Here is a 101,860-nt window from a genome sequence, read left to right as displayed (position 1 = left end):
GAAGGAAGAGAGGATGAGCATCGAGGAAGAGCTACAAAGCATTGAAAAAGCTGACGTTCCAGACTTGGTACAGTGCAATCAGAGCCCATGGACACATAGAGCTCTCTGTGACCTCATAAACTTAAGCCCACCACCACAAGGCCCCCAGTAATGTGCTAGGGGACATGTTTGGTAATGACACGGGGGAACAGTTACACAGATTGAATCATAGCACCGCCTAGGTCTTCCTTGGAGGTCACCTAGCCAAGTACTGGCCCCGCCCAGCCCTGTTTAGCTTATGAGAGCTGACAGGAGCAGAGCACAAGGTGGTACAGCTGCAGGCCATAGTAAATGCACTTTATTAAGTACAGTGCTAATTTGCCTCAGAGTCAGGGCCTAACTGCAAGAATAATCTAGCTTTCTTTATTCATCCAAGCATAATGAATATGGTGGCCCTTTCATTTTAATTAAATTGTCCTTTTCATATATTTCATTTCCCCTTTGAAAAGTCACAGCTATAGTGGTAACACGCGATTCAGCCCACACATCTGCAACCACAAACTGGCCCTCAATTAACACAGGTGATTCATAACAAATGCCCAAAATACAAAGGACCATTGTGATCTCTGGGGAAACTCTACTAACTTAAATGATAAATTTGGTCCATACTCTTTTTGCAAAGACCTTTCTATGTTTTGTGTCGTGCACACAAAATTTATTTAGAATAAAAGATCTTAAACAGCTGGGCCATGATGCTTGAACTTAAAAAAAAGAGCATGTGACAAATGTGATTCCCAAGCATCTGGGTCTTTTGAGGTGCAGACAGTTAATTTATACATATAAATTCCCCCATGTGGATCAAGAGATAAATAACCCTAATTAAGCCAGACTCAATGAAGTCCCATTAACTTCTATTGGGTTGCACAAGAAAATAAGCTGCACAGAAATAGGTCCATAAGCATTATATTTAAAATTAACACAGGAAAGGAATAAAATAGCTTTAAAAATGTTTGTTTGGAATCCTTGTTTACTGTAGTGTTGCACTGCATTAGGTATTGGTACTGTATTTATACATAACACACATATGAACAACCCCAAAGACTGCACAAGGCTCTGGTTTTCAGCAGTGTGCACACATAGAGATAAACGGAGCTGAACCTTCTCATCGCAGCTCCGCATTTGGTCCATAGAGTTTTGTTATAATTGTCATTCTTTTCTGAATTCCAGTGTTCTCTTTGACTTGCGGTGCTGTATATTTTATAAAACCTATGCACATTTATCTTATTCAATGAAATATAATGATGCTACACTGGGTATATTGCTTTGTTAGGGCACACTTTTCCATGCCATCATTCAAATTAAAATGACTATGCTGTTCAGCTTTCTTTTACTGTTTTTAAAATTCAGGGGTTATTTGCTATCCTCCTGTGTAGGTTTGTTTCCACATGTAATAGCAGTGTACAGTTTGTATATGAATAAGCTTAAACTGTTACAGAATACAGTAAGTGATTTTCTAGGTCCTGTTTTTCTTAACACCATTCTGCTCCAGCCAGTTCCTTATACCTTCAGTATTTTTCAAGCATCTGGAGATGTTAGGAACTCCACAAAGCTAGTAAAGGCAATGTTCCCGCCCAGAAGAGCATGCAGACTAAATTCAGCATGACAAACCAAGGGCCTGATCAAAAGACCATTGAAAGGCTCCCATTGACTTTAATGTCTTTTGGATCAGGTCCCAAAGGAGGGAAAGGAAAGAAAAATAAATGTGAAATAAGCTCACACTGCTACTCCGTAAGTCATATACAACACAGGTGCTGATTTTCCATTGTGCTGGGGGAGCGGTGCTCGACCCCGGCTCTGCCCCAGGCTCTGCCCCAGGCCCTGCCCCCACTCCACCCTTTCCCTCAAGGCCACACCCCCGCCCTGTCCCCGCCCCTTCACACCCCCACTCAATCCCTATCCTGCTTCTTCCCACCCTGTTCTGCCCCCTTCCCCGAGCACGACATCCTTGCTCCTCCTCCCTTCCCCCACCAGCCTCCTGCATGCCGCAAAACAGCTGATTGCAGCAGGCAGGAGGTGCAGGAAGGGAGGGGGAAGCGCTGATTGGCAGGGGCCGCCAGTGGAGGCACTGGGAGGAGGGGGAGTGCTGATGGGGGGGGCTGCCAGTGGGTGCTCAGCACCCACCATTTTTTCCCCGTGGGTGCTCCAGCCCTGGAGCACCCATGGAGTCGGCACCTATGATATACACATCTTGATGGTTCTGCTTGTATTCAGTAGTTTTTTACCCTAATAAAAGACAGTCTAAATTGCTTTTGTGTGCGATGCCCCAGACTTTTTATCCTATTACAGCAGTTTTCTGTTGCAATTAATTGTGTTTTCTAGAGATTGCATGCATCCTTATCAAATATTTCTACAGGAGCAGTGAAATAAAGAAGACTTAAGAAGCTCAAGCTATTTAGTTTATTCCAGAAAAAGTTAAGAGGTGACTTATTAATGGTTTATAAATACCCACATAGGGAGAAGATTTCTGATAACAGAGGGCTAGTTAATTTAGCAGACAAGAGCATAACAAAATCCAATGGCTGGAAACTGAAACTAGACAAATTCAGACCAGAAATAAGGTGTTAACCGCTGGAATAATTTACCTAGGGAAGTTGTAGATTCTTCATCACTTGAAATCTTGAAATTAAGATTAGATTTTTTTTCTAAAAGATATGCTCTAACTCAGCTAGACATTATAGGCGTGATGCAGAAATCACTTGGTGACATTCAGTGGCTTGTATTATATAGGAGGTAAGACTCGATGATCACAGTGATCTCTTCTGGCCTTAAAATCTATTGAATCAATAGCAGTTTCTGATTTGCCAATGTAAAGAATTAAAGAGACCATCTCCCCCATAAAATTGATAGAAAAAACATGAGTCCAGTCATAGTGTGAGAGCACTGTTAGATCAGGAAAGAGCAGGGAAAACACCTACTTGCCAAAGCACATCCTTTTCATCGTGCTCCCATGGACTGGGAACAAACTGAAGGGATGCCTGGAGTTATTAGCCATTCACAGGTATTGGCAAGGGTTCAATTTGAATTTCCTCAAATGTTCAGTGCTTGTGAACTGTGTCTGTTTGACAGCACTTCAGACTTTATCCACAGAATATGTACAATATGGGCAGCAGAAGCGCAGAATTTCCTTAGTCAAACCCTGATGAAGCTGTGAAAAATTATACTACTACTTCCACTACATTGCTTTTCTATGGTGCTTTCCTTCTGAGAATCCCACAGACAGGGGCGGCTCCAGGCACCAGTGCAGCAAGCACGTGCCTGGGGCAGCAAGCCGTGGTGGGGCGGGGGGCTGCGTGCTGGTTGCCACGAGGGCGGGAGTCAGGCAGCCTTCAACAGAGTTTCTGCGGGAGTCCGCCGGTTCCTTGAATTCGGTGGAGGGTGCCAAAGGTGTGGGACCATCAGATCACCCACAGGAAATGCTGCCAAATCTGCGTCACCGCGGACCACCTGCAGGCGTGCCACCAAAGACCAGCTGACTGCCGTGCTTGGGGCGGCAAAAAACATAGAGCTGCCCCTGTACACACTACACAGCTTTTAGCGACACCATCCTGTCACTAAAAGTCGGGCAGTGTAAACGCTGTTTGTCAGTACTTTTGCCGACAAAATACTTCCACCCCCTATTAGTGGGGTTTGCGTTGTCGAGAGTGCTCCTGCCAATAATGAGCCGTTTACCACTTGCTGTGGCAAAACTTTTGTCTTTCATGGGTGGGGATGGGGGCGGGGGCTATTTTAAGCACCCGTGAACTACAAAAGTTTTGTCATTCAATTGGCAGTGTAGACAAATCCTCAGTCACTACTAGACAATGGTTCCCACCCACGTTTTACTACAGCTGATCCCATTCCAGTGACCTCAGTGACAGACACAGATAAGACATGATTAAAAATTACAACAGCGCCTGCAATCGTTAGATGAGTAAATAAGGGCAATACACAGGTGGTGAAACAGCCACAGAAATGTGCAGAGGCAGATATGGTGATCAAAGACACATTGTAGCATTAGAAGCACCAGCACTGGGCAAATGGTTTATACATTTCCGCATTGGCTGAGGCAAACTAGGGAGGTGAAGGTATTTCAGTGCCTAAATGCATTGGCCCAGATCCTCAGAGGTATTTAGGTACCTTTGAGGTTTTGGTCCATTATGTCTTATACAACCAGGTGATTGCTAGCAGCATCAAACTGATAACAGGCTCTCTCTCTTCTATAATATATGGCTTGTTGCTTCCAGCTAGGAACTTGGACGCTAATAGTACTTGACCAAAGTATTAAGTACACTGAGGAAAGATTAACAAAAGGTGTAAACCTTCCATACAGATGAAGAAGGTTAACACAGACAAGCCTACAAAAGGAATGTGTACAGAACTAACTAGCAAACACCAATTTTCTCAGGACTGGCAGAATAATTCTGATTAAATCTGAAAATCAGCTTTGGAACATGCTGTACCTGTTTGGATTTACTGTAGTAGGAGGTGGGTGTGACATTAGTTGAAACCTACTAACTCACTTGTTGCATCTTGTCTGTAATTGCAAGATCTCCAGGGAAAGAACATGCCTTCCTGTCTGTTTGTACAAGCCCAGCACAATGTAGTCCCCAATTCCTACTGAGGCCTTTGGGTGTTGTTGCAATACAAATCACAAATGTTAATATTAATAATAAATTACTGGAAAACCAGAAATTTTACTGACATTGTTACACAGATCTCAGGGGTGCTGGACCATTTTTTATAGGGAGGGTGCTGAGAGCCATTGAACCAAACTTTAAATCCTGTATGTTAGGTAAAAAGCAAGTCCTACTCACCTCTCCAGCACCCGAGTTTGTGCGGAGTTGGTATAAGGCTCAGAGATCTGTCAGAGACCAGACAACAATTCGTTGATCAACGGGCTCACACCATCCTTAGCTTAAGAGCCAAGCTTTGGAGTAAGTGTGGCAAGTTTATTAGGGGTGAGCATCAATGTTTATACACAGAAGTAAACAAAGTGATTAACAGATCATAATGGTCATGCATAATCAATCAAGATTCTACAGGATAAAACAGGTTAAAATGCAAATTGGAGAAGACAAAAACGGGAGATGGCTACTTATTGGGAGGGGAAGGGTCATGAGCAGTTCGCAGGTCAAAACCTTTGATTAAAAGTTTCAGTCAGAGACATGTAGTCTGAGTTAAGTTTCAGTTCATAAAGAGTTTCAGACTCAACATTCCTCCATTTGTAGCTATTGGGATAACTATTTACCAACAGCTACACCCCATTTTAAGGAGCCAAGGGCATTTCAGCCTGGGCCAACTCGAAGAGAGTAAGGCCTTTGGCTGAAGTAGAAAAAGAATAAACTGACCCACATGAGTTTATGAGGAGGGAACACACTGAATACAGCAACACAGTATTATAAGGATTACTATGGCCCCAACAATACCCACCAAGAGGTTTTAACCCACCCAAATCCAGGCAACCAATTCCATAAGGCTCCCACCAATCATAAGGTGGCTGGCCAGAGGAGTAGTTCTTAGCCATTTCCCTTAGATGTTGCATTTACTGGTTCCACAAAAGTTGACCCTTTTTCTTTAACAAAACACAGTGATCCTGTCTGATTTGTTACCCTGAGATATCTGTTAATTGGCACTCCTGTTTTGTCCCATGTAAGATTGTGTTGGACTGGATCTTTTATTCTAGCCGGTGGCATCCAAGTCATATTAGCAGTGGTCAGGGGAATGGGTGTGAAGGGAGTCCCTGTTCTGCATTTACTGGAAATTGAGTACATACCCAGCAATTACTTCTATTTCCTAAAATACGAGTTTTAACCTCGTGGGAATATCTAATAAAAGCATTATCTTCATAAGCAGAAAATAAACTAAACCGGCATAATAAAAAACATACAGTTGTCAGAATAAAAGGTCCTCTCATTTTTTCCGAGTCAATTTAAGTCTGATGTCTGAAAGAGGTAAGCTGGTCCACTGGTCAGAGGCAGTGTCCTCAGTGGTGGCAAGAGCTGCTGGTCCGTCACTGTGGTCCACTACGGCTGGCTTGACGTGGGAGTGGTGGATCCAGGATTTGCATCCTTCCAGGAACACTGCAGTCTGGGTTGTTAAAAGAACCTGGTGGGGTCCAGTAAACCTCGGCTGGATTTGGCCCAGACGAAGTCCCCTGGTTGGAACAGGTGGATCTGTTCTTCCAGCGGCACGGTCTGGGAAAACTGTGAGGCTTTCCAAAGAGGCGAGCCTGTAGGGAGAGAAACTGGCACGCGGTCATATGATCCTCCCAATAGTGAAACATCAGCACGTGGTAGCGCCCGCCTTTGAAAGGGGGTGTCCATAGAGCAGTTCAAAGGGGATAATCCCAATACACGGGTTGGGCAAGGTGAAACAGGACCAAGGGAAGTCCCTGAGGCCACTTTTACCCTGTTTCCTGACAGTATTTAGCCAATGTAAGCTTAAGCTCCTATTCATACGCTCAACTTTCCCGCTAGACTGGGGTGGTAGGGTGTATGAAAGGAGTGTGAAATGCCCAGTCCTTGTTCTAAACAGCCAAGGACATTACCAGTAAAGTGGGGTCCGCGATCTGAATCAAGTATGAGAGGGATGCCAAAACGGGTACAATGTCTCTAAGGAGGATCTTCGCCACTGTGGCAGCAGTACAATTAGCAGTAGGAAAAGCTTCACCCATGAAGTCAGAGGGCAAACCAAAACAAGGAGGTGCTTTTTCCCAAAAGCCTTTGGCATATCTGCAAAGTCAATTTGAAGATGTTGAAATGGGGCACCAGGCGGAGGTCTTCCACCCTTAATTTTGTTAAGAGGCGGAGCAGGTCCATTTCGCTGACATGTGCTGCATGCTTTCACTATTGACAGGCAGTAGGGTTGAATGCCTGGAGCATACCAAAGCGGCGATGGTGTCCACAAGGGCGTATCATGGTGCCAGCGAACTGCCACGGGGTATGTGGAGCGAGGAGGCAGGCTCGGCCATCCGGCATAAGCCAGGTCCCTTTGACCAGAGTGGCTCGAGGCTCCCACGACTGTAGTTCAGCAGTGGGTACTGGTAAAAGCATACTTGCTATCAGTAAAAATGGTAACGGTCTTACCAGCGGCCAACTGGCAAGCTCGGGCCACCCAGTTGCCTGGCAGTGAGGCGGCCTCTTGAATGTCCCATTCAGAGGTGACTGCATAACCGGTGAAATGCTTGCCATCAACATAGAAGGAGCTTCCGTCCGAGAAGAGGATGCAATCAGGGTTGTCCAGTGGCACGTCAAACAGGTTGTTCCTTATCTGTAAGATGCTATGAACTACTTCCACACAGTCGTGCTGATCCTGGAGGACTGGCAGGTCAGGAAGCAAGGTAGCTGGATTAAGGGGCCCACACCTTTTAAAAATTAGGTTAGTGTCTTCTAAGAGTTCGGCCTTTAGCTGCTGCTTAACTGAAAGGCTTGGATTGTGTCTGGGGACCACTGCAAAGGGTCAGGAGCAAGGTTAGCAGTCAGTCGGTGGAGCGGTTTGCTCAACTCCCGCAGGACGGCAACCAAGGTCGACAGAAGCCAATTAATCCTAAGAAACCTCGGTTGTTTCTTGGTGTTTGGCAGAGGCAGTTTTGGATAGTCTTTATGCGGACTGGGTCCATTTGTCTCCCCTCTGGGGTTAACAGGAAGCCCAGATATCGGACCTTCTGTGAGACCCACTGAATCTTGTTAGGGTCTACCTTGTGGCCTCTGGTGTGTAGGTATAATAAAAGTGCCTTACCATCGATGCAGAGTTACCTAGTAGGATGTCATCTACGATAGGACTAACGTGGATCCCTGCGGACTGGTGAAGCTTTCCAAGTCGTGGCGGAGGCATTGGCTGAAAATCGTGGGGCTGTCTCTGTAGCCTTGAGGAAGTCGTTGCCAGACATAACTTTGTCCCTCCCAGGTGAAACCAAAGAGATATTGAGAGTCTGGGTGTACAGGAATGCTGAAAAAGGCTGATTTTAAGTCAATAACAGTGAACCATTCAGCATCCCAGGGGATTTGGCTGATGATAGTAGCTGGATCAGGAACTACTGCATGAAGAGGGACCACATACTGATTAATAAAGATCCTGTACAAAGCGCCAACGAATAGGGTCTCCGTCCTTTTTAGGAGGCTTTTTTACAGGCAGTATAGGGGTATTACAGGGAGTGCGCTGAGGGCGGACTAGCTTTTGTGCAATGAAGCCCTCGACAATGGGGCGGATGCCCTCCCGGGCTTCCAGCAACAGGGGGTATTGGGGAACTGACGGGGGGTCTAAGGAGGGCTTCACTTGAATCCTTACTGGCTCTGCTGAAAGGAGCAGGCCAACATCAGTGTCAGAAATTCCCCAGAGGGTTGAAGGCAAGTCAGTGAGGTCAGGGGAGAGAGAGGCGGGGGTTTCCCAATTACCCTGAGTTAGGGCCGAATCTCCTAACACTGTCATCAATAATCCTACCCCTTCAGGAGTGCAGGTTAAAGTAGCCTCAAGCTTACAGAGTAAATCCCGGCCCAAAGGGATCGGACAAGCTGGGGAAAAAAGAAAACGTTGAGAAAAACATTTATCAGCATAAATAACATTTAGAGGCAAAGTGAGTCCCAGAGACTGTGGATTGCCTTCCACCCCAGTTGCAGTTTTAACCTCAGAGGATAGCCAGGGAGAGGGGGCATGATTTAAAAGAGAGAAAGTAGCTCCAGTATCAATGAGGAAACAGACAGGCAGTCCCTGGACTGAAAGGGTTAGATGAGGCTCTTTGCTGGGAGGAGAAAGTGAGGAAAGAGCCAGCTAAAGACATTAAGGAAATAAGACCATCACATTGTTTGCCTTCGCGTCATTGAGAAGGCTGAGTTCGCTGCAGCTGCTGCTGTTGCCCGTAGTTGATCCAGACCTGAGGAACGGGCTGGGCTGGTGGTGCAGGGGTGGTGTAAGTATCTGCGGATGCGACCGGACCCTCTGGGCGTCCCCAGGGGCATTCACGTTTAAAGTGACCGGGTTGTCCGCACTGAAAACAATTTCCTGATGGCTGGGGTTGCCAGGACCCTCTTCCCCGAGCACCCTGAAATCCCCCACGGCCACGGCTTCTGCCTCAAATACCACGCTAAAGCCATCAACTTATATTCTTCCTTTTTCTCTTTCTTTCTGCTGCTTTCCTTCCTTTCTCCCATGCAAAATCAGCTACATCCAACACTGAAGTGACTGACTCACCTCCCAACCAGGGCGAAACTGTAAGAAATAATCCCTTACAGGGGTTACTGACTGATTCACAAAAAACGAAATAAGAATAGTATGCATCCTGCTGCAGCTGCTTGATCTTTTGCCTAGTAATTACTTCTTCCGAGGTGTGCCCCTCCATTTCCTCCTTATCCCTCTGCAGAGATTCCAATCTGGAGTCCTGCAGATTCCCCTCTGCACTCTGGAGAGAGTCGAGGAATAGGGGCAGGTGCAGTGGGGACCAACTGACGAGTTAAAACACGCCGTGGTTTACACCCTTCATCGAAATAACATGGAGGGGTTCACTCGGAAGAATACCTGACTGCCATAATCTTTAAAGATTTCCACAGCTCTGCTGCTGTGTCCCAACAAAACCAGTAACATAACTGTCCCGGATGGTCTTTTCGATCTGGCTCCTTACTCCTCTTAAGGCAGCCTGTTCCACCTCATCTCCGAGTCGGCCAATACCGCGTATACCCAGTCCAATTCCTTACACACAGTGTGTACAACTTCCTCCTAGACATTCCTGTCTGTACTGGGAGTTTCCCTTCATTCCATAACTTATTTACAATCCCCAGCGGACTCTCAAGAGGCACGCTAGTCCCTTGACCCATGGTGTCTGACAGGAGCCCTCCAACTGGCGTTTATCCTGCTGTCCAGTACATGACCCTCAATATTGAATTGGCTGGGAGAAATCTTATGAGTGGTCTGACCACTGGACAGAGGCACCCCAAATTGTTAGGTAAAAGCAAGTCCTACTCACCTCTCCAGCACCCGAGTTTGTGCGGAGTTGGTATAAGGCTCAGAGATCTGTCAGAGACCAGACAACAATTCGTTGATCAACGGGCTCACACCATCCTTAGCTTAAGAGCCAAGCTTTGGAGTAAGTGTGGCAAGTTTATTAGGGGTGAGCATCAATGTTTATACACAGAAGTAAACAAAGTGATTAACAGATCATAATGGTCATGCATAATCAATCAAGATTCTACAGGATAAAACAGGTTAAAATGCAAATTGGAGAAGACAAAAACGGGAGATGGCTACTTATTGGGAGGGGAAGGGTCATGAGCAGTTCGCAGGTCAAAACCTTTGATTAAAAGTTTCAGTCAGAGACATGTAGTCTGAGTTAAGTTTCAGTTCATAAAGAGTTTCAGACTCAACATGTATATAATGGAAACCCCTTCAAGCCAGGGGTGCTGCAGCACCCCCTGCACCGCTAGCTCAGCACCTATGACAGATCAATGTGAAATGATTATGTACTGCCTTTCCAGCTGTGGGTGCAGATCTTCTTTAGCTGATTCCACTTTTGAAACTTCAGGGAAGCAGTTGTGGTTTTTGTGGGAACTGTAGACTCAGTTATGTGTCTGTATAGGCCAAGCCACAATAGGGAAGGGAAGGAGATACACGGCCCAAGAGGCAGCACCTAGACACATTATGTCTTTGCAAAGTATAATACTGCCTGGGCTCTGGAAGGAGCATGCTGGGTGGTGGCACTTGTTAAATTTTTTCAACAAGGGTAGACAACTTTCCTCGCAGCATAGCCATGCCTGCACACAGTGGAGACTGGGCCATAGTCCCACCCAGTGCCGTAACAAAGGCGAGGCGAGTGAGGCACTTGCCTCGTGCGCACAAAGCGGAGGGGCACTGCTTTACTGCGATCGGCGGCGCTTCGGCGGCAGCTCTATCACCGCCACTTCTTTGGCGGCAAGTCCCTGAGTTCCTCTTGGCAGGAAGGACCTGCCGCCAAATTGCCGCCGCCGCTTCATTCATTCTTCAGCAGCAATTTGGTGGTGGGTCTTTCTCTCTGAGAGGGACTCAGAGACTTGCCGCCGAAGAATGAATGAAGCAGCGGCGGCAATGCGGCGGCAGACCCTTCCCTCTGACAGGGACTCAGGGACCCGCCGCCGAATTGCCGCCGAAGAGCCTGGAGCCGGCCCTTGCCTCGGGCGCAAAAATTCCTTGTTACAGCTCTGGTCCCACCCCCTCTTTGGTCACAAGAGCAGGGGCGGCTCTAGACATTTCGCCGCCCCAAGCACGGCGGCATGCCGTGGGGGGTGCTCTGCCGGTCGCCGGTCCCGCGGCTGCGGTGGACCTCCCGCAGGCATGCCTGTGGAGGGTCCGCTGGTCCCGCAGCTCCACCGAAGCCACGGGACCAGCGGACCCTCCACAGGCACGCCTGTGGGAGGTCCAGCGGAGCCCTGCCTGCCACCCTCCCGGCGACTGGCAGATTGCCCCCCCGCAGCATGCCGCCCCAAGCACGCGCTTGGCGTGCTGGGGCCTGGAGCCGCCCCTGCACAAGAGTCCCCTCTGGGCCAGTAATACTGTTGATAAGATGGGGGCTTGTACTTTTAGCATTTATAAACAGTAATTCATCTTTTCACCAACAGATGGTGATGGTTAGTTAGGTTACCAAGGTTTTGCTTCATTTTGTTGTAGGCGTATCATTTATAAATGTTTGCACACGACAGCAGTTGCTGTATATGAACCATAAACTATGAGTATCTGTGTGTGTGTGTGTCTCACTCTCTGTTTATTCAGTCTGTTTCCTTAAAATCAGATTACAAATACATTAGCACATTGGATACTCCTTCTTCGCAAACCAGGGATTACAACATGGATCAGGCCACTTGACCTCAACAGTTTGTACATGAGCATGTTTCACCTATGTAAACAAAAGTATATGGGCCAGTGAAATCAACAGGGTTACACTAAGAATTAATTTGGTAGCACATAATTTCAGCTACTTCGTTTCAGAAGATAGTGTTAAAACATATTGTTTGTATTAACATAGCATTGATCCATCTTGCACAGGGTTGAGATTAAAATATTAAAAAATGTAAAAAGCCTGTCCAAAGTAGTGTTTTTGAAACTATTTAGCAGTTTGTAATGTATAGCATATAATTTACACTAACTTGCAGATTTATAGAATAAATGCATTAGCTAGACACCTAATATAATTTATACAGAATTTTTCACCCTGAAGGGTCTCAAATCACTTTACAAATTTAGCAAACCAATATACAAAGTATACAACGGGTAGATTCTAGACTCAGCTAAAGTAAAAAGTATTCTAAGTCATGGACAGGTTGGTTACTGGTGAGCAGATGAAGTCAAGTAATCCTCCTCAATTAAAATAGAGTGTAGTGATGGATATATCTAAACTCAGGCTGTTTTCCTGTAGGTTTGCTGCTCTTTTCAGGACATGCATCTACTAGAAAAAATGTCATAAACCATGTGAGACAAGATGCGTACACTGGGAAAGTGGCTAGTATGCATTTTGGATTGCAAAATGAGTCATGTTTTATTTTTAACACATGGATAGGATACTCTGAATCACTTATCTGTTCCCTCGCTGGCTAGCCTCTCGGTAAGCTGACTGCAGTCTTGTGATGCTCATAAATTGGCGAATTCAGACCATTCACCACAATGTCCATCTGAAAAACGTCCATCTGTGCCCCACAAAAGGAAGAAACAGCATTTTAAATGCTTTAATTAATAAAAAAGATGTCCAAGCCTTAAAACTAATGAACTAATGAAATTCCACCATCAGTTCATGATAAACTCAGCACTTTTCTGCAGCTTCTAGGGGGCCAATGCTGGAAACACTTACACAGATGAGCAGATCCATAAAGTCAATGAGACTACTCACATGCATAAATGTAAGCACATACAAAAGCTTCTGCAGCATCAGGGCCTACCATAACACTTTCAGGTCAGATAAAAACTGTTATGCTGTCACAATGAGAATAATTGAGATTGTGAAAAAGAGACATAGGATCTGTTAAATCAATGCTTACATTTTTAAGGAGGGATTTAATGATAACCTCCTAGTATTCAGGGTGACAAAGTGGGTGAGGTAATATCTTTTATTGGACCAACTTCTGTTGGTGAATCAAGCTTTAGAGCTACACAGAGCTCTTCTTCAGGTCTAGGAGAGTACTCAGAGGGTATGTCTATACTGGGATAAAAGCCCTGTGGCATGGCTATGGCTGACCCAGGTCAACTGACTCAGGCCAGCAGGGCTTCGGCTGAGGTGATAAAAATTGCTGTGTAGAAGTTCGAGCTTGGGCTGGAGCCAGTGTTCTGAGACTCTCCACCCTTGCAGGATCCCAGAGTTCAGGCTCCAGCGAAAGCCTGAACATCTACACAGCAATTTCAGCTCTGGAGCCCAACCAAGTCAGCTGGCCTGGGGGCAGCTGTGAGTTTTTTCTCCCCTTATAAACATATCCCAGGCCTGCACAACATATGGCCCACAGGCCACATGTGACCCACGTGGGCTCACTGTGCGGCCTGCGGGGGGGGTGTAGGCAAGCCAACAGCTGGCCAGCGGGTGGGCAGGGTGGTGAGGGGGCCAGTGGCAGGGTGGAGAGTGAGGGAGCCAGCAGCAGGAGGTGGGGGCAGTGGCAGAAGGTAAGAGGCCAGGCAAGTGAGCTGGCAGCGGGGGAGGGGGGCTGAGGAGGTGAGCAGGTAGCAGGGGGGCAGTTGAGCCGCCGCCGGGGGTGGGGCGGAGGAGGCGCGCGGGGTGCAGGTGAACCAGCAGCGGGGAGGAAGGGCTGAGGAGGTGAGAGGGTGGGTGGTGGCCGGAGGGCAGGTGAGCTGGTGGCGGGGAAGGGGGCTGAGGAGGTGAGCGGGTAGCAGGGGGGCAGGTGAGCTGGTGGCGGGGGAAGGGGGCTGAGGAGGTGAGCGGGGGTGCAGGTGAGCTGGCATCAGGGGAGGGAGGGCTGAGGAGGTGAGAGGGTGGATGGTGGCCGGAGGGCAGGTGAGCTGGCGGCAGGGGAGGGGGGGCTGAGGAGGCAAGCGGGTGCGCAATGGCGGGGGGTAAGTAGTTGAGCCGGGGGGGGGCGAGGAGGCGGGCAGTGGTAGTGGGGCAATTGGGAGAGGGAAATGGCAGAATGCCCCCGATGGCCCAAATGTTCAAGTAACTGCCCCAGTGTGGTAAAGAAAACCGGGTCATTAAGGCTTGACAGTCTCTGGGGGAATCACTGCTAATCCCAGGACCAGACAGGCTGCTGTGTTTTGATCGGGGGTTCTTCAACTTTTTCATAGTGTGGAAAACTGGTTAATGCAGGGACTACCTCATGGGTTCATGTGCCTGTCGTCACTGCAGCAACTGCTTCCATGGAAAAGCCACCTTAGGAGGACGTTTAAATGTATATTTAGCTTCTTTCTATCTCGCAGTCAGAAAAAGCTGGCCCCATGTGCACACACCCAGCTCCATGGACTCAATCCCACCACACTTTGGGAACCTGTGCAGCCAAGTCTGTCCCCAGCAGTGCAAAGGCAAAGTGAGGACAGGATCAAATCAAATGTCCATCCCCGCGTTAGAGAAGAGAGAACTATGACATACCGCACATAAATCCTAGGGTGATCAGACAGCAAATGTGAAAAATCAGGACGGGGGGGGGGAGAATAGGAGCCTATATAAGAAAAAGACCCAAAAATCAGGACTGTCCCTATAAAATTGGGACATCTGGTCACCCTAATAAATCTGAACCACTTCATTAGCTGGAGAGTTACGCTGGGTAAATTTTAGAGGAGCCCAGTTAAAAGTCCATCAACAAATCTCACTTACAAATACTCACCCACAAAAGCTCATGCTCCAAAACTTCTGTTCGTCTATAAGGTGCCACAGGACTCTTTGCTGCTTTTACAGATCCAGACTAACACGGCTACCCCTCTGATACTTTACAAATACTCGACAGCTTCCCTAAAAACTCAAAGGCAGGACAGCCTAGAAATGAACAGTTCAGGGATCCAACCCCACAGCCATATCATTCTTTCCGGTTCCTCACCAACCCGCCTGCCCTGCCCCCAAGAATCCTAGCCACATCCCACCTGATCCAGGCCCCCAACTCTTCCTCTGCAGAGCAGCCCTTGCCACAGAGCCAGGACTCAGAAGGGCAGTTTAAATAATTTACAGAGTCAATGTTATAAACATGACACAGGTCTTTGTGATCCCCCAGCTCTCCTCCAGTAACACCCCGTCCGACTCAGCCAGACACCTGGTGTTTGGGGCCAAGCCATTTTGGGGGTAGGAAGCTTGGAAAATGTTCAGAAAGGGAATGATGGATATTTGTGAAATACCTTAATTGCAAAACCCCTTTTCTGAAGGTTACTAAACCTCCCGGACAAATCCTACCTGGCCTAGGAAAGCTCAGGGGATCTGGTAATTTTTTGGAGAAGTTACACGAAAGTTAAAAATGGATCTTAGTTGTAAGTTAGGATCAGTTTGAACTATGGAGTGGCTACCACTGTCCCATTACATCCGGATGAGCGAGCAGCATTGGGCCTGATCTGGTCTGGCTCCCATCCCCTCTCCAAGGGTTGCAGCTATCTGGAGGTGCTGCCTTCCACGCCTTCCTCATTCACACCTCATTCATTCAACAGGGCAATCAATTACAAAGTGGGGGGAAGATCTTATTCTACTTCTAACAAAAAGACATTTTTCTTTTAACTTAATTATACTACCTCAGGGGCCCGCTATAACATATTACCAAGGTTCAATACAAAGTCATATAAAAGTAAAAATGCATAATGCAGAGATTTATCTACAACTGCATTGATTGACTGCTGTGTGCAGTAATACAGTGACCCCTGGGTCTCTGAGTCAGGGCCGGCTCCAGACCCCAGCGCGGCAAGCACGCGCGTGGGGCGGCCCTTTCCCGGGGGGGGCGGCAGGCTGGGCCGGCGGACCTGCCGCAGTCACGCCTGCGGGAGGTCCACCGGAGCCCCGGGACGACCGGACCTCCCGCAGGCATGACTGCGGACGGTTCGCTGGTTGCGCGGCTCGGCTGGACCTCCCGCAGGCATGCCTGCGGCAGCTCCACCGGAGCCGCCGGATCTGCGAACCGTCCGCAGCCGCGGGAGGTCCAGCCGAGCCGCGCAACCAGCGGACCCTCTGCAGTCATGCCCGCGGGAGGTCCGCTGCTCCCGCGGCTCCGGGGCGCCTCCCGCGCATGACTGCTTGGGGCGGCCTAAAAGGTAGAGCTGCCCCTGCTCTGAGTGAGGCTTTATATTTGGGGGGGGGCGAAGGGGCAAGCGGCAAGTCAGAGGTGAGCGGGTGGGCAAGTGGGAGGTGGGCAAAGAGGCAAGCAGTGAGCCAGCAGAGGTTCTAGGGGTGGGCATGGGGGTTTCTGGCAGGGGAGGGAGGAGGTGAAAGGAGGCAAGTGGTGGGTGGGGGACTGACTAGGAGGGATGCAGCAAGCCAGCGGGAGGGCTAGAGGGTGAAGAGGGGTGTGATGATGGGGCCGAGCAGGGAGGGGGTGGGTCCTATTTTACTGCTGCTTTCTGGTCATCCTATGCACACCGTTTCTTTCCCTCTCTACACTACAGGCTTCCACACACGGTCAGTGCCTTCCTAGTGTGCCATACATACAATTGTTTGCTTTAATTGAAAAATTCTTAATAAAGTATCACCCCCATCCCCAACCCCACAACCTTCCTTTTCGGCCCACAGCTGTTTCGGTGGGGTGGAGCAGTGCTGCGGAAGGATGATTTGTTTCCACGGGGCAGGCGGCGCTGGGGGGGTGGGTGTTGTGTTTCAGGGGGTCTGGGGTGGGTAGTGTTTTGGAGGCGCTGGGGGGGGTGGGGTGTTTCAGCCCTCAGCTGTTTTCTTTGGAGTAATATGGCCCTCCCAGCTTTACGAGTTTTGCAGGTCTGACATATCCAGTGTCACAGGTGGAACAGATTGTTTAGCATAAGTAGTTAACACATATTGTAAGAGACCATTTACAGTGAAGTAGCCCATTAACACCACTGTAGTCATAAATTTTAAAAAAGGGGGATTCATGGGTTACAGATTGTTGTAATAAACTTAAATCCATGATTTTTAGTGTCTAGCAGATATGAATTTAAGCTTTCATGTTCATCTTTGGAGTGTTGTGCAGGTTTCCGTTGAGGACTGAGAAGTTAGATTGAGAGTGACAGTAGTCAGTGCATAAATTAAAGGCAGGTCTACACTACAAATTTGTAGCTGCGCTGCTATAGTGCATCCGGTGAAGATGCTCTAAGCCAATGGGAGAGAGCTCTCCCGTTGGCTTAATAACTCTACTTCCACAAAACGTGGCAGCTATGTTGGCTGCAGCTCTCTCATTGACACACCGCTGCCTACATGGGGAGTTAACTTCAGTGTAACTGTGTCACTCAGGGGTGTGGATTTTTCACACCCTTGAGTGACAGTTATACTGAAGTATGTAGTGTAGACCAAGCCTATGTTTGTTCTCACAAATCAGGCAATCAATACAGAGCAGACCACAGTGCAACCTTTGGATCCAAAGAACCCCAAAGCTCAGGGGGGTTTAACCCAGATTTTGAGCTGGCCATTGCAGGGCCCAGCCACAAGACTGGGATCTGTGTTTACCCGCATCTCAGGCATATTTGGGTTTGTGGTTGTGTTCCAGGCCCTCCCTTCAAAACTGCCTCATCTACCACAAAAGCTCTGCTCCTGCCAGGGGGCTAAGGGGCATATTTTGAACAAGCTGCCACCATCCAAACCCTAGGGTATGTCAGGGCCTCCGCTGTGGCAAGCACACCAGCTAGAGTGACCAGATGTCCCGATTTTATAGGGACAGTCCTGATTTTTGGGGTCTTTTTCTTATATAGGCTCCTATTACCCCCCACCCCATCCTGATTTTTCACATTTGTGGTCTGGTCACCCTAGCACCAGCTGGGCAAGCTCCTTTCCCGCCCTCGCCCGCCAAGAGGCCTCTCCCTGGGCAGCCCCTGGCTCGCGCTGCGCGTGAGAGGCCCCGCGGGGAGATCAGCGGCGGGTCAGGCCTCGCCTACGGCTGCGCTCCTCTACCAGGCCCCGGCTCTCGCCGCCCAGCAACAGCGCGCGCGCGGGGTGACAGAGCAGCACTGGGCGGGGAAAGGCCGCGCCCGCAGGTGGCGTGACAGGCCGCGGCGCCTCCCCCAGCGCAGGAAAAGGCGGAGTCGCGGCCCGGCTCGGGACGGGGAGGAGGAGCCGCGGCGGTTGCAGCGGGGGCCGGCAGAAGCGGAGACGCTGTCGCCTTCAGCCACTCGCAGGGAGCCCCGCGGCGCCCGGCACCGCCCCGCGCGGGGAGGAGCGGCCCGGCTGCCCTCTGACGAGCTACGGGAGCGGCCGGCAGCAGCGGTCCCCGCGCCCCCAGGAGAGACACCCCGCCGGGCCGGCATGAGGAGCGAGCGGCGCAGCCCCAGGTGGGGCCTCTGCGGCCTGAGCCTGCTCGCCTGGCTGCTGGTGCTGCCCCCGGTGCAGGTGAGCGAGGGGCTTCTTCCCGGCCAAGGCGGCTTCTTCCTGGGCGGGGGAGGAAGGGCGGCGCGGCCCAGGGCTCCGGGCTCCCCTCTGCCCTGGGGCCCGTCCTCTGCCCTGGGGCCCGTCCTCTGCTGTAGTCTCGCCGGCATCATACCCCGCCCCCCAGTCTGCGAGACGGAGCCAGGGGCTAGGAAAGCCCCCAGGGTGGAAGCAGTTGGACGTGGGTAGGGTGACCAGACAGCACATGTGAATAATTGGGACAGCGGTGGGGGTAATAGGAACCTATATAAGAAAAAGACTCCAAAATCATGACTATCCCTATAAAATCGGGACATCTGGTCACCCTAGATGTGGGCCAGGTGGGGCTGTTAAGATGGGAGCTGTTGGCTGTTGTGCTTCTGCTTGCGTGACACCCCCGTCCTCCCATCATCCCGTAACAGGGCCGAGCCTGCGGTTGTGGCTCTGGTGGGCTTTCTGCTCCCACAAGTGCAGCTCTCTGGGCAGTAGGGAAGTAACAGTAATTGTTGTTCTTTGGACAACGCTGGGGCTCGGCTGCGGTTTCAATGGGTGATGCCGGGCCACATGTTGGTGGAATGGGGCTCGGGTTAGGCAGGAGACGTGACTTCACTTGGGATGAGAGACCTGATGATTTTCATCTGAGGTCTTGTTGGAACAAATTATTTCTTTTCTTCTCCCAGCCCCTCAAAAATCTGCATGTCTGGAAACGGAGATCTGATGACTGAACTAGTTTTTTGTAAAAAAAATCATTTTTATTTAAAAGGCATTGCTAAATTAAAAGTTGACACTTTTGTTCCCCTGCTAATTTTTTGTGGTTTTATAGTCACGTTTTCCCTCCGTTGCTAAGAGTTTCTTTTACTTGTTGCTGTGTGGAAGTCTCACAACAGGAGAAGCTGACTCGCCATACTAGGAGAACACTGAAACTGACTATGCTCCAAGCTTGCCCTGCAAACATTTATGCACTATTAGTCCTATTGATTTAATTGGACTTGACTGCTGCTTTAATGTTTTGGGCCCTTGTTCTGCAAACACTTTATACCCACCCCCTATCTGACCCCTCTCATTTTCTGCCCCCCTGAATGCCACCCTCAGAACCTCTTACCCATCCACCCCCTCTCCTTGTCCCCTGACCACCTCCTGGGACCCTACCCCCATTCCACCCCCACATCCCTTGACCGCCCTGACCCCTATCCACACCCCCACATCATGACAGGCCCCCCGGGACCCCACTCCCATCCAATCCCCTGTCCCTTGCCCCCCCTGAATCATCTGCTCCATCCAACTGTCCCCTGACTGCCCCCAGAACCCCTGGCCCCCTTACCATGCTGCTCAGAGCAGCATATCTGGAGCCGCGCCTCCCGGCAAGAGCCAAGCACACTACCATGCTACCCAGAGTGTTGCCTGCATGGCTGCAGGGAGGGCCGGGGTCTAGCTGCCCAGCCAGGAGCTATGGGGCTGGGCAGGACAGTTCCGTGGGCCGTAGTTTGCTCACCTTTGTACTAGCACTTAGTACTTAAACTTCTTTGGTTCTTAAACTTCATTGCACTGTGACTGCCTTCTGACAACAAAAATTACTACGGGGCCCCAGGAGGGGGGACTGAAGCCTGAGCCCTGCCACCCCAGGTCGGGGGTGAGGGTCAGGACAAAGCCAAAGCCCAACCCCACCACTTCAGCCCAAGGCAGGGGGCTTGTAACCTGAGCTACACTGCCCCAGGCTGAAGCCAGCCCTGGTGACCCCCATTAAAACAGGGTCATGACCCTCTTTGGAGTCACAACCCACAGTTTGAGAACCACTGTAATAATATATAATACCTAGCACTTTTCATAAGTAGATTTCAAAGTGCTTCACAGTTATTTATATATTTATCCTCAACATACCTGTGAGGTAGGGAAGTATCTTAATTTTTACTGAGGCACAGAAAGGCTAAGTGACTTGCCTGAGGTTACACAAGAAGTATGTGGTGGAGCAGGGTATTGACCCTCTAGATCTTATAGGTCCTAAGCTATTGCCCTAATCATTGGACCATCTTTTCTCTCTTGGTGTGTGTGTGTTTATATTAGTGGGTCTCAAACTTTTTTACTGGAGACCCCTTTCACATCACAAGCCTCTGAGTGCGACACCCCCCCCAATAAATTAAACATACTTTTAAATATATTTAACACCATTATAAATGCTGGAGGCAAAGCGGGGTTTGGGGTGGAGGTTGAGAGCTCACGACCCCCCATGTAATGACCTCGTGACCCCCTGAGGGGTCCCGACTCCCAGTTTGAGAACCCTTGGTTTATATCTATCTCTTGATAATTCATTCTACCAATGTAAAACTTCTATATGGGGGTCCACTGTGAACTTCTTAAACTGAACAATCTCTTGGGGAGCCTGCGGCAAAATTTGGCAGGGGTACAGTGTAATTAAGTTAGAATAATATCTGTGTAAAAAGTGCATACAAATATACTATTTTACACTTAAGGGCTCTTTCATTTTATAATAAAAAAGGATATGATCATTCACATCATGTAATGTGTCATGGTACAAATGTAGGTTAGAGATCCTCTATGAAACACAGCACAGATGCTGTAAGATGAAGCTTTAAACAATGCAAGAAAAAATTATTTTAATGGCCTCTGTAACCTAAGATTCATTATACAGTTCAGACCTGTTTACACACGGATGTCGGGAGTCAAGCTGTCACGACCGCAGGTTAACGGACCACGGGTTAAGAGGGCCATGCTGAAATATCTTAAAATATCTATACTGTATATACTTGTATAATTATCTAGGATTACATATGTATTCACAGTGTCCCAAGTACTGCAGGCCTGTCCGCTAACAGCGCTTTGCAAGAATGTAAATTCAAACGTGTAATCTAATAAAAACATTATTATTACTACACAGGATCAAAGTAACTCAGGACACTTACCGGGGTGGGAGTGGCTTGACCTCAGGAAGGGGAAGGGCCTCTGGTGGAAGGGGCAGGGCTAGGAGTCAGTATCCCCCAGCCAGCCCTTCCAGGCTGCCTGGTCTGCACCGCCCGGGGTTCCCATGGCGATTTCAAGGGCCCGGGAATTCCCTCCCCCGGTGGCGGCCCAGAGCTGCCATGGCGAAGGACCATCCTTAAAGCTCTGCCATGGCAGTGCTTTAATGGCCCTACCCTTTTTGCCTCCCCTGTCAGTGGCCCTGCTGGTAGGGTCCCTACCAGTGGGGCTGCCGACCGGGGAGAGGGGAGGTCCTTAAAGCGTTGCCACAGCAAAGGAACATCCTTAAAGCGCAGCAGTGCTTTAACATTGCTACCCCTTCTCTCTCTCCTCCCCCTCCCCGCCGTCAGCGGTAAAGACATACAACACGTTTCCGCTCTGCACTTCGTGTTGATTTCAGTATTAGTGAGCAAATCTGTAGTGCTACATAGCAAATGCCTGTATCGAGTGTTAAATAGGTAGCACTGGGAGGCATGGCGGTACTGCATGTTAAGTGGGTTTGTGCGTAAATGGGTCTGTAGTGTATATTATTTCACTTCTAAACTAACTTAGGGTAGGTCTTTAAAATGCTGCAGTGGCGCAGCTGCACCATTGAGGCACTTAAGTGAAGACGTTTCTGTGCCAATGACAGGGAAAAGTTAAGCCATGAGAGGTAGTACCTGTGTTGGGGGGAGAACCCCTCCCATTGACGGATAGGTTGGTATAACTATGTTGCTCAGGGGTGTGGATGTGGCTATAGTCCTTAAGCCAGGAGGTATTAGGAATGCCTTTTTTTTTTTTTTCCCCCAAGCCTTGCCCAGCTCTAATAAAAGAGGAGATATGTTAATTGCAGGCCTTTCACTCAGAATGAACAACCCAGATGGATAGATGTGCTCCGTAATCAAGGTTGTTTGTTAATATTGTATGCTTTCCTTTGGTTTTGTAAAAAAGGGTCTATTTTGCCTTCCTTTTAGCAGATTGCAGCCATCTTTAGTTGCGGTCTGTATATGAAGGTATAAACTTAATGCTTTTCAGGAAATGGTTTTTGAGGATGGTGGCAGTCCTTTTTTTATTAATGGTATATGGTTTTTACTTACATGGAAGTGTGAAGAGGAAGCAGAATAAATATTTAGCTCTTTGAATAAATGGTTTGCATTTCTGTCTTCCCAACACAATTATTTAATAAAGATTTCTGTAACCTTGGGATCTATTGGTTTAGTGTTTCATATCACAACTGAGTTGAGACCTGTTCTCCAGTTCCTGCTCATCCACAGACTTGCTTTGTTACCTTGGACAAGTCACTTAACCTCTACCTCAGTTTCTCCAGCTGTAAAATGGAGACATAACTTTACAAAGAGGGGTAAGTAATTTGAGATGCTTGGATGAAAAGCTCTATATAATGTGAAAGTAATTCCTAAAGTAGTTGTCAAAACATATTGTTCAAAATGGGCGTAAAAACAAAGGGAGTCACTGAAGAGACAAATGTTTCCAGAACTAAACAGTAAGAGCAGGTGCTACTTCTCTATACTAAGGTTCTGATTTGGGTTTTGCAGTGTTCTGATGGAAGGTGGAGAGAAGGATTTTTATAAGGCAAGGGGCGATGTATAAATTGTGTTTGGGAAAGTTAATGCCTCATAGATATGGTTACAGCCTGCCAAACTGCAATCTTTCCTACTTATCTCCTGAGAGTGTCCTTCATTCCTGTTGTGCAACAGCCCCACTACTCAAATGCAGGATATCTGAACAGGGACTGCCACTAGTATGGAATTGTTTGGTACTTTTGTGGTTGTAAAAAAAATTTAGCTAGGAGCTAGGTACTGCCCTTGATATGCATGTAGCATTCCCACTGCTAAAGTAATTTTTACTTGTGACCAAGTCAAATTGAAACAATCAAACAGTAACCCAGTCAAACAGTAACCAGTGCATCTCCTAGCCCGCCCACATTACTTTAAAAAAGTCTTCTTAACCTTTAGTTACAACTTTTGTCTGCTTTTTTATTTAACCCTGAAAGGCCATGATGCTTATGCTTATCAGTTACACTTGGCAGTAATTTCCAATCCTGTGGTCTGTGTTGGGAAACTTGATATATTAATAGTGAATGAATTCCCAGTGAATAAACGTCCTGTTAGAGGATTTTTTTTCAAGCTATTTTGGAGCAAATATGAATATTGAGAGGGGATGGTGTAATTAGAAATTCCAACAGAAGTATTGATTGTGCATTACAGGAGGTTAGGTACAGTACATATCCGGGTCTGTGTGTGTATTGGGGGAGAGGAGGGAGAAGGCAGCCCAGAAGGAGGGAAATACAGCTCTCTCTCACTGGTGCTGCTGTAATCTTACTCGCTGAATTTCTTTCAAACATTTTAGATTAGAAATGCAAGATAAGGAGGATAAGGAAAGCTGAATACGATCTTTGATAACCATCCAGTGTTTGGTGCAGGATGACAAATAATTCCTCATTGTTATTCATACAACACAATTATTGTTCTCTGTGTTTGTCTTGAAGTTCAGGGATCCATCATAGTTTTTTGTGGCGGTCAAGCCTCTCTGAAACATTAAAGAGGTTGGTCTCTGAGTTTGATATATAGGACACCCATTTAGTTCATGGGAGAAATGCCGACCTTATGTTGGAGTGGGGGTTGGTGGGTGTATGTTTTGGAATTATGGATAGGGTGTATTAACTACAAGTTTCCTTAAATGTGGTGAATTCTTTTAGCACTTTATCTTGTATTAGTAAGACGAAAACTATGTTTAGGTCAACATGAGCTAAATATTAACCTGTTGTTTTTTTTTGTATCAGAGGGGTAGCCGTGTTAGTCTGGATCTGTAAAAGCAACAAAGAATCCTGTGGCACCTTATAGACTAACAGACGTTTTGCAGCATGAGCTTTCGTGGGTGAATACCCACTTCTTCGGATGCAGGTTTTTTTTTTGTGGTAACTATTTCTGCACTGCATATATAATGCTGAAAGTGTAGTAAAGTCAATGATAACTGCGTTATGTTGCTGCTTCATGAAATAGATTTTCTTTTAGCTTGAGCTATGACCCAGTCAGCTCTCTCAGCCAAAACAGCTGAAGGAAGTAGTGATTTAGTAGGTGATATGTTTCTCTCTGTGATATCCAACCAAGGCACCCGCATGGTGTAAGCTCTTCTTGTGGATGTTCTATTTCAGATTAGATATAAAAGTGAAGTCCTGACCATGTGGTGGTATCAGACAGCTCAATGGCACTATTTCTAAAAGTAATTCCTGTAGTGCTCTGGCTGAACTTGGTTAATTTCAGAGCATTCTGCAAACCTAACCCCGCCACCCCCTTTAGTTAATTGGATGAGTCTGACTTTTCCAGGATTAAAGGTACAGTGTCAACTTGAAATGTGGTCACTTTCAAATAAGTTGTAAGTAGTTTCAGGTACTGTACTACAACTACTTTTGACAATTAATGATTTTTTTATTATCACATTATTTTTTAAAGCTGTGTATGCCCCTTGCTATACACATACAGAAATCCTACTAATATCAGAGGATTAAATAAGACCTTTAGTTTGTATACCTGTAACAGAGACAAGAGTAAGGTATTTTATCTTTTTTTTTTATAACTTTTCTTTTTTCAATACTTAAGATCCAGCCTCCCTTGATATGTGTGGAACTTACTTGAGAAATTCCCTGCAACATCTTATCAATGAGAATGAAGTAGTTACTTGAACATTGATTGAGAATGGAAAGGAAATGAGCCCTCTTTACCATAATTGTAGCTAGATGGAATACTCATAATCAATTTGCTAGTCATTTGTTAATGGTTGAACGTTTTAACAGTGGCTTCATGCTACTAACTTCAAAAAGGTTTGAGATTTTACTCTCAAATGGTCTTGCAAATTTCTTGTAAATGATAGCAGGAATTGACACGACTTTAAAAAAGGCAGTTTTTTTTCTTTCGAGTTTCATTGGTTAGGATCTCTCTAATAAAGATTGTAGTGTAAATATACCCATTTTGAGGGATGGTCTATAATGACAATTACATTGGCATCGCTTCATCTCTCTAGTGTGAAAAATCCACATTCCCGAGAGATGTAGTTAAGCCAACCTAACCCCGGCGTAGACTGTGCTAGGTGGATGGAAGACTTCTTCCGTCAATCAAGATACAACCTGTTGGAGAGGTGTATTATTACAGAGACGGGAGAACCCCTTCCACCTCTGTATTTGGTGTCTACGCTGAAGCGCTACAGCTGCGCTACTATATTGTCTTAAGGGTACACATAGGACTGGTCTACATTAGGAAACTTACTTTGGTATAGCTGTGTCTCTCAGGGATGTGAAAAATCCAGTGCTGAGTTGATGGAAGAAGTCTTCTGTTGACCTTGCTTCCACCTCTTGGGGAGATGGATTATCTACACTGATGGGAGCATCCCTCCCATTGGAATATGTAGAGCAGTGGTCCCCAACCTTTTCCGTGGGGCGGGTGCCGAATGACTAGCTGCCAAGGACTGTGGCCGCTGGACAAGCAGCCGCCGAAATTCCGCCTTGAAGGAATGTCATCAAGAGGCGTCTTCACCAAAATCCTGCCGAATTTTGGTGGGATTTCGGCAGTAGTGCTTCTCGGCGGCATTTCGGCGGCTGCTTGTCCGGCGGCCAGTAGGCAGGCACACATGGATGCCCCGGCGGGCGCCATGGTCCCTGTGGGCACCATGTTGGGAACCCCTGATGTAGAGTATAGACAGGAGTGCTACAACTGCAGTGGTAGTGTTGCACTGCTGTAGTGTTTTAGGTGTAGACATGACCATGGCTTAAATGTTAGACTGTATTCCACTCAGACTTGCTTGGGGTGGGAGAACAGGCTGTTTATGGCTGTCATGAAAATAGTTACTGGGTTTTTCTGGTCTTCGTGTAATTGTGCTTGATTCTTTAGTAGTGACAACGACCATTTGAGAGAGACAAGGTAGGTGAGGTCATATCTTTTATTGGACCAACTTTTATTGGTAGAACAGATAATCTGTGGAGCTTCACAGAGCTCTTCCTCCGGTCTGGAGAAAGTAACCAGCTAAGACACTCTGGTTATTTTCTCCAGACCTGAGGAAGAGCTCTGTGAAGCTGAAAAGTTTGTCCCTCCTGCCCATAGATGTTGATCCAATAAAATATATTACCTCGTGTACTTTGTCTAATGTCCAACATGACTCAGCAACACTATAATCCACTATTTAAATGATAGATACAAGTTGTTTTTGACTAGAAAAAATACAACTCCTAATTTCTGTATTTGATTCATAATTCTACATATTAAGTTTTACATATATGTAACACTTGTTACTTTGTACCGTTTTCTGAAAATTGAGGTTCCCCTAGTCACACAGTTAACTCCAAAATGAGCATAAATTAATATAATAAAAATCACATTGGCTTGATAGTTTAAATACCACCAATCGAATGGCTTGTTTTCTTTACTGTCTTTGTTTGCTAAATCTGTTTTGGTGCCATGGTCAGCGTGCACTTGGAAATTATCAGAAACATCATGCAAAAATATGATGTGTGGGTAGAATTGAACTGTAAACTCTTTGGGCCAGATCCTGCATTCTTTGTGCACCAAAGTTCCTATTAAATTGGAGCTTTTGGTGTGCAATGAATGGGCCTCTTATCATGCATAAATCTCAACTCTACTCTCTCCACTGAGCACACATTGTGTAGTATGGCCTTGCCTTTATTTTATTATACTCCTATACTTGAATCTGGGACCTCCTGTTGCAGTCTCCATGACCTATTATGTATTTTAAGGATTGTGAATTCACCCAGATAACTTTCCAGCTGAAGATGCATAATGCACATGGATGCTTGGTTCAATCAGTTGTTGCCTACATACCATATATGCGCACAATCTAACTTATATTCATGAAAAAATATCTTTTGTACTTAACTCTTCTAGTACTCTTCACGGTATACTTGTATAGAAGAAATACAACTAATGAGATGTTGGAATATGAAGTCAGCAAAAAAATACTTGCGACATGGGGAGGGAAACTTTTCTTTATGTCAACGGATAAAGGATGCAAAGATTTGTGAGGATGGAGGTTCTTTAGCTTGTGGGAATTTTTTCCCTTTTGGAAGGATGAAATCTGGATGGGTAGCCAGGTTCATGATCTAGCTGACCAAATTCTTCCAATAAACTCCAACCCCAAATCCATTAGTAAAGAATATAATAAAAATATCAAGAATGGGTACCAGGATGGCAAAATTAAAAAGGTGGCAACACCATTTCGTTTTAAAGCACCACTGAGAAGAAAATTTCTTTATTGCATGGTGAAGTCAATTCTGCAGAGCTGACTATAGTCTGGCATCAAAGCATTTGTATAACTACTACATAATGTTGTGTCTACAGTGCAGCTTGGGGGTGTAATTCCAAGGTCAGGTAGACATCCACACACTAGCTCTGCTTGAGCAATGTGCTAGAAATAGTGTGGCCATGGTAATAAGGTGGCTGCTTTGGCTGTTCAAGATCCTAGCTACGTATGTACTCGGGTGGCCAGGGCTGGATTTACACACAGATACACACAGACTTTCCCACTCTGCACTGCCAAGCATGCTCCACAACCCTCCCCAGAGACCCACTCTCTCGTGCCCTGCCCCCTGGCCGCACTCACTGGCCCTGCTGGGAGGTGACTGTGTCAGCTGGGCTGAGCTGGCAGTGTGGCTGGGGCTGGTCAGAGATTGCTCTGGCCCATTGGGAGTGGCACAATCAGCCAGGCTGGACCAGGAGTGGTGCCTGCCTGCCCAGGCCGGGCTCCCTCAGAACCCACTTGCCTGGCATGGCCCCCTGAGTTGGACTGCTGAGCTCTTCCCCTGCCACAGGGGGTGTGCTTTGCCTTCCCTGCTAGCAGGAGCGCATCAGCAGGGCTGTGTGGGGCTGTCTCCCCCTCAGCTGGCCCTGTCCCCTGCCAGGACCTGGGAGCAGCTTTGAATTTTTAGATGCCCCTAGAACTCCGGTGCCCCTAGGCATGTACCTACTGTGCCTAGTTGGAAATCCAGCCCTGCAGGTGACTAGCCCTAGGCAATGCTTCAGAGTGTTTGTCCATGTATATATTCCACTCTTGGTGCGCAGTGTACTCGAATCTAGATTATTTTGATGAGTAGACTGTGTATATGTATATGCCGTCCAATACCAAAACGCTAACATCCTCCTACAACCTGTATGTTACCCTCAATGACACAATAACTGACGCCTCAAACACTTTGTATCGTTTATTTTTAAATATTCTCTAATAAACTTTAAATCTGTTGGGGGCTATGCCTTACCCTTTCTATGTCCTTCTGTCTCTAATCAAGGGTGGAGCAACCCCAACTACCCCTCAATTCTTTCTCACCACTTAGGTTTACCAGCCTCTTTGCACAGGGTGTGGCCTGTTTATTGTGTAAATAGGTACTTAATGAATACCTAATTAGTGATTAGGTTTAGCGTTAGTAATTTGCTAGTGTTTCCTTTCTTCCCTTTTTGTAAGGAAACTGCTGCTCTGTTTGCCTGTGAATTACCATTAATACTGGGATCAATTGCTTAAGACTGAACACTAATCTCCAGTCTTCAAAACATTGCCTTTCATGTGAAGCTGTAATGCCTCTAAATGATGGGCATACCTGATGTTTATCATGTCTGGGAGAGGAACACATTAAAGAGATGGGCCAATCATTTTCTAAGGCCTTGTCTACACAGTTGTCCACCACAGAAGGCCAGTTGTTGGAATCTTGAGCATAGATTCCAAACGTACTTGACTGTCTCCTGAATTTAAAGAACTCTGAACTTTCCATGAGCTTATTGAGGGTACATCTTGCAGCTCTCCACCTTCCAACACAGGTGGGCAGATGCAGACAAGATCTAATAGTGCTTTCTGGCCTTAAACTCTATGACTCTACACTTAAAGGGTTTATGACAGTTTACAAATCCACCCCCCCCCCCTTCCCTCTGGCGCACAGTTATGGAATCTTTTTCTCTGGGATCTGAATATTGCCCTCAAGGGGTTAATAGGCCTATTTTTTGAACCTTTCGCTACATGTCCTTGTTCCTTCTTTCCATTAAAACAGTCTTCTTGGTCATAACATCAGCCAGGAGTGCAGAGGAGGTGCAAACTTCGATCATAGGGCCTCAGTATATCATTTTTCATAAGGACAGGATGTCATTAAGACCTTACCCAAAATAGTCTTTCATTTACATCAGATTATCCACCTCTTTTTTCAAAACCACATGCAGATTTCCTTAGAGTGCTTCCTTTCTGTATAAACAGAACTAAGCCGTTTAGAGCATCCTCTAGATGAGTGGTGGGCAATCTGCGGCCCATCAGCGTAATCTGCTGGCAGGCCGCAAGACAGTTTGTTTACACTGACTGTCTGCAGGCACGGCTGCCCGCAGCTCCCAGTGGCTGCGGTTCGCTGTTCCTGGCCAATGGAGGCTGTAGGAAGCAGCGTGGGCCACAGGAACGTGTGGGCTGCCACTTCCCGCAGCTCCCATTGGCCAGGAACAGTGAACCACGGCCACTGGAGCTGTGGGTGGCCGTGCCTGTGGATGGTCAGTGTAAACGAACTGTCTCGTGGCCTGCCAGCGGATTACTCTGACGGGCTGCAGGTTGCCCACCACTGCCCTAGGTCATTCATAGCATATGCATTAAAGTACAGGCTGTTTCAATACACTCTACCTGAATAATGGCTTGTATCAAACTTTATGAATTGACTGATTTATTTTTTTTTTTTTAACCCCGCCTGTAAGAGTCACAGCTCACTTGACTATGGCACAAGCGACCTCTGTTGCTTCTTTCAGAAACGTTCCTGTTCTGGGTGCTTGTAGAGTAGCTATGTGGTGGTAGGACAGGGGTAGGCAACCTATGGCATGGGTGCCGAAGGCGGCACGCGAGCTGATTTTTAGTGGCACTCTCATTGCCCAGGTCCTGGCCACCAGTCCAGGGGACTCTGCATTTTAATTTAAATGAAGCTTCTTAAATATTCTGAAACCTCATTTACATTACATACAACAATAGTTTAGTTATATATTATAGACTTATAGAAAGAGACCTTCTTCTAAAAACGTTAAAATGTATTACTGGCACACGAAACCTTAAATTAGAGTGAATAAATGAAGACTCATCCTAACACAGGGGTCGACAACCTTTCAGAAGTGGTATGCTTTGTGTTTGTACAGTGCTACTCTATTGTGGAAGCATCTTGATTAGACCCTAATTTTGGCAAGGCTGTCCTACAATCACTCAAAAAAGAAGTTGATATTTAATCTACAGTAACTGTGGGTCTTTGAGACATAATATCTAGATAGATTGCATGATCAGCCCCCCTTCCCTGCTATTATAGAGTCTGATAGCCATACAGAACCCAGATACTAAGGAACTGAGGGGAGGTTGGGGCTGCCTCACCATTAATGCCCTTAGCTGGAGACTTGGAGACACTTGGTGTGCAAATGCAGCCCCAAACAGACACTGCTGAGCAAAATAATCTGGACTTGATTGCATGCCAACAGTGAAATATATATGGACAACACATCTCAAAGAACCACAGTTACTGTAATGTAAGTACAGTTTCTTTCTTCCCTGACAAATGTCCCATCATTTTTCCATCATCTTTTGGGTGTGTTTCTGTGTCTGTCATCCAGTACAGAAATGTTTAGTGTATTGGATGCTGTGGAATCATTTATTGTAATTCTCTGTAGTCTTTAGATGTTATGTTTGGCAACCATCAGGGGTCACTTGGATTAGTGAATAAAGTTATTCATGGTCAAGCACAAAACATAGGAGTTTGTCCTTGCAGTATAAGCATGTGATGTTTGACAAACACTAGTAAAGGTTGTTTAGAAAACTTCTGCCCCGTCTTTATCTGTAAAACTGTCCTATGTAACTTTCAGAACGGAAAAGCTTGCAGAAATATGTACTGACTGTATGTTTGTGATGTCATTCAAGTGTTGCTTATATTATATATTTGCACAAGTATTTTTGCAAAGGATTAGAGACTGTTTAAAATATTTTTTTGGAATAACAGAATGATAGTGTACAGTACTGTACATTGATACATGTGTTGAAATTGCCAGAGTAGATGAACTTTGGATTGTCAATTTAGTTGTTTGATGGTGATAGAGACCAGAAATTCTACAGTTTCCGTTACATATGGTAGAATCCAAAGGACTAGTAAAAAATTGTATTAATTCTTTTAAAAAAAAAAAATGAAAAGGAGGAAGAAAGGCATACAAATGTGGTCTTCTGAGCATTTCAGGCTAAGTTTTTTCCAAAAAGAGATCCCTTCAACTTTTCTACCCTTGATATACTGCAGTGTAAATTTTGAGCTAGTACCAAGTCAATTTTCTTCATTGCTAGCAGTAAACTTTCTTGCTAACAGTGACCTCAAATTCCTTTCTATAGCTAATTAAAAACACTACAGCTATAGAAATAGGGGAATGCTGCACTGCTCTTATGTTGGTGGCAAACAATCAGCTTAAGCTAGGAGGGGGAGGGGAGTGCTGCTGATGGATAGCACAACTCCCTGAATTTTGCCATGACCAGATGACTCTCATGTGATGAATGAGACTTTCTTGAGAAACTTTTGCATTACATAATCCTTGCTCTTTCTGTAATGTTTATGCTGCGTCTTCTCTGAATTTGTAATTATAGCAAATTACTGATGGCAAACTTGTATTTCAGCTTTCCCATCTTAATAAATCAACCTGTCACATTAATTTGATGCATTTCTGCAGCATACAAATACATTACTGATTCAAAATATTCTCTATAGGGTTTATAACAGTTACGGTTACAAACTGCTCTGTCATCTGTGAGCATTTTAACTTGTATGAGCAAGTGCTTTTTCCATATTACCCAGCATTTGATTGAAAAGTACTACCTGTGTGGGATAGGGAGTTCTTTAGAACCCTTGCATATTATAGCCCTGCCAATGTGATTTCCCACACCTATCCTATCACTGTGTACTAACAGGGTAGTAAATGTGCTTTCCTTGGGAATACAAATGGGCAAGTGTGTATGTATTGCTGGAGGAGGAAAGTGAGTGTGTGTGTGAGAGAGAGAGAAATTAAACTGATTTTATCTTGTCTGCTGATCTTGTTTTAGCTTTTTCCTTTGTGCTATTTAAAAGCTTGCACTGTCTAGTATCTACTGAACTGATATGATTCTAGTTTGATAGTACTCTGCTTTTGGTACTCTTAAAAGAAAAATGTCTAGATGGAGGCCTTTCTCCTAATATTTACTTTATATTTTCTGTATCCATTATAAATATTTAAAAATTCTCTGAAATTCCGTGATTTGAAACATTTGCCATTTTGGTACGAAGTCTTTGTTTTAAATAGTTCTTTACCATGCAACTATCTAACACAACTTCCTCTATTTAGGTACTTTCACAATCATGTGTTTGGTATGGGGAGTGCGGAATGAATCCTGAAGGTAAAAGATATAACTGCAAATATACAGGACTACCAATACCATTACCAAAGGATGGATATGACTTAATGCAGGTATGTTTCTTTTGGACTCTTCTTTTAGAAACTAGAAGGTAAATAGAATATGGGCTGGAATGTGCATAATAAGACCTAAATATAATTTTCTGCAATAATCTAAGTTCTTGGGCCTTAAAAAATGAAATGGCTGCACACATTATGGAACTGAATGCTGGTCCTAAGCAATGGCACCAGTGACTTCACATCTTTGTTTAATAGTGTTTAGGTGAGCCCCATGATACTTATTACTCTGCATTATGCCTAAAAAATCGGTGCACACTTTCAAGCATGTCACTGCCTTCTATGATTTAGGTCCTGCCAAATCCATGCCAGTACCTTGTATATCATTGAACTAAAACTTCTGAGTTTCTGTAACAAATCTTCAGATTAAATTTTGTTCTCTGGGGTAGATTGTCTACACAGTGACCAAAAAAAAAATAACAACCCCCCCCCCCAACCCAACCCACACCCCATGGCAATGAGTCTGAGGCTGATTCAGTTGACTTGGGCTCATAGGGCTAAAAATATCCATGTAGATGCTCAGATTAGGGTTGGAGCCTAGTTTTTTGAGACGGAGGGAGGGTCTGAGTACCCAGGGCCTGAGCCCAAATGTCTACACTGCTATTTTTAGCCCCGCAGTCTGAGCCGGAGACAGTTGATCTGGTGTCTGAGACTTGCTGCTGTGGGTTATTTTTGCTGTGTAGACGTAACCCAAGTGTTCAAGGTAGTCTGAACAAAATTGCTTTGTATATATATTTCATGTTTAATGGCTGATGGGGGTAGGCCCAGGACTGTTGTTTCATAAATTTGTCTTTTGGAATTTCTTCTGAGATTTATCATCAAAGTACACTAACAAACTGCAGGAATAAATCATTCCAGTTGGGATGTGTACGTACCATCCTGTGTGCTCCTTCAGTATCTTGTACTATATTTACGTACGGGTGAACTGGTGAGCTAGACCGTGTTCATGCAGGTCTATAAAGACACACAGTCCCTTGCAGACAAGAAGAAATTTCTTTTCCCCTCTTCCATAACAAATCATGTTCAGTATCCTGACAACTTTCTAATTAAGATGGTAATGTTATGAATTCTTTGTCACAGAAGCAGAATGACTAGTGTTTTCTTAAGTTACTTTCTACTGACATCTATGTATGGAGTTGTTGTTAAATGCCTTAATCCTACTTTTTCCCCCCACTTGATTATAATTTGTGACCTTTTTTTATTTAAGGAACTCTGCCCGGGTCTATTCTTTGATAACGTTAGTGTTTGTTGTGATGTTCAGCAGCTTCAGACTTTGAAAAATAACTTGCAGCTGCCTCTGCAGTTTCTCTCCAGGTATGCTGACAAACAACTTGAAACGATTAGCACTTCGTAACATGAATGAATAAAAGCACATTCTGTTAGCTGTCTTTATGAGCTGACAAAAAGAAAATAGCATTTTTGTGACTTAGTGAAATTGATGTTACTGGGGAAAGCTTGTCAAGAAGAAAACTTCATGGGAATGGTTGGGAAAAACTTGTATTCAGGGACAGTGGTTCTTTCTATTGTTCACCAAGGGAATGTGGGATCCCTTTTGTTGTGTCTGGGCCCCACCCAAAAAAACAATCCAGACTTTATTCTACTGTCTATTTAATTTAAACATCACCTTTACAGCTCCTGCCATTTTTGGTGGTAACAGGGCAACTCCTTAAGTTTGTTTCTGAGTTGGTTTTTACTCCTTTCTTCCATCCTCACAACACTGCTGAATTGCAGTTAGGAGAGACAAGTTTTCTCAGGAGTGACATTTGATTAGGAAAATCTAGAATTATTATGTAGTTAGTAGATGCACCACTTAAGATTAAGTCTTTGATAGTAATTCAGTCTTGCAAACTACTCTAATATTTTGAGTCCTCAGTAGTTTTAATTGTAAGAAACATATAACTTTCCTGGTAAAATGTTTCCTTCAAAGTGAATCTCTTTGTATTTGTGTGTGTGTACATGTATGAATCAAATCTCATGTTTAACTGGCTTTTTTTTCTTCTGCAGATGCCCATCTTGTTTTTATAATTTAATTAACCTGTTCTGTGAGTTGACCTGCAGTCCACATCAAGTTGACTTTTTGAATGTTACAAATACTGTACCTTATTATGATCCTGTCACAAAAGAGAACAAAACCAGCATCACAGAACTACAGTATTATATTGGGGAGAGTTTTGCCAATGGTAAGCAAACCCAGTTCAGTTACTATACTACTTGGGTATGGTATATTGTGAATGCCTCATACTCCATCCAGATTTTCAGATAAACACATTCTTTCTGACCATAGACTTCTTTCAGTAGAGGAACTGGGAGAAAGGGAGTGGAAATTATCCTTTTGATCATTTGACATTTGCTTGTAACTTACCTTAGAATCTCTTTGTTGGCCCAGGTAAATGCCTAAAACTATAGCAACGGACCCCTTAGAAAAGTTGTATAATAATAAGCTGCTTAAAATATTAACGTGAATGTAGAATTTCAGTTCTAGAATGACCACCTCTGGTTTTGCTGAAGTGGTTTTGCATTGCTATTATATTATGGTAGTGCCTAAAGGCCCAATCAAGATTGGGTCCCCATTGTGTTGTACAGTGTACAACATGTAATAAGAAATAGGCCTTCTTACGAAAATCTTACAAAGTATTGTCATTCAAGTCTGAGAGAAACAATGAAGTCTTGCAAGGTTTGGTGTAGGGCTTTCATTTTTGATAGTTGTAGAAAATTGCATTTTATTTCAATGTGACAAATGAAGTCTAGAGACTGGTGCAGTAAAGTTGCTCCTGTTTTCATAAAGCACTGCTACTACTTAAAAATACATGACAAAAGATTAGTCCTAGTGTTTTTCTAGTATTTAGGAGTATACACAAGAAATTAAGATGTGTTATTCTTACAGAAGTGTAAAAATTATAAATTGTACTTGAATGCTTCATTTTCTCTGAAAGGAAACTGTGTGGAGTGCCCTGTCTGTTATAATTGCAACTGAGTTAACATAATTCCAGTTTGTAGTGTGAGCTGTCCAAGGCTTTAGCCCAGTTAAACAGTTAAATTCAGTCGACATGACAAATTTGAACCTTATTGTAACTGGGTCTCCTGACTCAGTTGTAATTATAAGGTAGATTTGGCCTCTCAGTCAGCTTCTTTCATGCTATGTTCGAGATTATTTGGAATGAAAGGTTGAATAATAAAAATGTACTTCATGTGGTAGTTAAGAGGGCCTCCTGGAACATCCTCCTTCTTCTAGGTACTCAGGGTTGAATATCCCTAGAAGTTGCTCCATTAAGTACATTAGGATTTGATAAAATCAGTTTTCTCTCTCTACTCCTCCCCCCGATGTAAATTCTGCATCTGCTGTTTAAAGCTTAAGGCATCTTCTGTGAATTTAAAGAACTAAATTTGGACTTGTTTGCTTCCAGAATTCAAAATGCAAAATAAACTTTCAAAATTATATTGTTTTGTTTAATAGCATGGACTTTTTATACTTTCCTAATAACACTTTTTCTAGCCATGTATAATGCCTGCAAAGATGTGGAAGCACCATCAAGTAATGATAAAGCATTGGGGCTACTATGTGGGAAAGATGCTAAAGACTGCAATGCTACCAATTGGATTGAGTACATGTTTAATAAGAATAATGGACAGACTCCTTTCAGCATCATTCCTATTTTTTCAGGTAAGAAATGGGCCATACACAGAAGAAAAAAAGTTCTGTGTCCTAAAAATAAGTGTTTACACTGTATGCATTTGTTGTGGGGTACAAGTGGTAGTAAAATCCAATAATGTACTAGAATAACATGAGAATAGCATATTACAGCAGTATAAACTATATAGTTTTATAATAATACTGAACTAGAGAGGATTTTAATTGTTTTGGCTTCTTGGTGATCGTTGCTGAATGTTAGTGTTGAGAAGCACCACATTACACTGAAACAAGATAGCAAGGTAGATAATTATCTCTTTCGATAGTCAGAATTTGCTGTTCTAATCACTATCTTCTAACTGGATCCTTTTATTCAGTAGTAAGAGTGAGCTGTTCAAAAGGCAAGCAGTTTAAAAAAATCTCTGCAGTATTTCTTAATAGTTTAGATTTCTGAGCGTTTACTTGGAGTGAGAAAAGTGATTAAACTTAGTTAACATTTTTAGTGAAGCTGGACCTAACTGTGACCCCCTCTCTCTAGTGTAGACAAGTGCTAAAAGTGTGTGTGTGTGGCGGGGGTCCCCAGTTCATCAGAAACAGGTTGAGAACCACTGGCTTGTGCCAACTATTTACCATTGTGAGCCGCATATACAGCTCTCTGTATGCATATATACTACCTGTATGGCCCTGAGGATGTCACGTGGGCCAGAGCTGTGTGCTGATTGGGCCGCAAGTGGTCTGCGAGTTGAGAACTACTAGTGTAGTGTAAGCAGTCCTTCCCCTTTATATCTGAGTACAAATTTTTCCAAATATGTTGAATTTGCACACTGTAAAATGTTACATGTTTTTAAGTGTGATTTTTGGTGCTAAGAGTGAAGAAAATTAATAGATTTTAATTTATATATATTTTTTAAAAAAACACTTCATACTGCTTGCTCTAGAACAGGGGTAGGCAACCTATGGCATGTGCGCCGAAGGCGGCATGTGAGCTGATTTTTCAGTGGCACTCAAACTGCCCGGGTCCTGGCCACGGGTCCAGGGGGCTCTACATTTTAATTTTAAATAAGAACATAGGAGCATAAGAGAGGCCATACCGGGTCAGACCAAAGGTCCATCTAGCCCAGTATCTGTCTACCGACAGTGGCCAATGCCAGGTGCCCCTGAGGGAGTGAATCTAACAGGCAATGATCAAGTGATCTCTCTCCTGCCATCCATCTCCATCCTCTGACGAACAGAGGCTAGGGACACCATTCTTACCCATCCTGGCTAATAGCCATTTATGGACTTAGCCACCATGAATTTATCCAGTCCCCTTTTAAACATTGTTATAGTCCTAGCCTTCACAACCTCCTCAGGTAAGGAGTTCCACAAGTTGACTGTGCGCTGCGTGAAGAAGAATTTCCTTTTATTTGTTTTAAACCTGCTGCCTATTAATTTCATTTGGTGACCCCTAGTTCTTGTATTATGGGAATAAGTAAATAACTTTTCCTTATCCACTTTCTCAACATCACTCATGATTTTATATACCTCTATCATGTCCCCCCTTAGTCTTCTCTTTTCCAAACTGAAGAGTCCTAGCCTCTTTAATCTTTCCTCATATGGGACCCTCTCTAAACCCCTAATCATTTTAGTTGCTCTTTTCTGAACCTTTTCTAGTGCTATAATATCTTTTTTGAGGTGAGGAGACCACATCTGTACACAGTATTCGAGATGTGGGCGTACCATGGATTTATATAAGGGCAATAATATATTCTCAGTCTTATTCTCTATCCCCTTTTTAATGATTCCTAACATCCTGTTTGCTTTTTTGACCGCCTCTGCGCACTGCGTGGACATCTTCAGAGAACTATCCACGATAACTCCAAGATCTTTTTCCTGACTCGTTGTAGCTAAATTAGCCCCCATCATGTTGTATGTATAGTTGGGGTTATTTTTTCCAATGTGCATTACTTCACATTTATCCACATTAAATTTCATTTGCCATTTTGTTGCCCAATCACTTAGTTTTGTGAGATCTTTTTGAAGCTTCTTAAACATTTTAAAAACCTTATTTACTTTACATACAACAATAGTTTAGTTATATATTATAGACTTATAGAAAGAGACCACCTAAAAACATTAAAATGTGTTACTGGCACACAAAACCTTAGAGTGAATAAATGAAGACTCGGCACACCACTTCTGAAAGGTTGCCAACCCCTGCTCTAGAATCACCTCTATGTTGCCAAAGTTCACAACTTTTATTGCTAGTTTTATGATGATGGAGACTTTTCTTAAAGCCCAGCTTCTTTGGTCCTGTCGTCATATGAGAATCTCAGGTTTCATATTTTTAAAAGTAAGTTTCTAGCCCTCATGGTTGTAGAGACAATTCTGAAAATGTGACGCGAGTGCATCCTGAAGGCTCAAAAATCAAATGGCAAATATCTAATGATTTTGGTGGGGCCTGACTTGTGAATTTTGAACATTTGGGGATGGCAATACCATTTTTTTTAAAAACAAAGAAACAAATGAAATGAGTGTTTCACATTTATAACTAATTTCTGTTTGTGTTTTTTTTAGATATTTCTGTCCATGGAATGAGTCCTATGAACAATGCTACCAAAGGCTGTAATGAATCTACAGATAATGTTACAGGACCATGCAGCTGTCAGGACTGTTCCCTTGTTTGTGGTCCCAAGCCTCAGCCCCCTCCACCTCCTGCACCTTGGCTTTTGCTTGGTTTGGATGCTATGTATGTCATCATGTGGATCGCCTACATGGGATTTTTACTTTTATTTTTTGCAATCATTTTTGGAGTCTGGTGTTACAGGTAAACAGGCAATTTAAAGTGCTCAATATTGATGCAGATAAACTCATTTATTTTTTCTGTTAACATGTTCAAAAATTATTTTGCACTCTAGGGAAAGTAAGCAGAGTTTTGTGGTAAGAACAATAGTACTGTTTTCATGTACAGTGTATAGGAATAGCTTATTAAATTGTTAACATTACCCATATAGATATGTTTAAAAAAAATCTTACATTACATTAGAAATGGAAAAGTCAGTTTTCAGTAACTTAGCCATATACAGTGTATATTTATATGCATTTGAATATTTTCATAGTCACATTAATTTGTATAACCTTGATCTCTTCATTTCCCGACTTTGTGCATTTAAACTTTAGTGTAGTCTATTGCATTTAGCTTTCTTCATTTTTAAGAGCATTGGGGAGAGAGGCCATTCTTTGTATTCATTATCACTTTAAATGGCCCACCTGAATTAAGTTTGGAACCTGAAGTGAATGCAGAGAGATGAGTTTACAGCTTTGCTGCTGTTTTGGCTGGGGACCGTTTTCAGCAAGGGTGGGTTGACAGAGCACCAGAACACTAGATTCTGTTGGAGGCAGCTGTTCTCATTGGAATGGATGCATACTTCTAACAGGAAAAGTTGGGAACTCAATTCTTGAGGTGGTATAGTAAAGTGTTCAGAAAATTGTGGAATTCTGATGCAATTGTAGCAAAGAGCTGAAAATAGCAGGCTACATAAACTACTTTCATGTTCCTTATTTTTTTTTCACCTGTCTCTGCAAGAGAAAGATCAAAAGCAAGTGGAAGATTTTGTGCATTTCATTAAGAGTCTTGCAATCTAATGCATGTAGCAGCAGCTGTTGTGCCAGGTCAGGCCAGGCAGGGAGAATGTGCAGTTATCTAATCCTATATGTCTTATCCCAAAAGTCTCTGGTAGGCCTCCTGAAGTCCCACGAGATAGCTACTTTGCATGCTTACTAACTTGAATTTGAAAATTATGTACACCATCAGTTTACAGGTCTGTCACATCTTAGGCGCATTTAACATGGGCAATTTTCAGCTTTATGCGGTCGGCAAAAACAAAAAAGAGGAAAAATAACAATTTAAATACTGTTTCTGTAGTGCAGGCAATTCCAACCGCCATTACACTCAATATAATTTTGACTATACGCGATTTTCGCTTTAGGCGCTGACCACGGAACGTAACCCCAGCGAAAAATGAGACAGACCTGTATTATCCTTTGCAGAGACTCTTCCTCATTGAGAACTAGCAAGATGTTAACTTCAGAGTATTTTTCTTCAGTCTTTTGTTTTGAGGGGAGCTTAAATCTTACAACTTTCAGCATAAAGTGTATATACTTTTCATTCTCCCATAATACAAAAATGGCTAAAGAAACTTAAACTCAGCCCTCTCCTACTATCTACTGCTTCCCCTCAAAAATAAATAAATCACCTGTGGCCTGAGACAAAGCTTTGGAAACATTTCAAGCCCAAAGAGTAATTTTCTGAAAAGTTACAAGCAAATAAAAATAAACCTGTGTCCAAGGATTTTTCAAAAAACCTCCCACCGTTCTATCTAGACCAGGGGTCGGCAACCTTTCAGAAGTGCTGTGCCCAGTCTTCATTTATTCACTCTGATTTAAGGTTTTGTGTTCCAGTAATACATTTTAATGTTTTTAGAAGGTCTCCTTCTAGAAGTCTATAATATATAACTAAACTATTGTATGTAAAGTTAATAAGGTTTCAAAATGTTTAAGACGCTTCATTTAAAATTAAATTAAAATGCAGAGCCCTCCGGACTGGTAGCCAGGATCCGGGCAGTGTGAGTGCCATTGAAAATCAGCTCGCGTGCCGCCTTCGGCACCTGTGCCATAGGTTGCCTACCCCTGATCTAGACTATAGAGTAGCACTTCCACCATTGCTAACTATACTATACCAACAGTGGAAATGAAAGTCTAAATGACATAGTGGGTACATCTACAGTGAAATAAAATATCCCTGACACAGCTGTGGCTGACTCGGTCAGCTGATGCAGGCTCATGGAGCTCAGGCTGTGGGGCTAAAAACTGCAGTGTAGCTATTCAGACTTCTGCTGGAGCCTGAGCTCTGGGACCCTGCAAAGGGGGAGGGTCCCAGAGCTCGACTCCAGCCTGAGCCCAAATGTTCCCCACAGCCTGAAGCTTGCAAGCCTGAGTTTGTAGATGGCCCAGCTCAGCTGTTTGCTTGCTGTGTAGACACACTCAGTGGAGGAAAAACTCTAGAGGCCTGTCTTCACCGGTTGGTTTACACCAGAGGTGGGCAAACTACGGCCCATGGGCCACATCTGGCCTGCGGGACCCTCCTGCCCGGCCCCTGAGTTCCTGGCCCAGGAGGCTAGCCCCCAGCCCCATCTCTGCTGTCCCCCCTTTCCCACAGCCTCAGCTCTCTCTAGCGCAATGCTCTGGGTGACAGGGCTGCGAACTCCTGGGGCAGCACAGCTGCAGAGCCCAGCCTGACCAGGTGCTCTGTGCAGCGCGGTAGCATGGCTGGCTCCAGGCGGGTGGCGTGGCTGTAGCACCGCCATGCCACAGGTGCTCCAGGCAGCACGGTAAGGGAGGAGGGAGCAGGGGGTTGGATAAAGGGCAGGGGAGTTCAGTTGGATGGTCAGGGGGTAAGGGTGTGGATAGGAGTTGAGGCAGTCAGAGGGTGTGGAACGGGGTGTGAATGGGGGTAGGAGTCCTGGGGGGGGCAGTCAGGAAGGAGAGGGGGTTGGATGGGGTGGCAGGGGCAGTCAGGAGACAGGGAGTGTGGGTGGGTGGGTGGATAGGGCAGAGGTCCGGGAGGGGGTGGATTGGGGGGAGAACCCCCTCCCCTAACCGGCCCTCCATACAATTTCCAAACCCCGATGCGGCCCTCAAGCCAAAAAGTTTGCCCGCCCCTGGTTTACACAGTGCTGTGACAACAGCAGGAAACTTTTGTCTATGCTGGTTTTCCAAAGGCTCAGTAGTGGCAATAATAGAACTCCATGTATAACTTTTGACAAAAGCCCTTCTTGTAGCTGTGGAAGTATAAATATACAGACCCGTAACAATGTGATACAGTGGGAAGTATAATAAACAATAACTGCCTTGTGACAAATGGTCATGAGCGTTGATCTCATCCCTATTGAATTCTAAAAAAATACCCCAAACACAACTAAAAACAAAAGCTGTTGAACTGATGGTAAACATAGCCCGCTTACTAAGTGTTCTCACAAATGGCTTGTCTACCCTAGAGAACTGTAACATCTTACAACAGTATAATCAAATCATTGAAACCTGTAGTGTGGTGTGGGCAGGCTAGCCAGTCTGACAGGTGTAAACTTGCTAAGTACATTCACAGGCAGCTTTCTTTGCAAAGCTGGGGCTTGTGAGAGTAACCATCTGCAGCAGAAGACCTGTCACCAAGAGGGGCGGTGATCCATTAGGTCTGCTAAAGTCTTGGCACATATCTATGGAGTATGATCAGTAATCTTAAAGGAACTTTGTATTCGGACAGGATGTGTGTTACAATGGAAGCAAGTGCTTGCAACACATCTAATGTAGACAAAACCACAAAACACATTAATGCTCAGATCTACACTGTCTACTGTCTACCAGTTGACTTCTGGGTTACAAAGCTCTAAGTATCTTGACTGACAGCTGTGAAAGGATTAAGTGGGTTTTGCTGACTTGCTGAATGCAATTAGAGAATCAGCAATTCACTAATGGATTTAACTGAATGTGGATGGTGACTGTTGAGTAGTGGGTCAGTCCTTCACTGTGGAATTTACATCCTCCTGTGGTTTTCATGAGCCTGGATTTTGGGATATGCTGCAATATTACATTTCCCCAGTTTGTGTGTATATAGATTCATAGATTCTAGGACTGGAAGGGTCCTCGAGAGGTCATCGAGTCCAGTCCCCTGCCCTCATGGCAGGACCAAATACTGTCTAATATAAGTGGAGTTCATTTTGGGGTTAGGAAGACTTTTCAAGGGAGAGCTTTTTAACATTCATACTGTGCTAAGATAGGTTTGTTTCCACTTGTGACTATCAAAATCAACTATATTATTTAAACTGAAGACCATGGAAGTAGATGTGGTTCCTGGCCTGCAGAGGTTATCTAACAGGATGAACAACTTATGAAGGGTGGATGGCTAAGGTCACAAGGAAATGTATACAATACTTTTATATTCTGTACACTTGGCTATTTGTTTAGCTTCATATGTATAGACTTGGTTTTCTTGCAGGTGTCACATCAGAATTGGCTCTTGAGAAAGGGGTTTAAAGAAGTTGTGACCATATGGGTCTATTCAGGGAAGGCCTAAGTAGTAGTGTTTGGAGAATAATGCAGACACGTTTGGGGGTGCGGGAGGGAGCGTCTAGTCTTTCAATCTTTACACTTGCATTTAAAAAAAAAAAAAAACTATTGGCAAACTTTTTAGTCTAAAACATTAAACCCTAAATTTCCAGAAATAGTTTCTTAATGATCTAAGTTTAAGGTGAGTTTAGATGTATCATTTTCCCTTCATTTCTAAAATATGACAAATTTAAGATGCATAAAGCTTATAGTGAAATACTGTTTGTGACGATATTGGTTAGAGATGGATCTAAAGTGGAATGCTTACCAATTCTGATCCAGACTTTGGATTGCCTGATTCACCTCTGTTACTGTATATATTGCAATAGTACAATGCTGGAAAACAGTTCTTTGATTTTTGCAAGAGAACCACAAACTGAATACATGATCTGTTTTGTTCTGCTTTTTTTAACAGAAAAAGGCATTTTGTCTCCGAGTACACTCCAATCGACAGCAATATAGCCTTCTCTGTTAATTCTCGCCATGACAACGGTATGTCTGGAATCATAATGATAGGGTTTGATTAGATATTATTTCCTTCTCTGAGATGTGGACCACAAGAGGCTGAGACATTTTAGGAACCCCAAAAGACCACCTAGTCCAACATTCCTGCCCTAGTTGGTGCATCTTAATTCAGTTTTTCTGCACTTTCTTCATACTCTCATTGTCTGTGCTGACTTCATATAGAATTTGGAAGTAACATTTAAATACAGTCCCAGCCAAACTACTTTTTGACATCATTTGGCTCATCATTGTGGATGGGGCCAAGTTGTGGGTCCACATACACTTGAAAATTTAGCCATGCCAATGTATAGTTGTTTGGCATTCTTAGGAATAATTTTTACTTTCTCCTGTGATTAGGACAGCATAATTATAGAGAATCAGGTCATGACCTAACATGATTTTAATGTTCTACAAATGTCCTGTCCCATCCACACTACAAATAAGTGTTAAAGCCACGATGCCTCTAATCCTGCCAATCATGTGTATGCTCAAGTGTGCGTGGGACTACCTAGCATGTTGGGGTTTTTTTTATATACATGGCTCCATCTAATTGTGCCACACTGGCTTGCCACATTGTTAGAAACTACTGTAGCTAGAACAGTGTTTTAGCAGTTTTTCTTCTCCTGCTTGAGCCTCTTTGTTGATAAGACCTTTATCTTTGGTTTATGGTAATAAAAAAAATATCTAGAATCAATAAATGATCTCCTCTGTAAGGATGCCTGGAAGCATCTGATTGACCCAAAGAAATTACTGGATAAGAAAATAGTTCATTTTAATAGTTTGGATCTTGTATCTCCTCTTCCTACAGGTGAGGCTTCCTGTGGTGAAAGACTTGGTGAGAGATTTGAGAACTGTTTACGGCTCACATTCATGTCCTGGGGGGCTTTCTGTGTTAGAAATCCACGGCCTGTTGTTCTCTTCTCTCTGGTCTTCATTGCTATGTGCTGTTCAGGCATGATGTATATGAAAATCACTACAAACCCTGTAGAGCTTTGGTCATCCCCAAGCAGCCAAACTCGCAAGGAGAAGCAGTACTTTGACACTCACTTTGGACCTTTCTTCCGTACTGAACAACTTATTATCCGAGCCCCACACAGTAAGCCACACATCTACTCACCATACCCATCAGGAGCTGATGTGCCTTTTGGGCCTCCGCTTGACAAAGACATCCTATACCAGGTAACCTGGGTTTTGCAGGCTTATCTATGTGGAAGAGCTGTGAATGCAATGCTTATGCTCAAATAAATTTGTTAGTCTCTAAGGTGCCACAAGTACTCCTGTTATTTTTGTGAATGCAATGTGTTTTGCAATACTTGTAGTATCCTAAAAGGGATTAATTATCAGTATGAAGCTGGGTTTTGTTTCACCTATGTGGTTAGCATACAATGTGAATTTCCACCAAAAACTAATCTGTTATAAATATCTAAAATGTATTGTCCTATAGAGTTAGCAAAGAGACTTGTGACAAAGTTCCTCCTCTGCCTTGGTGGGTCCTGCGCTTATTGGCAGATTTTGCTAGCCTCCGAGATCTTCCTGTGTTGGATCAGGAGTTGGGAGGTTTTTGGGGGGGTGGGGGTAGACCTGGGCCGGCCCTGTGGACTGCAGCTGTTTAGAGTGCCTTCTGGAACAGCTACATGACCGCTACAATTCCTTGGGCTATTTCCCCATGGCCGCCTCCCAACACCTTCTTTGTCCTCACCACAGGACCTTCCTCCTGATGTCTGTTAACGCTTGTACTCCTCAGTCCTCCAGCAGCATGTCCTCTCACTTCCAGCTCCTTATGCACACCTCACTAACTGGAGTGAGAGCCTTTTTATACCAGGTGTCCTGGTTAGCCTTAATTCTAGTAACTTCACAATTGGCTACAGGTGTCCTAATTAGCCTGCCTGCCTTAATTAGTTCTAGAAAGTTCCTGAGTGTTCTGGAATAGTCCCTGTTACCTTACCCAGGGAAAAGGGATCTGCTTAACCTGGAGCTAACGTATCTACCTTCGACCGCTCTCTTGTAGCCATCTGGTCTGACCCAGTCATAGACTGTAAGAACTTCCAATCTGCCTTGCAGCAAAGGGCTAATCACCTTCCTCCTCTTTGCCTGCCTCTGTTTTAAGCTCCTGTACCTTCATTCCCACCTGCTTTGAACCTCAATATGTATGAAAAATACTCCTCTAGTATTTAGAATAAAAAACATGTTTTGCTTCATCATTTGCTGTGTGCTTATATTAAAAGCATGGTACCCAGCTCAGAAACAGCCAAAAATGCCCCATGACTTTCAAATGTATTTGATCTTACACCTAGAAGACAAATGCTCTTTCCGCGCCACCAAATGCCTTCTGACAATTCTGTTTGAGTTGCAGTGTTTTTTGTTTCAGGTGCTAGATTTGCAGAATGCTATTGAAAACATAACTGCTTCTTATGACAATGAGACTGTAATGCTGAAGGACATCTGCCTGGCTCCTCTTGCTCCCTACAATAACAACTGCACTATCCTGAGTGTGCTCAACTACTTTCAGAACAGTTACTCTGTTCTAAACCATTCAGTTGGGGATGAGTTCTATGTCCATGCTGATTACCACACTCACTTCTTGTACTGTGTCCGGTAAGCAGAACCACTAAATACATGCTTTAAAAATATTTGTGTACTGATGGACTCTTAAAAACTGTTTTGGGATTTGTTTATTTTTTCCATTTGACATGCTGTATCCAATGCCTCTGAATTTTTTTCCTGGTTTATTTGATAGAATGCCATCTGGGTATGTACTTTTGATTGGTAGTATAGCATCTTTTTCCTGCATTTCCATGTCTACCAGCACTCCAGTGGGGTTTTTCTACAGTCATAGGGATGGATGCAGAACCAGAGACTCATACAGAGGCTTGAGCAAATCCCACCTCCTGGAAAAAATGCAGGATGTTCTTCTGCTTCAAATCAGCAACATGAGGATTCCTGGCTTATTTCTTCAAGGCATTAAAGAGAGAAAAGTGTTTTTTCTAAAGTAAAATACTTCTGTATTAGAAATTTTAAAAGGCTTCACCTGAGAAATCTAGTTGTGGTTTTTGAAGATTTTTTTTTTCAGCTTGAAATATTTTTTTAAACCACAATAAGTAATTTACAGATAAGCTTTTACCTTTCAGTTTACATCACAAAACAAGAAATTGTGTTCAGTTTACAAACGTAGTTATTGCTCTGTCACTCTAATACCCAGCATAATCGCTGAAACATTGTAAACAATATGCAAGTGTACAAATTTTTAATGCTGCTTTGTACCCCCAAATATCACAATTTATTGATTCTTTTTTTTAAATAATCTGAATATATTTTGCAGGGCCCCAGCATCTCTAAATGATACAAGCGAGCTTCATGATCCCTGTTTGGGAACATTTGGTGGACCTGTCTTTCCATGGCTAGTGTTGGGAGGATATGATGGTAGGTCTAATTGCAAATAGAGCTGGAAATATTGTTCATGTACCTAAGGTTGATGCTTCTTAAATTAGATCACTGTCTTTATAGGTTTGTACAACTTGTACTGTGGTCCCTTTGTCTCTTCACCAGTGTGAATGCCTTCTATTTACTTGTAAAGTGCCATGGACATCTTATGGTGCTGTATACATGTACTCCAGAGAGTTGGGGTCTGGTAAATTGCCTGCTCACAAGAAAGATTAGACAGTCATGTGAGGATGTAATGACTTTCTCCTAGACTTGACCGAGGAGGGATGGAAACAAACTGTTTCAGAAAGGCCATTAATATTGTGGCATATTAAGAAAAAAAAAATACAGTTCCTGCTAAATATTCAGAACAGAACATACTGTGTCCCACGAGTTCCACCTGTCCTATGAAAGCTCTCCATGTTTGTGTGTGTTGGCTTATTGAAAATATTTAAAAGATTTAGAGGGAAGAAATGAAATAGACAAGAGTTTGAAGGATGGTTGGATGTGTTCTGGCCTTTTGGATCACTTAGAATAGAGCAAAGGAGATGGGGTAACAATGATGAAAAGTAATTATTTTAGGGAAGTCTTTAGATACTCAGAACTGGGAGAAGCGGGATTATTTTTAAAATGAACACTGGTGCCTCCAAAGTAAAATTTGGCCCCATTGACCTTGACAATGTCCCTTTTGAATATTTAATGTGAGTGATAGGGTAGGGTCAAGGAGAATCTAATCTCATAGTCATTTCAATCAGGAACATGTTACATGTGATAAATGTGTACTCTGAGAAACTTAATGTTTTTTTTCCTAATTGCCCAATCTTGTACCATTTAAATAAATGGTAACTCACTGGAACTTCAGTGCTAAGGGATCAGAGTTTGTGTACAATTTAATGTCGTATTCTCCGTTACTTTGATTTCTGTTCTTTAATCGTGACATTATTTGAGTGGGGGTGAACAGGAGTGCTCATTACTTACACGCTAGATCAGGGGTGGGCAAACTTTTTAGCCCAAGGACCACATCTGGGTATGGAAATTGTATGGTGGGCCATGAATGCTCACAAAATTGGAGGTTGAGGGGGTGTGGGCTCTGGGGTGGGGCCAGAAATGAGGCTTCAGGATGCGGGAGAGGGCTCCAGCTGGGGGTGTGAGCTCTGGGGTGGGGCTGGGGATGAGGGATTGGGAGTGTGGGAGGGGACTCTGGCTAGGGATGAAGGGTTGGGGGTGCAGGAGGGTGCTCAGGCTGGGACCATGGGGTTTGGATGGTGGGAGGGGGATCAGGGTTGGGGCAGAGGGCTGGGGTGCAGGAGCAGGTCAGAGGTGCAGGCTCCGGGCAGCACTTACTTCAAGCAGCTCCCAGAAGCAGCAGCATGTCTCCCCTCTGGCTCGTACACGGCAGCACGCCCAGCCAGCTCTGTGCAGTGCCCTGTCCGCAGGCACTACCCCCGCAGCTCCCATTGGCCACGGTTCCTGGCCAATGGGAGCTGTGGGGCAGCGTGCAGAGCCCCTGGCTGTCCCTACACGTAGGAGCCAAAGTGGGGACATGCTACTGCTTCCGGGAGCCATGCAGAGCCATGGCACGCATGGAGTGGGGCAAGCCCCTGAACTCGCTTCCCAGCAGGAGTTTGAGGACCAGATTAAAATGTCTGAAGGGTCGGATGCAGCGCCCAGGCCTTGGTTTGCTCACCCTTGCACTAGAGATATAGGCACAATATCTATATGAATAGCTTTATTTAGGTTATGAACTACTTCAGGATTACCTTTCTTAATACTTTACGATATCACACTTACCAAGAATGTTTCTCCTGGATGAACTCCAATATTCTCATCAGCCCGTGTGTCCCTGCAGACAAAGTTTCTCTGTAATAGTTTATGGGTGCTCCTGACATCTGAGGAGTGGTTGCACGTGACTAAGCGGATTGGATTCAGTGGGACACCAGAGACAGGAAATGAGGTGCTTGAAACAACCCCCATTAAAATCAAAGAGGGAACTTTACAAAAAGTGCCTTGCCTTCCTCACAAAGAAAGATCTGTGTCATGTTTTCATAGTGGGTTTTAGTGTTTTCTCCCTCCAACCTCTTCCTTTTTTACGTATAGATGAAAACTACAACAATGCTACAGCCCTCGTTATTACCTTCCCTGTCCAAAATTACTACAATGAGACACACAAGCTGATGAGAGCTCTGGCCTGGGAAAAAGAGTAAGTTTCTTGTAATTGAGACTAACTGTGACAGTTGGAGTAAGCTCATTTTTTCTCTGAGCTTAGCAGACTTCACAGCAAAGACAATGTTCTAAACGTGCACTGAGAGTACAGAATGCTTCTGTAAATAAATGTGGAGTGTGACATGGATTTAGGATTGACTGTGCCAATGATCCTACAAAGCTGAATCAAAAGTATAAACTTTCACTTTCTGTATAAGTTTTTGTTTCTGATGAGCCTTGTTTGGCACATAAACCAAGACTTGTATCTCTGTGCTCTTATCAACAAAATGCTATCAGGCAACTGAGAAATCCTTGTGAAAACGTTTATGTAGGTCTCGCTGAAATAACTCTTTCAATTCAGTCTATTTCTATTTCAGTTTCACAAGTAGATTTACTTCAGTAGTGGTAGCAGTCGATCTTGTGAACCTTTTTTCAATTGCCTGTATTTGAAATTAAATTAGTCTTCTTTTCAGACTCTAGAGAACATTTGCTCTTCTGTTTCTTTGTAGAGACTCACTTTCTCCTTGAGTAATTAAGTCATTGTCATGTCAAGGGACTGAGATTGGGTTTACTAAAACAAGAACCAGTTCTGTATGGCAACTTACTGTGAGAGAGAATAAGCTATAAGAAAAGCATTCCTATATTTGTGGAAGATGAGACAGAGAGGGTGGTTGGGGTAGAGTGCATTGCTAATTGGTGTCTAATGGTTTAGCATCATAAACTCCTCTCAGCTGCATGTTTCTGGGGCAGAGAGGAGAGCAAAGGGCTTGTCTAAACATATGTTGTGCTCCTTTAACTAAAAGTGAGATGTTAAATCGGTGGAACTTTGTGTAGGGGCACTCTTACATTGGTTTAAACCTGGCTTACAGGTGCAAGTCAAAGTGATATGGATGTCCCCACACAAAGTTGTACCAGTTCTTTGATAAATTAGTTTAACATCACATCTTTATTTTAAATTGGTGCAACTCTGTGTATAGACCTGCCTGAAAGGTAGGTGTTTGGTGCTAGGAAATGTTCCAAAGTTTTGGGATGCAGATCTGTCATATGCTTATTTAAGTCATGCCTTCCTCTCATTCCATAGCACCATCAGCTACATTGTAGGGGAGTAGGAATGGGAAGTGTTTCAGATGTTCACCATGATAAAAGTGGAAGATCTAGAGCGGTGGTTCCTAAACTTTAACAACCTCTGAACCCCTTTCACTAAAACGTCAAGTCTCGTGAACTCTCTTAAAAATGACTATTTCCAGGGATTTTCTCCTTTACCTGTGTATAAATTATAAAAGCAGTGATCTTGGAAATATAAAATTTGTTTTTCTGACATGCTTATCACACACTATATTATTAATTATTTATCATTACAATATTTTAATTACATTATGAAAACAGCAACTCTTCCAAGATCTCACTTTCGTAGCTTGTATCACTTTGAATAAGCCTGTTATAAGACAAGGCTCCTATCCTTCATCAAGGAGTATCAGATGTGAAACAGCATGAAGGTATTTAAGGAGGGAGGGATAGCTCAGTGGATTGAGCATTGGCCTGCTAAACCCAGGGTTGTGAGTTCAATCCTTGAGAGGGCCATTTAGGGAACTGGGGTAAAAATCTGTCTGGGGATTGATCTCGCTTTGAGCAGCAGGTTGGATTAGATGACCTCCTGAGGTCCCTTCCAACCTTGATATTCTATGATTCTAAGAAGCCAACTCAGAGTTCCTCCTACACAAGCATTCAGGTCTTGAGCAGTCCAGGCAACCAACACACGGTACAACAAAGCTTAAACTTGTTCTTCATAATAATTTTAAAAACAATACTAGCTGCCTATTTAATTTTAAAAACAGCAAAAAATATCCACCTCCCTTTCCATTTCTGATAAGGAGTCTTTAAGTTTAAATCTCCTCAGTGTGATAGCTATGCTTGCTTTGATCTGCTTAGCTCTTGGAAGTCCAGGGGCTCCGGGCTGCTGGCCCTGTGCTGCCCGGGGTTCCTAGGGACAGCTCTGTCCGCCATTAGGGATTTTTTTCCCCGAGAACCCCCTGTAACGTTTTGCGAACCCCCAGGGGTTCACAAACCCCACTTTGGGAACCACTGATCTAGAGAAGTGTGGTCTTAACTACCATGCACTCTTGTGCAGAAGGGATTGATACGGCCTGCTTAACAGTAAAGACTTACCTTGATGTTTTAAAATCTTTTCCTACCATCTCAACTCTGTCTTTTGAGGGATAGGTGTACTGTATGTTAGTTTGAAAAAGATGTGGCTCCTTCTTTTTCTTAGCTTGGTGGTTTTTAAGAAAACATTTGGTTTTCTTTTCAGGTTTATCAGCTTTGTGAAAAACTACCACAATTCAAACTTAACCATTTCATTCTCTGCGGAACGGAGTGTTGAAGATGAGATAAACCGTGAAAGTAACAGTGATATCAGTACTGTTGTAATTAGCTATGCTGTCATGTTTCTGTACATCTCAATAGCCCTGGGACACATCAAAAGCTGCGAAAGATATCTGGTATGCTTAGTTTATGTTGAAAATAATATACATCATCATCATAATGACATCTTACATTTTTGTGTGTATATAGCACCTAGCGTTCAAAATAAGTTAAAACACTAATCTTTGTAACACCTTTATTTTGGTAAATAGTCTAATCTCAGTTTTGACTAGTTTTCATGATCAATATTTTTATATTAGCTAGTGGTGTTAGCATTATTATAAAGCATCCCTAGTTTTTCATTATTTCTGTCTTACCAGAGTGTTGTGGGTTACAAATGGCTTCTCTTTTTCTAAGAAAGAGAATGAACTGGGAAATCCATGTCTCACTTGATTCCCTTTCCTTCCATCATCACATTCCCTTTTTTAAAAAAAACTTCTGTCATTAAATAACAAGGTATCTTAAGTCATTTCTGAACCAAGACCTTTCAAATTAGGTGCAGCTTTACTCTTCAGTTTCAAATAACCAAATCCTGAATGTTTAAAAGGGGCTATGCGGTAGGCAGCCTCAGAGTAATTAGTAAAACTACTTGATTTATCATACAAATCAAGACTTCACTCCTAGAATGGGAGATATGTTCCAAAATGTTCTGGTTGGAATGGCTTTGACAGATGTATTTTCATTACAGTTAATATTGTGTGTTTTTTGTTCTGTTCATTTGTCAGGTGGATTCAAAAATCTCTCTGGGCATTGCAGGCATCCTGATCGTATTGAGTTCAGTAGCATGTTCTCTGGGTATCTTCAGCTATTTTGGAATCCCACTAACACTGATTGTTATTGAAGTCATTCCATTTTTGGTGCTAGCTGTTGGGGTAGACAACATCTTCATTATAGTTCAGACATTTCAGGTATTATAATGATCTCTTGTGTTTTTAATGTGTACGTACTATATTAGCTCCTACTTTAGGGCCTCCATCCTGTAAGGTGCTGAATACCCTTCACTTCTACTGAACGCAGTAGAAGGTGAAGGTGTCTGGCACTTCGCAGGATGAGGTTTGTCCTGAGAGTTGATTTGGGGGAGAAGAGCCAGGATGATACTCAGGATTGACATTTAGTGACTTGCAGTTTCTCAGTGTAAAGAATGTTGCTGATGCAGCTCTTTACTTTTAGAATTACAATTATTTTTGGCCTCTGGACTGTAAATTATAGGCAGATACAGTTCATGGCCTTATAGCAATCAGCGGTGAAAGATTTCACCATCATTTCACATTTTTTACCATCATCTTCGTAGACTGTACATGAGCTGGATTATGGGGCTGAAATACTGTCTGGTTTATATAATATTGAGCACAAGGACCGTGCTTTTGTGCAATGTGGTGGTTAATCCATTTTCTAGCTGACAGTTGTCTCCAAAACCCACCAGAAATAACTGGCACTCTTGTGGCATCTCCACAAAGACCAAACATTTGAATGGGAGACTGAATTACCCTTTCAACCCTATGGGCTTTCTAGGTTTGGGTTGAAACGCATAGCCAGGGTAGTGTGGGGAAGCTCCTGCTGTGGCTACTCAGGCTTTGTAGCTACTTGGTGGGTAAAGAGAGCACTTGTGTCTCCCTGGCTGTAACTCTGGCACACTTTAGTAGCACTGATTGCTATAAATACTTAACGTTGACTTGACATGCCTTTTGCTTCATATTTTTAAGAAGTTTCTCTGAAATATACTACTGTAATCCCTAATGAGTGAATTACATTTCCTTAAAACAGAGAGATGAGCGTCTTCCAGGTGAAACTCTGGATAAGCAGATCGGCAGAATCCTAGGAGACGTGGCTCCTAGTATATTGCTCTCGTCTTTTTCAGAGACCGTAGCATTTTTCTTAGGTAAAAATGTAGTCTTTCTTCCCCCCTGTGCTTGGAGATTTTGTACTAGTTGCTCTGTATATTATTTATTTGTACAAAGAGGATGATGAAAGCAATGCTTAACCAAGTAAGAACATTCACTGTACTGCCTAAAAAAGTACAACCAAGGAACTAAGAGATCTCTACTAACAGTGAAATGAATGGTTTCAGAGTAGCAGCCGTGTTAGTCTGTATCCACAAAAAGAACAGGAGTACTTGTGGCACCTTAGAGACTAACAAATTTAATTCAGCATAAGCTTTTGTGGGCTACAGCTCACTTCTTCGGATGCACAGAATGGAACACGCAGACAGAAGATATTTAGATATTTATACATACAGAGAACATATGTATAAATATCTTCTGTCTGCGTGTTCCATTCTGTGCATCCGAAGAAGTGAGCTGTAGCCCACAAAAGCTTATGCTGAAATAAATTTGTTAGTCTCTAAGGTGCCACAAGTACTCCTGTTACATTTTTAGTAAAATGAATCTAACTCCACCTCTGTGAGGTAGGCATTAGCCCCAATTTGCATAAAGAGAAACTGGTGCACATGATTCCAAGTGACTTGCCCATGGTTGCACTTACAAAACATGGTAGATTTAGAAATAGAAGCCACAAAATCTCCTTCTGATTAGAGAAACTGGCTAGATGTATAGTTTGATGGGAGAGTGAGAAGATAGGAATAAGGAGTCTAGGAATCTCAGTTTTAAAGAACTTAAGTATTCCCCCTCATCACAAAACCCACATAGTCTGGCATAATTTTATAGCCTTCTCCAGCACTATAACAGGAATGTCTTGGCTGGCATAATGGGATATTTCAGCTCCTATTTTAGGTGCAGCCACAAGATTTTATTGTGAAGTTTCCAGTGACTGCTAGCAATATGTCTGATTCCCACTAGTGCTTTGCTTTCATCAGGATAAATAATATTTTAATAGAATAGAACAGGCATTCTATACTGTCTTACATTGACTGCTGAGAGGGGAGACAAGGAATATCTTAGTCATGTTGATGGTATTCTGAACTAGTTTTAATCCATGGTTACTTGCTGAATAACTCCATCTGCCTGTATGGTACTGGAGTGGATTTTAACAAGGTGTTTTTGAAATCACCTTTTATATGCAGACCCCAAAGTGTTGTTCTGGCATCCAGGGATCAGTTGGATTCAAAGAGCAAGCTATGCCCCATTTCTCTTCCCATAGCAAATATGGGTTGGACAGGCGGGGGTGGCATATAGAGCTGCCTTAGCAGTTCCTATGCCACTTGATTTATCTCCCTATTCTGGGAAAATCATCCAATGGCATTAGGTAGCCTTGCACTGGCAACTCAGCTCCAGGCCTGCTCCAACATACTGGTGAATAATGTACATATCATTTGGAGATTGGGCCAGGCCTAATATTCTGACCCTCCTTTTCTCTCCCTCCCCCCTCCCAGGGACTTTGTCTACCATGCCAGCTGTCCGCACTTTCTCCTTGTTTGCTGGAATGGCTGTGTTCATAGACTTCCTTCTTCAAATAACCTGCTTTGTAAGTCTCTTGGGATTGGACATTAAGCGACAAGAGGTGAGTCCACTCTAATTCAAATTCCATATACTGCAACTTCTGCACACTATTGGGTGGTGAGTGCATTAATTCTAATAAGTTTCGGTTTTATTTTCTAGAGAAATCAAATGGATATTCTGTGTTGTATCAAAGGCGGGGAAGAAGAAAGAGTCCAGCACTCTGAGAGCCTCTTGTTGCTGTTCTTCAAAGACTTATATTCTCCATGTCTGCTTAAAGACTGGCTGCGACCAATTGTGGTATGTACACCTTCACTTATAGTGAGACTTGGCCAAGACAATCTTTTTGAACCAAATACAAATCATCCAAGAAAACTCAGAACTGTCTTAAAGACAGAACTAATGTTTAATTTCTACAGCATTACATACTTTTCCCAAAAATAATTGTTGCACTTAAATTACTTGTTTAAATATTTAGCGATTGATATTGGATGCATTTTTAGTAGGGCTGTTGATTAATTGCCGTTAACTCACATGTTTAGTTTAAAGATTAATCATGATTAAAAAAATTAATCGCAGTTTTAATCGCACTTTTAATCACACTGTTAAACAATAGAATACCAGCTGACATGTATTAAGTATTTTGGATGTTTTCCTACTTTTTCAAATATATTGATTTCAAATACAACACAAATACAGTAATATAAAGCGTAGAGTGCTCACTTTATTTTTAGTACAAATATTTGCACTGTAAAAATGATAAACAAAAGAAATAGTATTTTTCAATACACCTCATAGGAGTACTGTAGTGCAAACTCTTTTTATCATGAAAGCGCAACTTACAAATGTAGATTTTTTTTTTAATGCAGTTACATAACAATGTAAAACCACTCAGTCCTCCTTCTTCAGCCAATCACTAAGAAAAACAAGTTTGTTTACATTTACGGGAGATAATGCTGCCCACTTCTTATTTACAATGTCACCTGAAAGTAAGAACAGACATTCGCATGGCACTTCTGTAGCTGGCATTGCAAGGTATTTATGTGACAGATATGCTAAACATTTGTATGCCCCTTCGTGCTTTGGCCACCATTCCAGAGGACATGCTTCCATGCTGATGACGCTCGTTAAAAAAATAATGCTTTAATTAAATTTGTGACTGAACTCCTTGGGGGAGAATTGTATGTCTCCTATCCTGTGTTTTACCTGCATTCTGCCATGTATTTCATGTTAAAGCAGTCTTGGATGATGACCCAACATGTTCTTTGTTTTAAGAACACTTTCACTGCAGATTTGACAAAACGCAAAGAAGGTACCACTGTGAGATTTCTAAAGATAGCTACAGCACTTGACCCAACATTTAAGAATCTGAAGTGCCTTCCAAAATCTGAGAGGGACGGGGTGTGGAGCATGCTTTCAGAAGTCTTAAAAAAGCAACACTTTGATGCGGAAACTACAGAACCCAAACCACCAAAAAAGAAAATCCACCTCCTGGTGATGGTATCTGACTCATAATGAAAATGAACATGCATCAGTCTGCACTGCTTTGTATTGTTATCGAGCAGAACCCATCATCAGCAGGGAATCTGAATCTTTAGCGCATCTGGCACGTAAATATCTTGCAACACCGGCTACAACATTGCCATGTGAATACCTGTTCTCACTTTCAGGTGACATTGTAAACAAGAAGTGGGCAGCATTATTTTCTGCAAATGTAAACAAACTTGTTTGTCTGAGCTATTGGCTGAACAAGAAATAGGACTGAGTGGACTTGTCGGCTCTAAAGTTTTACATTGTTTTATTTTTTAATGCAGTTTTTTTTGTACATAATTCTACATTTGTAAGTTCAGCTTTCATGATAGAGATTGCACTACAGTACTTGTATTAAGTCAGGGGTTCTCAAACTGTTAGCTTCCACCCCAAACCCCGCTTTGCATCCAGCATTTATAATGGTGTTACATTAAAAACACTTTTTTATATATTTATAAGGAGGGGGTCGCACTCAGAGGCTTGCTATGTGAAAGGGGTCACCAGTACAAAAGTCTGAGAACGCCTGTATTAAGTGAATGGAAAAATACTATTTTATTTTTACAGTGCAAGTATTTATAATAAATAAATATAAAGTAAGCACTAGACACATGTCTGTGTTGTAACTGAAACCAATATATTTGAAAATGTGGAAAACATCCAATATTTATATAAATGGTATTCTATCATTGTTTAGCAGCGCGATTAATCGTGATTAAAAAAAAATTAATCGCTTGACAGCCCTAATTTTTAGCAACCAGAAGTAAAATAAACATTGTTCTTTTGGATTTGATACTTGAGCCAACTTTCATTTAAATGCAATAGAAAGACTCCCATTGACTTGAATAGGAGTTGGATTAGACCCTTAGTTCCCAACTTCATTTGCTACTGATTGGTTCTGTGATATGGTTAACTCTGCTAGTAGCTGGCATTCTTGAGTCAGTAATATGGTACTATATTTAATTTGGGCTTTGATTGTACCTTCCCTCTGAGGTGAAAGTAGCTCTTCTTTGTGCTTCTGTCATCACCATCCCAGTCCAACCTGGTATACTTATTCTGGAACTTTACTGCATGGTAGAAATACAATGGATGATTGATTTCCTAAAATGAGGAGTATTAACACATGGAGTCACTGTGTAGGGCTGAAGAAGTCTTTAAAATGGTTCTTGTGTGTCATTTCTTACAGATATCCTTGTTCGTGGGCCTTTTGTCATTCAGTATAGCAGTTGCTCACAAAGTAGAGGTTGGTTTGGATCAGTCTCTGTCAATGCCAGATGTAAGTATTTGTTTTAAAAAATTGTGTGGTTGTTTGTGTGTGTGGTTGTTTGTTTTTTTTTTCAGAAGGAAATGATTTAATCAGTACAAAATTAATTGAAACATGTCACTTATCTCTGACTAGACAAAAGTTGTCATGTTACAATTCCTCAGTATTAACACAGTACAATACAGACCCGTTTACGTGCGGATGTCAGGAGTCAAGCTGTCCCGATCGCATGTTAACGGACCACGGGTTAAGAGGGCCATGCTGAAGTATCTTAAGAGATCTCTATATACATATTCAAAGTGTCCCAAATACTGCAGGCCTATCTGTTAACGGCGCTTTGCAAGAATATAAATTCAAATGTGTAATCTAATAAAAACATTATTACTACACAGGGATGAAAGTAACTCGGGACACTTACCTGTAAGGGGCGGTGCCTTGGGCAGAAGGGGTGGGGCTAGGGGTCAGCATCCCCCAGCCAGCCCTTCCAGGCTGCCTGGTCTGTGCTGCCCAGGGCTCTCATGGGGATTTAAAGAGCCTGGGACTCCAGATGTCGCTGCTGCTCCGGCCCTGGGGCAGTGCTTTAAGGTCCCGTCCCCCGCCCGCGTGTGCGCGCATTGGCGGCCGAGGGGGGGGGGGGGGAAGGGGCAGGGACCTTAAAGCGCTGCAGGGTCTTTGGCAGTGCTTTAGCGTTGCTGCCCCTTCCCCCACCCGTCAGCAGTAAAGACGTACAAAACGTTTCCACTCTGCACTTCCCATGAATTTCTGTGTCAGTGAGTTAGTGTGCACATTTGTAGTGCTACATAGCAAGTTCCTGTACCGTGTGTTAACGAGTCTCGCGTGTTAAATAGGTAGCACTGGGAGGCATGGAGCTACCGCGCGTAAATGGGTCTGTACTGTACGGATTGGAAACATCAACAGACTGAGCTGTTTCAGAGATTTAACTCGTTTGTTTTTTTTAAGGACTCCTATGTAATGGATTACTTCAATTATCTCAGCAAATACCTGCATGCTGGTCCTCCGGTGTATTTTGTCCTTGAAGAAGGGCACAACTACACCTCTTTGGAGGGACAGAACATGGTGTGTGGTGGAGTGGGATGTAATAACAATTCACTTGTGCAGCAAGTCTTCACTGCAGCAGAAATTGACAGCTAGTAAGTGCAGCATTTTTCTCCTACTGATCTCTAGAGCAAGTAGTATAGCTAAAGTTGCCCAGCATGTCTGTGACGGGTTCAGTCACAGAGATCCCCCTTGGGACTGTCACCTGACATGCTGAATTTACCTCTGAGCCCATTTTCCCTGCCAGCCTGGGACTCCAGAGCCCTGCCTTGTTGAGCCAGACACGCTAGCCTGCTGCAACACAGACCCAGGTCTAGTCCATGCGCCTAAAGCTGCAGACTTCAACCAAAAACTGCTCAGCAGGTCACCTATCTCCAGCACCCAGACACCCAGCTCCCAGTGGGATCCAAACCCCAAATAAATCCATTTTAAAGGGAAAACTCATAAATTGTCTGCCCTCTATAACTCTGATAGCGAGATGCACAGCTGTTTGCTCCCCCAGGTATTAATCACTTACTCTGGGTTTAATAAAAAGTGATTTTATTAAGTATAAAAAGTTGGATTTAAGTGGTTTCACGTAACAACAGACAGAAGAAAGTAAGTCATAAAGCAAAACATGCAAGTCTAAGCCTAATACATTAAGAAACTGTTTACAGGTAAAATCTCACCCTCAGAGATGTTCCCATAAGCTTTTTTCACAGACTAGACTCCTTCCTAGTCTGGGCCCAATCCTTTCCCCAGTAAAGTCCTTGTTAGTTCCAGCAGACATCTTAGGTGGAAAATGGGTGTTCTTATGACTGGCAACCTTCTTTGTTCTCTTCCACCCCCTTTAATAGCTTTGGCACAAGGTGGGAATCTTTTGTCTCTCTGGGTCCCCACCCCTCCTTCTAAATGGAAAAGTACCAGATTTAAGATGGATTTCATTACCAGGTGACATGGTCACATGTCACTCTAAGACCTCAATCTTCATTACCCACAGGCTGGCCCCCAGACACGCAGGAAGGCTTGTAGGTAAATAAACCATCCACAATTAATTGCCCTAGTCAATGGGAGCCATCAAGATTCTGAACCACCATTAATGGCCCACACTTTGCATAATTACAATAGGACCGCAGTGTTATACTTCATATTTCTAGCTTCAGATAGAAGAATGATACATTCATACAAATAGGATGAACACACTCGGTAGATTATAAGCTTTGTAATGATACCTTACAAGAGAGACCTTTTGCATGAAGCATATTCCAGTTACATTATATTCACGCTCATAAGCATATTTCCATAAAACATGGAGTGCAATGTCACAATGTCTTATTACAAGGAACACCACCTGTTTCAGTTGCTTATAAGTTTGCCAAATGCTTGGGCTGAAACTTTCCATGCTGGGATTCTGCCTTGTACTGAGCTTCTTGGAAAGCTTTAGCAAAAATGGTTCAGCAGTTTTCCAGAACAAGACTGGGGGAAAATACTTCATTTTACATGTGTTTTTTAAAAAACACTACAATTATAGTGCTTCCATTCTTTGGATCAGGGACTTGAAATTTTATGAGGCGTTTTCTTTGGTGTCAGGGATATGCTCTCTTGCTGTTCCCATGAAAAAACTACCCGCATTTGGCCAAGTTATAAAAATTCGAAAAATCTTAGTTAAGACATGCTCTAACAAGTTAGACTTGTTAGAGCTTGACAGCTTAAATTCTCCAAAGATCCCATCTGTACTTGGCATGCTCCAGGTTGTGACTGCAGGGGCTGAGCAGGACTTTCCCTGTAATGTGATGCTGGGCTCAGGAGCGGAGAGAGAGAGGAATCTTTCTCCTGTGCTCTAGATGATTCATCTGCTGGTGCCTAGGCAGTGTGCAGGAAGAAGTGGTCTGACTCAAATGCAGAGTGGACAAGAGATAGTGGCTGTCAACCTTTCCAGATTACTGTACCCCTTTCAGGAGTCTGAAGCCTGAGCCCTGCTGCCTGGGGCTTAAGCATGTACCTTAGCTTTGCGGGGCCCCATGCCCCCTGCACTTGCGACCCCTTCCCCAGACCTGTTCTGTGGCCCCCTTGGGTTAAGAAACACTGATCTAGATTAGTTGAAATACCCCCTGGAAGACCTCTGCATATCCCCACGGGTATGTACCCCTGGTGGAGAACCACTGATTTGGCGTGTGCTGGAGGGAGTTGATTGGGACTGGGAGCTTGCGGGCAGGGGAGAGACAGGACTGGCTGGGCAAAGAAACTGGTACTGGGGGGGAGAGACTGAGATCAGATGAGTCCAGCAGAGGTGGGGAGACTGGGGTTTGAATAGGGAGCCTTGAACTAGGGGACTGGGGTGAGGAGTCTGGAGTGGGTGAGACAGGGACTGGCATGAGGAGCTAGAGTTGGAGGGCGAGAAGAGAGCACAGGGACAGGGGCAGAGCACACTAGGTACCCCTAGAACACATTCCCCTCCCAGAGCCTGAAATGGGACCCAAGATTCCTGTATCTCACCGTTCGTCTGCTGTCAGCAAAGATCTGTGAAACCCACCAGCAAAATTTCTCATTGCCCCTCTAGTGCTGGTCCACATCAGAGAGCCCACTACTCCCATTGGCTCAAGTGGCAGACGTCTGTGTTGTGGATCTAAAGTTCCAATCCTGATGTTGAACCCTGTGGGTGTCGATGTCAGAATGATGGAATTTTTTTTGTTCAGTTTGGTTTTTTTAAAACCTAGTTTGTATGCAATTTCCTATGTTAAAAGAACACTAAGTTGTGAAATTGAAGGTTTTTTAGGAAATACCATAATTAAGGTTGTGCGTCTCTTGAACCATCTATTGGTATCTATTTTTGTTATGTTTCAGCACAAGAATAGGCTTTCCACCTTCTTCATGGATTGATGATTATTTTGATTGGGTTAAACCACAGTCATCTTGCTGCAGAGTCTACAACACTACTGGACAGTTCTGCAATGCTTCAGGTACTCTGCATTTTCTTTTTCATGTTTCCAGTGTTGCTTTGAAAAGCTTTTTAAAATATGATTAAATACATTTTCTTCTAAATAAGGACTTGAATCTACCCTCTTCTTTTAATATCACGGTGTTCAACCTGCTTTGTGCAACCCTTTTTTTTGTTGTTGTTGTTTGTTTTTAAATTGGCTGAGATGTACTTCTTTAAAATACTTTCCCATTCTGGAATTTATTGCCATTTCTGGAAGGAGACTAAATTTAATGCAATTTAAATGTTAAAATGCTGCATTCTTTGAAGATGCCCTTTTGGATAATACTGTTCCCAAAATAACTAATTGGCTTATGGACCACTTTGATCCTTATGAGCTCTAGATCAATGCTTCTCAAAGCCGGACCACCGCTTGTTCAGGGAAAGCCCCTGGCCATCTGGGCCGGTTTGTTTACCTGCCGCATCCGCAGGTTCAGCTGATTGTGGCTCCCGCTGGCTGCAGTTCGTAGCCCCAGGCCAATAGGGGCTGCAGGAAGTGGCGCAGGCCGAGGGATGCGCTTTCCCTGAACAAGCGGTGGACCAGCTTTGAGAAGCATTGCTCCAGATAATGCAATCAGCAGTTTATTGCCCTCATGTTTTGAAAATTGCTCACACTGTGCCTTGTGTATTGGGATCTGTTGTACAGTACTGAATACAGAACACAGAGATTGGCAACACTATTCGTTAGTCTTTGTATTGGACTAGCCTTATCTAATGTAACAGCAATCCCAAGCACGAAGAAATGGGTGTATTTGATGCAGAAAATATAGGACTTAGCTCTGTATTTTGGGTCTTCTCTCTGGCTAGAGAGAGAGAGACATTTTAAAGAGCTACCTTCTCTAGCAGTGAAAGAAGTAGTTCTTTTAGGGATGGATGAGCCCTTCGGGTCACTGAGGTGAAACTGAGTATACTACAGCGTCCTATAGATGTAGCTTTGCTGTCTGGCTGACATTGAGTGCTTTTTTTTTTCCTGCTTTTTGTTTTTTTCAGTTGTTGATGTATCGTGCATGCGTTGCCGTCCACTGACTAAAGAAGGCAAGCAAAGGCCTCAGGGTGGAGACTTCATGAAATTTTTGCCAATGTTCTTGTCCGATAATCCTAATCCTAAATGTGGAAAAGGGTAAGTGCCTATAGACTGAATCAGTTTAATCTCTGTTGAAAATTAGCAGGTGAAATAGGATCCAGCAGTGACACTTGTTTATGAAATGTATACTCATCATCCAAGCCGCTGTGGGCACACTTGCATTTTAATTTAAAAACATACTGAAACATAGGCCACTTTAAAAACAGCAAATCCTGCTGTGCTCCTTTGAGGCAAAGTTGTAAGTATCAGATTTTCTTTTGTCCTAGTTATCTTGTCTGGAACATCCTACGTAAGTGATCAACAACATAAGTCATCTTTTGTGGGGGTGCTATTTTGTACTTTCAGAATATTTTCTGATAACGCTGTAGAACCTGTGTTTTGTATCGTAAGAATTTGCAGATCGTTGGATTCTTCTGCTATTTGTCTTTACATTGAGAAATCCTGATTCTTGGCATCAAAATGAGGGTGGTTGATCCTGTTGTTGCTTGACCATGAAGTAATACAGTTGCACTTCATTTACAGAGGCCATGCTGCATATAGCTCTGCTGTCAGCTTCATAAACAATAACTCTGATGTTGGAGCTACTTACTTTATGACTTACCATACAGTACTAAAAACCTCAGCTGACTTCATTGATGCTATGAAAAAAGCACGGATCATAGCAGATAACATTACTGAAACCATGGGCATCAAAGAAAAGAATTACCGTGTGTTCCCTTACAGGTATGTGTGGATTTTTTTGCCCTAGGAATGTGTGTATAGTAACTTTGGGCAGGAGTCGTGGGTTCTTGAGAAAGTGCATGTTGGCTGGATGTATGTATTAAGAGCTGAGGAAGGATCTTAAAGTATTTTAGTTGCTTTTTACTATGGTTTAGCAGCTGGACGTAAAGAAAGCCAGCATCACGTGACCACCAGCATATGTCTCTAGGTCCCAGTTTGAGAACCTCTGTGTTAAGGGTTCTACCAAAACAATTAATACAATGTTGTTGGAAGCCAGTCCCTTTCCAAAGTACTCCTGCCTGCGATTCTTCCACTCTACCCCACAATAAAGACAATGTTGGTCTTCTCCAGTCTGCAGGAGTTCTCTCTACTTCTTGCACCATCATCTCTTCTGAGCCATATGTCCTCTGCTTTTCTTTTTCTTATCTGTATCTGTGGAAGGCTGAACAGCCATTCAGGAACTTGTGCAGGTCTTAAGGATTTTCCTTAGATGCCACTATTTCTTCATTTTACCTTCTGGTATTCCCCATCCTTTAAAACCCCTTGGTGTTTTATACTTAGTATACTGAACTTTGGAAAAGTTCAAGTGATTCAGTGCTCTAAATTCTTGCTGCTAATTGTTGCTGTCCACTTTCCTGACCCTCTTCCCTGATGCTTTTTCTAAACTATGAGGAATCTTCCCTCATTTTAAATTCCCTGTGTTTGTAAACAAACAAAAAGCCAACATTTAAATGCCCAGAAGAGAAATGTCTTGCTCCTCAGATCTCTTCAAAACAGCTGATGAAACTAAATTAGAATCAATATCTTGCAGTAAAACTTATTCCTCTGACTTTCTCCACCTTAAAAAAGCTTTAAAGAATATGAATGTCCTTAACAATATTAATGTTTCATGAAATTCAGTTTTTTAAGGTTTAGCCTATTATCTGTATTTGATATCTTCTTTGTTACTGCCTTGTTCCTAATTAAAAAAAAAAAAACACTTAAGAAAATAGTTCCCCAGGATTAAAAACTTTTTTTTTTTTTAGTCTGGTTCTTCTGACTACTCTATGGCTGTTTTCACTTAATGCTACAGTGCTTCAGTGTAGGCACTTAATACAGCGATGGAAGAGGTTCTTCTGTGGCTATAGCTAATCCAACTCCCTGAGAGGCAGTAGCTAGGTTGATGGAAGAATTCTTCTGTTGACCTACTGCTGTCACCCAGGGTTAGGTCATCTTAACTATCTCTCAGGGTGTGGATTTTCATGCACCTGAGAGAGAGAGTTATGCTGATGTAACTTTTTTTTCAATGTAGAGCAGCCCTTAGTCAAGAAAAAGAATAGATAGGGGTTTTCTACAAACCTCAATGACTCAAACACTTAGACCTATTTGGGAGATGATTCTTGGTGACCTAACCAAATGAATGGCTAATGACTGTCTCTCTTTTTTCCACAGTGTGTTTTACGTCTTCTATGAACAATATCTGACAATTGTGCATGACACCATCTTTAACCTCTGCGTGTCCCTGGGATCAATATTCTTGGTGACGACTGTGCTGCTTGGTTTTGAAGTGTGGGCTGCTGCGATGGTATCCATTACTATTGCTATGATACTAGCCAACATGTTTGGAATAATGTGGCTTTGGGGCATAAGCCTGAATGCTGTTTCACTGGTTAACCTTGTTATGGTAAGGGGTATGTGTGTTTGTGTGTGTGTTTAAAGGGGCTGTAATGTTCTCAGTGCAAAAGCAATGTACATAACTCCAGTCACAGATTTCAGTACATGCTATTTTGTACATCCTGACAATTGTAACATAATATGTTTTTTGTATAGAAAACTTGCTAAGGGCATGGCTACGCTAGAGTGTTTACAGTGGTGCACCACTATAAACTCTCTAATGTATCTGCTCTAAGCTGGCAGGAGAGCTCTCCTGTTGGCTTAACCATAGGCGCTGACTCCGTGGATGCTCCAGGGCAGGAGCACCCACGGGGGAAAAAAATTAGCGGGTGCTTAGCACCCACTGGCAGCCAACTTTCTCCCTTCCCCCCAGTGCCTCCCATCTGCTGTGGATCAGCTGTTCTGCAGTGTGCAGGAGGCACTGGGAGGGAGGAGGAGGTGGAACTGGGTGGGAAGGGGCAGGGGTGGGGCCTTGGGAAAGGGGTAGAGTGCCTGGAGCTGGGGGGCCGGGAGCTGTTGAGCACCCCTGGGGAAAGTTGAAGCAGGCGCCTGTGGACTTAACTACTCCAGCCCCCGTGAGCCGCAGAAGCTGTCAGCGGGAGACACAGCGCTGTCTGCGTTGGCACTTCTGTCAGTGTAACTTAGGTTGCTTGGGGTGACTTATTCACACCCTCGAGCAACATAAATTATGCTGATGTAAACTGCAGTGTAGACACAGCCTTTAACCTTTTCGCTGCTGTCGGAATAGGTCTATCTCTTATATTGTGCTTTAGAAATGCAAAGTCCCACATATGTACAAATACTGTTAGAAAGGTAATTGCACAGTGAGATGAGGTGTATAACCCATCTCTTTTACAGGCAGTGTGCATGCACAGGGAAGAACAGAGCTTGGTTGTATCTTCATTAACTTTTCCATCATTCCATTACAACTGATGCAACTTCCATCTATTGTAGCAGTAGTAAAAGCAGGCTGCATATCACATCATTTAGATCTGATCTTGTGTGTGCAGGCACATGCCATACTGTCTCTACACCATTAATCCTGCATGATGATTAAGGTTTTACCCAACTGATGCCTCTGCAGAATAGATCTGTGCACACTGGGAACACTACAGCTGCTGATCCAAGGGTAAAAGTGGCTGTGGCCAATCATACAGTAACATCACTAATATATAGGTTGTAGTGCAATGGAAGGGGAATGAGTAAAAAGCTAGGGTAGGCCTTGGAGAACCATTTCAGGACTCTAACCATGTGTTTTGAGGCTCCAGTTTTGTTTGCTTTCTGGTGACTGTTAGGAGATGCTCTTTTCAAGCCTGCTTTAAAGCAATTGGCCTAGTGCCAAACAGTGGCTGTTGTAAGAGAAATAGGTAGCAAATTAATGAAGGCCTCATGAAAACTTCTTGGCTTTGAGTGTCTTATAAGCAAGTGAGAACCAGACAGTCAAAAACTATATTTAAACACAGCTCATTTTCTGATGCTTAATGTCCTGTCCATGCTACAAAATGCTGCTGATGGAGTAAATTAGATGTACAGCTGAAGGAAGGATTTAAAAGCAAAAGATATGCACTTATGTAACCCTCAGAAGGAAAAAGTGCTTGTGAGGAGCACAATTCTGAATGACTTTATAAATGCAGACTTACCAATCTCCATTTGAATTTTTCATAATGCAATGTAGATATACATAAGGTCTCAGTGGGTTTTTATCTGCAAATATTGAACCTGTTTTTGGAGTGATATCAAAACACAGGATCAAAATGTCAAAGTTTGTTACATAAGAGAATGTTTGTACAGCAAGACCAGTTGTGTGTTTCTTTCCGCCCCGCAGTACAGCCAGTGATCCAGTCACTAGCCAGTTTCCTAAGGGTCAATACACTGGTGCTTTTTACATATTAACTGCATGGTTTTGTCACCAGAACCCCCTCTCAAAATTTGCCTTGAAATCTCCACGATCCCAGCTTAAAAAAAAAAAAAAAAAAAAGGACAAATTGTATATCTAGACTGGCATTGTGGATAGTAATTTATAGCCTCTTTGGTGCTTAATACATGGGGGCTGAAGTGAAAGCTTGGTGCCAAGAAATTAACTGACCTGTTCTTTCTTTCAGAGCTGTGGTATCTCGGTGGAGTTCTGCAGTCACGTCACAAGAGCATTCACTGTTAGTACCAAGGGTACCAGAGTAGAGCGTGCAGAAGAAGCACTCTCCCGCATGGGCAGTTCTGTAAGTGTTTGTTCCTTTGTAGTAATATGTTCCTTTTGTCTGTGTAGACAGAATGACTTAAATTCAAGTTCAGTGCATCCTATCATCACTGCAACTTAAATCAAGTAATACCTTGCTACTTAATACATGCTTAGGTTGTAGGATCAGCTTTGCCTGTCCTATATTGGGTGTCATTCTGCAATGGTTAACCTGCTGTTATAATGGCATCAGTCACAATTCCCCAGATGAGTTTAGATTTCTGTTATAGGCCTGAAAATAAGGTTTATAACTACTGATTGGTTTGATTTGATTGTAAATTGTGATGCTTAAAATTGATTATAAAACTGTCTAAAATTCATTTTTAAATCTGACTATTCAGTGTTAGGGGCATAGCCTGTAATTTTAAAAATGCTTGTGTAAATTTATTGGCTCAGGTGTTCAGCAGGCATTATAGAACTCCAAATTTCACAAACAGTTTCAGCTTCGACTTGTCTTAGACTCTCTTTAATGTAGTTAACCTTTGGTGCTTTCAACCAAAATTAGTTGGGGTATAGGCTAAAGCCTGAGTGAAGCTTGCATAGACTATTTGTTAGCTAACACATACTTTTTTGGGGTCTCTGTAGTTACTTGGGTGCTCAGCCACACTGCACAGCAATACCCGAGTGTGTGTCCTCGCAGGTGTTGCATTCCCCCACGTGTGTCACTAGGACTTCTGGGAGTATGGTTCTTAGTGCTGCAGTAAGCTGAGCTGCTGTGACTTTCCCAATGAATTGTGTTTGCATGCCCAGAAGGACAGAAGATTTCTAAGGGATTTGTCCTCTGATGCCTTCCCCACGGCACTAGAGTGGTTTATCCTGTATCCTCACTACAACCTGGGCAGGTTACCAGCCTGATTGCAAGCTTTACTTGGGCTTGAGAGAGACAGCTAGCCTGGGTTGGAAACATCAATGAAGTTGGGTCAGATGTCTGTGCGTGGATGGGAGCAGTATCTAAGAACGAACCTGATTTAAGAACCTGTAGTGAAGTAATCCCCACAGAATAACACATCTTCAAATCTCAGTGAAGACAAGGCCATTTTCAGTTTTTCCACCTGTTAGGATCCCCCTCTGGTTTACCTTGACTTGCTTTTTTTCTAAGGAAGATGCTCCCTGAATGGGAGCAGGGGCCTGTAGAGGCTTAAATATAATTAAAGCACATGATGCTCAAAATTAGATTAGAATCAACTGGCCAAGTCATGATTAAATGGAACCTTATTGTGGTGATCACACCATGTCACATTGGAAGGGGAAATGGTGGTTAGAAAACCTTTAAGCCAAGTCAAAATTCCCTCTTCTAGTTTTTTGTTTCTGTAACATCTAAATATAAAGTGAAATTACTAAGGCAGGGAGAGATGTGTAGTGTTATGGAGGATTCTTTAGCAAGTGGGACGCCTAGTAGACTGATTAACTTGATCTCATTTCCTTTTTTGATTATATGCTACCCTCTTTTGAATTATACTTATTTTAGCTATATCCCTACTATCCTTCCTCTAGTGCAGGGGTGGGCAAACTTTTTGGCCCGAGGGCCACATCTGGGCATGGAACTTATATGGTGGGCCATGAATGCTCACGAAATTGGGGTACGGGCTCTGGGGTTGGTCCAGAAATGAGTTCAGGGTGAGGGAGGGGGCTCCAGGGTGGGGCTGAGGATAGGTATTTGGGGTACAGGGGGGGGCTCTGGGCTGGAACTAAGTTGTTTGGAGGGCAGGAGGGGGCTCAGGGTGGGGGTTGCAGCATGTGGGGGGGCTTAGGGGTGCAGACTCTGGGCAGTGCTTACCTCAAGCAGCTCCCAGAAGCAGTGGCATATCCCCCCTCCGGCTTCTTTGTGGAGGTGCGGCCAGGCAACTCTGCATGCTGCCCTGTCTGCAGGCACTGCCTCTTCCCACCCGCACCACTCCCATTGGCCATGTTCCTGGGCAATGGGAGCTGCAGAGCTTGGGGGTGGGGCACTGTGTGGAGCCCCCTATGCATAGGAGCTGGAGGGGGGAACATGCTGGCTGCTTCCCGGGAGCTGTGTGGAGCAGGGCAAGCTCCTGCTCCCTGATAGGAGCTTGAGGGCCGGATTAAAAGGTCAGACAGTCCAGATGTGGCCTGTAGTTTGCCCACTGCTGCTCTATTGAGTTAGATTTAACCCTGCTCTATGCCGTATAAGGGATGATGGTACTTTCAAGGAATATTGCAATATTTAAACTTGCAGAATGGGGTATGTATTCATTCTCACTGGTTTGCTATTGAATAAGCGAGTTCCGGGACACCATGTCATTTTGTATGAAATCACTTATTTTTAACTTCTTCTATTACTAGGTTTTCAGTGGCATCACTCTGACAAAATTTGGAGGAATTGTAGTGTTGTTCTTCTCCAAATCCCACATCTTTCAGATCTTCTACTTCAGGATGTATCTAGCCATGGTGGTGCTTGGAGCTACCCATGGATTAATATTTCTTCCTGTTATGCTTAGTTATATAGGTAAGAATACACTTGACTGCTAAAGATGGATTTTAAAATTAGTCTCTCCTTCAAATTATCCCTTTCATTCAGGATAGGAGTCAGCAACTGTATGCCTATATAAACTGTCTTTAAACAGCTAGGGATAACTGGTATAGTTACTTCAGATACATTGGATCACCTATTGTGACCCACTTACCGTTTAGTTTGTAGTAATTTGGTAGTGTTAAAGTAGAGCTGTTTACATCAGACTTTCCATCCCTTTTCAGTAGTCTATAGTTGCACACCTTGTTGGTAGCATTCCTGGAGTGCTACCAATTTCAGTGATTTGTCGCCTGAGTCTCCCTTCTCAAGCCCTCAGTACAGTATCCTTTCCATCTTTAAGTGAGTCGTCATCTACTGCACTGTGAGTACAGAAATGTTGACAAAGAGCTGTGTCATAAGTTAACAGCTGTTAAATGAAAAACGCTTAATTCTGCTTCCCCCTTTCACCCATTTAGAAAGGGAAACCTCTCCACTCTGTGCTTTTCTACATCACTTGTATTATGAAAGTATATTACCGGTAGTGGGTCATTAGCAGTTGTGCTGTATACAAAATAATTTAATCCTCAAAGTTAATGTTTTGGCATATTGATTTTAGTGTTAAGAAGGAATGTTTAAGTGAGGAGATCTTAACTACTTAAAGGAATACTTTTCAGGAAAGCTGTATTTCCTTTAGAGGAAACATTTGCTAGAAAGTAGATAATGCACCAGTTCTGTTTTGCCTGACAATACTACCCACATTACTGAAGGAGGATTTCAGAATATAACTCTTTTCTTTTACTCAGGCCCATCAGTAAATAAAGCTAAAGCTCGTGCTGCACAAGAAAGATACAAAGGTACAGAACGAGAGAGACTCCTCTACTTCTAGCCCTTTTAACAGTATTCAGTGGACTTCATGAACTGTGGCTTAAGCCCCATTCAGCATAAGACTGAACTGCAGCAATGTTCTATGACTATCACACTGTAACCACTGGTTTAAACTTGTGCACCAATCCATCTACAGGCGAACAGCAGCTTTGGACATTGAAAGCTTTCAATCTCAGGAAATGCTACATGTGACTCATGGACTAGTATTACTAAAACTAGATGTATTAACAGGATCTCTATTTTAAGAGGCTGCATCTTTTTCTTTGAGAAATATAACAAGTTGAAAACCTTTTCCAGCAAGGTGACGTGTGTATGAGAATGGACTGCCAACCCACTGATGCTACTTTTAAATGCAACTCAATGCAACTTTTTGGCTCTATTTTTAGGGAAAAACAAGCCATCACTCTAGAGGTTGTGTAATATTTTTAGTAATATTTGCCACAATGGTCTATGTATACTTTATTATAAAATTTGTAGTTCAAAATCTCATTACTTAAATGCAATAAATTATACATTTTGTATGAAAACAGTACACTTTCAGAAAGTGGTAGGCTTCATAAGAGCCTGTTCTCCAAAAATCTGCTTGAAGAAGGTGACATGTTCTTCACAATGTTCTCCTGCAAGACAGGACAAAAGGTTTAGGTCTAATGTAATAGGATTTTGTGCTAAGACAGCTGGGGTGACATTCAAATTCAGAACAAAATGAACTGCACCAATAGTCGTGTTTAGCTTTTTCCTACATGGAAGTGGTTTTTGCTTTACTTATGTTTTTAGCTTTTTTCATTAGAAGCAGCTACTATTTTTAGAGTGAACTTCCATTTTAAGGCCTGTCAGCTGAATAGCCTTAAGTGGATATTTGCATCAGCTTCTTCTGTTTTTAATGGTGCTTTCACCTTGGTGAGACTGTGTAAAATCTGCAAGATCTGGGTATAGTTCTAGTAGGCTAGAGGCACATGCAGCACACATTTTGCAATAACTGGGAAGGGAAGTATTAAAGCAGTTAAATGGAAACTGATAGTACTTTGTTTTGGGTTTAGGTTGAGCGTGTTACCTTATGAGTCCAAAATTTTGTTATTCACTAATCCATAATTCCATCTCATGTTCAAGTGACTTCACACAAGAGGAATGAGACAGCAGGGATGGTGTAAGGCAATTTTTTTATGCAGTGGAGTTAAATTTCAAATAGCTTTAGGTTGATGATTGTTCACTTAACTAATTATTTTGAAAACTTCTGTATGCACACTTTTGTAAACTTGATATTGGGGGAAGGGCACTGAAGAGCTTAACTTAAATGTTTCTAATAAACTTAGCTGTTTGTTATATGTTGATGCGTACGTAACTTGGCTGTGTGTGCTGACAAAGAAAGCAACACATGAATGGGATACAGGGAATGTTTTGCTGAAGTTCTAAGCAGTAGCTGCTGTCTTAAGGGATGTCAAACAGGTGGAGCATCACCACTACTCAAGCTACAGTACAAGTGTGCCTGAGGCCCTGGGTGGTGAGCTGATGTGGCAATGTACCCCTACCTATCTTTAGTCCAGTGCTCTACTAGGGTTGGGAGGCACCCACTCAGCTGCAGTGTAGCCATAGTGGGTAAAACAGCCTGTTAATTTATAAAAAGGACAGTGTTTAACTCATTTCTTTGACTTATGGGGACACCCATTTAGGACTTGACTTCTGCCACTGATTCAAGTTACAAAATTATCTGCTAAATTATAAGTAGTGAATAGAAGTCATGACATCTGTCTTTTCAGGCCTCTTCATTCTTTGCCTTAAGGCAAACTGTCACTGGTTTTAAGCACCTGATGAAAGGCTGGTGTGAATCAGTCTCATAGTAACCTAAATCCTGCCAATGTTAGGAGCCAACTAGCACTACAGGAATGTGTACACTAGGAATGTTTTCTCCTCCTCCCCACAAGTAACTTTACTGTAGCCTGGGCAAGTTGAAGTTCTAGCACTTGGTGGTGGTCACGCTAATCAGCAAGGTAATGAAATCTTTAGCACATTTTCCTAGTGTAGTAGACAAGACCTAGAGCCTAGTCAGGCCCAACTGCTTAACAGGAATAAGCTAACACGCTCAAGAGCTCTAGTGAACACACACAGCTGTGATACTAATCAAGACATTACTCTGCCTTCTACATTGAAACTAAAGACTAGTGCTGGAAAACAACTTTACCTCATGTTAAGGTTAATAAAGTGCTTGTTACTAGAGCTTAGACACTTCATCTATAACTGGAATGATTTTATACATTATAGGGGTAAGGCAGACCACCACTACTACTTGGAGTATCTGTACATGCTGCAAGTTAGAACCATGGCCCAGAAAGCTCTCAGAGGGAGAGATGCAATAGCTTTTACAGCCAACATTGACCCTGTTAATTAAGGGCATGCCATTTCCAGCCCCCTTCAGTCAAACCAGGAGATGTTAGCACAAACATTATAGTTGTCTGGCTCAAGGAGGGAAGTGAGGGTAATCTTCAGTAACTAGGACTGAACCAGCAGCCACTGCTAAGTGGACCACATGGTATAAAATGTCTGACTTTCTTTAATGTAACTATCCTTTTACCTGGGGTGAAGTTAGGGTTCCCTCGTAGCCTCTGATTTCTTTGTTCAAAGAACCTGAATATGGTATAAAAAAGCATGTTGTCATCTGCCTGCTTTGCTGCATCAAGGAACTTGCGGGCAGAAATGCTGTCATGTCCTCCAACACCCCTGATGAATCGCAAGGCAGCCAGCACCTGGTGCTTGGACAATAGAACCTCTACTATTTCATCGTTTGCTGTCGAAAGTCTCTGCAAAGCCAAGTAACAAGACAAAATTAAAGCCATAAAGCAATTATATTAATACTGCAGAAAGTCAAATAATATTGTAATACAGCCACCTCTCCTCTATACTGTCTGATCAGGTAAAATACAGTAGGGTTTTCATGCCTGCTATCTACCTGTGACATGTTTGAAGCATATTTGTTTACACATTGATTCTTACCTTTAACATGTCCAGAGACAACTGATGTGCAGGGGGATAAATGCTCTCGAGAGACAACAGCAGACAGGCCTGAACAGTAACAGACCAACTTTAATAATACTGTTTCAAAAGTTAAAGTATTACCCTTAATTAATCTTAAAACAGCTGTCACGGAATCCATATTAACATACATACCAATGGCTTTGAGTCACTTAGCACATGGTACTGCAGGAACTGATGAAGCATGTAGAACAGGTTGTGCTGAACAAGCGTTTTAATGACCAGTTCATATAGATAATGCTGAGGATGCAAGAGACAGGGAAAGAAACTCTAAAGCAGTTTGACTCAATATCAAGTCTTCAGTTGTTTGATGAGTTTCAAGATTTTCTAGAAGGTGGAACTGAATAAGATTTTAGTTAGAAGCATACATAAGACTTCCAGTTTGAGTAGTAGCTTTTCCCTATTCCCAGTTAAATGTAAGCAGTGTGGCTCAATGAAGTTTCTTCCATTTTTTATTCTGTTGCTCAAATAATTAGACTAAGGTTGCCAGCTTTAGTAGCCAATAGAGATGGTTCATTTATCTTTCACAGCAGGCTTCTGGTTGGTATGTGGGTGCTGAAATTGTACTGAAAGCAACCTTAGAAGCACAGTGATGTAAGTTTCAGGTAGCCGGTTAGAGACTGGACCCTTCACCTTAAGGCCAAGCTGCTGCCAAGGCTTGCTGATTCTTCCTTTCCTGCTTTTTGAAAATCTGGACTGTATTTTGAACGGATAGCTAGAACCCAGAGATACTGCTCATCTCCCACCTCTACTATTGTAACAAGGCCCATACTATCCCCCTCCCATTCTCCAGGAAACAGGATTTAAAAGCATAAGCACGCACTGCCCCTTATTGCTGTTTGAGGAACTTTACCTGAACTGCAATCTGGAACTGGTTAAGAGAGCGAATGTATTCCATCAAGACTGCTATAGTGAACTTGTGAGGCGCTTCCTATGCAGCAAGCAGAAAAATTATGGTAGTTAACATCCTGAAGTGGCAACCTGTATACTGGTTAATGGCTTAGATTAGCACCAGATTCTCACATCAAGTACTGGCAGAAGTTACTGAATTTTGATATTCAACTAGTCTGTTACCAAAGACAGCTTGTGTCCTTCAGAAGAATTGTAGTGAGTATCACCAGTCTTTCTGTAGTTCCACGTACCCTACCCTCCTCTTAGGAAAATTTCCCTGTCTAGCACTATCAGTTTTTTGCACTTGATTCACTCACACGTACAAGTTGTTTTTTTACTAACCTTCTTTTCAATAAACACTGACAGAACATGCGTGTACATGTCAGACTGGTCAATAACTGCTTGGGTACGGACTGGTCGTTTCAGAGGGGGATTGCCTCGGCTCTGGCCTGTTTCTACCACCTACAACAAGGCAGAGGGAAGACGAACAGTCTCATTAACAGGAAGCTATTCTGTACTGAGTAGGCTTTATGTACACAGGGCTAAGTAATCTAGTATACGTTAGCCTTAGATCAGACCACTAACTTTGCTCGAAAGGGAACATGCTGTTTAACTTTTACTCTTACTGTAAAATGAAAAATCTTCAGCTTTATTCAGTAAGTCAAGTTTTGGTAGGGCTTAGTTCTATACAAGCTAGCCCATAATATATATTAAATACAATGCAGAATGGTGCTTCAGTGCAGTGTACGTTATTCCCAGTGGTAGCTGGCTACTCAATAGTTCCACTAGAAATACTCAAGTTAGGTGCAACCTAAAAAACTGATGTGTTCTAAATATTTCAACCAAAGTCAGAAGATTCAAATTCATGGTTCTGCAACAGTATATATAAGAGAAGAACAGCTATGATGCTGTGAAGTTGAAGTTCTGTACACATGCAAGGGGGGAGATGCACTTGCTGTGGCTAACTGACTTCAGTTTTCATCTCTGTGATGAAAACCATAAGGGTTAGTATTTTTTTAAATTCATTGTCTAAATAGCCACTGATGCAGATTACTTACCATGGTATAACTCTGCTCTGCTTCCAAGTACTTTTTATACTCATGATTGAGTTTGTCAAAAACAGTGGCAATCACAGCCAACGTTCCCCTGTCTGGTTCACTTAACACTGAAAGACAATAGCCATAAAAGACAAGATACTGATAAAATAGTCTGTCCCTTGCTAGTGAAGTATATACTCCAGTAATGTTTTACCACAGACTCTTTACAAGGTGTTACATTCAGGAAATGCTCTTAACCACAGCAGAGTAGGTCAACTGACCCATGAACATCCTAAATTCCAGTTTCCCTTTACACTAAGGGTATGTCTGCTCTATGGGCGGTACAGCTGCACCTATGCCACTGAAGCACCTGTAGCATAGACACTTTTCACATCAACAAGATGTTTTTCTGTATGTGTAACCATGTCTACACTGGAGGTTAACTATGGCATTCAGGTGTGTCAACATGGCTAGATATAACCGTTAAGTGTAGACTATGGTAAGCGCTATGCTTAACTGGAATGCAAATGCCTTTTGCTAGGACATGAAGTTTCATTTGGTGAAATCAAGAATTGGTTCAAAGAAGGAACCAGACTCATCTTACATTTTCAAGCATGTGCACACACAATAGCCCTCAGAAATGATTTCCTGGGAGATATTCAAAAGCAACATGGCTTAGATATTGTTGGCAGCATAAGCAACATCACTGATGAGAAACTATATTTAGAATGTGGTACAGTCACTGGTACACAGAATGCTCCCCTATTTTAGTCCCTGGTAGTTCACAAAATAAGATACTGAGTTCAAGGCAACGGAGAACTAGACTTGAATGAGGACAGTGTAGGAAGACACCTAAAATGCTTCCAAGAATGAGATGGAGACACGCAATCAGTAAGAGCAAGACTTACTCTGAGAACACACAGAGAGGATAACCATTTTGCATTCCTTCCTCTGGAGAAGAAAATCCATTAGCTTTCCTTTATCTGGCAAGAGGTTAACCACAGGCTCAAGTTTCACCTCGAGATTCCAGAGATAACCTAGATTTGAGAGAGCCAACCATCAAGCCTTATTAAAAATATTAACTAAAACAAAACTACTTACACAACTAGTGAGGGCCACTTAAGTTTTGACTTAACACATGAAAAGTCATAAGATGACAGTCTTCCATACCCATACAAGTTATTTTACACTTAGGCCTCATCTACACTACAAAGTTTCGTCAGCAAAAGTTATGCCACTTTAATTAAAGCACTTCAATTAAAAATCACTGTTGCATGTCCACACTAGCAGCTGTTGCATTGACACAGAGAGAAGTACACTCTGGTAGCTATCCCACTGTGCAACTGGCCGCAAGGTGCTTTGGGAAGGCTTCATGGGGCAGGTACAGTGTCACATGATGCAGATTTCTCAATCCTACCATTCCATGGGAATCCTAGTAGACTGTCAGCTGCTCTTCAACTGAAAGGGGAGGGGGAGAAGAAGGAGAGTGGTGTGTCTGGGGTGCTGGATACAGCAGGCTGACCAACGGATCCTGAGGCAGAGAGAGGGACAGACACACACCATCAGCCCCTGGCTCTGCTCGGCACAGCAGTCTCTCCTGAAGCAGCCTGCTCTGCCTGCCTATGGTTCTGAGATTCCCTTCAAGTTCTTCCTGAGCTGATGGGAGCAGCGCTGTGAGCTCTCTGTGCTGAGGAATGTCAAAACAGCAGTCCTGTCCCCTTTCCCTCCTTCCCGCTCTCTGCAGACTCAGGGCTGTGTTCCCAGTGCAGGGCAGAACAGGAACATTCCTCCTTAATGGTTAGTTCCCAGAGCAGAATGCTCAGCTGTTAGATACTTCCCAGAGCTTTGAAAGGGGAGGGGCACATGCTTGCAGGGCAGCAGAGATCAAAACAGTGAGCAGAGCAGCCACAGCAGGCATTGTGGGATACTGGTGGAAGACGCTTATGTAGACAAAACAAACAACCAAGTCTACACTGATTCTTTGTCACTAACTTTGCCAGAAAAAGCTCTATGCCTCTCACTGAAGTGGTTTGGTTTTGTCAGCAAAGCAGCAGAGTTTTGCTGCCAAAAATAGCTTTGTAGTGTGTACACCTCCTGTTTTGTCGGCAGCTTTTGCCAACAAAACTTTGTAGTGTAGACGAGGCCTTAGTTTCTCCCATTCTGCCTCTTGTTAAGAGGTATCCAAAATAGTTTCATTACTTAAGTGACAAGCATGTAATCACCTTCAGTTATGCTTCATTAACCCTGATGTCCATTAGTGAGATTCACATTGGTTACTTCCATTTAGACCAATGGTTCCCAAAGTGGGATCCCTGAACTTGTGGAGTTCCACCATGGATCCATCCCTTGAGCCAGCGTACTGCAGCAAGTACTTTTGCCACATGGAGGATGCCATTTTGTTCTTGCATGCACAGTGCATGAGAGGTCACCCTGGTGGGGGCATTCTTACTTTGATACAGTTTAATGGTTGTAATAAATAAATAACCTCTAATAATTGCAGACTGTTTACTTTTGGTTCTGTTGAGTCTTATTTTAATTGCAAAAATATATTTTTAAATAAACATAGCCAATAGAACAACAACATGAAACTTCTATATCACAAATGAAAGGGGTCCAGAAAATTTAGGCAGAAGACAAAAGGGTCCTTGGTGGAAAAAAGTTTGGGAACCACTGATTTAGACTATTAAAAAGCTAATGGGACTGGAATTAGAAGGATAAAGGTGCTGTACTTAAATCTAAAAATTAATGGGAAACTTATCACATCCAATTTACCTTCACTTGCGCTGATTATAATATCAGGCTGAAAGACAATCCAGGAGGAGGAATCTAAATGTTAAAGAAAATTCTTAAGAAATAAAACACCAGCCCTACTTTTGATACTAGCATATCTGTTTATAAAACCACTCATCTCATATTAGCATTAGCTTAAATAAAATAAGCCCCCAGAAGTTGCTGATTAGGACCAAATTCAAGCAGCCTCATTCAGATCTCCAACATTGTCCCCTTTGTTGTTTATCATCCCTTATGAACCAGTCACAAGATGATTTCCTCATTTCCCTATGACATTTCAGCTGAATACATTAAAGGAATTTCATTCCTAGACCTCTTAACATTAACACACATTTTGATTCTGTATTGCAACTATAGCACACTTTTGCTTTCAAAAGCTTTATTCCACCATTTAATTCTCAGAGAAGCCTTATCTGAAATGAGAGACTATGAACCCCACAATGCTATCGTAGTCACATTAGAGTGGGACTACATTTCAAATATTTTGTTCTAATATTCCAGTACTCCATTCTTTCATCAAAAAGCTACCAACAGACTTGTCTAACAGGCAAGAAAGAACAAATATTTGATTCCCCCTTTTCACTTTATTTCTAATAGCAGAAATGCTCTAAATTTGCAGGTGCATAGAGAAACTATTACATCTGGACAAAGTTCCAGAATAAAATAGAACCAAAGGATACAGAGTTTACATGGAACAGGAGACTGATTAGTCACGGAGGCTGGACCTGCACATGGAGGGAAAAGTTAACATCTGAAACAAAGAAAAACAAGTTCCAGGACAGACGGATTTCTCCAGCTGCCATGAGCAGGTAAGGTTTATTAGCTGATTAGTGTACACATTCTTTGTTATGCAAGAAATTAACCATCTGTTTTCCCTGTCAAGATGCGGTATCTCAGTTTTTAGTTAAGTGTGAATTGTTACACGTTTTCTTTTGTCACCTTGTGTTGTGTTGAAATCATAACTTGCCACTTCTGTTGCAAAAAGTCTTTTAACCATATACACTTAAGTAGCTTGTTGCTTTGATGTAGCTGTATGAACAAGAAGCTACGTATTACTGTTAACTGACTGCAGAACTTGTTGCCTCTTGAGAGGCTCTGTGCTCCTTCTGCCTCCCCACTTATTTCTCAAATTTAAAGCTACTCATTAGTGTGGGTGTTATGATTTCAACACAACACATAAGTATTCCACAACTCAGTTAAAAAGAAAAAACATGCCATAACCCATCCTAACACAATAAAAATAATGCTGCTCAGTTTGCTAGATACTGCATGCAAACACATTATTGTATTTTTAGTTCCTCAAAAAAATGGACAGTGGTTTTTACATTCTGAAATTAAGCAATCCTGTTTGTTACACAATATTATTTGTGAAGTAGTTACATATATACCCGCAAAACACATACACCAATTGACAAATCACATCTTCCAGAATCACTATTTCCATTGTGACTTCAGAGAAAAGAACAGGCCAGAATTAAACTCTTTAAAGTGGAAGATCCCATCTCAGACAAAATATATACAAGAGCCTCTAGTCCAGTCTAACATAGCCACTGTGCGCTACACTGCTTGTAGAATTGTAACTGTGGTGCTACTGTATCTGACCCAGGGGTGAGCATCCCAGTGCAGGAAGGATCTTCAGGTGGTGCAGAATTTGTGCAAGTAGATGTTTCTATTCCACCCACGGCTAGTGTAAGGGGCCTGGATATTGCTGTGTTGATCCTCTGCCATCCTTTCAGCACCGGGAGGCTGTTAGCAACTACAGCAAATTACAGAAGCCCTCAGGTTGCTCTAATGTATGCCTAGGGACCAACCCTGCTACACACAGCAGTTCCAGAATTGGGGGAGTGCAAAGGTGTGCTTTACACCACCACAGCTGTATGGTAGGAGAGACACTGTTAAAGTAACAAGTCAGTACTTTAATTTTATATATGCGAACATTTCACTGGCACTGAACACAACTCCCACACCCCACTTAAATTTTACCTCAAGGTACGATGGTAGGTGAATAAGTATCTATTTTAAGGAGTAATTGTTACTTTTGTGCATTTTAAATCACAGTGTAAGCATAAGAGGAGAGGAAGGGTGATCCAGTGATTAGGACGTTCAGCTGGGGCTCAGAAGACTGGGTTCAAGTCCTTGCATTGCCATAGACGTCCTGAGTGACTCTGGACAAATCACTTACCCTCTGTGCCTTGTACCCTATCTCACTCCACCTCCTAAGATAGGGAATAATAGCACTTCCCTACCTCACAGTGTTGTGAGGAAAAATACACTGAAGCCTGTGAGGCACTTAGATACTATGCTGATTGGGGTTGTATATGTACCTAGGATTGAAAAACATGTTCACTGTGTTTAAGTGCCATGTAATAAATTTTACCTGCCACAGGGATCTGATAGGGCTGTATCGATCGAGCTGGAAGAACAAGTTGATGAAGGGTAATGGTCCCATCAAATTCTCCTTTTAGTTTGATATCAAATATTACAGATGTCTAAAATTGAAAAGAAAGTGCCCCTCATTTTTCATGTCCATGAGAAGATATTCACCAATTACAAGAGCACATCTCAAGTTATTCATGTTCAAATGCTTTTGCATTTATTTCATCCTCTGCTCTTGTAATAAATAAATCATGTTACTTCACTTGGTTTATAGGTTTTTCAAAATTATCAGAAGTATATTTTCCTCAAAATTATTATAGACTCATGTAATGTCTCAAGACTTCCACAAACTTTAAAGCCAGGTTTGAATTTTGTTAATATTAGCTAAAAAACACAGATGGTGTGATTTTGCCACAAGTACAGTGTGTTCTCTGTGGGAGACCTGTTATTAGAGAGATCTCACACTTTGCATTACAGGGACTCCATGGCAAATTTAAAATTAATGGCATGTAACCTATTCACATTGTGTACTGTCTGTCTTCTGCATGTATACACGAGCACTTGCTGCTTGACCCAGCTAGTACTGGAGAATAAACATATTGTACAAAATGTTAAATTAACATACAGCACTAAAACTACAATTAAAACCCCTGCTCTGCAACATCTACTAACGGGGCATATTATCCAAACTCTTAAGCTGCCTGGAAGGAGTTCATTTAGGAGACAAAAGCCTTTTGTGCAAGTAAAGATCTAGCCACCATCTATGCAGTCCTTCATCACAGACAGATTAACTATTGAGGCTCCAATCTTGCAAGACCTCTGCTTTCAAGGGGACTATATGTGCATAAGATTAAACATTTGCCTAGGAGTTTTTGCAGGACTGGGGCACTATGTTATTAAAAGTTAGCCTCAATGCAACATTAAGGTTGGGAAGTCAGACACTCAAGTGCCAGGAAGTTCCCAATGTTAAGAATTTAATGCTCAACCTTAACTCAGGCCCCTTTTGCAGATGCCTTAGAACAGTGGTTTTCAAACTTTTTTTCTGAGGACCCAGTTGAAGAAAATTGTTGATGCCCGCAATCCAGTGGAGCTGGGGATGAGGGGGTTGGGGCGTGGGAGGGGGCTCTGGGCTGGGGCAGGAGGTTGGGTGCGGAAGGGGGTCAGGGCTCTGGGGGTGCAGGCTCTGGGGTGGGGCTGGAGAGGAGGGGTTTGGGGTGCAGGAAGGGGTTCTGGGCTGGGGGGGAGGGCTCAGAGCTGGGGCAGGGGATTGGGACACGGGCTTACCTCCGGCAGCTCCTGGTCAGCGGCACAGCCGGGGTGCAGAGGCAGGATTTCCATCTGTCCTGGCACCGCAGACCACGCTGTGCCCCGGAAGCAGCCAGCAGCAGGTCTGGCTCGTAGGTGGAGGCGTGCAAGTGACTCCATGCAGCTCTCGCCCGCGGGCACCGCCCCACCAGCCAATGGGAATGTGGAGCCACTGCTCAGGCAGTGCGCGGAGCCCCATGGCCCCCATGCCTAAAAGCTGGACCTGCTGCTGGCCCCTTCCATGGCACAGCGCGGTGTCGTAACAGGTAGGCACTAGCTTGCCTTAGCTGGGCAGCACCGCCGACAGGACTTTTAACATCCCGGTCGGCGGTGCTGACCAGAGCTGATAGCGTCCATGGGTGCGGAGCAAAACAACCCAGTGCCTTACATGCCGTGACCCAGAACTGGGTCGCGACCTAAACTTTGAAAAACACTGCCTTAAAAGACTCATTCTCTCTACTTCAGTCAAATACTATGAAGTAATTAAAAAACCTACATTAGTATCAACGTCTTTTGGTTTACTTTAGGATTACATAGCTAATGCTCAAAAAATTTAGGGAGTAGTTAAGGCTCCAATGGGAACATTAGTTAAGCATATTGCACATCCTGTATATTTTATAGCATGCATTTTATGCTAAACAGTACTGAAATTGTGTTTCAATGAGACATTTACAACTTCTCATGTAAATTGTTCCAGCAACTGCCAGAGCAGCAGCAGCCTAGTCAAGCTTCTAGATCTTGTCAGTGAGAATGTACAGTGATGATGAAGGTAGGGACAGGATTTTATTAGGCTCTGGGGCAAGTATATCACTTTGCTTCTCATCACAAGCAACCTTCAATTGTTTTTCCTCCCAAAACCAAGCAAGGTGTGTAATGAGGACTATGGGAGAGATTTTCAAGGCACAAAGGGCAGTTTGGCACCAACTCCTATTCAGTAGGAGGTGGCCATCTAATTGCCCTTTGATAATCTTCTCCTGTACATCCATGGGGAGTTTTAAACCTCAGCCATTTTTGCTACAGCTTTGTAGAAAAGGTGTGTTTTATTAAAACACAACAGGGAAGTAGTTTTGCCATTCTTCTATAACTCAAAAATATACAGAAAGATTTTGCTCAAATTTTCCTCAAAAATAAGCATCACTTTTGAAGCAAGAGATAGGAAGACTGCCTCCAAAAAGGTGAATCTTTTGGAGAGTCAAGACCATGAAAATGACGGTTCTAGAATGGTAACTGTTTTGCCATCTGAATAGTAGTAGGCATTACTCTACATCCACTATACTACAAAATAAAATTTGTTATACTGGCTTAGTTGCATCCTATAAACACATGCCCCCGGCCCAAAACAGAGAGATGGAAAAGTTCTTTTGTACACTATTATTTTCTCCCCATACGTGGCTTTTTAAGATCTGTTTGAGACTTAAAAATCAAGATCAGTTTCTAGCTGCAACCATTTGAGTTATTAGAATACAGTTTCTAATCATTAGAGGGAGACAGGGCTTTCAATGGCTGAACCAGCTTTGCTCCAGCTGTAGACATAGAAACCTTTAGGCTGAGAGAAGCAGACAGTTTTATGCCCCCCCAACATTTTTTTTTTTTTTTTGGAGAGAGAGAAATGAGAAACTGAAAAGAAGATAGATCTAAATTATGATTTTCATTCTAACGCATTACAAATAGGAGTGGGATTTTTTCCCCTGTAAATTACAAATTTGGGCCCTGATCCTGAAAACACTGACACATATCCTTAGCTTTACTTGGAAAGACTAAGCACATGCAAAAGTATTTGAAGGAACAGGCCCATTGCCTCCAGAAAATCTAGCACAAACTTTAAAGACAAGGTATAAATAATTTGTAGGCAGATCATACCTCAGTGTCCTGATGATGAACTACCACCAAGTTATCTACAACATTCAATGCAAACTTCCCTGTCCTGTTCAACTTTAATATATGCATCTTCTTACAGGAGCTTTCCCTATGAAAACATTAACATCAGAGATAAGAGGCATTGATCAGCAAGGTCATTTATATCTAAAAATAAAAACCAAAACACAACTTACCTTGGTAAATGATAAAGGACAACTTCTGCTCCGGCACTATTGGAAGTCCTTGAATGATGCCTCAGATAGAGAACATAAAGCTGCCCATATCTAACAAAACAACATGATTAAAATGTTATTCTTCAAATAAATGAATATACTAGCAGAAAAACTGCACCTAGGAGACCCTTTCTGCAATGAAGACAGCAAGTTATCCTATTACTGCAGTGTCTGACCAGTCTGCCATGGTCACATTGCTTCCCCCTCACAAAACAACTCACATGAAGTTACACATAAGTCAGGTTGCTTACAGAATCTAAATTAGGTGACAAATATCTATCATTCAGGCCAGCTCTGTCCATACAAGATTATTCTCTATTGTACATTTACCAGCCTTTTGTAATGTTTAGTTTTACATCTCTCAAGTGACAGAGACTCATCCACTTCCTAATCAGTTCAATCTTTTTATAAGATTTCTTTAGGCTCCTTTACGTTCAGTCCAGTACCAAGCACTTTAACAATACTTTATCATAAGATAAAAAGCAGACAAGTATTTTACCATCACTGGACTGTACCCTCCTCTCTGGACCTCCACTACAAAAGCTGTCAATACCCTTTAAATGAAGGAAAAGACCGATTATTCAGTGGTACGTACATTGTAGCCATAGCAATATCTCTTTCAGAAAGGCTGAGTTTGGAGGACTTGGGTGCTGCAGGCAATTCAATTTCAAACTTTGATAATTTTGACATTGTTCCTCCCTGTTTAAAAAAAAAAAAGTTTCAGTCTGTCAGGTCTAATCTAGAAATAGTTTCTTCTTCCCTTTCTATGAAGGCCTGTGATAATATGAATGGCACCCACTAGTTGTGAAAAGAGGCGATACTGTTTCAAAAAGAAGAGGCGCTTTTAGGCGCATTTATTTACTACTATTTGTAGTGTAGCCCCATCCCTGTTTTGGTAGGCACTGTACGAACAGCAGAGTTATTACTTTAACATTCTACTGCGCCAGTTTCAGTGAATGAGGTCTTAGGGTTCCCTTTCAGATTAATTAAACTAATACAAGAATCTATAGTCAAACCCATTTCCAGTTGAGTCTGGAATTCGAGACCAGAATGGCCTGATTTTCAGAGGAGCTGACCACCCAAATAGGCACTCAGCCTCTTTGGGGTGGGGGTAGAAGCCTTACATTGATCATGGAATTTTTTTTTTTTTTTTTACACAACTGATCTCTCCTGAAAAATTTATTTCAAATTTTGTATCTTCAAAGGTCTCTTGAGGAAGTTATAACAATATTAACATTTTAACTGAAAAGTTGAAAAAAATCAGTGGGTACCTATTAGTCAGCAAGGTCCTTGGCAAGACACTGATCAGAAGCCCATGCCTTCACCCCACAATCTGCTGGGAAGATGCCAAGACTCTTGGCACACTGCTGTCCCAGGATCCTGCTTGGGGGCTTCTTTCAAGTAAACTGGAGCCAGTAGGCATGATACATGGGAAACCCCCATTTTACCTCCTCCCTCTGACAGCTGGAAGGAAGGAGTGTGCTCCCTTCACCCCACTCAAAGACTTCTGCTTCTTTGGAGATGGGGAGGGAGGGAAGAAAGGAGTGCAGTTCTACTCCCTAGGGAATCCCCCTCTCCCAGGAATATTTTCAGTATCCAGTTGCTGAACTCAGAGTCATAGCTTTCCTCAAGCCACAGCAGCGTGAAACAGGTCTGATTCTTGTCAGACTGAAATGCTGCCCAAAGGGTTTGAAACACCAGCTGCAGAACTAACACAAATCTTTTCAGTACCATTAGTGATGCTTGGGAACAACTACGCAGTTGTCTCCGCAGGCTCAAGAAGAGAACAATGTATTCATTCACATTTGGAAGGTTACAGTTACAAGCAAGAGTACTAGAAACTTAGTTTTTCCTTTCAATGAAAGATCACCTTCTGCAGAAACTGAAGGTTTAGGCTACTACAGTTGCTACTGGGGTTGGATTTTAGAGTTGTGTTTAAATGTATTTTACTGAAAGGGTAATTTCTGGAAAGATAATCCTTTACCAAGTCACTGGGCCACCAAAATGTATGTATCATGGATTTTGCTTTTGCTGCATTATTCCTCTAATGTCAGCTATCCAGCATCATCTTGACTCACCTCCCCATGAAGGCAGATCTATCTAGTGTTAGAGTGTCTCCCAAGTATTTACAAATAGAAATCTTTTCCTTCTCTACTCATAGAGAGAGACTGGCATGTAGGTTTTCATTTTGTCTGCGTTTTTGTTTTGTATGAGGGACTGGACCCATTACACATCTAGGAGGAAACTAAAAATAGAAAAGACCAATGGGGGATGAAGGGAGGAGGAAAGGGGGAGGGGACAGTCACCTGAAAAACCCAATGTATCAAACAAAATTCAAGATTGGGAATGTGTCCCTTACCTTGAAATAGAATGGCTGGAGAACATTGCCGAGGACTGTAGTCGACAGTAGAATGACAGAACTCTCCGGGCAATACATGTACCAGTTTACATTGATATTCTGATTTTTTACCAGTTTCAAACTTCGCTTCTCTGGTAATACCTGGAGACACAAAGTAATAGCACCTTTACTATTCCAGTAGCGGCTAGCGGCCGCGCCGTGTTAGGTGCCCTACCAGGATGGATAAATATTGATGATTTTTTAAATAAAAATAGATTTAGATATATTTTTCTTTTTAAAAATAAATCTTTTTCAATTTTAAATTATGATATCCTATGTTAAAGCCTAAACTTATTACCTATTACAAAATCTATTTAAATAAATATGCAGTATCAAATGAGCCCTCCTCAAATTTTAAGGCGTTAAAGGGTGATGTTTATTCAGTTATATACAGGATCGGGGGAAAGTATTTTAACCTTTTCAGGTCACCTCAACATTTACAAACATGACAATGCCACGTACTGCATTAAGTAAGTATCTATATTTTTTTCAGTCTTTAAAATGCAGCAAATACTGATGTTTACATTTTTCCAAATGCAAATACTTTCAGTTTCTCTTGTGCAAAAAGCTTTTGTCTTAATTTCTTTTGGTTTCAGTTTAGTCAGCAGGTGCAGAGAAACTATTTTCTTCATTTGGACTAGTTCAAAGTTCAGAAACTGGGAGTTGGAAAAAAGCAGAAAAGCTTATCCATATCTAAGCTATGGATAAAAAATACAGTTGGGAGAGGATGAGACATACCTGTTCTAAACACTTTTAAGGACCTCGGTGTGGCCAGATGTTCAAACACCTTTAAGCCCCTAACAATTCGGATAGGAGCCTAATGGAATTTTCAAAAGTGCCTAAGCAGGTTAGGTGCCTCTCTCCCATGGTGTTTAGGTGCTTTGGAAAAACCCCTTAAGCACATATCTGTATCTTTAGGCTCCTAAATACTTTGAAAATCTGTCCCATGATGACTAGAAACAATCTGTCAATTCACTAACTTAAGTTAATACTTTAATTTGTTTAATAAATCAGTTTTAAATGCAAAACGCGTTTTGATAAGCTTATTTTTCTTATGTATCTAGCACATTTAAGGTAGTTTTATTTAATAAAAGCAAATTTTACAATATTGCTTTTGTGCATTTTTAATGTAATTCAAATTTCCATCCAAATGCAGCTTGACACAAATGAGTAAAAAAAAACAGTGCGTCATTTGCTATTTTTTAACATAAAAGATGTAAAAAGTATGAATCAGAATAAAATGTATGTTAAGTTATATAATTGTTTAAATAAATGCTTACAGATATAGTATATCCTCCTGGTTACCAAATAATACCAGCCAATTTAGTGGAAAGACTATAGTTAGTAGCAAATCAATAGTTTTAACGGTTATACCAATCAATGAGAATGAACCTCTGTTTAGGAAAATAAGTATAAATACAAAACAAGATTAAAATCAATTATTTAAATCAAGATTCCCTGCTTGCTGATTTAAATCATTAATATCACTGATTTTAATCAATCCACCTCATGCGGTACATACAGAAGTCAGTCCCTACTCCAAAATTCTTATGATAGTGGGCTGTGATCCCACAGGTTGCTTCACTTGGGTAGATTCCTGGTACATGTGGGACCTCACTGAAGTCAAGTGAGAAACAACAGATGATTTAGTTCTGCAGTCCAGTGTGCACAAGTTTATTGTATGGGTTTTTTATTTATTTATTTAATTCAACCACTGCCTTATCACTTGCTCCACATGATCAACACACTCCAATAGTATTTTCAGAAAACATTTACCTAATCACCAGCAAGAGGAATCTTTATCCAGTAGCTCACTCCAAGAGCACACCAGTTAAATACAAAAGCCTGAGGAGAACTCAGCAGTTAAGGAATTAGGACAAGATGGGAGGGAGATGGGTTTAAGATGGTATATGGAACATGTCAGGGATAGGCAGGTGTGACATGGTCTTAGCAGATGGGCATTAACTCTGTTAAACTTAGTACTGAATTCATGACTCAAAAATATTGCTGCTTTATTTTGCATGAAGTAAAAAGATTATTTCAAATTTGTTAACATTTATATTAATTTTACTAGAATTAAAGAGGTTTAGCAAGAGTTGCTAAACAGATTAATTAAATCCTTCTCACCGGAATATATTTTCCAGTAATAGCATGAATAGGTTGTTGTGATAGTAAAACTACAACATATACAATGTCCAAAAAAAATTGCATTTAACTCTCTAAAAGCAAAATCATCAAAAAATTCTCCAGGATAAAACATTAACTTTTCCCTTATCTCTAGCTGTCAGTTTCCTTGTATAATCATACTAAACAGTTCAAGGCTAGAACTAAGAAGTTCAGAGCCAGGGACTGCAAGATAATTAAGAGATTTGACCTCTAAGCAACAATAAAATGTAACGCTGAGATTTCCAAATATACACATTTTTACAAGACAATTATTTGGATTACCTGATAGAATTCAATTCCTTGATCTGTTATGAAGACAATTTCTGTAGAACTTGTCCAGCAAAATCCTAAAATGTTGGCATTCTTGGTCTTTTATTAAAAGATATAAACAGATTTTAGTAGAAAATTATTAACTAGTAAACTTTTAGTGAAGAATCTGGGAACTTGCATCTACCCTAGTATATTTCAGCTTTGGTTTGCCTGGTAGACCCATTATTTGTATAACTGCAAGAAGTACTGCCATGCAGGGTACCAAATCATAACAATATGTCTTTATTTTATGACCCTCAGTCTGGGACCTTTCACAAGTACTACCTGAAATACTTCTTCAGCCTATCTGTTGGTATTTGCACCCATCCTCTTGCACAGTCACAGAGTAATACATGCATTATTATTATAATAATTATCTACAGAGATGTCATGCTGAACCATTCTTTCATTGTTATTATTGGAAAGCTATTGTGAAGAGATGGTCTTACATTTATAAAGTACTAAAATCCTCTTTTTGATTAAAAAAAAATCCATAAAAGATACAGCAATGGTTTAAAAAAAAAAAAAAAAGCATACTTATGCTGTCCTCTTATCCTCACAACCCTGACTGCGGGACAAACTGTAGGAGAGCATGTAATTCAGCTTCCATGTCCAATAGAGCCAAACATAGTGGTGGTCTGGGTAATATGGATAATAGTCCCTAAAAGACCAGATTGAGAGAGACACTCACCCAAACCTCCATCATTTCACATTAATTATTTGATCACAGTGCTAAAGTGGTCTGGATTCATTAGCGACTTAGCATTACCAATACCCGAGCAATTTCCTGTTTCCAGTTCCCTGAGCTTGGCTCCAAAAAGGGCTGGAAATACACCTCTACCCCGATATAACGCTGTCCTTGGGAGCCAAAAAATCTTACCACGTTATAGGTGAAACCGTGTTATATCGAACTTGCTTTGATCTGCCGGAGTGCGCAGCCCCCCACCCCGGAGCACTGCTTTACCGTGTTATATCCGAATTCGTGTTATATCAGGTCACGTTATATCGGGGTAGAGGTGTACTGTGGAAGCAGCACATGTCGCCACTCAGGGGACAACTAGTGCAAGTTCTAAAACAACTGCTTGTAAGAGCTAACATATTCAACCATCATAATTGTAAAATGTTACTAGTTTGAGTCATATTTTTACAGCCATTAACTATTCTACCAAAAGCTATCAAATACTTCCATTAGAATCAAAGTGCAGAGGGAAGCACTAAACAGAAAGAGAAATTGTATTTTGGGGCAGTCAAATAGGAAATGCGGATCCAACTCTGCCAGGTGCTGAGCATCCTCTATTCCCACTGATGTCTGAGCTAAGGGGCAGTATATGGTCCTGTGGAGTAACCCACACTACGGAAGTATAGTCCTTTCATTCCCTCTAGCAGCTGGTTCACATACAAAATTTATGTCATTTTGCTGCTTTCAGCTAAGGGATCTAGGGCCTGCTCCAATGTTCACCGAAGTCAATGGGAGTCTCTCTCATTGGTCCTGTAGATCAAGCAATAGAGGGTTCATGCTTTTGGCGCTGAAGGTCTCCAAGTCATGCCCACTGGCAGCCCACACAGGGTTTCGTAAAATATGCAGAAAAAATGTACTAGGAAACTAACTTCTGTATGTCAGATGCTACTAATAACAGAATCCGAGAGCACACTTCACTCATGTCACTATTCATGTGCATCAATGGTTCAGAGAATCTATACAAAACAGCCAGCTTCGTATTAGCACTTCATTTAAACTGAAGAAGTGAATTCACAACATACCTTGCATTCCTGTGTATATTCTAGTTGAGGGCTGTCTGGAATAAAGTTCAAAAAGTCCTGAAATAAGTAATATTAGAACATTAGCAACTATGAAGCACTGAATCTGATGAGAACAAAACAGGAGATAAGTAAATTTACCATCTCTGCCTATTTTGGATTAGATATACTAGTGTAAAACATTACAATGCTTCTTTTCCACTTGGAGAAATAATCCTGTCTCCTAGCTAATTTTTCATGGGACGAAATCAATTTTCATTAAGAGTTTACACTTTTAAGGCTGAATCATTCCTTCAGCAGGGGAAAAAAAAAAAGTCTGGGAAGAGCTAGGAAATACATTTCAATTCAGAATGGTCAGACACTCATCCTGAAGGGTTTGTCCCTCACAGATTGGACAGCAAGAGTGACTATTTGGATTCACAGATGTCATCAGATCTTCAGAAAAAAGAATAGCTTTTTGTGCATCAGAGAGTGAGGATGACGATCACTCCTGGCTCAGTCACAGAAGGGATCAGGAAACTATTACTTTGGTTGTCAGACAGAGGAACTCTTTTAGCTTGTATGGCAGAGACCTGTGTTTTGGGACCTGAAGGGCCAGAGTTCTAGTTCCAGCTTTCTGTGTTTATAGCAAAATTTCTTACCACACTCTTTGAGGTTCTCTGAACAGCCAATATCTTGTTCCCCAAGGAAAACTTGATGCATTTCACTTCCCCTTTGTCTTCCATTCTACACACACAAAAATCAGTAGAAGTATATTTCTATCATGTAATCATTTATTACAGAATTTTAACAGCTGCTATTTCTCAAAAAAGAGAGCAGATAGGCAAAATGTAAGGCAGATATTTTTGTGTACAACTTACAAGAGTTGCCAGACAAATATAAGGTCCAATATCAATGCATCAAGATACAACAGGCAGTATATTCCTGAAGAATTACTGAATGGATCAAGTCTATTATGGAGTTACAAATGATTATAGCAATGTACAAGATTCAATAGCTTCCAAGAAATGCTCTGCCTTGACGGTCTTATTGCTACTATGAAATGGAATTAAAGGAAGAATTATGAACTTTGCTCATATTCTAATTCTAACTGAATGACAGAAAACTATTGCTCAATGTAATGTAAAAAACAGAACGCGCACTTTGTGCCTAATTGTGCAAAGGTGCTGTATACTCTCAACGTCAGTGACACTGCAGGACTAGTAATTTTGCCTCTGTGTTCTAAAACTATTTAATAATTGGCAAGATAGATTGCTAAGCACTTGTAGACCTGCACTTGGACACTTGTGGATTCTGAAATTAGTGTAAAAGGGCACAGCCACATGGGGGGGGGGGGAGAGATATATTATCATCATGTTAACTAACAAGCAGAAAAATCTTAGTGGGGACAAAGCCGTTGTAATTTTAACATGTGTCAGCAAGTCAAGGTAAACACTAGGGGAGAGACAGTCAACTGAGAGAGATGGATTGTGGTTCCAACCTACAAGGCACTGAGGACTTCCTGGAATTTGCCACACACCTGCAAATCCCACTGATGTCAGAATTGAAGGCACTCATGGCCTTGAAAGATAGTGCCCCCGTGTACTAGTGCTTATCCTGATCTGCTAACATGTGTTAGATGTACAATTGTCTTGTCCACACTAGGATTTTATCATAGAATCACAGAACTGTAGGACTGCAAGGGATCTCAATAGGTCATCTAGTCCAGTCCCCTGCACTCAAGGCGGGACTAACTAATAACTAGACTATTCCTGACAAGTGTAACTTATTTCTAAAAAACATCCAATGACAGAGATTCTACAACCTCCCTAGGCAATTTGTTCCAGTGCTTAACTACCCTGAGAGTTAGAAGTTTTTCCTAATGACCAACCTAAACCTTCCTTGCTGCAATTTAAGCCCATTGCTTCTTGTCCTATCCTCAGATGTTAAGAACAATTTTTCACCCTCCTCCTTTATATACTTAAAAGCCTGTCCCCCTTCAGTTTCCTCCTCGCCACAATAAACAAACCCTGTTTTTTCAATCTTTCCCCATGGGTCATGTTTTCTAGACCTTTAATCATTTTTTATGCTCTCTGGACTTTCTCCAATTTGTCCACATCTTTCCTGAAATGCAGCACCCAGAATTGGACGCAATACTCCAGTTGAGGCCTTATCAGTGTGGAGTAGAGTGGAAGAATTACTTCTTGTGTCTTTCTTACAACACTCCTGCTGATGCTTGCTTTTTTTTTTTACAACACTGTGAGACTGTTGAGTCATATTTAGCTTGTGATCCACTATCCACTGATCCACTTCCACAGTACTCTTTCAGTCATTTCCCATTTTGTATGTGTGCAACTGATTGTTCCTTCCTAAGTGGAGTACTTGGCATTTACCCTTATTGAATTTCATCCTATTTATTTCAGACCACTTCTCCAGTTTGTCCGGATCATTTTGAATTTCAATCCTACCCTCCAAGCACTTGCAACCCCTCTCAGCTTGGTATCATCTACAAACTTTATACGTTTACTTGTAATGCCATTATCTTAATAATTTATGATGTGTTAATAAAAATATACATGTTTTCCTAGTGAATAGGAGGCTGAAAAAGGACAGAGCTTTAATCAGAGATTTTTACAGGTGTTCTTCCACAGATACAGAACAGATAAGTAGTTTATTTGGGGTATTGCTGCCACACAGGCACATGGAAATTTGTGATTCATGGAAGTTTAGAGCACGTTAACAAAAGATGCCATCTATTTTACAGAAATATGAGTTAGATTAGACAAGATACATTAAAATGCAATATCTACATTAAGGAAATATTATGGCTTGAGAATTTAAATGCACAAGTAGGTAAATTCAAAATTATTGTTCCCACACCTGCCATACATTGGCCCTCATATGTTTTAAGTGCATATGACTGCTAATGTCCAATAATGCCAAATTACAACTTATGCTAAGTCACATTTTTTGTTTGTTTGTTTTAAACTCTTGAGTTCTGGGTTTGTTTGAATTTTCAACCATAATGTAGTATTAACAATTTTCTTCAATGGGGTTTTTTGCTTTTAGAAAAAAACTTGATTGATCACACATGGTAATAAGTATACTTATAGTTATTATTCTTATTATTGAATGAAAATATGTTCTTAAAACAAAGCAACAGTACTTTATGGATGTTGCACCAATATGACAAACTAGAGCACAACCAAGAGATGTATACAGTAAAAGATAGCTACAAGATCACAAATGGTATCCTACAGCAGTACAGAATACAGATGAAAATACCTTGCTGATCATACCTGAATGAAATGGGATTTTTGTCCTCCAAGCCTTTAACAACCACCCCAGTGGCTCCACCAGATCGAACAGCAAAAACCTAAGAGTTAAAATTGCATATTTTTAAAAAAATGCAATTTAAGACACAGCTTCATAGCTAACTCAAATCATATCATGGTCCCAACAAGCCTTATTTCTGTAAAACTATGCATTTGGTTTTCTACCCAAATATAAGGGATGAGCTCTAAAAAGAAAAGCAATTTAAAAAAATTCATCTTATGCAGAGTAGATAACAGCAGCAATTCTACACTGATTGTGACCATATAGTATAGTGTGTTAGTGCATTTTTGCTTTGGAGACTTAAAATTCATATTTTGATTAGGACATATGTCAAAAACTCCAAGTGTAGCTAAATGGCCCAGTGCAATCCTTGGATGAATAAACAAGGAAATAGGTATTTGGTATTACCTCTGCCTACAATTTTGGTGAGATCATTACTGGAATATGGTGTCCAGTTCCAGTCTCCACACTGGAAAATAGACGTTGACAAGCGGAGAGGATTCAGAAGAAAGCTACAACAATAATTTGAGATCTAGAAATACGGAATGCTGGTTTATATATACACTTGCACTGAAAAAGCAAACTATATGAATTAAAACAGGTTTGTTATTTTGGTGCAAGTCTGTGTGTGGACACTTGTAATAAAAAGCTAAATCAACTTTAGCCACTTTTTCCAAAAATCATACAAACTTTCACCAAAATAAACAAACACATTTTAATTCAAATTTGTGTTTCAGTCCAAGTCTGAGCTCCTTAAATCTATTTAGGCTGGCCTATAAAATCTCTTTATCTTATCAAACAGAAGGCAGAGCGGCAACTTGATCAGGTTGTAGTGTTATCCACTACTTCTGGGTCATTCTGCCCTACAAATAGCTCCAGTGCCTGCCCCTGTTAATGGTCAAAATTTCACTTTACTATTAGGAAAGCTACAACTCCTCAGTTTCACATCTGCAGCATGTGCTGAATTGCAGCAATCACATTTAATCACTTTTGCAAACTTGACTTTGCTGAGGCTAAGGAAAGCTAGGCAGAGCAGAGGTGCTAGAGCTGTCTGTCACAGACAAGTACATATGTTCACATTCGGAAGGGTCTCTTTACAATCATAAGGGCAAGCAAGACAGCATAGTGTCCAAGAGAAGTCATATTTGGAAGTAAAAAGAGTGACCTTAAAAATTACAACTAAAAGGAGAATTATATTTTGTTCAACACTGCAGTAAGAGAGACACCAATTAGCATTCAAAGTGACCTTAAGCAACAAGAGGCATTTACTCATAGCACTCCAAGGGATTTAGGTATTTTAAGCACTATATACAGGGATATGGAAAAAGGGTAATGTAGTCACCGAGTATCTAGCTAGGTTCCAAGGAATCCTTGAAAATTTGTGTCTGTCAAATGGAAAGGAAATCAAATAAGCCCCTATTAAAGTAATAATTAGGGCCCTTCATTTTCTGTTTTTATTTTATTTAGTTTTTCCCAGGAATTTATTGGTGTTTATTACCACAACAACAAAAACAGGTGAAAATCAGTGGAAAAAACTATCATTTTTTCTGGGCAAATATCAGGGTTTATTTTGGTGGATAGAAGGACAGGGGGGAGGGGGAAGGAAGTATTCAGTAGATTAATGCTCAGATTAATGGAATTCAATGTTGTTTACTGCAGAACTAAAACAGAACTCAAAACACAATGCCACATCTGAAGTAAGAAAACAATACATCTCTAATCCCCAAATAAAACTTTTCATTTTAACAAAGAGCTTACTGTTGTAGACTTAGAACTATTAGCCTATAAATATTTACATTTAATAAATTGGGCCACACCATTTGCAGCACATATACTCAACTTCATCTTTTTCGCCTGTTTTTTTTTTTTTAACTTTTGAATACTTCCTTGTGCTCCAAAATGTATTCTGATACAGATTTTCGTTTTCTTCCCATTTTATTTTGTCAGATCTTTAAACTGCTATGTGCTAGCAGCTTGAAATGTGTACATGGTAGGCGTCAGATTAATCAGTACATTCAGATGTGCAGGGACTTAAAGGCTTGTGTGTATGCCTGTTTATTTATTGTGTATATCTTCTAGATTAATACGTAGCCTTAATTCAACAGGCAGCTTTGCATATACACACAGACTAATGTATTATCGTAATATATATAATGTACTAATGTATCATAATATATATATCATGCAATGTATTGTATTTTGCTAATAAAGCAAGTTATTTTTTATATATTTGAATGATACAAAAGCAGGGTGAAAATCAGAAAAAAAGGAATTAATACTTTTTGTAAAACCCAGGATTTTTTTTTAATCTGTTTAAACTGAAAAGGAAGGGGCTTAGTAATAATGCAGAGTTCAAATACTGTGAAAACTGGAGCACACAATGGAGAACTGTGCATCATCCCAAAGTTTCTTGTACAATTTTTTTTTTTTTAAAGTCAGACAATAAGAAGGCTTAATACCTCAAGTACAAGGTCTGAAACAATAAAAAGAGTCACAGCTGAGAAAAAGGAGCCTAACAGTTAACATGTTAGCAATAGGACAGGGCTTTGAAGCGGAGCCCGAAGCTGGAGCGCAGAGCAGTAGGTTTGTGCCCGGAGCTGGAGCGGAGCAATTGAAAAATTTGATTGCTCCAAATCCCTGACTACAAATGCTTTACTGATATAGTTATACTGAGAGAACCCACTAGTGTGGATGCACTTTATGCTGATAGAAGGTGGAGTTATGTCAACAGAAAAACTCCATCTCCCATGACATTAGCTACTTGGACAGAAGCACTCTTATCAGCATAGCTGCATTTATACTTGGAGTTTATCTATACTCGAAATGCTACAGCAGACACTGCAGCACTTCAATGTAGACACTCACTGCAGTGAGCAGGGGGGTTCTCCTATCAGTGTAGTTAATCAATTTCCCGGAGACATGGCAGGTAGGTTGACCTAGCACTGCCTACACCAGGGGTTAGGTTGGCTTAACTATGTCACTCAAGGGTGTGGATTTTTTACACCCCTGAGCAACATAGCAGGGTCGACTTTACTTTTGAGTGTAGATGCGGTCTGAGGATTTTGCTGACAGTTATGTCATCTGGGGGCATGGTTTTTTCACACCCTTGACCAACATAATTATGCTGACTAAACTTGGTCTGATGAAGTCGGTATTCACCCATGAAAGCTTATGCTCCAGTACATCTGTTAGTCTATAAGGTGCCACAGGACTCTCTGTTGCTTTTTACAGATCCAGACTAACACAGCTACCCTTCTGAAACTTGGTAGTGTAAACCCTGGCCAAACATGTAACCTCTAAAGCAGGGGTCGGCAACCTTCCAGAAGTGTGCCAAGTCTTCATTTATTCATTCTAATTTAAAAGTTTTGTGTGCCAGTAATATATTTTAATGTTTTTAGAAGGTCTCTTTCTATAAGTCTGTAATATAGAACTAAACTATTGTTGTATGTAAAGTAAATAAGGTTTTTAAAATGTTTATGAAGCTTCATTTAAAATTAAATTAAAATGCAGAGCCCCCCAGACTGGTGGCCAGGACCTGGGCAGTGTGAGTGCCACTGAAAATCGGCTCGTGTGCCGCCTTCGGCACATGTGCCATAGGTTGCCTACCCCTGCTCTAAAGCCTTGGCCACACTTAAAAGTTTTGTTGCTTTAACTAAACCACCATAACTAAAGCAACAAAATGTCCTAGCATAGACGCAGTTATACCAGTATAAAAGCACTTAGACCAGATTCGGGAGCGACGCCTCTCGATGATGTCACTTGCTGGCGACAAGCATCGTCATCGAGAGGCATCCCCGCCAAAATGCCGCTGAAATTTGACGGCATTTCGGCAGGTGCTCTTCCAGGGGCCAGGACGCAGGTGCATTAAGATGCCCCCGCAGGCGCCATGGCGCCCACGGGCACCGCATTGGGGACCACTGACTTAGACCTATATAATTTATTCTGGTTCAGCAAAGCAAACTAAGCTATACTGCTATAAAGTGACTTCTATTGGTATAACTATGTCTAAGATTTTCTACTGGCGCGCATATATATATATATATATATATATCACATCCCTTATCCACATAGTTATGCTAGTAAAACTTTAGGTGGAGACGAGACCTAAGAATCTCCAAGATGTATTATTTGGGTAGCACCAACAGTATGCTAGGCACAGTCCACACACGGAAAAACATAGTTCCTGTTTCTTATAATATTCAGTCTGTAAGTTGCAATTAACTGTTACTGTCATATTTTACCCTATCTAGCAAGACTATTAAATACATTTTATGTAAGGTAATACATTTAACTTTTGATTTTTTCTTTATTCTCAAAAACTAGTTTAAGATTTTTTTTAAAACTAGTCTGATATTAGAATAACCTTTTGTGGCTCTTACCAAAGAAGAGGATGAAGAACTTCTCGCTAGAGGTCAAAAGTGAGGTAAAAAAGTACCTGGGACAGAGCACTCACTAAGGAGGATGGGGCACAGGATAGTCGTATCAAAAGGTGGATACAAAAATGCTGGCTGCAGTCAGAGGCATATGGAAAATTTAGTGACCACAAAGAGTGGCAGAAACTGGAGACTGAAGTTCACAGCTAGAAATTTCTCTTTTGAGTGAAAGCTTAAATTATGTAAAAACTGATCATTTAGATCATCACAGAGACCAGGTGGATGAGGTAAGATCTTTTATCTTTTAACAGACCAACTTCTGTTAGTGAGAGAGACAAGCTTTTGAGCTAACACAGAGCTCTTCTTCAAAAACCTTGTCTCTCTCACTAACAGAAGTTGATCCAATAAAAGATATTATTACCTCACCGAACTTGTCTCTCCAATATCCTAGGACCAACCCAGCTATATTGTAATACCATCCTTATTCACTGGGATAACCGGCCTAGTCACCACAGGTGAGTGAGCTTTTCCAAGCACAGGCCATTGTTACTAAGCCTTTACTTTGAAGTTAGCCTTCAAATTATAAATCAAGGAGCGTGATGGAGGAGGAGCAGCAGCCCCAGAACTAGCAAAGAATCCTGTGGCACCTTATAGACTAACAGACGTTTTGCAGCATGAGCTTTCGTGGGTGAATACCCACTTCGTCGGATGCAAGTCTTCTTGCATCCGAAGAAGTGGGTATTCACCCACGAAAGCTCATGCTGCAAAACGTCTGTTAGTCTATAAGGTGCCACAGGATTCTTTGCTGCTTCTACAGAACCAGACTAACACGGCTACCCCTCTGATACTTGAGCCCCAGAACTCTGAGCCCAGAGCACCGGTTAGATTTCCCAGGCGTGACTCCGCATCCGCCGCCACCTAGGGCTGTCCTGTCTCCAGTGCCACAGCGGAGGAGGCAGCTCTATATTTGCCATCTGTGACGATTCCAGCGTTTTCAGAGGAACAGTTCGGGAAAGATTAGCACCAAGACCACCACCCGGGCGCCAGGGTGAGAAACCCAAGGCGCCGCTGCGCTGAGGCCGGGCGAGGAGCTACCGAGGAGGAGGGACCCCACGCTCGCTCCGCCGCCGCCACCACCCCTCCCTCAGTCCGAGCTGTGCCAGGGCAGCGCTGACTCGGACCTTGCCATGACGGGTCTGCAAGGCTGGGGCTGCAGCCGGCGCTTTCCCGACCCCGCTCACAGGGCCGGGCCGGGCCGGGCAGGATTTTTAAGCCGTCTCTCCACAGCCACAGCGGCGATGGCGGGCGAAGCCCCCGTGGCCCAGCCAGCCTCGCACCGGACAAGCCCAGGCACCACCCCCGCTGCAATGGCCACAGGGCCGGGGAGGTGCCCCGGGGAGGAGCGAGGGCGGCGCCGCCTGCCTTGGCGGGGGCAGAGGAGCGGGCCCCGGGGCTACCGCCTCCGCCCGATGCCCAGGCAGCGAGCCCCGCCGGGCTAGTCCCACAGGCGGGTCTTTGCCCCGGCGGGGTGGGGGGAGGGGCCCCCGGTCTCGCACCTGCTTATTGGCCTCATCGAAGAAGACGCAGTTGACGGGATTCGCCTTCTCGAACTGCACGGGCCGCGCGCACAGCGCCAGGTAACAGCCGCGGCTCATGGCGGCGCGAGCAGCCCGACCGGCGGCCTCCGCGGATCCGACTCCGGCCGCGCGCCCGCTTCCTACTCACGCTCCCCCTGCACGTGACCCGGGAAGTGCTGGCCCCGAAAGGCGGGGGAGACCGGGCGCGCGGGGAGGAGCCTGGGGCCCAATGGGCCCCGCCCCCTGTGGGGTAGGGCCGGAGGCAAAGGCTCCCGTGTGGGACCCCCGCCTGCTCCGACCTCGGGTCCTTCCTGGCCGCGGCGCACCTCAGCGCCCGTTCACCCCCCAGCTGCTGCAAGTCCTTCTCCTGCCCCAGCCTTGTCACCTCCCCCGCTGCATCCCACCACCACTGCCTCGCCCCGCTCTGCTATTTCACACTCCTGAGCCCCCACCGCCCGGCCACCCCACCTCGCCTTCGCCGTCCCTAGTCCCTGCTCACCTCATTGCTTCGTGGCATCCATCTCTCGTCCCCTGCTTGGTTTGGTGGCCCCGGCTCATCTCGTCTACATTTAAGCCCCTCTTTAAAACCCAGAGCTGTATAGTTTATTAGCCATAGCCCAACTTGCGATAAACTTGGCTGCAAAATCCTTCTGATTCCTCCCTGTTCCCTACCCTGGGGGGTTCTGTCCATTCATAGGTTAAGAACTCCTGAGGGTAGGGACTAGGGTGACCAGATGTCCCGCTTTTATAGGGACAGTCATGATATTTGAAGCTTTGTCTTCTATGGGTGCCTATTACCCCCCACCCCCTGTCCCGATTTTTCACACTTGCTCTCTGGTCACCCTAGTAGGGACCATCTGTTCTCGGGTGTTTACACTGTGTCAATGGTACAGAATGACTAGACGTTTATGTCCAACCCTTCTGCAGAATGTATGAACTTTTTAAAAACATGATGTACTCAGTTGTCCATCTTCTTCCCAAAAACATGATGT

General features: G+C 42.7%; 2 protein-coding genes across 5 annotated transcripts; one reads left to right on the top strand and one right to left on the bottom strand.

Annotated features, from left to right (window-relative positions):
- Positions 1-18,104: 18,104 nt before the first annotated feature.
- Positions 18,105-72,784, top strand: NPC1 (NPC intracellular cholesterol transporter 1). Its single transcript, XM_039522351.1, has 25 exons — positions 18,105-18,445; positions 32,779-32,901; positions 34,112-34,218; positions 34,909-35,084; positions 36,398-36,565; positions 39,089-39,338; positions 44,088-44,164; positions 44,985-45,355; positions 46,545-46,771; positions 47,496-47,596; positions 49,694-49,796; positions 52,107-52,296; positions 52,945-53,127; positions 53,984-54,098; positions 55,548-55,675; positions 55,774-55,911; positions 58,325-58,414; positions 59,363-59,553; positions 62,282-62,397; positions 63,405-63,534; positions 64,021-64,221; positions 65,650-65,881; positions 67,974-68,087; positions 70,409-70,571; positions 71,378-72,784. Exons 1-25 carry the CDS (start codon positions 18,362-18,364, stop codon positions 71,458-71,460), a joined length of 3,861 nt encoding a protein of 1,286 aa, XP_039378285.1. The 5' UTR covers positions 18,105-18,361; the 3' UTR covers positions 71,461-72,784.
- On the bottom strand, positions 59,982-101,048 carry RMC1 (regulator of MON1-CCZ1). Of its 4 annotated transcripts, none has more exons than XM_039522352.1 (23): positions 100,848-101,048; positions 94,882-94,958; positions 92,245-92,329; positions 91,607-91,663; positions 89,819-89,905; positions 87,332-87,472; positions 85,568-85,671; positions 84,934-85,023; positions 84,743-84,848; positions 81,579-81,690; positions 79,882-79,926; positions 79,184-79,237; positions 77,320-77,448; positions 76,433-76,539; positions 75,717-75,836; positions 75,337-75,414; positions 74,619-74,723; positions 74,445-74,513; positions 74,026-74,260; positions 70,750-72,076; positions 67,958-68,126; positions 67,512-67,590; positions 59,982-60,345 (listed from the first exon to the last, which is right to left on the bottom strand). In XM_039522352.1, exons 1-20 carry the CDS (start codon positions 100,944-100,946, stop codon positions 71,997-71,999), a joined length of 1,980 nt encoding a protein of 659 aa, XP_039378286.1. In that variant the 5' UTR covers positions 100,947-101,048; the 3' UTR covers positions 59,982-60,345; positions 67,512-67,590; positions 67,958-68,126; positions 70,750-71,996. The 4 variants fall into 4 exon arrangements, with proteins under 4 accessions (XP_039378286.1, XP_039378288.1, XP_039378289.1 ...); XM_039522354.1 differs by having other exon boundaries at positions 74,026-74,251; positions 100,848-101,047; XM_039522355.1 differs by lacking the exons at positions 59,982-60,345; positions 67,512-67,590; positions 67,958-68,126 and having other exon boundaries at positions 72,019-72,076; positions 74,026-74,078.
- Positions 101,049-101,860: the final 812 nt, after the last annotated feature.

The sequence above is a fragment of the Mauremys reevesii genome, linkage group 2 (genome assembly GCF_016161935.1).
Source record: "Mauremys reevesii isolate NIE-2019 linkage group 2, ASM1616193v1, whole genome shotgun sequence".
Lineage (NCBI taxonomy): Eukaryota > Metazoa > Chordata > Testudines > Geoemydidae > Mauremys > Mauremys reevesii.
This window is presented reverse-complemented; position numbering and strand designations above follow the sequence as displayed.

Bases quoted from the DNA above. Each gene is read 5' to 3' on its own strand.
- NPC1 (XM_039522351.1), top strand. From the start codon at position 18,362: ATGAGGAGCGAGCGGCGCAGCCCCAGGTGGGGCCTCTGCGGCCTGAGC. The intron at 46,772-47,495 runs GTAAGCAGAACC...TATATTTTGCAG, and splicing joins CACTTCTTGTACTGTGTCCG to GGCCCCAGCATCTCTAAATG. The intron at 49,797-52,106 runs GTAAGTTTCTTG...TTTTCTTTTCAG, and splicing joins GCTCTGGCCTGGGAAAAAGA to GTTTATCAGCTTTGTGAAAA.
- RMC1 (XM_039522352.1), bottom strand. From the start codon at position 100,946: ATGAGCCGCGGCTGTTACCTGGCGCTGTGCGCGCGGCCCGTGCAGTTC. The intron at 85,672-87,331 runs GTAAGGGACACA...TTTTTTAAACAG, and splicing joins TCCAGCCATTCTATTTCAAG to GGAGGAACAATGTCAAAATT. The intron at 85,024-85,567 runs GTACGTACCACT...TTGTTTTGTTAG, and splicing joins GATATTGCTATGGCTACAAT to ATATGGGCAGCTTTATGTTC.